Source organism: Tasmannia lanceolata, unplaced genomic scaffold (assembly GCF_043159265.1).
Source record: "Tasmannia lanceolata isolate RefF3 unplaced genomic scaffold, GAP_Taslan_0.1 ptg000003l, whole genome shotgun sequence".
Classification (NCBI taxonomy): domain Eukaryota; kingdom Viridiplantae; phylum Streptophyta; class Magnoliopsida; order Canellales; family Winteraceae; genus Tasmannia; species Tasmannia lanceolata.
This window is the reverse complement of record NW_027518680.1, coordinates 54,432,521-54,576,699: the sequence shown is the minus strand read 5'-3', so window position 1 is coordinate 54,576,699 and position 144,179 is coordinate 54,432,521. Positions and strand designations below refer to the sequence as shown.

Here is a 144,179-nt window from a genome sequence, read left to right as displayed (position 1 = left end):
CATGATATGTGCAATGAGGATAGTGAAGATGATGGTTGTCAAGGCAAGCTTTTGAAATTGGTTGAGAGTTAAATGTTAGGGCTTTTGTAAATGCGATAGAGGCGAGATGGGGTTAATGCAGTGTTTCATGACCGTAGGCTAACTGGGAGGTGTATTGTAGTTTTAGCTTTTAACAGTTTGATTAGATGATGAATGTAATTAGGAGAAGCATTTCTTTTGAGGAATCTGGACTCGCTTGTGATTCGCGCTTCACATTTTTTGTGCCTGATGCTGTGTTGTTCGCCGTTTGCACATAAAAATTAAAGACAGTTAATTACTGAGGGTTATATTGTATTATGGAGTAATTCCATATCATGTTGCTATGAATTAAGTTTGTTATCTGTTGCATTTACCTCTTTATTTAATTTTTTGCTTGCATTCTTACAGCCATTTCTTTTCTAATTCTGAATACATTTAAGGGCGTTTGTATATCATCCTGTCCGAGAATATTTTTTGGGATTTGTATGCCATTTCGTTTATTTTAAACAACTATAAATCGGATGGTTACAATGATCCTCTGGAGAAGATTTTTGGGGCATTTCTAGTTCATGTTCATTTTGACGGATTTGATAGGGACCATTGCAGAAGGCAATTTCGCAGGCTGGCTGTTGCATGAGAACAGACATATAATCAGATTTTGTCTTATTCATTTAATTCATCTTAGGTGGCTGCTCTCTCATGCAACAGCAGGCCCGCGAAATGCCTTCTGCGATGGTCCCTAGCTCATTTTAAACCTCTACAAACGGGAGGGTTAAGATCATTTTATAAAAAATATTTTTAGGATGGAGGCTATCCAAGACTATCTACATTAGGGCCTAACAAATGAATAGTATAGAACTTTGAATAACAAATTTCGGTTTTGGTCAAAAAGGTATCTGACTTCCATAATAATGCCAAAATTTCTCATGGGCCACTTGCTTTACTTAAAGTCAAAGCAATGATGTATGAATAGTGTCATTGAATAATTAGTGGGGCTTAGCAATGCTTCGTAAAACAAAGAATGGCTCTAGCTTCGGCCTGTAATGGTAATCTTTTTCATAAACCTATGAAAGATTTAGAAACAAACGTCCTGACTTTTAGGGCCATCTTTATGTGGCTTACTCATACTCATTAATATTATGATGGCATTCGGGACCAGGAGTCCCATCCTGCTTTACAAAATATCGAAGAGTATAAACACCGGCATATCTGAGGCTAATTCGAAGATGCAAAAAAGTAGTCAAAGTACAATATCCTAAACTACTCATTTCTTCCTTTCAACAGCATGCCCGAAACCAAACTATCCGAAACCAAATTTTATTTTATTTTTGCAAATTTTGGTTATTTAGGCCAAAATTATTGTAATTTCGGTCAAAATGACCGAATCGAGGAGACCGAAATTGACATAACTAATTTCGGCCGGAAATTGGTTCTATCATAATCTATTGGCTTTCGTTCCCCAATTTCGTGGCTCATGTTCCAAGTGACAACTTCAACATCTTCAGTAACATGAATCAGTTATTATCTTCTGCCAATATCTATCACAAATCTTTGATAATACATATTAAACTGATAGATTCTAATTCATTTCTTATTCAGGAAATTTTATTGTAATCAAATTCATTATCAATTTTAAATCTACATATGTTTCATGATGCATATTATCCTATATGAGATCACCTAATCACGTCGTTGGATCGTCTGTGTGCTAGATTTTGCAACTAAGCTAGATTAGAATACCAGGCTAGATTTGGATTATCTCTTTCCCTACTTATCTTTGTTTTCAATGTTGATCCCTTTTAGTTTTCTATGTCAATACTTGTTAGGGTTAATTGCAATCATCCAAGATTAGTGAAATATAACCTTTTATTGCTAGCATCAAAGACATAATATGGTGGGTTTGTTGAAGTTAGGGTGACATGTTGTGACTCATAATTATGTTTGATCCAGATTCATTAATGAAGAATTCCTTCATTCTCTCCCTATTTGGCAAGCTAAGCCTACCTTCCATGGATCAATTATATGGAGAGCATTTTATTATCTGCATGAAATTTGTTCAAAAATGGATAATTGAAAACGAGAAATGGCATTGCTATGGTTCGATATTTGGCTTGAAGATTATCCCATGTTATCTCTTTTCCTATCATAAAACCTTCACTCAGTGCTCATGATTGATCACATCTATGTAGTTGAGACTCTTTCGAGTATAAAGGTTTTTGCATGTGTTTGAGACTCTTTGAGTAGTTGAGACCCTTTGAGTGTTACAGACTCTTCGGGTGGTTGAGACTCTTTGAGTATAAATAGATTTTGGTGTATTTGAAACTCTTTGAGTAGTTGAGACCCTTTGAGTGTTACAGACTCTTCGGGTAGTTGAGGCTCTTTGAGTATAAATGTTTCTCTATGTAGTTGAGACTCTTTCGAGTATAAATGGTTTTTGTGTATTTGAGACTCTTTGAGTAGTTGAGACCCTTCGAGTGTTACAGACTCTTCGGGTAATTGAGACTCTTTGAGTATAAATGTTTTTGTGTGCGTTTGAGACTCTTTGAGTAGTTGAGATCCTTTGAGTGTTACAGAGTCTTCGGGTGGTTGAGACTCTTTCGAGTATAAAGATTTTTGCATGTGTTTGAGACTCTTTGAGTAGTTGAGACCCTTTGAATGTTACAGACTCTTCGGGTAGTTGAGGCTCTTTGAGTATAAATATTTTTTGTGTTGATTTGAGACTCTTTGAGTAGTTGAGACCCTTTGAGTGTTACAGACTCTTCGGGTAGTTGAGACTCTTTGAGTATAAATGTTTCGCCATGATTTGAGACTCTTTGAGTAGTTGAGACCCTTCGAGTGTTACAGACTCTTCGGGTAGTTGAGACTTTTTGAGTATAAATGATCTTTGTTGATTTGAGACTCTTTGAGTAGTTGAGATCCTTTGAGTGTTAGTTGAGACTCTTTGAGTATAAATGTTTTTGTGATGTATTTGAGACTCTTTGAGTAGTTGAGATCCTTTGAGTGTTAAAGACTCTTCGGGTAGTTGAGACTTTTTGAGTATAAATGATCTTTGTTGATTTAAGACTCTTTGAGTAGTTGAGATCCTTTGAGTATTACAGACTCTTCGGGTAGTTGAGACCTTTTTTTAGTATAAATGTTTTGCGTTAATTTGAGACTCTTTGAGTAGTTAAGGCCCTTTGAGTGTTACAGACTCTTCGGGTAGTTGAGACTTTTTGAGTATAAATGTTTTGCGTTAATTTGAGACTCTTTGAGTAGTTAAGCCCCTTTGAGTGTTACAGACTCTTCGGGTAGTTGAGGCTCTTTGAGTATAAAGATTTCTATGAAGCTCTCTGAGTGTTTGATTTGAGACTCTATGAGTGTTACATACTCTTTGAGTAATTTGATTTGATATTCTTTGAAGGGTTGATTTACGTCTGCATCGATAGTGGTCTGCTTTCTTTGAGGTAATTTCATTGGGTTCGTTTTCTTAAAAGCTTTATTTTAACAGAGTATGTTTGTGTTTGCTTTAATAGAGTCTTTGCGTATTGATTTAAACAGTTGAGTCATGAGTATTAGGGAGAGACTATCTCTTTGAGTTGTCATTGCCGAGTTAAGAGTCGGTGAGAGGCTATCTCCCTATTGTTGGTAGAGTTTTATCTCTGTGAATATCGTTTTAAAACTGAAAACCCAAAAATTTGCTTTGCTTTCGGGTCAGTCAAAATGTGTCGTCTGTTCAGCTTTGCCATTCGCGTGTTACACACGCTTTGCCAAAGAGGGGCATCTGTAGACACCCCATTTTGATCGGACCGAAGTTCGCTATGCTTGGGCGAAACCCCATCCAATCATTTCCGCCATGTTTCGCACTTTTCCGTTAAGTGTTGAGAGAGATTATTCCCAAGAATTCGAGCAAGAGAGAATTTGGATCCGATTGATGGGCCCGTCTTGAGCATTTGTTTAGATTTGGATCAAACAGGGTGGCCCGCGCATTGTTTTAGTGAAAAATGAGTTTTGAACCTACTTCGATCTAACACCTAAAGATGATCATCAAGAGAACGGTCAAGATCTCAGAGAAGTCGTTTTAACAACCAATTTTGTTACGATCATCAGGTTGAGTTACTCGGATCAGCCCATTGAAATGATTTAGGAGGACACAACCTACTTAGGTAGGGGACCCATCAATTGGATGGTCTGGATCGTCATAGAGGAATGATTTAAGGGGGCACAACCAATTTACATTGCGAACCACCATTCGAACGGTCAAGATCATCAATTGTCGCCCATCAAATGGACGGTTCGGATCATCAAATGGGAGTGATTTAAAAATGGGGTAACATATTCACATTTTGATCTATTGGATGGCTTGGATCAGCCCATAGGATTGATTAGCGGAGCACAAATTAAATCACATTGTCGCCCATCAAATGAACGGTTCCGATCATACTTTGGAGTGGGGCATATGATTTTATGCACAATTGGGAATTTGGTCACATATGGGACCCATTTGGATTATCTTTTACCTACTCAAAAGGACTTTAAAAAACATGCATGGGGCCACACACATGTCAAAATTCAATGTCCACAATGGTGGCCACCTACCATGGAATATGTCCACAATGGTGGCCACCTACCATGGAATAAGTCCACAATGGTGGCCACCACCCTCCCATTCCTTTGCTATAAATGGTTCAATGAGGGTGAGTAAGAAAGGAGGGAGAACTCATTTCTCTTCTATCATGTGTTCTAACAAAGTTGCTATGAGGGGTTGAAAAGAAAAAAAGAAGAAAAGAAACAAGAAAAGAAGAAAAAGAAACAAAAAAGAAGCAAAAAGAGAAAGAAAGCGGAAGCGATCGCACGGAGGCGGAATTTTTGAGTTTTTCGGCTCTCGGATTCGGCGAGGATTTCGATCACAGGTAGGTACACCGTTCTCGGAATTTTTTTAGAATTATTTGGTATATTTTCGGATTTTTGCATGATTTTTAACAAAGAAAACTAAACGATATACTAAACAGATTCCAAAAATAATGAAATTTCGTGAGAAAATAATATGATAATGATACATTCTACCATGAATTTGTGAGAATTTTTGGATTTTGTTTGGTATATTATTTTACGCATTCTTTGAAAATTATCAGATTTTGGGAGAATTGTTACTGACGTCAAATCACAGATAAAATTCTCCAAAGTTTTACAGTAGTCTTAAATTCTATACTTCTTGCTTCTGTAAAATTTTCAAGTGATTTGGATCTTGTTTCATATGAGCTGTAGTGTTAATTCATAATCTGGTTTGAAATTTGAAAAATCCGAAACTGATAGTAAATAGTTTTCTAAATTCATGGAAATCTCACAGCATGCTATTTTCACTTATCTCTTACTACTGTAGAAATTTCATGGAATTTAGATATCTATTTCTAGTAGTTTATGTGTTATTTTTGCAATCTGGTTAATTAATTTTTAAATCCATATTAAATATGAGTTTAATGTAAAAATCTGTAAAAATCTTCCAGTAAATTACATCTCATCATATCTTGTTGGTGGAGAAGTTTCAACTCATTTCGAGTTCGTTTGCAACAGCTTCACTTATAAAATCACTCATATGGTTAAAAATGGGTAAAATCCATTAAAAAAATAAAAATTAAGTGAAAATCATCTTAAAATCTCTAAAGCACCTTCATCTTTGTGTTTGTTTGGGAGACCCGCCCGGTCTCATTCTCTCGTTAGTCCTCTTTGTGCGCCGTTTGGTTTTGGAAGAACGCCCTACTCGGCTTGGCTTCATACCCCTACCCTTATGGGTATTGGGTTGCACATTTGTTGCACCCTAGGGCTAGGTAGCTGTCCGGCCCGGCTGGGTGTTTTACCTCTGCCAAATGTTCAAATTCGTGTTTCCTTTTCTCTTAGAGAGTCTTTGACTCATTTATCTTTAGTTGGTGTTAGTGGAGTCTTTGACTCATGTTTCCATTTCTTTTATAGAGTCTTTGACTCATCTATCCTTTAGTGGGTGTTAGTGGAGTCTCTGACTCGTGTTTCCTTTTCTTTTAGAGAGTCTTTGATTCACTTCGTTTTCTTAGTAGGTATTATTAGAGAGTCTTTGACTCATTCGTTCTTTTGTGGTATTACTAGGGAGTCTTTGACTCATTGGTTCTTCTGTTGGCGTTTTTTGGGAGTCTTTGACTCATTCCTCCTCTAAGTTGTAGTATTAGAGAGTCTCTGACTCATTTGTTCCCCTCTTTAGTGTTGTTAGTTCGGAGTTTCTCCTTTAGAGTTGTTGATTACTTCGCTTTGATTAGAGGCTAACTCAGTCTTATTAAAGCTTTGCTTGCTTGGGATCTTGGATCGTTTTCTCTCTTTTCTTGGGACGCTATCTTTCTTGTTGTGGTTCGTCTCTTTGAGGCGTTAGTTGCTTGTTTGGGGTTTCCCCTTTTTGCTTTAGGGCTTTGCCCTAGTTTATGGTTATGCTTGTTTGTTCTCTGTAAGAGTGAATTCATCTAAAGGTCCTGAGCATTGGAAAAGCTTTAAAATCCAAAAAACATTAGAAATTTAAAACTCAAAAATATTTGAAAACTTTAAAAATATCAAAAACATTTGAAAATATAAAAAAACCTTAAAAAATCTGAAGTGTGAGTGTTTCTTTTAGAAGCGTAGTTTGAGAGTTCGTTTTCGAACTACGTTGGCTTGATCCTCTTCCGAGGTACGTAGTGCAGCTTGGGATTTATATCCCAAGTCCAGCCAAACTTTTTTTGTAAATAAACGTTTTAAACCTTCTTCAAAAACCTTTAAAATATAGTTTTCAAAAGACCTTCCTCTAGAGTTAGGAGTTTCTCCTCGATAGAGAATTTTAGAGTTAGGGTTTTTCTTTTGATAGGTTGTTTGATTGATTGTTTGCTGTGTGCTTGTTTTAGAGTTAGAGGTCTGTCCTAGAGTTATAGGAGCGCCTCCGTCCGGTCAGTCGGCGATCCATATCGCCGAGTGATGACTAGAGTAGGATACGCTAGTCCACCATTGGTTTTCCGTAGGAAATACAGCCTAGTCACACATAGGTTGTAAGAACCACCTGCATTAGCTTAGGGCTAATCTGCATTTAGTTAGGGCATATAGGGTGTCATAAAATCCACAATTCACTGAAATTTAAATAATCGTACAAGAAACTTTAATAACCGGTTCGGTCTTTTAGATCGAGTCTAGGATAGAAGTCTAGGTGTCTTAGGCATCCTAGCTTAGAATAGGCGCGAAGAACTACGTTGCCTTGATTCTCGTGGAGGCGGGGATACGTAGGCTTCTTTGGATGAATACCAGATCATCTGAGGACTCGGGCTAATCACTTTTAAAACTGTTGAAACAATCAAATCACTTAGGATTTTCCATGAAATTAGAATTTTAGGAGAACTTTCACTTAGATTGAATCCAAACCAATTAAGAAATCAAGATACACATTTAGGATTCACATTGAAATTAGATCATAGGATGCATGTCACATAGATAGCACATTAACAGAGAGTTGAATGAGCCATTAAAAATGAATTTAAAAGAGTTAACTTTTGGAATTGAAGACCGATTATCGGGCAGGAATGGTGCATGTGGTGGATAAATCCCCATACCTTCCATTCTTGTAACCAGGTAGCGAGTCTAGATTTCTGGTTAATTATGGGTCCTAGATCCCACATCTAGGTGGCGACTCTGTCAGTCTCTTTTGTGTGGAATTCGGATTGCCTTAGTGATCCCAAGTTCACATAAAAGATGAATTAAAATTAATAATAAAAGGCACACGCCAATCGCGTGGGTACGAGAGACCAAGAGATAGTGCGTGGCGGCTCTCGCGCCACCACCCCTCTCGCGGGATCGGGTCCCACAGACTGGCGACTCTGCTGGGGACAACCTAACTTCATTACAATTCCAAAGGATAACTCATTTGAATCTATTTCAACCGGCTCATGAAAACTCTATCTCTTTTATGCTTGTTAGATTACTTTGTATGCTTTATTTTCTCATCACATTTACTCAAACTTAATCTAACAAAACCTGAAGGCATCATAGATTGCGCGAACTTATTGCACACACTTACATCACTTGCATCTAAACCCTTGCATCTCACATGCACACACGTCCCATTTTAGGAACCCGGAGTGTTATCTAGCATGGTTGACTGGGATTTCATCACCTGGTGCCTCTGTGCTAGAGAAGCATTCCACCCTTAGCCTAGTACCTTTATGGTACGTAAACGGATCTCTTGTTCACGTACTGATACGCCGGACACTGGTACAGTATATCGAACATGGATTCGCGCTAAGGGAACTCTTGGCCTTACCCCTAGATTAACCCACACATGCATGTAGTATACGAACACATGTGCATCACGTGTGTGAGCCTAGTTTAGGATATCTTACCCAATTGTGTGTGTGAGCCTAGTTTAGGATATCCTACCCATTTGTGTCTAGATTAGGCCCATTTGTGTCTAGATTAGGCCGTAGTCCATCTTCCAATGGCTACGATCGGTCCTAGGTACACAAACAAAGTCATGAGTCGAGATCCTCTCTCCACTCCGCTAGATTAGGGTTAGGGTTGATGCCTTCAGGTAACACTGATAAAATGTGCGAAGATTAAAAAACTTTTCCTTTGGGGTTAGGATGTAAATCATATTCATTTCCAAAGGTCTCATAGGATTAGTCATTCATGATCCATCCGTTGAAAGCAATCTTATGCTATCTCATCTCATATTGATCGTACAGTTGTTGATATCCATCATTCAGATTTTAGATCTGGTCTTTGACCCTACTTTTGTCATTCTTATGGCAATGGTCTATTATCTGAGCCATTGATTTTTCATTGATCCATGTTTACCTATCATATATCTTTTACCCTTGGATCATATCGAAATCATTAATGGGAAAGTTTGATCTTACCTGTATTCTTTGAGTGCTTGATCATTGCTGAGATCGAAATTTATTTTGATTAGGGATGTTTATCGTTCCTGACTCTTTCATTCCCAAAAAGAAGAGCAGTTATACTCAAATGAGACTTCAAGGTGTGGATTGAGAATTCATTGAAACCCTGTTGATGTAGGTCATAATATCACTGTCTATTTTGCTTTAACCTTCATAGACAGTATCTCTTTGATTTTCAGAATAAAATACCCTGTGGTGTGTTTCAAGATTACTCATATCTCTATTTGTTCAGAATCTTTATCCCATGACTATTGATCTAGTGTGTGCTTCCAAGTCAAGAGTCTATGTTTAGCGAAAGACCATTTTTTCTAAAGACTGACTATTTCTAATCATACTTGATCCAGGCAGTCTATTGTTTTACCCACATTGTCAACATAAGCCTTTTGTTGCCCCATTTAACCTAGACCTTGTGGAGTTGCCTTTTCTGGGATTTCTACTCCCGGATTGAACTTTATAGTTATCATTATCATGAGGAAAGGTGTATCACCTATAAGCTTTCAGTACCAGTTCACTACCTTGGAATAAGTGTCCTGTGTTTTTAGATTTGTCTTTCATTGAGCGTACATCAACTTTCTTCTTTCTAAGTTGAAAAAGTTCAGTTATGTTGATGTTAAAAAAAGAAAAGAAAATGTGTCATGTCAATCAGTCTTTCTCGTTCAGAGTCGGTGTTTAGCTTTTTGATTAAATTCAATGTAGAGCCTACTGAGGCGCGTTCAAAGTCATCTATGTACTTCAAAGTATTTCAATTCAATAAAGCATTTGAGTCTGTATCTTCAATTTTTTATGATTCACTCTTGGATTAAATGTTTAAAACAACTACAAGACCCCCTTCTCGGATGAGAATGCAGACGAAATTCCCCTCGAGATTTGAAAGATGGTCAAACGAGAGGAAGAGCGTCGAGCATAGCCACTTAAAGAAGAAATCGAAGCCATTGATAGTGGTATCGAAATCCGAAATTCGGGAGAAATGGATTGGAAAAACTTTATCTCCTAAGGAGCGCAAAGAATTGATAAACCTGTTTAGAGGGGTTTGAGGTAGTCTTGCTTGATCCTATAAGGATAAACCAGGGGAATGCCCTGTCGTTGAGCAAAGCAAGACTTCATCTGCTTTAGACATCCAGTTGAAGAGTAAAATTTTAAAGAGATAAGCATCAGACATCCTGTGGAGCTGATGAAATACTGAGAGAAGATTTTCGGACAAGGAGTGGTGGAATCTTGAGCATAAATCCAAGATCTTTGAGATGAGAGTGGAGCACAGTGGTTGAAGTTTTGCCTGACATGCCGTCAGACTCCTAGAAAATTTTTTAAGCCTTTGAACCTTAAGCAAAAGAGCTTATACATCAAATACATCAGGAGGCCATCCTTGGGCGTTTGAACTTTTATAGCCAAAATCCTAACGTTTTAAAATCCTTTTGAGAACCCTTTGGGCCAACAATTTAAAGCCAATGTTTCTTTTCAAACACATTATAAACCCGGGGCATTTATGCACCCGAACTACGTCGGACCTGATCCTCATTTCTTCAGGGGTACGTAGGCAACTTGATTAATTCAAGTTCGGTCAAACCTTGGGATAAAATCCCTTTTCAAAATTTTGAAGCTAAATGCTAAACCATTCTTTGAAAAATCCTTAAGCGAACTACGCGGACCTGATCCTCCATTTTTGGGGTACGTAGGTAATCTGGCTAGACCAGATTCGGTCCAAATCCTTAGAACCTTAGGTATTCAACCCTTTTGAACCCGAGCCCACCTAAAAAAAATCCTTCTGGTGAAACAAGCAAAGGTTCGAGGCGAAGGAAAAGAAAAACAGAAAGAAAAGAATGAGAGTCTGAAGACCCGCTAGGTTGAAAACCCGAAAGGGCGGCCTAGAGAAAGGTGAAAGTCGTTTTTCTTACTAAGTCAACAAGCAAAATGATTGACTTATCAGAAAGTAAGGGTAGTGGTATGCTGGATTGAAAACTTGAAGAGACAATCTAGTCAGAGGCAAATACTTCCCATGAAAAGTTGAGTTGAATAGAAGCAGAAGAAGTTCCTCAGTTACGTAGAATTCCTAAGTTCGAGTGCAAGCAAAAGTTAGGACAAGTAGTCTTTTAGACTGAAAACTTGGAAATAAAAGTTGAGACAAGTGGTCTTTTAGACTGAAAACTTGAAAATTAAAAGTTGTGACTTCTTTTGAAGAGGAGACTCAAGAAGACGGAGAAACAATCACTGCATAGGGTAGGATCTTGGAATCCAAATAGTGTCAGCGAGACTTACTTTGACACCTTTTTAAACTAGGGGCATTAAAACCGAGCAACCCAAAGGGGGTAGTAACCATGACGGAAATCCCGATGGAGGAAATTAGAGCATCTTGACTTGGTTTTTGAGACTACTCTAAGAGTGGTTGACCTTACCATTTAAAAAATGATACATTTGATTTAAGGGTGAATCAAAAATTTAGTCAAGTCCCTTGAATATTGTAAGTCTTCTTTTGAAAGAGTCCTTAGGAGTCTGTTCCTTGTTTCTCATTGTTTTCTTTTAGAATCCAAAGTGTTTGGCACTGGAGAGAATGGATGTACACCTTCCGAAATGTAAAGAAAAATCTAGAGTAGATCCTGGTTTAAGAATCAAGGAAGGGGCAAGAAACATTTGGTCCAAACCTACCAGAGACATCAAGCCTCAAGTAATGTTCAGCAATGAAAGGAAGAATCTTAGATCTAGCCTTTGTGAAGTTGGTTTTACCACTATACCAAAGAAAGAACCCATGCAAACTCAAATTTTTCCTACTTACCTTGGTTTTGCTTTCTTAAGACCTTGTCATGGAAGCACATCATACTAGGGGCATCTTTTATGACTTGCGTCATAAAAGATATTACACAATGATAACTGGGATATCTATTCTTAGCAAATAGAAACCAGAGAAGCTTGAACATACTCTTTGAGTTGAATTCCTTGATCAAGTTGTTTCTTTTGGAGTCAAAGTTTCATAAACTTCAATTTCTAGCGGGGTATATAATCTACTCCTACATCCTTCAAACCTCATTAGAATGCTTTTCATCTGTTAAAGAGAGTCAGCACCTAAAAATCTCATCAATCTACTTGAGTTTTGCTTTCAGCAAAGATCATGCACTCCAATTTATTCTCAGCAGGAGATAGCTATGCTATCAATGAACTCGATATAAGATCGATAAATATTTTCGTGTTGATTTGAGACTCTTTGAGTATAAAGGTTTTTTGTGTGCGTTTGAGACTCTTTGAGTAGTTGAGACCCTTTGAGTGTTACAAACTCTTCGGGTAGTTGAGGCTCTTTGAGTATAAATGTTTTGTGTTGATTTGAGACTCTTTGAGTAGTTGAGACCCTTCGAGTGCTGCAGACTCTTCGGGTAGTTGAGGCTCTTTGAGTATAAATGTTTTTTGTGTTGATTTGAGACTCTTTGAGTAGTTGAGACCCTTCGAGTGTTACAGACTCTTCGGGTAGTTGAGACTCTTTGAGTATAAATGTTTTTGCGTTAATTTGAGACTCTTTGAGTAGTTGAGACCCTTCGAGTGTTACAGACTCTTCGGGTAGTTGAGACTCTTTGAGTATAAATGTTTTTGTGATGTATTTGAGACTCTTTGAGTAGTTGAGACCCTTTGAGTGTTACAGACTCTTCGGGTAGTTGAGGCTCTTTGAGTATAAAGGTTTCTCTATGTAGTTGAGACTCTTTCGAGTATAAAGGTTTTTGCATGTGTTTGAGACTCTTTGAGTAGTTGAGACCCTTTGAGTGTTACAGACTCTTCGGGTGGTTGAGACTCTTTGAGTATAAATAGATTTTGGTGTATTTGAAACTCTTTGAGTAGTTGAGACCCTTTGAGTGTTACAGACTCTTCGGGTAGTTGAGGCTCTTTGAGTATAAATGTTTCTCTATGTAGTTGAGACTCTTTCGAGTATAAATGGTTTTTGTGTATTTGAGACTCTTTGAGTAGTTGAGACCCTTCGAGTGTTACAGACTCTTCGGGTAATTGAGACTCTTTGAGTATAAATGTTTTTGTGTGCGTTTGAGACTCTTTGAGTAGTTGAGATCCTTTGAGTGTTACAGAGTCTTCGGGTGGTTGAGACTCTTTCGAGTATAAAGATTTTTGCATGTGTTTGAGACTCTTTGAGTAGTTGAGACCCTTTGAATGTTACAGACTCTTCGGGTAGTTGAGGCTCTTTGAGTATAAATATTTTTTGTGTTGATTTGAGACTCTTTGAGTAGTTGAGACCCTTTGAGTGTTACAGACTCTTCGGGTAGTTGAGACTCTTTGAGTATAAATGTTTCGCCATGATTTGAGACTCTTTGAGTAGTTGAGACCCTTCGAGTGTTACAGACTCTTCGGGTAGTTGAGACTTTTTGAGTATAAATGATCTTTGTTGATTTGAGACTCTTTGAGTAGTTGAGATCCTTTGAGTGTTAGTTGAGACTCTTTGAGTATAAATGTTTTTGTGATGTATTTGAGACTCTTTGAGTAGTTGAGATCCTTTGAGTGTTAAAGACTCTTCGGGTAGTTGAGACTTTTTGAGTATAAATGATCTTTGTTGATTTAAGACTCTTTGAGTAGTTGAGATCCTTTGAGTATTACAGACTCTTCGGGTAGTTGAGACCTTTTTTTAGTATAAATGTTTTGCGTTAATTTGAGACTCTTTGAGTAGTTAAGGCCCTTTGAGTGTTACAGACTCTTCGGGTAGTTGAGACTTTTTGAGTATAAATGTTTTGCGTTAATTTGAGACTCTTTGAGTAGTTAAGCCCCTTTGAGTGTTACAGACTCTTCGGGTAGTTGAGGCTCTTTGAGTATAAAGATTTCTATGAAGCTCTCTGAGTGTTTGATTTGAGACTCTATGAGTGTTACATACTCTTTGAGTAATTTGATTTGATATTCTTTGAAGGGTTGATTTACGTCTGCATCGATAGTGGTCTGCTTTCTTTGAGGTAATTTCATTGGGTTCGTTTTCTTAAAAGCTTTATTTTAACAGAGTATGTTTGTGTTTGCTTTAATAGAGTCTTTGCGTATTGATTTAAACAGTTGAGTCATGAGTATTAGGGAGAGACTATCTCTTTGAGTTGTCGTTGCCGAGTTAAGAGTCGGTGAGAGGCTATCTCCCTATTGTTGGTAGAGTTTTATCTCTGTGAATATCGTTTTAAAACTGAAAACCCAAAAATTTGCTTTGCTTTCGGGTCAGTCAAAATGTGTCGTCTGTTCAGCTTTGCCATTCGCGTGTTACACACGCTTTGCCAAAGAGGGGCATCTGTAGACACCCCATTTTGATCGGACCGAAGTTCGCTATGCTTGGGCGAAACCCCATCCAATCATTTCCGCCATGTTTCGCACTTTTCCGTTAAGTGTTGAGAGAGATTATTCCCAAGAATTCGAGCAAGAGAGAATTTGGATCCGATTGATGGGCCCGTCTTGAGCATTTGTTTAGATTTGGATCAAACAGGGTGGCCCGCGCATTGTTTTAGTGAAAAATGAGTTTTGAACCTACTTCGATCTAACACCTAAAGATGATCATCAAGAGAACGGTCAAGATCTCAGAGAAGTCGTTTTAACAACCAATTTTGTTACGATCATCAGGTTGAGTTACTCGGATCAGCCCATTGAAATGATTTAGGAGGACACAACCTACTTAGGTAGGGGACCCATCAATTGGATGGTCTGGATCGTCATAGAGGAATGATTTAAGGGGGCACAACCAATTTACATTGCGAACCACCATTCGAACGGTCAAGATCATCAATTGTCGCCCATCAAATGGACGGTTCGGATCATCAAATGGGAGTGATTTAAAAATGGGGTAACATATTCACATTTTGATCTATTGGATGGCTTGGATCAGCCCATAGGATTGATTAGCGGAGCACAAATTAAATCACATTGTCGCCCATCAAATGAACGGTTCCGATCATACTTTGGAGTGGGGCATATGATTTTATGCACAATTGGGAATTTGGTCACATATGGGACCCATTTGGATTATCTTTTACCTACTCAAAAGGACTTTAAAAAACATGCATGGGGCCACACACATGTCAAAATTCAATGTCCACAATGGTGGCCACCTACCATGGAATATGTCCACAATGGTGGCCACCTACCATGGAATAAGTCCACAATGGTGGCCACCACCCTCCCATTCCTTTGCTATAAATGGTTCAATGAGGGTGAGTAAGAAAGGAGGGAGAACTCATTTCTCTTCTATCATGTGTTCTAACAAAGTTGCTATGAGGGGTTGAAAAGAAAAAAAGAAGAAAAGAAACAAGAAAAGAAGAAAAAGAAACAAAAAAGAAGCAAAAAGAGAAAGAAAGCGGAAGCGATCGCACGGAGGCGGAATTTTTGAGTTTTTCGGCTCTCGGATTCGGCGAGGATTTCGATCACAGGTAGGTACACCGTTCTCGGAATTTTTTTAGAATTATTTGGTATATTTTCGGATTTTTGCATGATTTTTAACAAAGAAAACTAAACGATATACTAAACAGATTCCAAAAATAATGAAATTTCGTGAGAAAATAATATGATAATGATACATTCTACCATGAATTTGTGAGAATTTTTGGATTTTGTTTGGTATATTATTTTACGCATTCTTTGAAAATTATCAGATTTTGGGAGAATTGTTACTGACGTCAAATCACAGATAAAATTCTCCAAAGTTTTACAGTAGTCTTAAATTCTATACTTCTTGCTTCTGTAAAATTTTCAAGTGATTTGGATCTTGTTTCATATGAGCTGTAGTGTTAATTCATAATCTGGTTTGAAATTTGAAAAATCCGAAACTGATAGTAAATAGTTTTCTAAATTCATGGAAATCTCACAGCATGCTATTTTCACTTATCTCTTACTACTGTAGAAATTTCATGGAATTTAGATATCTATTTCTAGTAGTTTATGTGTTATTTTTGCAATCTGGTTAATTAATTTTTAAATCCATATTAAATATGAGTTTAATGTAAAAATCTGTAAAAATCTTCCAGTAAATTACATCTCATCATATCTTGTTGGTGGAGAAGTTTCAACTCATTTCGAGTTCGTTTGCAACAGCTTCACTTATAAAATCACTCATATGGTTAAAAATGGGTAAAATCCATTAAAAAAATAAAAATTAAGTGAAAATCATCTTAAAATCTCTAAAGCACCTTCATCTTTGTGTTTGTTTGGGAGACCCGCCCGGTCTCATTCTCTCGTTAGTCCTCTTTGTGCGCCGTTTGGTTTTGGAAGAACGCCCTACTCGGCTTGGCTTCATACCCCTACCCTTATGGGTATTGGGTTGCACATTTGTTGCACCCTAGGGCTAGGTAGCTGTCCGGCCCGGCTGGGTGTTTTACCTCTGCCAAATGTTCAAATTCGTGTTTCCTTTTCTCTTAGAGAGTCTTTGACTCATTTATCTTTAGTTGGTGTTAGTGGAGTCTTTGACTCATGTTTCCATTTCTTTTATAGAGTCTTTGACTCATCTATCCTTTAGTGGGTGTTAGTGGAGTCTCTGACTCGTGTTTCCTTTTCTTTTAGAGAGTCTTTGATTCACTTCGTTTTCTTAGTAGGTATTATTAGAGAGTCTTTGACTCATTCGTTCTTTTGTGGTATTACTAGGGAGTCTTTGACTCATTGGTTCTTCTGTTGGCGTTTTTTGGGAGTCTTTGACTCATTCCTCCTCTAAGTTGTAGTATTAGAGAGTCTCTGACTCATTTGTTCCCCTCTTTAGTGTTGTTAGTTCGGAGTTTCTCCTTTAGAGTTGTTGATTACTTCGCTTTGATTAGAGGCTAACTCAGTCTTATTAAAGCTTTGCTTGCTTGGGATCTTGGATCGTTTTCTCTCTTTTCTTGGGACGCTATCTTTCTTGTTGTGGTTCGTCTCTTTGAGGCGTTAGTTGCTTGTTTGGGGTTTCCCCTTTTTGCTTTAGGGCTTTGCCCTAGTTTATGGTTATGCTTGTTTGTTCTCTGTAAGAGTGAATTCATCTAAAGGTCCTGAGCATTGGAAAAGCTTTAAAATCCAAAAAACATTAGAAATTTAAAACTCAAAAATATTTGAAAACTTTAAAAATATCAAAAACATTTGAAAATATAAAAAAACCTTAAAAAATCTGAAGTGTGAGTGTTTCTTTTAGAAGCGTAGTTTGAGAGTTCGTTTTCGAACTACGTTGGCTTGATCCTCTTCCGAGGTACGTAGTGCAGCTTGGGATTTATATCCCAAGTCCAGCCAAACTTTTTTTGTAAATAAACGTTTTAAACCTTCTTCAAAAACCTTTAAAATATAGTTTTCAAAAGACCTTCCTCTAGAGTTAGGAGTTTCTCCTCGATAGAGAATTTTAGAGTTAGGGTTTTTCTTTTGATAGGTTGTTTGATTGATTGTTTGCTGTGTGCTTGTTTTAGAGTTAGAGGTCTGTCCTAGAGTTATAGGAGCGCCTCCGTCCGGTCAGTCGGCGATCCATATCGCCGAGTGATGACTAGAGTAGGATACGCTAGTCCACCCTTGGTTTTCCGTAGGAAATACAGCCTAGTCACACATAGGTTGTAAGAACCACCTGCATTAGCTTAGGGCTAATCTGCATTTAGTTAGGGCATATAGGGTGTCATAAAATCCACAATTCACTGAAATTTAAATAATCGTACAAGAAACTTTAATAACCGGTTCGGTCTTTTAGATCGAGTCTAGGATAGAAGTCTAGGTGTCTTAGGCATCCTAGCTTAGAATAGGCGCGAAGAACTACGTTGCCTTGATTCTCGTGGAGGCGGGGATACGTAGGCTTCTTTGGATGAATACCAGATCATCTGAGGACTCGGGCTAATCACTTTTAAAACTGTTGAAACAATCAAATCACTTAGGATTTTCCATGAAATTAGAATTTTAGGAGAACTTTCACTTAGATTGAATCCAAACCAATTAAGAAATCAAGATACACATTTAGGATTCACATTGAAATTAGATCATAGGATGCATGTCACATAGATAGCACATTAACAGAGAGTTGAATGAGCCATTAAAAATGAATTTAAAAGAGTTAACTTTTGGAATTGAAGACCGATTATCGGGCAGGAATGGTGCATGTGGTGGATAAATCCCCATACCTTCCATTCTTGTAACCAGGTAGCGAGTCTAGATTTCTGGTTAATTATGGGTCCTAGATCCCACATCTAGGTGGCGACTCTGTCAGTCTCTTTTGTGTGGAATTCGGATTGCCTTAGTGATCCCAAGTTCACATAAAAGATGAATTAAAATTAATAATAAAAGGCACACGCCAATCGCGTGGGTACGAGAGACCAAGAGATAGTGCGTGGCGGCTCTCGCGCCACCACCCCTCTCGCGGGATCGGGTCCCACAGACTGGCGACTCTGCTGGGGACAACCTAACTTCATTACAATTCCAAAGGATAACTCATTTGAATCTATTTCAACCGGCTCATGAAAACTCTATCTCTTTTATGCTTGTTAGATTACTTTGTATGCTTTATTTTCTCATCACATTTACTCAAACTTAATCTAACAAAACCTGAAGGCATCATAGATTGCGCGAACTTATTGCACACACTTACATCACTTGCATCTAAACCCTTGCATCTCACATGCACACACGTCCCATTTTAGGAACCCGGAGTGTTATCTAGCATGGTTGACTGGGATTTCATCACCTGGTGCCTCTGTGCTAGAGAAGCATTCCACCCTTAGCCTAGTACCTTTATGGTACGTAAACGGATCTCTTGTTCACGTACTGATACGCCGGACACTGGTACAGTATATCGAACATGGATTCGCGCTAAGGGAACTCTTGGCCTTACCCCTAGATTAACCCACACATGCATGTAGTATACGAACACATGTGCATCACGTGTGTGAGCCTAGTTTAGGATATCTTACCCAATTGTGTGTGTGAGCCTAGTTTAGGATATCCTACCCATTTGTGTCTAGATTAGGCCCATTTGTGTCTAGATTAGGCCGTAGTCCATCTTCCAATGGCTACGATCGGTCCTAGGTACACAAACAAAGTCATGAGTCGAGATCCTCTCTCCACTCCGCTAGATTAGGGTTAGGGTTGATGCCTTCAGGTAACACTGATAAAATGTGCGAAGATTAAAAAACTTTTCCTTTGGGGTTAGGATGTAAATCATATTCATTTCCAAAGGTCTCATAGGATTAGTCATTCATGATCCATCCGTTGAAAGCAATCTTATGCTATCTCATCTCATATTGATCGTACAGTTGTTGATATCCATCATTCAGATTTTAGATCTGGTCTTTGACCCTACTTTTGTCATTCTTATGGCAATGGTCTATTATCTGAGCCATTGATTTTTCATTGATCCATGTTTACCTATCATATATCTTTTACCCTTGGATCATATCGAAATCATTAATGGGAAAGTTTGATCTTACCTGTATTCTTTGAGTGCTTGATCATTGCTGAGATCGAAATTTATTTTGATTAGGGATGTTTATCGTTCCTGACTCTTTCATTCCCAAAAAGAAGAGCAGTTATACTCAAATGAGACTTCAAGGTGTGGATTGAGAATTCATTGAAACCCTGTTGATGTAGGTCATAATATCACTGTCTATTTTGCTTTAACCTTCATAGACAGTATCTCTTTGATTTTCAGAATAAAATACCCTGTGGTGTGTTTCAAGATTACTCATATCTCTATTTGTTCAGAATCTTTATCCCATGACTATTGATCTAGTGTGTGCTTCCAAGTCAAGAGTCTATGTTTAGCGAAAGACCATTTTTTCTAAAGACTGACTATTTCTAATCATACTTGATCCAGGCAGTCTATTGTTTTACCCACATTGTCAACATAAGCCTTTTGTTGCCCCATTTAACCTAGACCTTGTGGAGTTGCCTTTTCTGGGATTTCTACTCCCGGATTGAACTTTATAGTTATCATTATCATGAGGAAAGGTGTATCACCTATAAGCTTTCAGTACCAGTTCACTACCTTGGAATAAGTGTCCTGTGTTTTTAGATTTGTCTTTCATTGAGCGTACATCAACTTTCTTCTTTCTAAGTTGAAAAAGTTCAGTTATGTTGATGTTAAAAAAAGAAAAGAAAATGTGTCATGTCAATCAGTCTTTCTCGTTCAGAGTCGGTGTTTAGCTTTTTGATTAAATTCAATGTAGAGCCTACTGAGGCGCGTTCAAAGTCATCTATGTACTTCAAAGTATTTCAATTCAATAAAGCATTTGAGTCTGTATCTTCAATTTTTTATGATTCACTCTTGGATTAAATGTTTAAAACAACTACAAGACCCCCTTCTCGGATGAGAATGCAGACGAAATTCCCCTCGAGATTTGAAAGATGGTCAAACGAGAGGAAGAGCGTCGAGCATAGCCACTTAAAGAAGAAATCGAAGCCATTGATAGTGGTATCGAAATCCGAAATTCGGGAGAAATGGATTGGAAAAACTTTATCTCCTAAGGAGCGCAAAGAATTGATAAACCTGTTTAGAGGGGTTTGAGGTAGTCTTGCTTGATCCTATAAGGATAAACCAGGGGAATGCCCTGTCGTTGAGCAAAGCAAGACTTCATCTGCTTTAGACATCCAGTTGAAGAGTAAAATTTTAAAGAGATAAGCATCAGACATCCTGTGGAGCTGATGAAATACTGAGAGAAGATTTTCGGACAAGGAGTGGTGGAATCTTGAGCATAAATCCAAGATCTTTGAGATGAGAGTGGAGCACAGTGGTTGAAGTTTTGCCTGACATGCCGTCAGACTCCTAGAAAATTTTTTAAGCCTTTGAACCTTAAGCAAAAGAGCTTATACATCAAATACATCAGGAGGCCATCCTTGGGCGTTTGAACTTTTATAGCCAAAATCCTAACGTTTTAAAATCCTTTTGAGAACCCTTTGGGCCAACAATTTAAAGCCAATGTTTCTTTTCAAACACATTATAAACCCGGGGCATTTATGCACCCGAACTACGTCGGACCTGATCCTCATTTCTTCAGGGGTACGTAGGCAACTTGATTAATTCAAGTTCGGTCAAACCTTGGGATAAAATCCCTTTTCAAAATTTTGAAGCTAAATGCTAAACCATTCTTTGAAAAATCCTTAAGCGAACTACGCGGACCTGATCCTCCATTTTTGGGGTACGTAGGTAATCTGGCTAGACCAGATTCGGTCCAAATCCTTAGAACCTTAGGTATTCAACCCTTTTGAACCCGAGCCCACCTAAAAAAAATCCTTCTGGTGAAACAAGCAAAGGTTCGAGGCGAAGGAAAAGAAAAACAGAAAGAAAAGAATGAGAGTCTGAAGACCCGCTAGGTTGAAAACCCGAAAGGGCGGCCTAGAGAAAGGTGAAAGTCGTTTTTCTTACTAAGTCAACAAGCAAAATGATTGACTTATCAGAAAGTAAGGGTAGTGGTATGCTGGATTGAAAACTTGAAGAGACAATCTAGTCAGAGGCAAATACTTCCCATGAAAAGTTGAGTTGAATAGAAGCAGAAGAAGTTCCTCAGTTACGTAGAATTCCTAAGTTCGAGTGCAAGCAAAAGTTAGGACAAGTAGTCTTTTAGACTGAAAACTTGGAAATAAAAGTTGAGACAAGTGGTCTTTTAGACTGAAAACTTGAAAATTAAAAGTTGTGACTTCTTTTGAAGAGGAGACTCAAGAAGACGGAGAAACAATCACTGCATAGGGTAGGATCTTGGAATCCAAATAGTGTCAGCGAGACTTACTTTGACACCTTTTTAAACTAGGGGCATTAAAACCGAGCAACCCAAAGGGGGTAGTAACCATGACGGAAATCCCGATGGAGGAAATTAGAGCATCTTGACTTGGTTTTTGAGACTACTCTAAGAGTGGTTGACCTTACCATTTAAAAAATGATACATTTGATTTAAGGGTGAATCAAAAATTTAGTCAAGTCCCTTGAATATTGTAAGTCTTCTTTTGAAAGAGTCCTTAGGAGTCTGTTCCTTGTTTCTCATTGTTTTCTTTTAGAATCCAAAGTGTTTGGCACTGGAGAGAATGGATGTACACCTTCCGAAATGTAAAGAAAAATCTAGAGTAGATCCTGGTTTAAGAATCAAGGAAGGGGCAAGAAACATTTGGTCCAAACCTACCAGAGACATCAAGCCTCAAGTAATGTTCAGCAATGAAAGGAAGAATCTTAGATCTAGCCTTTGTGAAGTTGGTTTTACCACTATACCAAAGAAAGAACCCATGCAAACTCAAATTTTTCCTACTTACCTTGGTTTTGCTTTCTTAAGACCTTGTCATGGAAGCACATCATACTAGGGGCATCTTTTATGACTTGCGTCATAAAAGATATTACACAATGATAACTGGGATATCTATTCTTAGCAAATAGAAACCAGAGAAGCTTGAACATACTCTTTGAGTTGAATTCCTTGATCAAGTTGTTTCTTTTGGAGTCAAAGTTTCATAAACTTCAATTTCTAGCGGGGTATATAATCTACTCCTACATCCTTCAAACCTCATTAGAATGCTTTTCATCTGTTAAAGAGAGTCAGCACCTAAAAATCTCATCAATCTACTTGAGTTTTGCTTTCAGCAAAGATCATGCACTCCAATTTATTCTCAGCAGGAGATAGCTATGCTATCAATGAACTCGATATAAGATCGATAAATATTTTCGTGTTGATTTGAGACTCTTTGAGTATAAAGGTTTTTTGTGTGCGTTTGAGACTCTTTGAGTAGTTGAGACCCTTTGAGTGTTACAAACTCTTCGGGTAGTTGAGGCTCTTTGAGTATAAATGTTTTGTGTTGATTTGAGACTCTTTGAGTAGTTGAGACCCTTCGAGTGCTGCAGACTCTTCGGGTAGTTGAGGCTCTTTGAGTATAAATGTTTTTTGTGTTGATTTGAGACTCTTTGAGTAGTTGAGACCCTTCGAGTGTTACAGACTCTTCGGGTAGTTGAGACTCTTTGAGTATAAATGTTTTTGCGTTAATTTGAGACTCTTTGAGTAGTTGAGACCCTTCGAGTGTTACAGACTCTTCGGGTAGTTGAGACTCTTTGAGTATAAATGTTTTTGTGATGTATTTGAGACTCTTTGAGTAGTTGAGACCCTTTGAGTGTTACAGACTCTTCGGGTAGTTGAGGCTCTTTGAGTATAAAGGTTTCTCTATGTAGTTGAGACTCTTTCGAGTATAAAGGTTTTTGCATGTGTTTGAGACTCTTTGAGTAGTTGAGACCCTTTGAGTGTTACAGACTCTTCGGGTGGTTGAGACTCTTTGAGTATAAATAGATTTTGGTGTATTTGAAACTCTTTGAGTAGTTGAGACCCTTTGAGTGTTACAGACTCTTCGGGTAGTTGAGGCTCTTTGAGTATAAATGTTTCTCTATGTAGTTGAGACTCTTTCGAGTATAAATGGTTTTTGTGTATTTGAGACTCTTTGAGTAGTTGAGACCCTTCGAGTGTTACAGACTCTTCGGGTAATTGAGACTCTTTGAGTATAAATGTTTTTGTGTGCGTTTGAGACTCTTTGAGTAGTTGAGATCCTTTGAGTGTTACAGAGTCTTCGGGTGGTTGAGACTCTTTCGAGTATAAAGATTTTTGCATGTGTTTGAGACTCTTTGAGTAGTTGAGACCCTTTGAATGTTACAGACTCTTCGGGTAGTTGAGGCTCTTTGAGTATAAATATTTTTTGTGTTGATTTGAGACTCTTTGAGTAGTTGAGACCCTTTGAGTGTTACAGACTCTTCGGGTAGTTGAGACTCTTTGAGTATAAATGTTTCGCCATGATTTGAGACTCTTTGAGTAGTTGAGACCCTTCGAGTGTTACAGACTCTTCGGGTAGTTGAGACTTTTTGAGTATAAATGATCTTTGTTGATTTGAGACTCTTTGAGTAGTTGAGATCCTTTGAGTGTTAGTTGAGACTCTTTGAGTATAAATGTTTTTGTGATGTATTTGAGACTCTTTGAGTAGTTGAGATCCTTTGAGTGTTAAAGACTCTTCGGGTAGTTGAGACTTTTTGAGTATAAATGATCTTTGTTGATTTAAGACTCTTTGAGTAGTTGAGATCCTTTGAGTATTACAGACTCTTCGGGTAGTTGAGACCTTTTTTTAGTATAAATGTTTTGCGTTAATTTGAGACTCTTTGAGTAGTTAAGGCCCTTTGAGTGTTACAGACTCTTCGGGTAGTTGAGACTTTTTGAGTATAAATGTTTTGCGTTAATTTGAGACTCTTTGAGTAGTTAAGCCCCTTTGAGTGTTACAGACTCTTCGGGTAGTTGAGGCTCTTTGAGTATAAAGATTTCTATGAAGCTCTCTGAGTGTTTGATTTGAGACTCTATGAGTGTTACATACTCTTTGAGTAATTTGATTTGATATTCTTTGAAGGGTTGATTTACGTCTGCATCGATAGTGGTCTGCTTTCTTTGAGGTAATTTCATTGGGTTCGTTTTCTTAAAAGCTTTATTTTAACAGAGTATGTTTGTGTTTGCTTTAATAGAGTCTTTGCGTATTGATTTAAACAGTTGAGTCATGAGTATTAGGGAGAGACTATCTCTTTGAGTTGTCGTTGCCGAGTTAAGAGTCGGTGAGAGGCTATCTCCCTATTGTTGGTAGAGTTTTATCTCTGTGAATATCGTTTTAAAACTGAAAACCCAAAAATTTGCTTTGCTTTCGGGTCAGTCAAAATGTGTCGTCTGTTCAGCTTTGCCATTCGCGTGTTACACACGCTTTGCCAAAGAGGGGCATCTGTAGACACCCCATTTTGATCGGACCGAAGTTCGCTATGCTTGGGCGAAACCCCATCCAATCATTTCCGCCATGTTTCGCACTTTTCCGTTAAGTGTTGAGAGAGATTATTCCCAAGAATTCGAGCAAGAGAGAATTTGGATCCGATTGATGGGCCCGTCTTGAGCATTTGTTTAGATTTGGATCAAACAGGGTGGCCCGCGCATTGTTTTAGTGAAAAATGAGTTTTGAACCTACTTCGATCTAACACCTAAAGATGATCATCAAGAGAACGGTCAAGATCTCAGAGAAGTCGTTTTAACAACCAATTTTGTTACGATCATCAGGTTGAGTTACTCGGATCAGCCCATTGAAATGATTTAGGAGGACACAACCTACTTAGGTAGGGGACCCATCAATTGGATGGTCTGGATCGTCATAGAGGAATGATTTAAGGGGGCACAACCAATTTACATTGCGAACCACCATTCGAACGGTCAAGATCATCAATTGTCGCCCATCAAATGGACGGTTCGGATCATCAAATGGGAGTGATTTAAAAATGGGGTAACATATTCACATTTTGATCTATTGGATGGCTTGGATCAGCCCATAGGATTGATTAGCGGAGCACAAATTAAATCACATTGTCGCCCATCAAATGAACGGTTCCGATCATACTTTGGAGTGGGGCATATGATTTTATGCACAATTGGGAATTTGGTCACATATGGGACCCATTTGGATTATCTTTTACCTACTCAAAAGGACTTTAAAAAACATGCATGGGGCCACACACATGTCAAAATTCAATGTCCACAATGGTGGCCACCTACCATGGAATATGTCCACAATGGTGGCCACCTACCATGGAATAAGTCCACAATGGTGGCCACCACCCTCCCATTCCTTTGCTATAAATGGTTCAATGAGGGTGAGTAAGAAAGGAGGGAGAACTCATTTCTCTTCTATCATGTGTTCTAACAAAGTTGCTATGAGGGGTTGAAAAGAAAAAAAGAAGAAAAGAAACAAGAAAAGAAGAAAAAGAAACAAAAAAGAAGCAAAAAGAGAAAGAAAGCGGAAGCGATCGCACGGAGGCGGAATTTTTGAGTTTTTCGGCTCTCGGATTCGGCGAGGATTTCGATCACAGGTAGGTACACCGTTCTCGGAATTTTTTTAGAATTATTTGGTATATTTTCGGATTTTTGCATGATTTTTAACAAAGAAAACTAAACGATATACTAAACAGATTCCAAAAATAATGAAATTTCGTGAGAAAATAATATGATAATGATACATTCTACCATGAATTTGTGAGAATTTTTGGATTTTGTTTGGTATATTATTTTACGCATTCTTTGAAAATTATCAGATTTTGGGAGAATTGTTACTGACGTCAAATCACAGATAAAATTCTCCAAAGTTTTACAGTAGTCTTAAATTCTATACTTCTTGCTTCTGTAAAATTTTCAAGTGATTTGGATCTTGTTTCATATGAGCTGTAGTGTTAATTCATAATCTGGTTTGAAATTTGAAAAATCCGAAACTGATAGTAAATAGTTTTCTAAATTCATGGAAATCTCACAGCATGCTATTTTCACTTATCTCTTACTACTGTAGAAATTTCATGGAATTTAGATATCTATTTCTAGTAGTTTATGTGTTATTTTTGCAATCTGGTTAATTAATTTTTAAATCCATATTAAATATGAGTTTAATGTAAAAATCTGTAAAAATCTTCCAGTAAATTACATCTCATCATATCTTGTTGGTGGAGAAGTTTCAACTCATTTCGAGTTCGTTTGCAACAGCTTCACTTATAAAATCACTCATATGGTTAAAAATGGGTAAAATCCATTAAAAAAATAAAAATTAAGTGAAAATCATCTTAAAATCTCTAAAGCACCTTCATCTTTGTGTTTGTTTGGGAGACCCGCCCGGTCTCATTCTCTCGTTAGTCCTCTTTGTGCGCCGTTTGGTTTTGGAAGAACGCCCTACTCGGCTTGGCTTCATACCCCTACCCTTATGGGTATTGGGTTGCACATTTGTTGCACCCTAGGGCTAGGTAGCTGTCCGGCCCGGCTGGGTGTTTTACCTCTGCCAAATGTTCAAATTCGTGTTTCCTTTTCTCTTAGAGAGTCTTTGACTCATTTATCTTTAGTTGGTGTTAGTGGAGTCTTTGACTCATGTTTCCATTTCTTTTATAGAGTCTTTGACTCATCTATCCTTTAGTGGGTGTTAGTGGAGTCTCTGACTCGTGTTTCCTTTTCTTTTAGAGAGTCTTTGATTCACTTCGTTTTCTTAGTAGGTATTATTAGAGAGTCTTTGACTCATTCGTTCTTTTGTGGTATTACTAGGGAGTCTTTGACTCATTGGTTCTTCTGTTGGCGTTTTTTGGGAGTCTTTGACTCATTCCTCCTCTAAGTTGTAGTATTAGAGAGTCTCTGACTCATTTGTTCCCCTCTTTAGTGTTGTTAGTTCGGAGTTTCTCCTTTAGAGTTGTTGATTACTTCGCTTTGATTAGAGGCTAACTCAGTCTTATTAAAGCTTTGCTTGCTTGGGATCTTGGATCGTTTTCTCTCTTTTCTTGGGACGCTATCTTTCTTGTTGTGGTTCGTCTCTTTGAGGCGTTAGTTGCTTGTTTGGGGTTTCCCCTTTTTGCTTTAGGGCTTTGCCCTAGTTTATGGTTATGCTTGTTTGTTCTCTGTAAGAGTGAATTCATCTAAAGGTCCTGAGCATTGGAAAAGCTTTAAAATCCAAAAAACATTAGAAATTTAAAACTCAAAAATATTTGAAAACTTTAAAAATATCAAAAACATTTGAAAATATAAAAAAACCTTAAAAAATCTGAAGTGTGAGTGTTTCTTTTAGAAGCGTAGTTTGAGAGTTCGTTTTCGAACTACGTTGGCTTGATCCTCTTCCGAGGTACGTAGTGCAGCTTGGGATTTATATCCCAAGTCCAGCCAAACTTTTTTTGTAAATAAACGTTTTAAACCTTCTTCAAAAACCTTTAAAATATAGTTTTCAAAAGACCTTCCTCTAGAGTTAGGAGTTTCTCCTCGATAGAGAATTTTAGAGTTAGGGTTTTTCTTTTGATAGGTTGTTTGATTGATTGTTTGCTGTGTGCTTGTTTTAGAGTTAGAGGTCTGTCCTAGAGTTATAGGAGCGCCTCCGTCCGGTCAGTCGGCGATCCATATCGCCGAGTGATGACTAGAGTAGGATACGCTAGTCCACCCTTGGTTTTCCGTAGGAAATACAGCCTAGTCACACATAGGTTGTAAGAACCACCTGCATTAGCTTAGGGCTAATCTGCATTTAGTTAGGGCATATAGGGTGTCATAAAATCCACAATTCACTGAAATTTAAATAATCGTACAAGAAACTTTAATAACCGGTTCGGTCTTTTAGATCGAGTCTAGGATAGAAGTCTAGGTGTCTTAGGCATCCTAGCTTAGAATAGGCGCGAAGAACTACGTTGCCTTGATTCTCGTGGAGGCGGGGATACGTAGGCTTCTTTGGATGAATACCAGATCATCTGAGGACTCGGGCTAATCACTTTTAAAACTGTTGAAACAATCAAATCACTTAGGATTTTCCATGAAATTAGAATTTTAGGAGAACTTTCACTTAGATTGAATCCAAACCAATTAAGAAATCAAGATACACATTTAGGATTCACATTGAAATTAGATCATAGGATGCATGTCACATAGATAGCACATTAACAGAGAGTTGAATGAGCCATTAAAAATGAATTTAAAAGAGTTAACTTTTGGAATTGAAGACCGATTATCGGGCAGGAATGGTGCATGTGGTGGATAAATCCCCATACCTTCCATTCTTGTAACCAGGTAGCGAGTCTAGATTTCTGGTTAATTATGGGTCCTAAATCCCACATCTAGGTGGCGACTCTGTCAGTCTCTTTTGTGTGGAATTCGGATTGCCTTAGTGATCCCAAGTTCACATAAAAGATGAATTAAAATTAATAATAAAAGGCACACGCCAATCGCGTGGGTACGAGAGACCAAGAGATAGTGCGTGGCGGCTCTCGCGCCACCACCCCTCTCGCGGGATCGGGTCCCACAGTTTGTTGAAGTTAGGGTGACATGTTGTGACTCATAATTATGTTTGATCCAGATTCATTAATGAAGAATTCCTTCATTCTCTCCCCATTGGGCAAGCTAAGCCTACCTTCCATGGATCTATTATTATATGGAAAGCATTTTATTATCCGCATGAAATTTGTTCAAAAAAGGATAATTGAAAACGAGAAATGGCATTGCTATGGTTCGATATTTGGCTTGAAGATTATCCCATGTTATCTCTTTTCCTATCAGAAAACCTTCACTCGGTGCTCATGGTTGATCACATCATCATCAAAAATATAGTCAAACTGTCAAATTTTTATTCATGATTCTTCTCGAGATTCTTTTGCCTAGAGATGAGGTGAGGACAGTTTGAAGTTGTTATTTTGTAATTTAATGCATGAATGTGATGTACCAACAAATATGTGGTCCTTAATGGTAATTCAGTAACAAAGCGACTTTGCTGCCTATTGCCATCTTGTCTGCTTGCTCAATCGCTGAGGCCTTTGTTGGAACTTTTAGGAGCAAACTTGGCACAACAACGTATCTGATTTCCATAATAATGCCAAGATTTTTCATGGGCCACTTGCTTTACTTAAAGTCCAAGCGATGATGTATGAATAGTGTCATTGAATAATTAGTGGGGCTTAGCAATGCTTCGTAAAACAAAGAATGGCTCTAGCTTCGGCCTGTAATGGTAATCTTATTCATAAACCTATGAAAGATTTAGAAACAAACATCCTGACTTTCAGGGCCATCTTTATGTGGCTTACTCATGCTCATTAATATTATGATGGCATTCGGGACCAGGAGTCCCATCCGGCTTTACAAAATAACAAAGAGTATAAACACCGCCATATCTGAGGCTAATTCGAAGATGCAAAAAAGTAGTCAAAGTACAATATCCTAAACTACTCTTTTCTTCCTTTCAACAGCATGCCCGAAACCAAAATATCTGAAACCAAATTTTATTTTATTTTTGCAAATTTTGGTTATTTAGGCCAAAATTATTGTAATTTCGGTCAAAATGACCTAATCGAGGAGACCGAAATTAACATAACTAATTTCGGCCGGAAATTGGTTCTATCATAATCTATTGGCTTTCGTTCCCCAATTTCGTGGCTCATGTTCCAAGTGACAACTTCAACATCTTCAGTAACATGAATCAGTTATTATCTTCTGCGAACATCTATCACAAATCTTTGATAATACATATTAAACTGATAGATTCTAATTCATTTCTTATTCAGGAAATTTTATTGTAATCAAATTCATTATCAATTTTAAATCTACATATGTTTCAGGATGCATATTATCGTATATGAGATCACCTAATCACGTCGTTAGATCGTCTGCGTGCTAGATTTAACAACTAAGCTAGATTAGAATACCAGGCTAGATTTGGATTATCTCTTTCCCTACTTATCTTTGTTTTCAATGTTGATCCCTTTTAGTTTTCTATGTCAATACTTGTCAGGGTTAATTGCAATCATCCAAGATTAGTGAAATATAACCTTTTATAGCTAGCATCAAAGACATAATATGGTGGGTTTGTTGAAGTTAGGGTGACATGTTGTGACTCATAATTATGTTTGATCCAGATTCATTAATGAAGAATTCCTTCATCCTCTCCCCATTTGGCAAGCTAAGCCTACCTTCCATGGATCTATTATATGGAGAGCATTTTATTATCTGCATGAAATTTCTTCAAAAAAGGATAATTGAAAACGAGAAATGGCATTGCTATGGTTCGATATTTGGCTTGAAGATTATCCCATGTTATCTCTTTTCCTATCATAAAACCTTCACTCGGTGCTCATGATTGATCACATCATCATCAAAAATATAGTCAAACTGTCAAATTTTTATTCATGATTCTTCTCGAGAATCTTTTGCCTAGAGAGTGAGGTGAGGACAGGTTATTTTGTAATTTAATGCATGAATGTGATGTACCAACAAATATGTGGTCCTTAATGGTAATTCAGTAACAAAGCGACTTTGCTGCCTATTGCCATCTTGTCTGCTTGCTCATTCGCTGAGGCCTTTGTTGGAACTTTTAGGAGCAAACTTGGCACAACAACGTATCTAATTTCCATAATAATGCCAAGATTTTTCATGGGCCACTTGCTTTACTTAAAGTCCAAGCGATGATGTATGAATAGTGTCGTTGAATAATTAGTGGGGCTTAGCAATGCTTCGTAAAACAAAGAATGGCTCTAGCTTCGGCCTGTAATGGTAATCTTATTCATAAACCTATGAAAGATTTAGAAACAAACATCCTGACTTTCAGGGCCATCTTTATGTGGCTTACTCATGCTCATTAATATTATGATGGCATTCGGGACCAGGAGTCCCATCCTGCTTTACAAAATATCGAAGAGTATAAACACCGCCATATCTTAGGCTAATTCGAAGATACAAAAAAGTAGTCAAAGTACAATATCCTAAACTACTCTTTTCTTCCTTTCAATAGCATGCCCGAAACCAAAATATCTTAAACCAAATTTTATTTTATTTTTGCAAATTTTGGTTATTTAGGCCAAAATTATTGTAATTTCGGTCAAAATGACCTAATCGAGGAGACCGAAATTGACATAACTAATTTCGGCCGGAAATTGGTTCTATCATAATCTATTGGCTTTCGTTCCCCAATTTCGTGGCTCATGTTCCAAGTGACAACTTCAACATCTTCAGTAACATGAATCAGTTATTATCTTCTGCGAACATCTATCACAAATCTTTGATAATACATATTAAACTGATAGATTCTAATTCATTTCTTATTCAGGAAATTTTATTATAATCAAATTCATTATCAATTTTTAAATCTACATATGTTTCAGGATGCATATTATCGTATATGAGATCACCTAATCACGTCGTTAGATCGTCTGCGTGCTAGATTTAACAACTAAGCTAGATTAGAATACCAGGCTAGATTTGGATTATCTCTTTCCCTACTTATCTTTGTTTTCAATGTTGATCCCTTTTAGTTTTCTATGTCAATACTTGTCAGGGTTAATTTCAATCATCCAAGATTAGTGAAATATAACCTTTTATAGCTCGCATCAAAGACATAATATGGTGGGTTTGTTGAAGTTAGGGTGACATGTTGTGACTCATAATTATGTTTGATCCAGATTCATTAATGAAGAATTCCTTCATTCTCTCCCCATTGGGCAAGCTAAGCCTACCTTCCATGGATCTATTATTATATGGAAAGCATTTTATTATCCGCATGAAATTTGTTCAAAAAAGGATAATTGAAAACGAGAAATGGCATTGCTATGGTTCGATATTTGGCTTGAAGATTATCCCATGTTATCTCTTTTCCTATCAGAAAACCTTCACTCGGTGCTCATGGTTGATCACATCATCATCAAAAATATAGTCAAACTGTCAAATTTTTATTCATGATTCTTCTCGAGATTCTTTTGCCTAGAGATGAGGTGAGGACAGTTTGAAGTTGTTATTTTGTAATTTAATGCATGAATGTGATGTACCAACAAATATGTGGTCCTTAATGGTAATTCAGTAACAAAGCGACTTTGCTGCCTATTGCCATCTTGTCTGCTTGCTCAATCGCTGAGGCCTTTGTTGGAACTTTTAGGAGCAAACTTGGCACAACAACGTATCTGATTTCCATAATAATGCCAAGATTTTTCATGGGCCACTTGCTTTACTTAAAGTCCAAGCGATGATGTATGAATAGTGTCATTGAATAATTAGTGGGGCTTAGCAATGCTTCGTAAAACAAAGAATGGCTCTAGCTTCGGCCTGTAATGGTAATCTTATTCATAAACCTATGAAAGATTTAGAAACAAACATCCTGACTTTCAGGGCCATCTTTATGTGGCTTACTCATGCTCATTAATATTATGATGGCATTCGGGACCAGGAGTCCCATCCGGCTTTACAAAATAACAAAGAGTATAAACACCGCCATATCTGAGGCTAATTCGAAGATGCAAAAAAGTAGTCAAAGTACAATATCCTAAACTACTCTTTTCTTCCTTTCAACAGCATGCCCGAAACCAAAATATCTGAAACCAAATTTTATTTTATTTTTGCAAATTTTGGTTATTTAGGCCAAAATTATTGTAATTTCGGTCAAAATGACCTAATCGAGGAGACCGAAATTAACATAACTAATTTCGGCCGGAAATTGGTTCTATCATAATCTATTGGCTTTCGTTCCCCAATTTCGTGGCTCATGTTCCAAGTGACAACTTCAACATCTTCAGTAACATGAATCAGTTATTATCTTCTGCGAACATCTATCACAAATCTTTGATAATACATATTAAACTGATAGATTCTAATTCATTTCTTATTCAGGAAATTTTATTGTAATCAAATTCATTATCAATTTTAAATCTACATATGTTTCAGGATGCATATTATCGTATATGAGATCACCTAATCACGTCGTTAGATCGTCTGCGTGCTAGATTTAACAACTAAGCTAGATTAGAATACCAGGCTAGATTTGGATTATCTCTTTCCCTACTTATCTTTGTTTTCAATGTTGATCCCTTTTAGTTTTCTATGTCAATACTTGTCAGGGTTAATTGCAATCATCCAAGATTAGTGAAATATAACCTTTTATAGCTAGCATCAAAGACATAATATGGTGGGTTTGTTGAAGTTAGGGTGACATGTTGTGACTCATAATTATGTTTGATCCAGATTCATTAATGAAGAATTCCTTCATCCTCTCCCCATTTGGCAAGCTAAGCCTACCTTCCATGGATCTATTATATGGAGAGCATTTTATTATCTGCATGAAATTTCTTCAAAAAAGGATAATTGAAAACGAGAAATGGCATTGCTATGGTTCGATATTTGGCTTGAAGATTATCCCATGTTATCTCTTTTCCTATCAGAAAACCTTCACTCGGTGCTCATGGTTGATCACATCATCATCAAAAATATAGTCAAACTGTCAAATTTTTATTCATGATTCTTCTCGAGATTCTTTTGCCTAGAGATGAGGTGAGGACAGTTTGAAGTTGTTATTTTGTAATTTAATGCATGAATGTGATGTACCAACAAATATGTGCTCCTTAATGGTAATTCATTAACAAAGCGACTTTGCTGCCTATTGCCATCTTGTCTGCTTGCTCATTCGCTGAGGCCTTTGTTGGAACTTTTAGGAGCAAATTTGGCACAAAAAGGTATCCGATTTCCATAATAATGCCAAGATTTTTCATGGGCCACTTGCTTTACTTAAAGTCCAAGCGATGATGTATGAATAGTGTCATTGAATAATTAGTGGGCCTTACCAATGCTTCGTAAAACAAAGAATGGCTCTAGCTTCGGCCTGTAATGGTAATCTTTTTCATAAACCTATGAAAGATTTAGAAACAAACATCCTGACTTTTAGGGCCATCTTTATGTGGCTTACTCGTGCTCATTAATATTATCATGCTATTCGGGACCAGGAGTCACATCCTGCTTTACAAAATATCGAAGAGTATAAACGCCGTCATATCTGAGGCTAATTCGAAGATGCAAAAAAGTAGTCAAAGTACAATATCCTAAACTACTCCTTTCTTCCTTTCAACAGCATGCCCGAAACCAAAATATCCGAAACCAAATTTTATTTTATTTTTGCAAATTTTGGTTATTTAGGCCAAAATTATTGTAATTTCGGTCAAAATGACCTAATCGAGGAGACCGAAATTGACATAACTAATTTCGGGCGGAAATTAGTTCTATCATAATCTATTGGCTTTCGTTCCCCAATTTCGTGGCTCATGTTCCAAGTGACAACTTCAACATCTTCAGTAACATGAATCAGTTATTATCTTCTGTGAACATCTATCACAAATCTTTGATAATACATATTAAACTGATAGATTCTAATTCATTTCTTATTCAGGAAATTTTATTGTAATCAAATTCATTATCAATTTTAAATCTACATATGTTTCAGGATGCATATTATCGTATATGAGATCACCTAATCACGTCGTTAGATCGTCTGTGTGCTAGATTTCGCAACTAAGCTAGATTAGAATACCAGGCTAGATTTGGATTATCTCTTTCCCTACTTATCTTTGTTTTCAATGTTGATCCCTTTTAGTTTTCTATGTCAATACTTGTCAGGGTTAATTTCAATCATCCAAGATTAGTGAAATATAACCTTTTATAGCTAGCATCAAAGACATAATATGGTGGGTTTGTTGAAGTTAGGGTGACATGTTGTGACTCATAATTATGTTTGATCCAGATTCATTAATGAAGAATTCCTTCATTCTCTCCCCATTTGGCAAGTTAAGCCTACCTTCCATGGATCTATTATATGGAGAGCATTTTATTATCTGCATGAAATTTGTTCGAAAAAGGATAATTGAAAACGAGAAATGGCATTGCTATGATTCGATATTTGGCTTGAAGATTATCCCATGTTATCTCTTTTCCTATCAGAAAACCTTCACTCGGTGCTCATGGTTGATCACATCATCATCAAAAATATAGTCAAACTGTCAAATTTTTATTCATGATTCTTCTCGAGAATCTTTTGCCTAGAGAGTGCGGTGAGGACAGTTTGAAGTTGTTATTTTGTAATTTAATGCATGAATGTGATGTACCAACAAATATGTGGTCCTTAATGGTAATTCAGTAACAAATCGACTTTGCTGCCTATTGCCATCTTGTCTGCTTGCTCATTCGCTGAGGCCTTTGTTGGAACTTTTAGGAGCAAATTTGGCACAAAAAGGTATCCGATTTCCATAATAATGCCAAGATTTTTCATGGGCCACTTGCTTTACTTAAAGTCCAATCGATGATGTATGAATAGTGTCATTGAATAATTAGTGGGGCTTAGCAATGCTTCGTAAAACAAAGAATGGCTCTAGCTTCGGCCTGTAATGGTAATCTTTTTCATAAACCTATGAAAGATTTAGAAACAAACGTCCTGACTTTTAGGGCCATCTTTATGTGGCTTACTCATACTCATTAATATTATGATGGCATTCGGGACCAGGAGTCCCATCCTGCTTTACAAAATATCGAAGAGTATAAACACCGGCATATCTGAGGCTAATTCGAAGATGCAAAAAAGTAGTCAAAGTACAATATCCTAAACTACTCATTTCTTCCTTTCAACAGCATGCCCGAAACCAAACTATCCGAAACCAAATTTTATTTTATTTTTGCAAATTTTGGTTATTTAGGCCAAAATTATTGTAATTTCGGTCAAAATGACCGAATCGAGGAGACCGAAATTGACATAACTAATTTCGGCCGGAAATTGGTTCTATCATAATCTATTGGCTTTCGTTCCCCAATTTCGTGGCTCATGTTCCAAGTGACAACTTCAACATCTTCAGTAACATGAATCAGTTATTATCTTCTGCCAATATCTATCACAAATCTTTGATAATACATATTAAACTGATAGATTCTAATTCATTTCTTATTCAGGAAATTTTATTGTAATCAAATTCATTATCAATTTTAAATCTACATATGTTTCATGATGCATATTATCCTATATGAGATCACCTAATCACGTCGTTGGATCGTCTGTGTGCTAGATTTTGCAACTAAGCTAGATTAGAATACCAGGCTAGATTTGGATTATCTCTTTCCCTACTTATCTTTGTTTTCAATGTTGATCCCTTTTAGTTTTCTATGTCAATACTTGTTAGGGTTAATTGCAATCATCCAAGATTAGTGAAATATAACCTTTTATAGCTAGCATCAAAGACATAATATGGTGGGTTTGTTGAAGTTAGGGTGACATGTTGTGACTCATAATTATGTTTGATCCAGATTCATTAATGAAGAATTCCTTCATTCTCTCCCTATTTGGCAAGCTAAGCCTACCTTCCATGGATCAATTATATGGAGAGCATTTTATTATCTGCATGAAATTTGTTCAAAAATGGATAATTGAAAACGAGAAATGGCATTGCTATGGTTCGATATTTGGCTTGAAGATTATCCCATGTTATCTCTTTTCCTATCATAAAACCTTCACTCAGTGCTCATGATTGATCACATCATCATCAAAAATATAGTCAAACTGTCAAATTTTTATTCATGATTCTTCTCGAGAATCTTTTGCCTAGAGAGTGAGGTGAGGACAGGTTATTTTGTAATTTAATGCATGAATGTGATGTACCAACAAATATGTGGTCCTTAATGGTAATTCAGTAACAAAGCGACTTTGCTGCCTATTGCCATCTTGTCTGCTTGCTCATTCGCTGAGGCCTTTGTTGGAACTTTTAGGAGCAAACTTGGCACAACAACGTATCTAATTTCCATAATAATGCCAAGATTTTTCATGGGCCACTTGCTTTACTTAAAGTCCAAGCGATGATGTATGAATAGTGTCATTGAATAATTAGTGGGGCTTAGCAATGCTTCGTAAAACAAAGAATGGCTCTAGCTTCGGCCTGTAATGGTAATCTTATTCATAAACCTATGAAAGATTTAGAAACAAACATCCTGACTTTCAGGGCCATCTTTATGTGGCTTACTCATGCTCATTAATATTATGATGGCATTCGGGACCAGGAGTCCCATCCTGCTTTACAAAATATCGAAGAGTATAAACACCGCCATATCTTAGGCTAATTCGAAGATACAAAAAAGTAGTCAAAGTACAATATCCTAAACTACTCTTTTCTTCCTTTCAATAGCATGCCCGAAACCAAAATATCTTAAACCAAATTTTATTTTATTTTTGCAAATTTTGGTTATTTAGGCCAAAATTATTGTAATTTCGGTCAAAATGACCTAATCGAGGAGACCGAAATTGACATAACTAATTTCGGCCGGAAATTGGTTCTATCATAATCTATTGGCTTTCGTTCCCCAATTTCGTGGCTCATGTTCCAAGTGACAACTTCAACATCTTCAGTAACATGAATCAGTTATTATCTTCTGCGAACATCTATCACAAATCTTTGATAATACATATTAAACTGATAGATTCTAATTCATTTCTTATTCAGGAAATTTTATTATAATCAAATTCATTATCAATTTTTAAATCTACATATGTTTCAGGATGCATATTATCGTATATGAGATCACCTAATCACGTCGTTAGATCGTCTGCGTGCTAGATTTAACAACTAAGCTAGATTAGAATACCAGGCTAGATTTGGATTATCTCTTTCCCTACTTATCTTTGTTTTCAATGTTGATCCCTTTTAGTTTTCTATGTCAATACTTGTCAGGGTTAATTTCAATCATCCAAGATTAGTGAAATATAACCTTTTATAGCTCGCATCAAAGACATAATATGGTGGGTTTGTTGAAGTTAGGGTGACATGTTGTGACTCATAATTATGTTTGATCCAGATTCATTAATGAAGAATTCCTTCATTCTCTCCCCATTGGGCAAGCTAAGCCTACCTTCCATGGATCTATTATTATATGGAAAGCATTTTATTATCCGCATGAAATTTGTTCAAAAAAGGATAATTGAAAACGAGAAATGGCATTGCTATGGTTCGATATTTGGCTTGAAGATTATCCCATGTTATCTCTTTTCCTATCAGAAAACCTTCACTCGGTGCTCATGGTTGATCACATCATCATCAAAAATATAGTCAAACTGTCAAATTTTTATTCATGATTCTTCTCGAGATTCTTTTGCCTAGAGAAGAGGTGAGGACAGTTTGAAGTTGTTATTTTGTAATTTAATGCATGAATGTGATGTACCAACAAATATGTGCTCCTTAATGGTAATTCAGTAACAAAGCGACTTTGCTGCCTATTGCCATCTTGTCTGCTTGCTCATTCGCTGAGGCCTTTGTTGGAACTTTTAGGAGCAAATTTGGCACAAAAAGGTATCCGATTTCCATAATAATGCCAAGATTTTTCATGGGCCACTTGCTTTACTTAAAGTCCAAGCGATGATGTATGAATAGTGTCATTGAATAATTAGTGGGCCTTACCAATGCTTCGTAAAACAAAGAATGGCTCTAGCTTCGGCCTGTAATGGTAATCTTATTCATAAACCTATGAAAGATTTAGAAACAAACATCCTGACTTTTAGGGCCATCTTTATGTGGCTTACTCATACTCATTAATATTATGATGGCATTCGGGACCAGGAGTCCCATCCTGCTTTACAAAATATCGAAGAGTATAAACACCGGCATATCTGAGGCTAATTCGAAGATGCAAAAAAGTAGTCAAAGTACAATATCCTAAACTACTCATTTCTTCCTTTCAACAGCATGCCCGAAACCAAACTATCCGAAACCAAATTTTATTTTATTTTTGCAAATTTTGGTTATTTAGGCCAAAATTATTGTAATTTCGGTCAAAATGACCGAATCGAGGAGACCGAAATTGACATAACTAATTTCGGCCGGAAATTGGTTCTATCATAATCTATTGGCTTTCGTTCCCCAATTTCGTGGCTCATGTTCCAAGTGACAACTTCAACATCTTCAGTAACATGAATCAGTTATTATCTTCTGCCAATATCTATCACAAATCTTTGATAATACATATTAAACTGATAGATTCTAATTCATTTCTTATTCAGGAAATTTTATTGTAATCAAATTCATTATCAATTTTAAATCTACATATGTTTCATGATGCATATTATCCTATATGAGATCACCTAATCACGTCGTTGGATCGTCTGTGTGCTAGATTTTGCAACTAAGCTAGATTAGAATACCAGGCTAGATTTGGATTATCTCTTTCCCTACTTATCTTTGTTTTCAATGTTGATCCCTTTTAGTTTTCTATGTCAATACTTGTTAGGGTTAATTGCAATCATCCAAGATTAGTGAAATATAACCTTTTATAGCTAGCATCAAAGACATAATATGGTGGGTTTGTTGAAGTTAGGGTGACATGTTGTGACTCATAATTATGTTTGATCCAGATTCATTAATGAAGAATTCCTTCATTCTCTCCCTATTTGGCAAGCTAAGCCTACCTTCCATGGATCAATTATATGGAGAGCATTTTATTATCTGCATGAAATTTGTTCAAAAATGGATAATTGAAAACGAGAAATGGCATTGCTATGGTTCGATATTTGGCTTGAAGATTATCCCATGTTATCTCTTTTCCTATCATAAAACCTTCACTCAGTGCTCATGATTGATCACATCATCATCAAAAATATAGTCAAACTGTCAAATTTTTATTCATGATTCTTCTCGAGAATCTTTTGCCTAGAGAGTGAGGTGAGGACAGGTTATTTTGTAATTTAATGCATGAATGTGATGTACCAACAAATATGTGGTCCTTAATGGTAATTCAGTAACAAAGCGACTTTGCTGCCTATTGCCATCTTGTCTGCTTGCTCATTCGCTGAGGCCTTTGTTGGAACTTTTAGGAGCAAACTTGGCACAACAACGTATCTAATTTCCATAATAATGCCAAGATTTTTCATGGGCCACTTGCTTTACTTAAAGTCCAAGCGATGATGTATGAATAGTGTCATTGAATAATTAGTGGGGCTTAGCAATGCTTCGTAAAACAAAGAATGGCTCTAGCTTCGGCCTGTAATGGTAATCTTATTCATAAACCTATGAAAGATTTAGAAACAAACATCCTGACTTTCAGGGCCATCTTTATGTGGCTTACTCATGCTCATTAATATTATGATGGCATTCGGGACCAGGAGTCCCATCCTGCTTTACAAAATATCGAAGAGTATAAACACCGCCATATCTTAGGCTAATTCGAAGATACAAAAAAGTAGTCAAAGTACAATATCCTAAACTACTCTTTTCTTCCTTTCAATAGCATGCCCGAAACCAAAATATCTTAAACCAAATTTTATTTTATTTTTGCAAATTTTGGTTATTTAGGCCAAAATTATTGTAATTTCGGTCAAAATGACCTAATCGAGGAGACCGAAATTGACATAACTAATTTCGGCCGGAAATTGGTTCTATCATAATCTATTGGCTTTCGTTCCCCAATTTCGTGGCTCATGTTCCAAGTGACAACTTCAACATCTTCAGTAACATGAATCAGTTATTATCTTCTGCGAACATCTATCACAAATCTTTGATAATACATATTAAACTGATAGATTCTAATTCATTTCTTATTCAGGAAATTTTATTATAATCAAATTCATTATCAATTTTTAAATCTACATATGTTTCAGGATGCATATTATCGTATATGAGATCACCTAATCACGTCGTTAGATCGTCTGCGTGCTAGATTTAACAACTAAGCTAGATTAGAATACCAGGCTAGATTTGGATTATCTCTTTCCCTACTTATCTTTGTTTTCAATGTTGATCCCTTTTAGTTTTCTATGTCAATACTTGTCAGGGTTAATTTCGATCATCCAAGATTAGTGAAATATAACCTTTTATAGCTCGCATCAAAGACATAATATGGTGGGTTTGTTGAAGTTAGGGTGACATGTTGTGACTCATAATTATGTTTGATCCAGATTCATTAATGAAGAATTCCTTCATTCTCTCCCCATTGGGCAAGCTAAGCCTACCTTCCATGGATCTATTATTATATGGAAAGCATTTTATTATCCGCATGAAATTTGTTCAAAAAAGGATAATTGAAAACGAGAAATGGCATTGCTATGGTTCGATATTTGGCTTGAAGATTATCCCATGTTATCTCTTTTCCTATCAGAAAACCTTCACTCGGTGCTCATGGTTGATCACATCATCATCAAAAATATAGTCAAACTGTCAAATTTTTATTCATGATTCTTCTCGAGATTCTTTTGCCTAGAGATGAGGTGAGGACAGTTTGAAGTTGTTATTTTGTAATTTAATGCATGAATGTGATGTACCAACAAATATGTGGTCCTTAATGGTAATTCAGTAACAAAGCGACTTTGCTGCCTATTGCCATCTTGTCTGCTTGCTCAATCGCTGAGGCCTTTGTTGGAACTTTTAGGAGCAAACTTGGCACAACAACGTATCTGATTTCCATAATAATGCCAAGATTTTTCATGGGCCACTTGCTTTACTTAAAGTCCAAGCGATGATGTATGAATAGTGTCATTGAATAATTAGTGGGGCTTAGCAATGCTTCGTAAAACAAAGAATGGCTCTAGCTTCGGCCTGTAATGGTAATCTTATTCATAAACCTATGAAAGATTTAGAAACAAACATCCTGACTTTCAGGGCCATCTTTATGTGGCTTACTCATGCTCATTAATATTATGATGGCATTCGGGACCAGGAGTCCCATCCGGCTTTACAAAATAACAAAGAGTATAAACACCGCCATATCTGAGGCTAATTCGAAGATGCAAAAAAGTAGTCAAAGTACAATATCCTAAACTACTCTTTTCTTCCTTTCAACAGCATGCCCGAAACCAAAATATCTGAAACCAAATTTTATTTTATTTTTGCAAATTTTGGTTATTTAGGCCAAAATTATTGTAATTTCGGTCAAAATGACCTAATCGAGGAGACCGAAATTAACATAACTAATTTCGGCCGGAAATTGGTTCTATCATAATCTATTGGCTTTCGTTCCCCAATTTCGTGGCTCATGTTCCAAGTGACAACTTCAACATCTTCAGTAACATGAATCAGTTATTATCTTCTGCGAACATCTATCACAAATCTTTGATAATACATATTAAACTGATAGATTCTAATTCATTTCTTATTCAGGAAATTTTATTGTAATCAAATTCATTATCAATTTTAAATCTACATATGTTTCTGGATGCATATTATCGTATATGAGATCACCTAATCACGTCGTTAGATCGTCTGCGTGCTAGATTTAACAACTAAGCTAGATTAGAATACCAGGCTAGATTTGGATTATCTCTTTCCCTACTTATCTTTGTTTTCAATGTTGATCCCTTTTAGTTTTCTATGTCAATACTTGTCAGGGTTAATTGCAATCATCCAAGATTAGTGAAATATAACCTTTTATAGCTAGCATCAAAGACATAATATGGTGGGTTTGTTGAAGTTAGGGTGACATGTTGTGACTCATAATTATGTTTGATCCAGATTCATTAATGAAGAATTCCTTCATCCTCTCCCCATTTGGCAAGCTAAGCCTACCTTCCATGGATCTATTATATGGAGAGCATTTTATTATCTGCATGAAATTTCTTCAAAAAAGGATAATTGAAAACGAGAAATGGCATTGCTATGGTTCGATATTTGGCTTGAAGATTATCCCATGTTATCTCTTTTCCTATCATAAAACCTTCACTCGGTGCTCATGATTGATCACATCATCATCAAAAATATAGTCAAACTGTCAAATTTTTATTCATGATTCTTCTCGAGAATCTTCTGCCTAGAGAGTGAGGTGAGGACAGGTTATTTTGTAATTTAATGCATGAATGTGATGTACCAACCAATATGTGGTCCTTAATGGTAATTCAGTAACAAAGCGACTTTGCTGCCTATTGTCATCTTGTCTGCTTGCTCATTCGCTGAGGCCTTTGTTGGAACTTTTAGGAGCAAACTTGGCACAACAACGTATCTAATTTCCATAATAATGCCAAGATTTTTCATGGGCCACTTGCTTTACTTAAAGTCCAAGCGATGATGTATGAATAGTGTCATTGAATAATTAGTGGGGCTTAGCAATGCTTCGTAAAACAAAGAATGGCTCTAGCTTCGGCCTGTAATGGTAATCTTATTCATAAACCTATGAAAGATTTAGAAACAAACATCCTGACTTTCAGGGCCATCTTTATGTGGCTTACTCATGCTCATTAATATTATGATGGCATTCGGGACCAGGAGTCCCATCCTGCTTTACAAAATATCGAAGAGTATAAACACCGCCATATCTTAGGCTAATTCGAAGATACAAAAAAGTAGTCAAAGTACAATATCCTAAACTACTCTTTTCTTCCTTTCAATAGCATGCCCGAAACCAAAATATCTTAAACCAAATTTTATTTTATTTTTGCAAATTTTGGTTATTTAGGCCAAAATTATTGTAATTTCGGTCAAAATGACCTAATCGAGGAGACCGAAATTGACATAACTAATTTCGGCCGGAAATTGGTTCTATCATAATCTATTGGCTTTCGTTCCCCAATTTCGTGGCTCATGTTCCAAGTGACAACTTCAACATCTTCAGTAACATGAATCAGTTATTATCTTCTGCGAACATCTATCACAAATCTTTGATAATACATATTAAACTGATAGATTCTAATTCATTTCTTATTCAGGAAATTTTATTATAATCAAATTCATTATCAATTTTTAAATCTACATATGTTTCAGGATGCATATTATCGTATATGAGATCACCTAATCACGTCGTTAGATCGTCTGCGTGCTAGATTTAACAACTAAGCTAGATTAGAATACCAGGCTAGATTTGGATTATCTCTTTCCCTACTTATCTTTGTTTTCAATGTTGATCCCTTTTAGTTTTCTATGTCAATACTTGTCAGGGTTAATTTCAATCATCCAAGATTAGTGAAATATAACCTTTTATAGCTCGCATCAAAGACATAATATGGTGGGTTTGTTGAAGTTAGGGTGACATGTTGTGACTCATAATTATGTTTGATCCAGATTCATTAATGAAGAATTCCTTCATTCTCTCCCCATTGGGCAAGCTAAGCCTACCTTCCATGGATCTATTATTATATGGAAAGCATTTTATTATCCGCATGAAATTTGTTCAAAAAAGGATAATTGAAAACGAGAAATGGCATTGCTATGGTTCGATATTTGGCTTGAAGATTATCCCATGTTATCTCTTTTCCTATCAGAAAACCTTCACTCGGTGCTCATGGTTGATCACATCATCATCAAAAATATAGTCAAACTGTCAAATTTTTATTCATGATTCTTCTCGAGATTCTTTTGCCTAGAGATGAGGTGAGGACAGTTTGAAGTTGTTATTTTGTAATTTAATGCATGAATGTGATGTACCAACAAATATGTGGTCCTTAATGGTAATTCAGTAACAAAGCGACTTTGCTGCCTATTGCCATCTTGTCTGCTTGCTCAATCGCTGAGGCCTTTGTTGGAACTTTTAGGAGCAAACTTGGCACAACAACGTATCTGATTTCCATAATAATGCCAAGATTTTTCATGGGCCACTTGCTTTACTTAAAGTCCAAGCGATGATGTATGAATAGTGTCATTGAATAATTAGTGGGGCTTAGCAATGCTTCGTAAAACAAAGAATGGCTCTAGCTTCGGCCTGTAATGGTAATCTTATTCATAAACCTATGAAAGATTTAGAAACAAACATCCTGACTTTCAGGGCCATCTTTATGTGGCTTACTCATGCTCATTAATATTATGATGGCATTCGGGACCAGGAGTCCCATCCGGCTTTACAAAATAACAAAGAGTATAAACACCGCCATATCTGAGGCTAATTCGAAGATGCAAAAAAGTAGTCAAAGTACAATATCCTAAACTACTCTTTTCTTCCTTTCAACAGCATGCCCGAAACCAAAATATCTGAAACCAAATTTTATTTTATTTTTGCAAATTTTGGTTATTTAGGCCAAAATTATTGTAATTTCGGTCAAAATGACCTAATCGAGGAGACCGAAATTAACATAACTAATTTCGGCCGGAAATTGGTTCTATCATAATCTATTGGCTTTCGTTCCCCAATTTCGTGGCTCATGTTCCAAGTGACAACTTCAACATCTTCAGTAACATGAATCAGTTATTATCTTCTGCGAACATCTATCACAAATCTTTGATAATACATATTAAACTGATAGATTCTAATTCATTTCTTATTCAGGAAATTTTATTGTAATCAAATTCATTATCAATTTTAAATCTACATATGTTTCAGGATGCATATTATCGTATATGAGATCACCTAATCACGTCGTTAGATCGTCTGCGTGCTAGATTTAACAACTAAGCTAGATTAGAATACCAGGCTAGATTTGGATTATCTCTTTCCCTACTTATCTTTGTTTTCAATGTTGATCCCTTTTAGTTTTCTATGTCAATACTTGTCAGGGTTAATTGCAATCATCCAAGATTAGTGAAATATAACCTTTTATAGCTAGCATCAAAGACATAATATGGTGGGTTTGTTGAAGTTAGGGTGACATGTTGTGACTCATAATTATGTTTGATCCAGATTCATTAATGAAGAATTCCTTCATCCTCTCCCCATTTGGCAAGCTAAGCCTACCTTCCATGGATCTATTATATGGAGAGCATTTTATTATCTGCATGAAATTTCTTCAAAAAAGGATAATTGAAAACGAGAAATGGCATTGCTATGGTTCGATATTTGGCTTGAAGATTATCCCATGTTATCTCTTTTCCTATCAGAAAACCTTCACTCGGTGCTCATGGTTGATCACATCATCATCAAAAATATAGTCAAACTGTCAAATTTTTATTCATGATTCTTCTCGAGATTCTTTTGCCTAGAGATGAGGTGAGGACAGTTTGAAGTTGTTATTTTGTAATTTAATGCATGAATGTGATGTACCAACAAATATGTGCTCCTTAATGGTAATTCAGTAACAAAGCGACTTTGCTGCCTATTGCCATCTTGTCTGCTTGCTCATTCGCTGAGGCCTTTGTTGGAACTTTTAGGAGCAAATTTGGCACAAAAAGGTATCCGATTTCCATAATAATGCCAAGATTTTTCATGGGCCACTTGCTTTACTTAAAGTCCAAGCGATGATGTATGAATAGTGTCATTGAATAATTAGTGGGCCTTACCAATGCTTCGTAAAACAAAGAATGGCTCTAGCTTCGGCCTGTAATGGTAATCTTTTTCATAAACCTATGAAAGATTTAGAAACAAACATCCTGACTTTTAGGGCCATCTTTATGTGGCTTACTCGTGCTCATTAATATTATCATGCTATTCGGGACCAGGAGTCACATCCTGCTTTACAAAATATCGAAGAGTATAAACGCCGTCATATCTGAGGCTAATTCGAAGATGCAAAAAAGTTGTCAAAGTACAATATCCTAAACTACTCCTTTCTTCCTTTCAACAGCATGCCCGAAACCAAAATATCCGAAACCAAATTTTATTTTATTTTTGCAAATTTTGGTTATTTAGGCCAAAATTATTGTAATTTCGGTCAAAATGACCTAATCGAGGAGACCGAAATTGACATAACTAATTTCGGGCGGAAATTAGTTCTATCATAATCTATTGGCTTTCGTTCCCCAATTTCGTGGCTCATGTTCCAAGTGACAACTTCAACATCTTCAGTAACATGAATCAGTTATTATCTTCTGTGAACATCTATCACAAATCTTTGATAATACATATTAAACTGATAGATTCTAATTCATTTCTTATTCAGGAAATTTTATTGTAATCAAATTCATTATCAATTTTAAATCTACATATGTTTCAGGATGCATATTATCGTATATGAGATCACCTAATCACGTCGTTAGATCGTCTGTGTGCTAGATTTCGCAACTAAGCTAGATTAGAATACCAGGCTAGATTTGGATTATCTCTTTCCCTACTTATCTTTGTTTTCAATGTTGATCCCTTTTAGTTTTCTATGTCAATACTTGTCAGGGTTAATTTCAATCATCCAAGATTAGTGAAATATAACCTTTTATAGCTAGCATCAAAGACATAATATGGTGGGTTTGTTGAAGTTAGGGTGACATGTTGTGACTCATAATTATGTTTGATCCAGATTCATTAATGAAGAATTCCTTCATTCTCTCCCCATTTGGCAAGTTAAGCCTACCTTCCATGGATCTATTATATGGAGAGCATTTTATTATCTGCATGAAATTTGTTCGAAAAAGGATAATTGAAAACGAGAAATGGCATTGCTATGATTCGATATTTGGCTTGAAGATTATCCCATGTTATCTCTTTTCCTATCAGAAAACCTTCACTCGGTGCTCATGGTTGATCACATCATCATCAAAAATATAGTCAAACTGTCAAATTTTTATTCATGATTCTTCTCGAGAATCTTTTGCCTAGAGAGTGCGGTGAGGACAGTTTGAAGTTGTTATTTTGTAATTTAATGCATGAATGTGATGTACCAACAAATATGTGGTCCTTAATGGTAATTCAGTAACAAATCGACTTTGCTGCCTATTGCCATCTTGTCTGCTTGCTCATTCGCTGAGGCCTTTGTTGGAACTTTTAGGAGCAAATTTGGCACAAAAAGGTATCCGATTTCCATAATAATGCCAAGATTTTTCATGGGCCACTTGCTTTACTTAAAGTCCAATCGATGATGTATGAATAGTGTCATTGAATAATTAGTGGGCCTTACCAATGCTTCGTAAAACAAAGAATGGCTCTAGCTTCGGCCTGTAATGGTAATCTTTTTCATAAACCTATGAAAGATTTAGAAACAAACATCCTGACTTTTAGGGCCATCTTTATGTGGCTTACTCATGCTCATTAATATTATCATGGCATTCGGGACCAGGAGTCCCATCCTGCTTTACAAAATATCGAAGAGTATAAACACCGCCATATCTGAGGCTAATTCGAAGATGCAAAAAAGTAGTCAAAGTACAATATCCTAAACTACTCCTTTCTTCCTTTCAACAGCATGCCCGAAACCAAATTTTATTTTATTTTTGCAAATTTTGGTTATTTAGGCCAAAATTATTGTAATTTCGGTCAAAATGACCTAATCGAGGAGACCGAAATTGACATAACTAATTTTGGCCTGAAATTGGTTCTATCATAATCTATTGGCTTTTGTTCCCCAATTTCGTGGCTCATGTTCCAAGTGACAACTTCAACATCTTCAGTGACATGAATCACTTATTATCTTCTGCGAACATCTATCACAAATCTTTGATAATACACATTAAACTGATAGATTCTAATTCAGTTCTTATTCAGGAAATTTTATTGTAATCAAATTCATTCTCAATTTTAAATCTACATATGTTTCAAGATGCATATTATCGTATAAGAGATCACCTAATCACGTCGTTAGATCGTCTGGGTGCTAGATTTCGCAACTAAGCTAGATTAGAATACCAGGCTAGATTTGGATTATCTCTTTCCCTACTTATCTTTGTTTTCAATGTTGATCCCTTTTAGTTTTCTATGTCAATACTTGTCAGGGTTAATTGCAATCATCCAAGATTAGTGAAATATAACCTTTTATAGCTCGCATCAAAGACATAATATGGTGGGTTTGTTGAAGTTAGGGTGACATGTTGTGACTCATAATTATGTGTGATCCAGATTCATTAATGAAGAATTCCTTCATTCTCTCCCCATTTGGCAAGCTAAGCCTACCTTCCATGGATCTATTATATGGAGAGCATTTTATTATCTGCATGAAATTTGTTCAAAAAAGGATAATTGAAAACGAGAAATGGCATTGCTATGGTTCGATATTTGGCTTGAAGATTATCCCATGTTATCTCTTTTCCTATCAGAAAACCTTCACTCGGTGCTCATGGTTGATCACATCATCATCAAAAATATAGTCAAACTGTCAAATTTTTATTCATGATTCTTCTCGAGATTCTTTTGCCTAGAGATGAGGTGAGGACAGTTTGAAGTTGTTATTTTGTAATTTAATGCATGAATGTGATGTACCAACAAATATGTGCTCCTTAATGGTAATTCAGTAACAAAGCGACTTTGCTGCCTATTGCCATCTTGTCTGCTTGCTCATTCGCTGAGGCCTTTGTTGGAACTTTTAGGAGCAAATTTGGCACAAAAAGGTATCCGATTTCCATAATAATGCCAAGATTTTTCATGGGCCACTTGCTTTACTTAAAGTCCAAGCGATGATGTATGAATAGTGTCATTGAATAATTAGTGGGCCTTACCAATGCTTCGTAAAACAAAGAATGGCTCTAGCTTCGGCCTGTAATGGTAATCTTTTTCATAAACCTATGAAAGATTTAGAAACAAACATCCTGACTTTTAGGGCCATCTTTATGTGGCTTACTCGTGCTCATTAATATTATCATGGTATTCGGGACCAGGAGTCACATCCTGCTTTACAAAATATCGAAGAGTATAAACGCCGGCATATCTGAGGCTAATTCGAAGATGCAAAAAAGTAGTCAAAGTACAATATCCTAAACTACTCCTTTCTTCCTTTCAACAGCATGCCCGAAACCAAAATATCCGAAACCAAATTTTATTTTATTTTTGCAAATTTTGGTTATTTAGGCCAAAATTATTGTAATTTCGGTCAAAATGACCTAATCGAGGAGACCGAAATTGACATAACTAATTTCGGGCGGAAATTAGTTCTATCATAATCTATTGGCTTTCGTTCCCCAATTTCGTGGCTCATGTTCCAAGTGACAACTTCAACATCTTCAGTAACATGAATCAGTTATTATCTTCTGTGAACATCTATCACAAATCTTTGATAATACATATTAAACTGATAGATTCTAATTCATTTCTTATTCAGGAAATTTTATTGTAATCAAATTCATTATCAATTTTAAATCTACATATGTTTCAGGATGCATATTATCGTATATGAGATCACCTAATCACGTCGTTAGATCGTCTGTGTGCTAGATTTCGCAACTAAGCTAGATTAGAATACCAGGCTAGATTTGGATTATCTCTTTCCCTACTTATCTTTGTTTTCAATGTTGATCCCTTTTAGTTTTCTATGTCAATACTTGTCAGGGTTAATTTCAATCATCCAAGATTAGTGAAATATAACCTTTTATAGCTAGCATCAAAGACATAATATGGTGGGTTTGTTGAAGTTAGGGTGACATGTTGTGACTCATAATTATGTTTGATCCAGATTCATTAATGAAGAATTCCTTCATTCTCTCCCCATTTGGCAAGTTAAGCCTACCTTCCATGGATCTATTATATGGAGAGCATTTTATTATCTGCATGAAATTTGTTCGAAAAAGGATAATTGAAAACGAGAAATGGCATTGCTATGATTCGATATTTGGCTTGAAGATTATCCCATGTTATCTCTTTTCCTATCAGAAAACCTTCACTCGGTGCTCATGGTTGATCACATCATCATCAAAAATATAGTCAAACTGTCAAATTTTTATTCATGATTCTTCTCGAGAATCTTTTGCCTAGAGAGTGAGGTGAGGACAGTTTGAAGTTGTTATTTTGTAATTTAATGCATGAATGTGATGTACCAACAAATATGTGCTCCTTAATGGTAATTCAGTAACAAAGCGACTTTGCTGCCTATTGCCATCTTGTCTGCTTGCTCATTCGCTGAGGCCTTTGTTGGAACTTTTAGGAGCAAATTTGGCACAAAAAGGTATCCGATTTCCATAATAATGCCAAGATTTTTCATGGGCCACTTGCTTTACTTAAAGTCCAATCGATGATGTATGAATAGTGTCATTGAATAATTAGTGGGCCTTACCAATGCTTCGTAAAACAAAGAATGGCTCTAGCTTCGGCCTGTAATGGTAATCTTTTTCATAAACCTATGAAAGATTTAGAAACAAACATCCTGACTTTTAGGGCCATCTTTATGTGGCTTACTCATGCTCATTAATATTATCATGGCATTCGGGACCAGGAGTCCCATCCTGCTTTACAAAATATCGAAGAGTATAAACACCGCCATATCTGAGGCTAATTCGAAGATGCAAAAAAGTAGTCAAAGTACAATATCCTAAACTACTCCTTTCTTCCTTTCAACAGCATGCCCGAAACCAAATTTTATTTTATTTTTGCAAATTTTGGTTATTTAGGCCAAAATTATTGTAATTTCGGTCAAAATGACCTAATCGAGGAGACCGAAATTGACATAACTAATTTTGGCCTGAAATTGGTTCTATCATAATCTATTGGCTTTCGTTCCCCAATTTCGTGGCTCATGTTCCAAGTGACAACTTCAACATCTTCAGTAACATGAATCAATTATTATCTTCTGCGAACATCTATCACAAATCTTTGATAATACACATTAAACTGATAGATTCTAATTCAGTTCTTATTCAGGAAATTTTATTGTAATCAAATTCATTATCAATTTTAAATCTACATATGTTTCAAGATGCATATTATCGTATAAGAGATCACCTAATCACGTCGTTAGATCGTCTTGGTGCTAGATTTCGCAACTAAGCTAGATTAGAATACCAGGCTAGATTTGGATTATCTCTTTCCCTACTTATCTTTGTTTTCAATGTTGATCCCTTTTAGTTTTCTATATCAATACTTGTCAGGGTTAATTGCAATCATCCAAGATTAGTGAAATATAACCTTTTACAGATAGCATCAAAGACATAATATGGTGGGTTTGTTGAAGTTAGGGTGACATGTTGTGACTCATAATTATGTTGGATCCAGATTCATTAATGAAGAATTCCTTCATTCTCTCCCCATTTGGCAAGCTAAGCCTACCTTCCATGGATCTATTATATGGAGAGCATTTTATTATCTGCATGAAATTTGTTCAAAAATGGATAATTGAAAATGAGAAATGGCATTGCTATGGTTCGATACTTGGCTTGAAGATTATCCCATGTTATCTATTTTCCTATCAGAAAACCTTCACTCGGTGCTCATGGTTGATCACATCATCAACAAAAATATAGTCAAACTGTCAACTTTTTATTCATGATTCTTCTCGAGATTGTTTTGCATAGAGAGTGAGGTGAGGAGAGTTTGAAGTTGTTATTTTGTAATTTAATACATGAATGTGATGTACCAACAAATATGTGGTCCTTAATGGTAATTCAGTAACAAAGCGACTTTGCTGCCTATTGCCATCTTGTCTGCTTGCTCATTTGCTGAGGCCTTTGTTGGAACTTTTAGGAGCAAATTTGGCGCAAAAAGGTATCTGATTTCCATAATAATGCCTAGATTTTTCATGGGCCACTTGCTTTACAATAGTGTCACTCAATAATTAGTGGGCCTTACCAATGCTTCGTAAAACAAAGAATGGCTCTAGCTTTGGCCTCTAATGGTAATCTTTTTCATAAACCTATGAAAGATTTAGAAACAAACATGCTGACTTTTAGGGCCATCTTTATGTGGAAGCCCATATTACCCCCCAAAGTATTCTTTGAGGCTATGTTCTTTCAATATAAAATGGGCGCAAAACAAAATTGAGGCTCAGTTTTTTTTGTTTTTTTTCATTTACAGATGGGTGTAAATTTTGAATGGCTTTCTTGCCAAAAAAAAAAAAACACTCTTAGACTCCAATATAACAAAATCTCGAAGTCCAGAAGCACAAGTTATCGTCAAGATTTTTCTTCTAAAAAAATTTGAATGGTTACTTAATTTTCAATATATTGAATCCTTTGGAATATGTAGTATGAGAAAGATGAATTTGTCTACAATTTTCAATGAATTTGAACTAAGTTTCACAAATCACTTGACAAACCCAAAGATCATCCAAGTAAATTGGAATCCTCTTCCTCGCAATTGGATAATAATCAACACTAATGGATCCATTAAAAAAATCAACAGTGGTGGAGCCTAAAGGTCTTCTTTGAATTCATAAGAAAATCCGCTCACTCATCGCTGAAGATATAAACAAAGTGCCTAAATATCATTTTTTTTATGATCTTTCTCCTTGGTCATTTCTCCTTCCCCATTGCCTCTTCTTTAATCGTGTTGTTTGCACTTCTACATTGATCCCTTTTTTTTGTATTCTAGCTTTTCTCTTTAATAGATTCCTTGCTAATCTGGGCGAGGAAAAAAAACGATGTCCAACCATGAATGAATGTTTGTGTCATATGGGAATACTACTGAATTTTTTTATACTATCATAAACACAACATAGAACAGTCTAATATTTTGAATATCGATGTGTTATATTAAAACCAATGTTTAAAAACTCCCCACGTAATTCATCAACTTGTCCGAGTCGACTCCCTCTTATCTTGGCCGAGTTCACTCGAGTTTTGAGTTTTTTTTCCTACCAATTCAATCATAACTCCTCGCCCAAGTTAATAAAAATTGACTGTGTCAATCAAAGACTCGCCAAAGTCGGCTCCCTTCGATTATTTCTGAGTTCTCATCCAGAATCTGAGTTCTAAAATGCTAATTAAAACTACCATTAATAAAGGGAAATGATATCAGCACAACCATGTTTTGATATTTTCACTTACCATCTTATCTTCTAGTATTTAAAGAGTTGGCAAAAGGTTAATACAGTTCCAGAAAACCTCTCAGAAGACAATTAAAACAGAAAAAGACAAGCTGGGTCTATTCAATTATTAAAACATGGTTGTGCTGATATCACTTCCCTTAATAAAATATACTAAGAATGTATATTTGTACTGTATGAGAAGTACCAGCAAGATGCTGCAGTGGGGATTTGCTCTTTGAAACCCAACAGATTCAGTATAAATAAAAAGATAGACTCTTGGCATCAACATAACTACGAGTCCAATAACAAAGACATCAAAATACACTGCAACTTCTCTCTCCTCTCACCCATGGAAGTCCACTTACCATCCTTTCCTCTGCTCCTCACATTCCTTCTCTTCATGTTCATGTTGATGAAAGTGAGAAAGAGATTCAAGACTAAAAACCCAATTCCAAAATTGCCTCCAGGGCCATCGAAGCTACCCATCATAGGTAGCATGCACCACTTGCTAGGCTCACAACCACATCACGCCCTTAGGGACTTAGCCAAGAAGCATGGACCTCTTATGCACCTCAAGCTTGGCCAGGTCTCTACAGTTGTAATCTCCTCACCCGAAGTTGCTAGAGAGATCATGAAGACTCATGATCTGAAATTCTCAAGCAGACCCGAGTTGTTTCTCCCAAATATCGTATTGTATAATTGTAAGGACGTTGCCTTTGCTCCGTATGGGGACTGTTGGAGACAACTCCGAAAGATTTGCATTTTGGAGCTCTTAAGTCCCAACCGTGTCAAATCGTTTTACCAAGTGAGGGAAGAAGAGGTATCAAATCTCGTTCGATTCATTTCATCGGCAAATGGGTCGACAGTTAACCTCACCACGATGCTCATCTCATTGACAAGCAACATAACATCAAGGGCCGCCTTTGGTAACAAGTGTGGGGACCAAGAAAGATTCATAACCGCAGTCAAGGTAGCATTGGAATATGCAGCGGGGTTAAATGTAACTGATTTTTTCCCTTCTTTAAAATTTGTAAGTGTGATTATGGGAACAAAGTTTAGGTTAAAGAGGCTCCATCGGGTGTTCGATAGGATCCTGGACAACATCATCAAAGAACACAGAGAGAAGCAGCTGATGAAGACTAATAAGGAGGAAGTTGAAGAGGATTTGGTTGATGTTCTTCTAAGACTTCAAGAGCATGGAGACCTTGAATTTCCTCTCACAGCCGAAAACATAAAAGCAGTCATCTTGGTATGTATGTTTCCTAACAGATAGGGCAAGAGAAAATAGAAATAAAAACTGAACTTGAAACCCAATAACAACCTCAGAACTTTTTGTTGTTGTTGTCAAGAGAAGTAGAAATAAAAACTGAACTTGAAACTCAATCACAAAACAAATTGAAAAGAAAAAGACTAGAGAAAAAAACTAAAACCATCACATTCTCAAAAAATTTAGTTAATTCCTTGATTGTATTAGGATTTTAATCACTGATACAGCCAATAAAGCATTGGTTGGTTATGTGAAATCAATGTATTTATTCTCTTTACAGGACATGTTCGCAGCAGGGACTGAGACCTCATCAACTATCATGGAATGGGCAATGGTAGAGCTAATGAGAAACCCTAGAGTGATGGAGGAAGCACAGGCAGAGGTAAGAAAGGTTTTCAAAGGAAAGGACAAGATAGCAGAGAGTGAAATTGATGAATTGAGCTACTTAAAACTAGTTATCAAGGAGATTATGAGGCTGCGCCCTCCTCTTCCATTGCTACTTCCAAGAGAATCCATTGAGAGATGTGAAATCAATGGATATGAGATACCCAAGAAGACTAGGGTTCTTGTGAATTCATGGGCAATAGCAAGAGATCCAAGACATTGGGAAAACCCTGAAGAGTTTGAGCCAGAGAGGTTTTCTCGTAATTCTATCGATTTCAAGGGGCAGAACTTTGAATATATCCCATTTGGGGCAGGAAGGAGGGGTTGTCCTGGTCTTTATTTTGGACTAGCTTCTACTGAGTTAGCCCTTGCCAACCTTCTCTATTTCTTTGATTGGAAACTCCCTCATGGGATGAAAGCAGAGGATTTGGACATGAGTGAGAACTTTGGCGTAACTCTGGCAAGAAAAGCTAACCTAAACTTAATCGCAACCCCTCATTTTCCAGATGGGTTTTGAATTTAGCATGCTTTTGTAAGGTAGAATAAAGAAGTTTGATTTGTACAATTCATGTGATTCATGCTTTCAAGTTATGTAATAGTGACATGTAAATTATTCTTATCAATATTTTCCACATCTTGAGAGTTTCACACACACAAACACAGGGAAGATAGTGTCAACAAAGAGATGTCTTGTTCATTAACATCAGGAAATATTCCATCACAAACATCTGTACTCTAGGAGGAACTGGCGGCCCCAGTAATGGAAATGTATTCTTCACCTCTTTGTATACTAATCAAGGAATAGATGACTGCTGGTACATCGACTCAGACACAGTTTGAATAGGTAAAAAACTAGTAGGGAGGTAAAGTAGATATTATTAAGACAATTTACATCTTCCATTTTCAAAATTCTACATTTCGCTTTATGAACAATAGGGTATATCAACTATACAATGTTTGGAGACCATGTGAGTTTCTTATATGTAGGATTGTGTTCATTTGCCTTCGATCAAAAAGTCGTGACAAATGGACAGATAATCTTTATTATTGAACTTTGAACACTTTTTTCGCGCGCACGCACGAACACATTGCATGTATGCTTTTATATTTTAAGTAATGCAATAAAAACCTCGTCGTAAGGGTGCCCCAATAATAGGGGTGCAACTCAAGCCGTGTTAGATCAGTTTGAGGCCAACCCCAGTGCAACTGAGGTAGCATTACTCCAGCCTTAACCCAACCCAAACCAAACTGAGCCTCGAGTCAAAGAGGGTCAACCCTAACCCAGTCCCGCGTCTAAACACTCAACACTAACCCAACCCATCTAACATGATTTTCCAAACCAGTTTGATTGGCCCGAGGAAAAATAGATAAAATACAAAAAAAAAAAAAAAACATGATGCTAAGATTTTTGTTGAGAAAATCTGCCGGACAAATCCACTCCCTATCCGATCGTATACAAATAAACGGAAAAGTAAAAAGATAAACACAAGCCACAAGATGAACACCTAGATTTTACGTGACTCAGCCAAGATGCCTACATCCACGGGTGAGAACAGGATCTTCACTATGAGAAAACAAAATTAAAAGGATTACAACGGGATTAACCCACTAACCCACAAACCAAAACACTTTCCTTGTCTTCTCAACCAAGACTGTAAACAAGAGAACCCCGAGAAAACTCCCAAGAGAAAACCTGAGAAGAAAACCCCGAGAAGAAACTCTCTTCTTCTTCTCTATCTCTCTCCCTTCTCTTCTTTCTCTCTCTTGCCGCCTTTTGCAGCCACCACACAAAGAACCTCCCACCCCCAAGTGAAAAAGCCTCCCTCTAGCTTTTCATATCGTAGGTTTTACAAAACCTAAAAAAACATACTTTCATGTTCTGCCTTCCCACCACAATTAGAAAACCTAATTATATTAGGTAACTAGAGGTGGTAAGAAATTAGGTAATTTTACCAACAATCTCCACCTTGGCTTGTTTCCCAGCCAACTGAAGATTTTCTGTTGATGTCGTCATCGATCTGTTGTCGCTGTAAACCACCATTGGCCTTTTGAAGTGCCAGCTACACACCCTCGAATCATCCAAGTTCTTACTCCACCTCACTCAATCAACGCGGCCAATGTACATGTGTAGCTGCCAACCGCTGACTCACCCAATCAACCATAGAGAGGGATCCCAATCCATCATCCCCATCGCGGATACCATCACCTCCTCACCATCGTCTACAACCTAGAAACTCATCTCTACACTAACTGCGCTAGAGATCTTATGTGTGCACACGTCAGCACTCTGCTTCCAACTAGCCATTGTAGACACCCCATTTTGACCGGACCCAAATTCGTATTGATTGTGCAAAACCCTGTCCAATGAGTGAGTGGGTACCCCAAACTTAACCCCAGTGTAGATTAGGGTCCCGTTCAGATCCTCACAAAATTTCGTCGAGATCTGAGCTCATTCACCTAGCCAGCGAACCGAGAGAGTGAGCGCAATGCAGATCAAAAAGAGGGTGAATTAATCAAGGTAGGGGCTGTCCAGTTGAAGTGGGAGGGTTTGGATATCAAGTATGTATAAAGGAAAAAGGGGTGTGAATTAGCCTGTCTGAATCCGAGCCAATTTCGCGCGCCTGGTACATTTTGTGCGCCCATTGATTATGGTAGTGCGAATATTGGTAAGCCTCATTTGATATAAAAATCCACGAAGGAGAAAAATTAGAGAGGATTCTTCATTTTCGGAAAAAACAGAGAGAGAGAGAGAGAGAGAGGGAAGGATCTTCTTCCCCGACGAAAATTTCATCAGAATCCGATGATCACCACCTTCAATCATCTCCTACCTCAAACCTCATGGATTATGGTGAAATCGCCTCATTTTCTGGTCTTCAACCTCCGACCCTTGCCTCAATCGCTGCTTAGATCTTGATTTTCCTCCTCAAACCTGTCCATAAAAGAGAAGTCTCAGATCCGAGATCTCAGATCTTAGAATAGTGAAGGAGGAGGAGCTGATTTTCGCAAAAATCCGAAAGGAAGAGTGAGAGAGGTGGAAAGAGTTTTCTCTTCTCCGGTAGCTTGACCGGAGCTCCGGTTGGTCATTTTAGGACTCCGGCCAGTCAAATCGGCTTGTTATTCTTGTTTTTCTTCTCTTGCTATCAGTCTCTTTTACCTTTGTTCAAACCCTAGTTTTCTTCCTCCAAATCCTAACTCCGATCATCTTTTTTTTTTTTTCTCTGGCGAGATTCTCAGAGCTCCGGCCGATCTCAGATCACTACTATTCTCTTTAAAAATCACTTGTTCCTTCATCAGTGATTTGATTTTTTATTTATTTTCCCTTTTATTTGGACTTAAACCTTAAATCCATGTTTCTTCTTCTGTAAACCCTAGCCTTTTGGTATCTTCTTCTCCGGCTGACCTTATCAGACTTTAGGAGTACAATATTTCTCCTTCCAAGTTTCCGGCAAAGATCCGATCTAGTTTCGAATATTGCTGGATTTAACACAATTTGAAAATCCGAAAATTTTCAATAAGACATTTGAGATTTTCTTTTGTTCTTCCTCTCTACAGGTACGATGATTACTTGTTTTAATTAAATTTCTGATCTTGTTGTATGTTTACTTTAATTTGAAGAAATTCTCAGATCTGTTTGTTTATAGGCTTGCTGTGTGTTTTGTGGACGAGCATCGCATAGTCTCTAAAGTTTTTTTACATTTCATCAACATTTTCTTTTAGAAGATCGTAAAGCCAGCTTATTCATAGGTCTGCTGCGAATAGGTTTTAAAATTCTTGTATTTGATCTTTGAAATTTTAGCATTTCATTGTCATTTGCTTTTGGAAGGTTGTAGAACTTATATGCTCATAAGTCTGCTATGAGTTTTGTGGATGTATATTGCGTAATTTCTAAAATTATTTGTATTTTGTCATTTTTTTTAGTTCTGTTAGACTTTATACATCTGAATTTTTTTATTTTTTTTTGGGTCCCCAGTAGTTTGGTTTTATGTATGTCTGGATGATGATTTATTATAAGTCTATAAAACTTTGAAAAAGGTATCCCTTTGTATTTTACCTATTAAGAGTGTCTCTTTGTTTAGTAATTTACTAATGTATGATTACCAAGTTCTAATGAGAGTTTTTAACTTAGGGTAACCTGTTCATTTGTGGTCCAAAACACCGATGGTACATTACATTTCAAATATATATAAAAAGATATTGGATCCAAATCTTGATTATTTGAGAGTGTGTTTCTGAGATGTTTTAACTTAAATAGTCATTTGGTCTACATGTTAAGCGGTCAATTGTTTATGTACTTACAAAAATAATACGTGCTCAAGTATTGGCTTTCTTATATGACGTATAATTTTGTGAGCCATAAGAATGTGTTGACTTGAGAGTGTAACCCCTGTATAATTATTTTTTTAGGAAGAAGCAGTATTTGCATGTTTTTAATAAAATATTGATGGTACATAATTTGCAGTGTTGGATTTATATGGGAGGATACGAATGAGTTCATCTCTCTTTGTGCTTTGAGTTCGAGCTTTGAATAGCTTTGGATTTAAATATTTGTTTGTCATTGTCATGGGCGATGAAGGCGATAGCCCAAGCCCATCATTAGGGAACTTGCTCAGTTCAAGTAGCACTCTTCTCTTTTATTTAAAAGACTTGCTCAGTCTTTTAGATGTATATCCCTTAAGACATTAGGTTTTCCCTCTATCATTGCAAGGGCAATGATAGAGTCATCTGGAGCCTTCTCTTTTAGGAGACAAGCTATGTCTCGGTAGAAAAACCACATCCTTAGGGGACTTGCTCAGTCCAAGTAGCATACCCCTCCTTTGTATATAGGAGACTTGCCCAGTCTTATCAGAACTTTTGCTTACGTCATTTGTGTCTCAGAGACAAGCCTTGTCTTATATAGAGCCTTCCCTGCTTGGGATCTTAGATCGTTTTCGCCGTTCTTGGGGCACTTCTTTATGTGTTGTGGTTTGTCTCTTGGAGACGCTAGTTGTTTGTTCGGGGTTTCCCCTTTAGCTTTAGGGCTTTGCCCTAGTTTGTGGTTGTGCTTGCGTGTTTTCTTTGAGAGTGAAAACATTAATTAAAGATCCAAAAGCATTGGAATATTTTAAAATCCAAAAACATTAGGAATTTGAAACTCAAAAACATTTGAAAACTTTAAAAATATCAAAAATATTTAAAAAATATTAAAACCCTTAAATCCTTTTAAGTGTTAGGAGAGTTCGTTTCGAACTACATTGGCTTGATCCTCTTCCACGGGGTACGTAGTACAGATTGGGATTCACATCCCAAGTCCAGCCAAATTTTGTAAAATAAATCATTCAAACATTTTAAAAAATACAAAAATCTTTTATGCAACATGTTTTTGAAAAGCTCTTCCTCTAGAGTTAGGAGTTTCTCCTAGATAGAGAGTTTTAGAGTTAGGAGTTTCTTTTGATAGGTTGTTTGGTTGTTTGTTTGTTATGTGTTTGTTTTAGAGTTAGGGGTTTATCCTAGAGTTATAGGAGCGCCTCCGTCCGGTCAGCTGGCGATCCACATCGCCGACTGATGACTAGAATAAGATACGCTAGTCCACCCTTTGTTTTTCTTAGGAAACACAGCCTAGTTACACATAGGTTGTAGGAGTCACCTGCATTAGCTTAGGGCTAACATGCATTTATTTAGGGCATATAGGGTGTCCTAAAATCTACATTTCATTTAAATCTAAATGATCGTTCAAGAAGCTTTAAGAACTAGTCCGGTCTTTTAGGTCGAGTATAGGATAGAGGTTTAGGTGTCCTAGGCATCCTAGCTTAGAATATGTGCGAAGAACTACGTTGCCTTGATTCTCGTGGAGGCGGGGATACGTAGGCTTCTTTAGATGAATATCAGATCATCTAAAGACTCGGGCTGAAGCATTAGAGTCTTAGGTTTTGTTGATAGTACTTTAGGGTTTGTGTTTGCATTTTGTTGATGATTTTAGCATAAGATCATGGTAGCGTGTGTGCATTTCCTTACTTACTTACGTACTTAGCTGTAACATTTACCTGTTTATGTGTTTTACCTAGTTGTTTAGTTATAGTTCTTACCTGCTTAGCTGTAGTTCTCGCATGTTTAGCTGTAATTCTCTATCTTTATTAGGTTACTGATTATTATCCTTTACTATCATCTACTGATGTTTGCTCATTGCGCAGGTTTATGTTCTTAGCTGTAACACTTTACGGTATTTCTGCATTTTCTATCTGTCATTTACTGCTTTCTAGATGAGATGTGTTAGGATTTTATATTAGGCGCTATATATTCGCCCCATTGTAGATAGGCGCTATGTGCACGCCGTAGGTTTTTATTTCTGCATTTTTTATTTGTCATTTACTGCTTTCTAGATGGGATGTGTTAGGATTTTATATTAGGCGCTATGTATTCGCCCCATTGTAGATAGGCGCTATGTGCACGCCGTAGGTTTTTATTTCTGCATTTTCTATCTGTCATTTACTGCTTTCTAGATGGGATGTGTTAGGATTTTATATTAGGCGCTATGTATTCGCCCCATTGTAGATAGGCGCTATGTGCACGCCGTAGGTTTTTATTACTGCAATTGCTATCTGTCATTTACTACTTTCTAGATGAGATGTGTTAGGATTTTATATTAGGCGCTATGTATTCGCCCCATTGTAGATAGGCGCTATGTGCACGCCATAGGTTTTATTTCATTCTTCTATTATTTGCCTGGCATTTTTGTTTGTTCCTTATTTCATTTACTATTCATGATCAACTGCTAATTTTAGATTTCCTTTCCTGTACAGACCTATACCTTTAGCTGTAGCTTGCATGTGTATGTTTACCAGAATTTAGACACCCATTAGGCATGTCACTCATAACCTAGCTTTGCTTAGGTGACACCATCTTTTATTTCATTTTTTGTATGCTTATTTCTTTATCCTCAGGAAATGCATGCTTAGGTAGACGATTCTTAGGAATTGTTCCTATTTCATATGATTTTTCGTCCGAAACTCTTCGAGGTTAATAATAAATGGCATAAGAGACCAAGTGCTTACACTCGGACGAATTGGGGGTGCTCTCAGACCTTCTCCATTCGTAATCAGGCACGAACCCATATATATTTCTGGTTATCCATGGTATACAGAGCATTTTTTTTTTAAAGGATCCATGGCCATATACCGTGGATGGTGACTCTGAGTTTGTTTAGGTATGTTTCGAATCCGGACTTGTTCCCGAATCGAGAGGTATCTCTTATATATCACCACTCGTGCTATGCTATGAGGGTGGCATCCGTTTCGAGAGTTCCTTGGTAGAGCTCTCCATTCACGTGGATGATCATAAGAGGCCGCTGGGGGCTCGTACCCCACCTCTCTCCCGGATCGGGGTCAACAACCATCGAGAGTCTTATGAACTCTAGTCATTGTGTCCCCAACCAAACAATACAATTTGCCACAATCATTATCCTTCATCTTCCCTGTCTTCGTATCCTTTCCCTTCAACGCCTTAGCCAGGCCTTGTTGAACAAGGATGTCCTTCACCCTCATCTACCAAGGGTGAAACTACTCTTCCATCAAACCTGTCAATGTTAAACTGGGTAGAAACTAATTTTACCATCATCTCATATCACCCTCGTTGTGGAGCTCCACCTCAAACCAGAATCCCTCGAACAATCTTTTTACCTCTTATAATCACTCTAATTGTGGTCGAACAACACCCACGATCGCTCCAACTGCGGCCCAAGGACGATCGCTTTAACCTGAGCTCTGATACCACTTGTTGAGAAATCCGCCGGACAAATCTGATCTCATCGTGCATAAATACACGAAAAAGTAAAAAGATAAACACATGACACAAGATGAACACCTAGATTTTATGTGGTTCGGCCAAGATGCCTACATCCACAGGCGAGAACACAGTCTTCACCATGAGAAAGCAAAATTACAAGGATTACAATGGGATTAACCCACAAACCTGCAAACCATAACCCTTTCCTTGTCCTCTCAACCAAGATCATACAGAAAAATCCAAAGAGAAAACTCGAGAAGAAAACCCCGAGAAGAAACTCTATTATCCCCTCTTTCTCTCTCCCTTCTCTTCTTCTCTCTCTTGCCTGCTCTTTGCAACTGGCACACAAAGAGCCTCCCGCCCCCTAAGAGAAAAATGCACCCCCCCCCCTCGTCCTCTGCCTTTTTATATGTTAGGTTCTACAAAATCTTAAAAAAATACGCTTTCACGTTTTGCCTTACCACCGCAATTAGAAAACCTAATTATATCAGGTAACCAGTGGTGGTGGGAAACAAGGCAATTTTTCCAACAATTTTGAAAATAACGATAAAATGAGGATAGCCATTGGGTTCGGATCGGATAGGGTTGCCAAGGCCTCAACCCTAGCCCAACCCATTATTAAATCGGGTTGGCTTTTCCCAACCCTCACCCAACCCAACATTTGGAAATGCCAACTCAACCTAAGCTAAAATTGGGTTGAACCCCTCCAGTTCAGATTGAGCCCGGCCCAAGATGCACCCCTACCCATTGGATCCAAGCCACCCAACTACATTTATAACTGCACTAAAAATGCAAAATTAAAGAAATGATAAGTGATGTGGATCCAATGGGGCACTTAATTAAACTTCATTTTACAGAGCAGTCCAGTTTTCCTTGTCTAAAAGCTGCCACTTACACTTCCCGGTCTGTTCATAGTTCATCACAAACCAAAGGAGAGAAGAACCCAAACGAAAATCTTCAAAGAAAAAAAAAACCACCTTCCCACTGTTTTTCCTAGGGGTGCAACTCGGGTCAAGTTTCCAACCCGACCCGGCCCGATTTCCAACCTGATGAGGTTCAACTCAACCCGACCCGAGGAACCTTTTTTCCAACCCAAACCCGACCCAAACCGAGTTCAACCCAACCCAACCGGAGTTTTTAAGCTTACAAAAAAAATCATAAAAAATTCCGGGTTTCACTCGGGTCGGGTTGCCCAAACCCTCAACCCGAACCCGAACTCAACCCGACTTTTTTTCAAGCTGAACTCGTCTGGTTCCGGTTGAACCCGACCCGAATTGCACCCCTAATTTTTCCTATCTTTTCCCACACCGTCAGTCCCTCTTCGTCAACACTGTTGATACCGTACATCTGACACAATTTCAATCACCTCCGAGGCGTGCCAAAACATTTCCCATCCCGTGCTTTCGAACGGAGGAAGGATGAAGTTTTTTTTTCAATGAAGTGATATATTCGCCCCCTTTTCTTTACCGAGCCACCCACTCTAGTGTATTTAAGACTACTCTTTTTACACTACAAAGGGGTTGCCCGGAGAAGAAAAGCGGGTGGATACATCATTTCCCTATATTTATCTTCTTGAAGTCGAAAAGAAAAATTGCAGCTCACATTTCGGCATGCACACATGGCACAATGGGTTCCTACTAAGGAATAGTGGGTGCCACCTTTGATTGAACACAAAAACTGATCAAAACAGTACTAAAACCAGTATGTTCCTGGAATTTGCAGAAAATGTTCAGAAAATGCAGAAAATGTGCTGAAATGGATAGAAAAACATAAGAAGATGAGAAAAACATAGATGAACTGATTCTTTATTGAATTTCAATGACGATAACAGTAAAAGAAAACTTAGCACAGTTTAAAGCTCAAAACCGAGAAGTAGATGAAGTGGAAGGCCTTTTTGAGCAGGAATTCCCTTCAAACAACCTTCAAAGTTCTCTTATTCAGTTCATGAGAAAGATAGGTTTCACTCAAACGTGGTGCAAGTGGATCGAGCAAGGCATTGAAACTGCTTCTTTTTCGGTTCTTCTAAATGGATCTCCGTGTGGGTATTTTAATTCTACAAACTGCATCAGGCAAGGGGACCCCTTGTCTCCTCTTTTATTTTGTGTTTGTATGGAAATGCTATCGGTTATTATTGATGAAGCTGCCTCCTTGAATCAGATTATCACTCCCTTCTCTAAAGGAAGTTTATCCATCACCCATCTGCTTTTTGCAGATGATGTGCTTTTATTTGCTGAAGCTTCTGTTCTCTTGGCAAAGGGTATCAATGATTGTTTCATCCGGTTCATGCAGTGCTCGGGTCTAGAAGTAAATTTAAACAAGAGTGAGGTTTTCTTCTCTGAAGGTGATTCCAAATGTAAGGGGGCCATCAAAGACACTCTCAACATTCCTCAAGGAAGCCTTCCCATAAAATATTTGGCCCTCCCTCTCATAACTTCAAGGCTCTCAGCAGCAGACTGTGCTCCACTCATAAGCAAGATCCACAAGAGAATTGCATCTTGGTCCAACAGGCTACTGTCTAGGGCTGGAAGGGTGGAACTCACCAAGTCCATTCTAAATTCTTTTCATCCTTACTGGGCGGCTTCTTTTCACCTTCCAGCTGGGATTTTGGACAAAATAGAAAAAATATTCAGGGATTTCATTTGGGCAGGCCCCTCTCTTCTGAAATCCTATCATCCTATTGCTTGGGATTCAATTTGCACCCCAAAGGCCGAAGGAGGTCTAGGTTTACAAAAGCTAAAGGACCTGAACAAGGCAGCTGACATGAAACAGATTTGGAGCATTATCAAGAAGAAGAAATCCCTCTGGGTCTCCTGGTTTCATCACAAATATGTAAGGAAAAGGAACTTCTGGATCATAAAAAATCCTAGCAAAATGTCGTAGGGAGCAAGAAGAATTTTTAATTGTCGTGAAGAAGTTAAGAAATCCATATGCTATATCATTGGAGAAGGAAAAGGTATTGATTTCTGGACTCAGCCTTGGCACCCGGATGGGCCTATTGTAGAACAGTATCCTCCTGATGGAGAATATCTAATTGCAATTCGTCCTAAAACTTCTGTCCATCAAGTCCTCCGCGAAGGAATCTGGGACCGGATCATGCTACAAAGGCTTCCCTCCATCAACCTGATACTTGAGAAGGCTTTGGTTATTTCAAGTGCTGAAGATGAAGCAATATGGAAAGATACTATTGATGGGTCTTTTTCACTGAAAAGCGCTTGGAACGGCATTAGAGAGCATCATTCAAAAATAGCTTGGGCTTCCTCTGTATGGTTCAAAGGTCACATACCCAAAATGAGCTTTACGGCTTGGTTAGCCCTTCACCAAAAACTCAGCACTAAGGACAGGCTGATTTCTGGGCCAAAATAGGGATCAGATGCCCATTATGCTCAGCTGCATCTGAAAGTATTGATCATCTATTCTTTCAGTGTTCGTATTCGGCCTGGATCTGGAGATCTGTACTATGGCGATTCAATATTAGAAGGAAACCAAAAAGAAAGCTTATGGAGGAAGAAAAATGGATGAGAACTACTTTTCTTGGTTCAAATCAACAGCCCGCCGCTATCCGTATAGCAATTACTTCCTCAATTTATCTCATCTGGCAGGAATGAAATAATAGGTTACACGGAGCAGACAAGTCTCACAAGCAAGTGATCCTCAGAAATATCCTCCACACTATCAGAAGCAGATGTATATTTCTTAGATTAGATAGCCAAACCGGTAGCAGAGATCTGGCTTTTTCGAAGGCCTTCGATTTACCCTTGTTCAGGTCCCAAAAACCCACCAAAAGCTGTAAATGGGTCCATCCAGAACCTGGATGTGTCAAGCTAAACTGTGATGCGTCTTTGGCCAGCTCATTAGCCTCCATTGGGGGTCTTTTGCGTACCAATGATAGTTCAGTTCTAGCCATGTATTCCCAGGACAAGATTCAAATGAGCATCCACGAATTGGAGCTTGAAGCGATTTGTCATGGAGCCTCCCTGGCCTCCTCCCTTGATATTGATCGCCTTTGGATTGAGTCGGACTCTTTATTGGCAGTGAATGTAATCGAAGGCTCTGTCCCATGCCCGTGGAAGAAAAGACTATCATTAGCTCACCTGAAGAACACTCTCTTAGAATTCGCTTCTTGGAAGGTGTCTCACATCTGGAGGGAAGCAAATCGACCTGCTGATTTTCTGTCAAAAGTTGATTGCCCTTTAAAAGGTTCTTGTATTCAAGGGGTGTCCCTCCCTCATCCTCTTTATGACTATGTCAAAGAGGATGATGAAGGAACCCTCTATTATAGATTGTAATATCTTTTTCTTTTCTTTCTCTGTTCTCTGGTCTTGGGGTCTGCCTAACCCCGATTACTAATCAAAAAAAAAAAAGTTCCTTTTACAAGTGATTTCTCTCTCCCAAAGCTTGAACCCTAGCTCTTACAGTTCAAATCTCAGCCAAAAAGTCCCCCCAAAATTCAAAAAAATAAGGTCATTTAGCGATGGTTAGTAAGAAACTAAATGATATTGATGCAATAGTAGAAGCATAGAGTATCATGTCTAAATCTTATTTTCAATCAAAAAGTTCAACTCATCTACCATTCAAAAATGGGTATATTGCCTAAAATGTTAGCTAAATCCAATTATTGAAAAAAATATGCAAGCCTTGATTGTTCTTCACAACCTCCTCCTTCATAGGACCCACCTCCTTCTTCAAGGAGCTCGGTAGTAGTTGTCATAAAGAGCTCAGGTTGAGAAGTGAACATAAGATAGGTTGTGTTTGATATTTCAAAAAGTACTATGAAGTGGAATTTCCAATGAAGTGAAAGAGGAGTTGAAATAGAGTTGAAAGTAGATTTTCTTTGTTTGATGTAGCTATGGAAAGTAAAGGAATGAAAGTCAAAATTCTATTTTTTTTCTGTTTGATTAACCAAGGAAATAAAAGGGAGTCTACAAACTGACTGGGTTTAGTCCTTCAAAGCATTGCATTGCCTAGTCATTAGAAAAACATACATACCAAGATGATGGCTTTCATGTTGTCAATTGTGAGAGGACAGTCGAGGTTGCCATGCAGTTGATGTCTTGGAAGAACATCAACCAAGTCCACGTGATCATCTTCCTTTTTGTTATTCTTTATCATCTTCTTCGATTTGTGATCTTTGATTATATTTTCGAGGATCCTATCAAACTTACCGTGAATTTCCTCTAACCTAAACCTTGTGGTGCTAATCACAGTAAATAATTATTAAACGATGCAAACAAGTAGGCCACATTGAAACCCACTGCAAATTTCAATAATTTCATAGGTTGGTCTCTACACTAGTTACTGAAGGTGGCCCACGGTGGAAAGAGAGAAATGGCAGAGTGTTTTGCCATCTTTGTTATATGGCTTGCACTTTGTAGTTTTATGTTGCAAAGAGTTTATCTTTGTTCGTATATATATATATATATATATATATATATATATATATATGAGGAAACTGTTGGTGAGCTAGCTTGCCCAATCACATGGGTCCCACATTTTTGGGGAGTGATCCAAACCATTCATTTGCACGGCCTTATCATAGATAGGGGGTGTACCAAAAATCAGCTCCATAGGATCATCCTAACCCCTCCATTTGTGGAGGACAAAAATGGGCCCAATCACATGGGTCCCACATTTTGGGGAGTGATCCAAACCATTCATTTGCAAGGCCTTATCATAGATAGGGGGGTGTACCAAAAATCAGCTCCATAGGATCATCCTAACCCCTCCATTTGTGGAGGACAAAAATAGACCCCAAAATGTGGGACCCATGTGATTGGGCAAGCTAGCTCACCATAAGTTTGGTGAGCTTAAGCTCACCAACAGTTTCTTCATATATATATATATAGAGAGAGAGAGAGAGAGAGGAATATGTTCGTGCGCTCAAGCTCTAATAAGGAATGGTGCGCTTGAGTGCACCAATCACAGGGGTCCCACAATTTCTGTGAGGATCCAAACCATTCATTTGCAAGGGCCTATTATAGATAGGGTGTGTACCAAAAATCAGCTCCATTGAATCATCCTAACCCCTCCAAAAGTGGAGGGCAAAAATGGGCAGATTTGTGGTCTATCCATTTTGACCTCCACAAATGGATGGGTTAGGATGATCCTATGGAGCTGATTTTTTGTACACACCCTATCTATGTAAGGCCCTTTCTAGTGAATGCTTTGGATCATCCTAACAATGTGGGCCTCATTGGTTTGAGAGCTCAAGCTCACGAATATGTTCCAACGCTCAAGCTCACAATCATTTTCCTCATATATATATATATATATATATATATATATATATATATAGAGAGAGAGAGAGAGAGAGAGAGAGAGAGAGTTAAGTGAAGCTACACATACGTGTAGCTAACTTAGCTACACCGACGGCTTAAAATACAGTGGGCCCACATTATTTGGGTGATCTAAACCATTCATTTGATAGGCCCTCACATTGATAGGGTGTGCCCAAAAAATCAGCTCCATAGGATCATCCCAACCCTTCAAACTGTGAAGGCAAAAATTGATAGATTTGTGAAGGTTTTTACACGTCCAATTTTGCCTCCACAAATCGTAGGGTTGGGATGATCCTATGGAGCTGATTTTTTGGGCACACCCTATCTATGTGAGGGCCCATCAAATGAATGGTTTGCATCACCCAAACAATGTGGGGCCCACTGTATTTTAAGCCGTTGGCGTAGCTAAGTTAGCTACACGTATGTGTAGCTACACTTTTCTCATATATATATATATATATATATATATATATATATATATATATATATACTAGTAAAAAACCCCGTGCGATGCACGGGCCAACAAAGAACTGTACGGACCACGTCATAGGTTGATCCAAACCGTCCATGTGATGGAACACAATATAAATAGGTTGTGCCCCAAAAATCATTTCCAAAGGCTGATCCTAGCCCTCCAATCTATAGAGGTTTCCATAATTCCTCTTAAATCGGATGGTTAAGATCACCCTATAGATTTTTTATTAAAAAACCATAAAGGAGGGGGGTAAGATTGAAATTATATGGCTTTAATGGGTGCCTTTGTTAAAAAGCATAAAGGTGGGGGTAGGATTGAAAATATGTGAGTTGAATGGGTGCATTTGTTAAAAAAAGTCAAAAAAACTGATGTGTAATTCTCATAGAATTTTCAAAAATTCAAAAAATTCTCTTCTTTTCTCTTCTGCTATATAGTATATAGATATATGTGTGTACAAGTCCCAAAGAAGTAGAGTGTAGGCCCACCTATTTAGATTATCCTAACTATTCAATTTGCTTGAATGGTCAAAAATTCATTAATATGCATCAGATTTCTTGACAACGGTTCCTTTAAACATCCCCAATGTCAAGATCTCATATATAAACATCCCCAATTCATTAATAAGCTCATATAAGCTTCAAGCTCACAATCATTTTCCTCATATATAAATAGTTTGGTCAGTTTCCTCCCTCTCTCTCTCTCTCTCTCTCTCTCTCTCTCTCTCTCTCTCTCTCTCTCTCTATATATATATATATATATATATATATATATATATATATATATATATATATATATATATATATATATATATAGAGGAAAAGGATTGTGAGCTTGAGCGTTGGAACCTTATGGTGAGCTTGAGCTCTCAAACCAATGAGGCCCACATTGTTAGGATGATCCAAAGCATTCACTAGAAAGGGCCTTACATAGATAGGGTGTGTACAAAAAATCAGCTCCATAGGATCATCCTAACCCATCCATTTGTGGAGGTCAAAATGGACAGACCACAAATCTGCCCATTTTTGCCCTCCACTTTTGGAGGGGTTAGGATGATTCAATGGAGCTGATTTTTGGTACACACCCTATCTATGATAGGGCCTTGCAAATGAATGGTTTGGATCCTCACAGAAATTGTGGGACCCATGTGATTGGTGCACTCAAGCGCACCATTTCCTATTAGAGCTTGAGCGCACGAACATATTCCTCATATATATATATATATATATATATATATATATATATATATATATATATATATATATATATATATGAGGAAAAGGATTGTGAGCTTGAGCGTTGGAACATATTCGTGAGCTTGAGCTCTCAAACCATTGAGGCCCACATTGTTAGGATGATCCAAAGCATTCACTAGAAAGGGCCTTACATAGATAGGGTGTGTACAAAAAATCAGCTCCATAGGATCATCCTAACCCATCCATTTGTGGAGGTCAAAATGGACAGACTACAAATCTGCCCATTTTTGCCCTCCACTTTTGGAGGGGTTAGGATGATTCAATGGAGCTGATGTTTGGTACACACCCTATCTATGATAGGCCCTTGCAAATGAATGGTTTGGATCCTCACAGAAATTGTGGGACCCCTGTGATTGGTGCACTCAAGCGCACCATTCCTTATTAGAGCTTGAGCGCACGAACATATTCCTCTATATATATACAAGTCCCAAAGAAGTAGAGTGTAGTAGAGTGTAGGCCCAACTATTTAGGTCAAAAATTCATTAATTGGACCGCAACTTTATCACAAGCAGTCAACGACACAAAAACCCTAGGGCCAAGCCTAGACATCGCTTTGTATGGCAGCCTTGAGGCCAAAGGTTCCCTTTGAGCTTTAACAAGGAAAGAAGTATGTAAAAATGGGATTCTCGTATGATGCATGCACATTTTTTTCCAGAGTAAGGTAAATTTTACACCCTTTTTTCTACTTCAAATGTGGATAAAATTTGTTATAGGCAGAAAGAAAGTCTAAAAGGAAAATTATGAGTGAATAAAAGCTCAAATGGGGTTCACATGTTCATAATGGTAACTACTAATAAGTTGGGCCATTCAAAAAAAAAAAACAATTCTAAGTTTCTAACCCTCCAACTTGTGGCCTGAAATACAGTGTTACTTGTTTGTTTGATCACCGTTCATTTAACAGCCACAAATTTGATGGTAAAATCATCCAATGGGGGATGGATTTTGCTTCGTAGACTCTACTCAGCAAGGCTTAGCAAGTAAATGGTTTAATCATTGAGCAAGTGTTCCCACTTGTACTTTTGCCTGCTCACAATTTGCCTTAAAAAAGTTATGCCCATCCATCATATAAGAAAACGGAAAGAAGTAGAGGGTAGTCTCAGAAAAGGCTGAGAAACAAGGAAAAACAACATTCAAGGTACAATTTATTTTTCCCTATGTTTTAGCCACTTCTCACCCACTCACTCCTTATCTTCTCATTGTCTTTCTTTCTCCCAATCTCTACTCTCTTACAACTTGATAAACTAATAATCCGTGGGGGAAAAAATTCACCTTTGCCAATGCATGGCCTATAAAGCATACTAAATCTGAATTCACAGCAATGTAAGACTGGTTTGGATGATCCATGCAGTTTGTTACATTGAAATGCTAATGAAAGTTTCGAATTAAAACAAATTTTGATGCAGCTCAATTTGAAGCGACTCCCCTAAGCGGAGCTTTCACCGCGTTCTTCAATTTTCAGAGCATTGTTTTTTTCATAGGTAAGCTGGGGTTAGGCAGGACCCCTACCATTGTTTTAATATAGAAAAGATATTACAAGTAAGAGCACATAGCACTACCCCTATCCTTATAGACCATATTTAAAATAAAAGGGGGAAACAAAGGATCTCAGGCAATCCAAAATCTTCGAACTAATCCTAGATTAGACAAGGGGAAAACAATGGATTCCCAATGATCCAATATATGTTGTGGATGTAGTTCAACATTCAATGGATGGGTAATGAGTTACATAATGGGCTAGTGTGATGAGTGCATATTGGAATCTTTGGGAGCGTCTTCGGTAGGGAGTGCTGCAGGAGTATTTCTTCTTTGGAACCTACAACGGCCCACCTACGGAGTCCACTGTGGTCTCTCGATAATTTGTCTACTGAGGCATCTTGGAGATTTTCAGAGCATTGCTACTCACTCTCAAGTAGATCTTGGAATTTTCCGAACAAATCTGTGTTCCTGATGAATCGGACCCCCATCTTGGTACCCAATAGATGATCATGAAAGACGAATACTTACTGAGGAGAAAGACTACAAAGATAATTAAGAAAAATTAAATAATCGGGGCATCTTGGCGCTGAACCAACCCCTTCTTTACTACCATATCATAAACAAGATCGACTTTGCTCGGATCAACCTTGAAGAATTGATATGCATCAGATTTCTTGACAATGGTTCCTTTAAACATTCCCAATGTCAAGATCTCTAGCATTTTGAGATAATGAGAAGGCAGTAATCTGTTCTGGCAGCACAGCTTTTGTTCCTGGGAGACATGAAATTAACCCAAGTCAGGGCCTTTAAGCATGCAATTTTCCACTTGATAGATGAAATCAAGCTCATATCCAACTATAGAATTAACTATATGAATGGGAACTATAGTTGTATTTGAAAAAAATAAATATGGTATGCAAGAAAATTGCAGTTATAGCTAATAAATGATGACCACCAAATTCGACGCACACAAAGGTGGCCTACAAGTCCCCACATCAATGAACAGTAGTTTGGTCTTCAGTGGTCCTTTATCAAATTCAAGAAGTCTTAATCTCTTTTCTTATCTTATTTATTTCTGTTGCCGCCATACTTGAGGTGATTTTTGCTAGGTTCACAGATGCAGCAATTTCTAAGATGGTTAATTCCGGATTCAAGGATTATAGTTCTAGTTTCATTCCAATAAAGGTTTTTATTTTAGTTTGCAGTTTAGTTTGAGTACGCGTGAAGTTTAAATCCGCAGAACCATGTTTTAATAACGGGACGAATCGCCTTGTTGTACACTTCTCTAATTGGCTGCTGAGAGTTTTTTGGGAATTGTAATAGCTTTTGAGAGAGAGAGAGAGAGAGAGAGAGAGAGATTGTGGAGGGTCGAGCGGATAAGTTATTTGCTCGGTCGGCCAACAAACAGTGGGGGCCCACATTGTTTGGATGATGCAAACCATTCATTTGATGGGCCTTGACATAGATAGGGTGTGCCCCAAAAATCAGGGCCTATCAAATGAATGCTTCGGATCATTCAAAAATGTGGGCCTCCACTGTTTTTCGGCCGATCGAGCAGATAAGGTTATCTGCTTGACCCTCCACAATCACTTGATATATGTGAATGATCCAAAGCATTCATTTCAAAGGACTTTACATAGATAGGGTGTGTACAGACAATCAGGTCCATAGGATCATCCTAACCTATCCAAAATTGGAGGGGAAAATGTACAGACACTGTTTGTTGACAAATCTGCCCATTTTTGCCCTCCACTTTTGGAGGGGTTAGGACGATCCCATGGACTTGATTTTTGGTACACACCCTATCTATGATGGGGCCTTGCAAATGAATGGTTTGGATCACCACAAAAAATGTGGGACCCATGTGTTTGGGCACTCAAGCTCATATAAGCTTATATGAGCTCAAGCTCACGAACCGTTTTCCCATATATATATATATATATATATATATATATATATATATAGAGAGAGAGAGAGAGAGACAGAGAGGTGTTTCTAGTCCGACTAGAGATCGTTCTCTAGTCCTCTCTAGTCTGGCGACCAAAAACACTTGGGTCCCACACTTTTTGTGGTGATCTAAAGCATTCATTTGATAGGCCCCATCATAGATAGGGTGTCCACAAAAAATCAGCTTCATAGGATCATCTTAACCCTTCCATTTGTCGAGCTAAAAAATGGACAGATTTGTGCCAATTTATAACCGTCCATTTTAAGCTCCACAAATCACAGGGTTGGGATGATCCTATGGAGCTGATTTTTTGTGGACACCCTCTCTATGTCAGGGCCCATCAAATGAATGGTTTGCATCACCCAAATAAGGTGGGGCCCATGTTTTTTGGTCGCCAGACTAGAGAATGATCTCTAGTCGGCAGACTAGAAACACTTCTATATATATATATATATATATATATAATAAGAGTGTGCGGTCGACCGCATCTAAGCTTAGGTGCGGTCGAGGGCCTAAACACATGGGTCCCACACTTTTTGTAGTGATCAAAACCATTCATTTGCAAGGCCCTATCATAGATAGGGTATGTACAAAAAATCAGCTCCATTGGATCATCCTTACCCCTCCAAAAGTGGAGGGCAAAAATGGGCAGATTTGTGGCAAACGGTGTCTGTCCATTTTGCCCTCCACTTTTGGAAGGGTTAGGATGATCCTATGGAGCTGATTTTTTGTACACACCCTATCTATGATGGGGTCTTGCAAATGAATGCTTTGGGCCATCCTAACAATGTGGACCTACATGAGTTTTTGGCCCTCGACCGCACCTAAGATTGGTGCGGTCGAGCGCACTCTTATTCCTCTATATATATATGGGATTTGCTAAGGTCCATTGCAAAAGGCATTTCACGGCTGGTCTGTCGCATGTCAAACCAGCCACCTCATGAATGAAGACAACAGCTTTTGTCTCCATTCACGAGGTGGCTGGGCTGACGCCTTTTGCAATGGACGCTAGCAATTCCCTATATATATATATATATATATATATATATATATATATATGAAAAGGTTTCTGAGCTCGAGCTCAGAAACCACCACTCCCATAGTTGTTTGACTCATCCAACCCATTCATTTTATAGGTTATGGTTATGGTTAGGGTTATGATTTGTGGAGGTTTAGAATGGATGGCTAGAAAATGGGCTTCTATAGATTGAATGGTTAGGATTATGGTATGGAGATGGTTTGTTAGGAGCACCTTATCTATGTGAGGTCCTATAGAATGAATGGGTTGGATGACTGAAACAACATGGAAATGGTGTATTTATAGAGCTCTAGCTCAGAAAATCTATCTGAGCTTGAGCTCAGATACCGCGCCCCCTATATATATATATATATATATATATATATATATATATATATATATATAAGGTAAACATCATATAATATATATGTAAAACATAATCCTGGACGACATGGGTGCGCCACGTGTCACCCCTCCTCAAAAAATCTATAAGGTGATATATTTGGATTGTAGAAAAAATCTCACCATATCCCATGTTTTTAGCAAAATTGTTTCTATTACTACAAATTTATTTCTATTTATTGGAGAAAAAATCTCCACTATGTCCCATGATTTTAGCAAAATTGTTTCTATCTCTCAATATCCTACGTATAACTAACTCTCTCTATAAGATGATATATTTGGATTGTAGAAGAAATCTCACAATATCCCACGTTTTTAGCAAAATTGTTTCTATTACTCAATATCCCACGTATATTAGCAAAATTGTTTCTATTTATTGGAGAAAAGAATCTCCACTATGTCCCATGATTTTAGCAAAATTGTTTCTATCTCTCAATATCCTACGTATATTGGCAAAATTTTGGCTAATTACTTATTTTTTCCCGACGCGTTGTCCACTAGTGAGAAAACTATTCATGCACAAGTGTGCAGGTAAGTCAGCTGCACACGAGTGCATAAACAGGGTGGGGGGCCCACATTTTTTAGGGGTCCAAAGCATCCACTTGGAAGGCCCTTCCATGGATAGGGTGTGGCCCAAAAATAAGCCCCATTGGATCATCCTAACCCTGCCATTTGTGGAGGGGAAAAATGGGCAGAAACATAACACAATATCTATCCAATCCCCCCGCCCCTCCCTACACACACAACTCTGATTGGGTTAGGACGATCTAATGGGGTTGATTTTTGGGCCACAACCTATCCATGGAAGGGGCTTCCAAAGGAATGGTTTTGATCCCCCTAAAAATGTGGGCCCCACCCTGTTTCTGCACTCGTGTGCAGGTAACTTACCTGCACACTTGTGCAGGAACAGTTTTCTCATATATATATATATATATATATATATATATATATATATATGAGAAAAACGTAGCTACACATGCATGGAAGGGGCTTCCAAAGGAATGGTTTTGATCCCCCTAAAATGTGGGCCCCACCCTGTTTCTGCACTTATGTGCAGGTAACTTACCTGCACACTTGTGCAGGAACAGTTTTCTCATATATATATATATGAGAAAAACGTAGCTACACATACGTGTAGCTAACTTAGCTACAATGACGGCTTAAAATACAATGGGCCCACATTGTTTGGGTGATCCAAACCATTCATTTGATAGGCCCTCACATTGATAGGGTGTGCCCAAAAAATCAGCTCCATTGGATGATTCCAACCCTTCAAACTGCGGAGGCAAAAACGGACAGATTTGTGAAGGTTTTTACAAGTCCTTTTTTGCCTCCACAAATCGTAGGGTTGGGATGATCCTGTGAGCTGATTTTTTGGGCACACCCTATCTATGTGAGGGCCCATCATGAATGGTTTGCATCACCGAAACAATGTGGGGCCCACTGTATTTTAAGCCGTCGGTGTAGCTAAGTTGGCTACACGTATGTGTAGCAACACCTCTCTCTCTCTCTCTCTCTCTCTCTCTCTCTCTCTCTCTCTCTCTCTCTATATATATATATATATATATATATATATATATATATATATATAGAGGAAACTGTTGGTGAGCTTAAGCTCACCAAACTTATGGTGAGCTAGCTTGCCCAATCACATGGGGGCCCACTTTGTTAGGATGATCCAAACCATTCATTTGAAAGTCCCTTACATAGATGGGGGGTGTACCAAAAATCAGCTCCATAGGATCATCCTAACCCCTCCATTTGTGGAAGACAAAAATGGACAGACACAAATCTGCCCCATTTTTGTCCTCCACAAATGGAGGGGTTAGGATGATCCTATGGAGCTGATTTTTGGTACACCCCCTATCCATGATAAGGCCTTGCAGGAAACTGTTGGTGAGCTTAAGCTCACCAAACTTATGGTGAGCTAGCTTGCCCAATCACATGGGGGCCCACTTTGTTAGGATGATCCAAACCATTCATTTGAAAGTCCCTTACATAGATGGGGGGTGTACATTTACATATATATGTTCCTCATATATATATATATATATATATATATAGAGAGAGAGAGAGAGGAAACAGTTCCTGCACTCGAGTGCAGGAAACATGGTGGGTGGGCCCACATTTTTTGGGTGATCCTAAGCATTAATTTGAAAGGGCCCATCATGTATGGGGTGTGTACCAAAAATCAGCTCCATTGGATCAGCCTAACCCTTCCATTTGTAGGGAGAAAAAATGGGCAGATTTGTGGACAAACAGTATCTGTCCATTTTCTCACCCACGAAGGAGCTAAATTTTGGTACACACCCCATCCATGATGGGGCCTTTCAAATGAATGCTTAGGATCACCCAAAAAATGTGGGCCCACCCTTGTTTGCTGCACTCAAGTGAAGATAAGCTATCTGAGCTCGAGTGCAGGAACTGTTTACTCATATATATATATATATATATATATATATATATATATAGAGAGAGAGAGAGAGGAAAGTTCCTAAGCTCGAGCTCAGATAGCTAATCTGAGCTCGAGTGTAAAAATTCATGTGGGCCCACAGTTTTGGTGTGATCTAAAGCATTCATTTGGAAGGGCCTTCCATAGATGGGGTGTGTATCAAAAACCAGATCCATAGGCTGATTTTATGTACACACCCTATCCATGGAAGGGCCTTCCAAATGAATGCCTTGGATCCTCCCAAAAATGTGGGGCCACATGTGTTTTTGAGCTTGAGCTCAGATAAGCTTATCTGAGCTCGAGCTCAGGAACACTTTCCTCTCCCTCTCTCTCTCTCTCTCTCTCTCTCTCTCTCTCTCTCTCTCTCTCTATATATATATATATATATATAGATATATATATATATGAGAAATGGTTTGTGAACAGCTGCTCAGATAATATCTGAGCAGAGCTCGAGGCCACATTTTTTGGGGGATCCAAAGCATTCATTTGGAAGGCCCTTCCATGGATAGGGTTTGTACCAAAAATCAAATCAATAGGATCATCCTAACCCAATCAAAGGTGGAGGGGAAAACGGACAGACACTGTGTGTCCATGTTTCTGCCCATTTTTTTCCTCCACAAATGGCAGAGTTAGGATGATCCTATAGGGCTGATTTTTGGTACACACCCATCCATGAAAGAGCCTTCCAAATGAATGCTTTGGACCCCCCCCCCCAAAAAAAAAAAAAAAATGTTGGCCCCCTATGGTTTGTGAGCTCCTGCTCAGATAAGCTTATCTGAGCATGGTTTTTTAAAAGACACCCTATTGGTTTGTGAAGTGGGTCCCACGGGACAATATCGACAGTAGCTTTTATACGTTTGAAAGAGAATATGACAGGAGCCTTCATACCCTCTCAAACGTTGCAAGAGAAACCTAGCGCGAAACTCTTCCTTGCTACTTTCGAGGTATTTTTCTCACTGTTCTCCACGGAATTTATTGTTTTTTTTTTTGTTTTTTGCCGAAATCTATGGTTCTCTTCAGAAATCTATGGAAAGACAAAGAAATCTTTTGCCGAAATCTATGAATTTCTTTTATTTATTTTTTACCTTGGATCTGCTCCTGCAATCCAGGTTCTCTTCAGAAATCCAGGTTTTAACCTGTAAAATCCAGATTTCATCTTTAAAATCATTTTGGGACCCACGTCACAGACCAATATAGGGTGTCTTTTAAAATACCATGCTCAGATAACAATCTGAGCAGCTGCTCATATATATATATATATATATATATATATATATATATATATATATATATATATATATATATATATATATATATATATATATATATATATATATAGAGAGAGAGAGAGAGAGAGGAAATGGTTTGTGTGCAGCTGCACAGATAAGCTATTTGTGCATGGCTGCACAAACCACAGGGGGGGGGGGCAACATTTTGGGGGGGAACCAAAGCATTAATTTGGAAGGCCCTTCCATGGATAGGGTGTGTACAAAAAATCAGCCCTTTAGGATCATCCTAACCCTGCCATTTGTGGAGGGAAAAAATGGGCAGAAACAGTGTCTGTCCATTTTCCCCTCCAACTTTGATTGGGTTAGGATGATCCTATAGGGCTGATTTTTGGTACACACCCTATCGATGGAAGGGCCTTCCAAATTAATGCTTTGGATCCCCCAAAAAATGTGGCCCCCACTATGGTTTGTGCAGTCATGCACAAATAGCTTATCTGTGCAACTGCTGCACACAAACCATTTCCTCATATATATATGTTAGTAGTAATCTAGGGTTAGAGAAGAGAGTAAGAAGAAGAGGAGCGAAGGTTGGGAAGACTCCACTTGGGAGCTCTACACACATACAATGTATATATAGGCCCAAATAAGGCAAGTGAGTACAAAGACTACAATACTCTCTATACCTAAACTACCCTACAACATGTTATTCAACACTCCCCCTCAAGCTGGAGTGTATATACTAGGGAACTCCAGCTTGGTACAAAGGAGATTACAACAACTAAAAATAACAGAAGAGGCCCATACATCAAAAAGGTACAATAAGCCCATACACACATCCAGCTTGGTATAACACTCCTCAAGTTGGTGTGGTGAATACATAATGAAAGCATAATACTAAAAAGGATAGCAGTGGCCACAATAAACAGCATTGAGATCAATGGCCATAAAAAAGAGCAGCTCCCCTGAAGTAGCACAACAGCAAGAGCGAACAAACATGGCCTCCCCCTGAATGAGGGCACGATGATCACATTTGCATATCACAAGCAATGGAGGCGCCATGGCAGGAGCAACTACGATCCAGCAAACAAAATGAGCACACCAAATGTGCGCACAATGAACATCGGCGAAGCAGCACATCGCCATGTGAAAAATGAGGACAACCGATGTGGAAACCATCGGATAGAAGGTTGACGGAGAAACCGTCACTTAGAAAGAAGAAAAGATAGATAAGACAACCAAACAACATGGGGAAACCACCATCTGGTGACAAGGTCGACGGCATGAAAATCGTCGCCTGAAGATAAGAAGAGGAAGATAAGTAACCAACGATTGGGACACCATCACCTGGAGACAAGGTCGACGGCATGAACATCGTCGCCTAAAAAGAGCCGACCAACGATGGGGAAACCATTGTCTGGAAAAGATAGGTCGACGGGAAAAGATCGTCGCCTGTAAGAGAGCCGACCAACGATGGATATGGAAGCCGTCGCCCGGAAAAAGAGGGAGAAGATAGCCAACCAACGATGGGGAAACCATCGTCTAGAAAGAAGGTCAGATGGCATGAACATCGTCGCCTAATGGGAGGTCGACGGGGAAACCGCCGCCCCAAGATAACAAGATAAAAGGAAGAAGATAACCGAACAACGATAGGGAACCATCGCCCGGTGAAGATAAGGCATAAAGCTGGAAAGAAAGATGAATGCGTAAAACTACGCCAAGAGAAGACATGAGGGAGAAGACAACATGAAGGGATAAGGCATAAAGCCGAACAACACGAAGAGACGTGAAAAACAAGACATGAAAACAAGACAACACTCCTTCAAGAAGACAAAGACAACACTAACAACACTCTCCCTCAAGAAAAGACAACAAAGTGGACAACACTCCTTCTAAAGAAAAGACACAAAGAACTACATGACAACACTCCCCCTCAAGTTGAAGGTCAAATACCTTCAACTTGCAACTTAAAAAAAAAAAAGAAGCCAAACAAGGCAACACACTTCTCTCGGACATTTCATCCAACACTTGGTGTGCGCTTTGAAGAAGACAAAGAAACAAAGAGAAACAAGGCACTACACCTCTCTTAGACATTTGAGCAAACACTTGGTGTGTGCCTTGAAGAACTGCATAAAAGATACAAAAAAAGACATATAAGACAACACTAGACAATGTAAAGAAAGAGATGACATCAACACAAAACACATACAAAACAATGGAAAGAAAGAGGTGACAACACTAGACAACACTCCCCCTCAAGTTGAAGCCAAGGGCCTTCAACTTGAAACGAAAAGAAGACATCAAGACACCAAATCTCTTTCGGACATTTCACCAAACACTTGGTGGGCACCTTGGAGCCGAAGACAAAAGACATGAAACACAACAAATATAGACGGAGAAAAACAAAGATGAGAATGAAGGACAAGAAGACAATACTCCATACAAAAACCCAAATGAGAGAAGGAGAGTAAATACGACCGAGGAAAATGGGTTTGCCGAGAAAGAAATGACGACACACACAAAAAAATACCGAGAGAGATTTTAAGGGTTTGAAACAAAAAATAGAGAAATACGAGAGAGACAATAGGGAAGAGAGTTCTTAGGGAAGATTTAAGGAGGCACTATAGGGAGATAAAGAGAGGAAAACGAGATACGAAAGAGATACGAGAGAAAGAGATGAACGGCGTGGAGGGAGATATACGCTTCTTATTTCCTTCTTGAAGGATCAGCCCATTGGCTTTGATACCATGTTAGAAGTAATCTAGGGTTAGAGAAGAGACTAAGAAGAAGAGGAGTGAAGGTTGGAAAGACTCCACTTTGGAGCTCTACACACATACAATGTATATATAGGCCCAAATAAGGCAAGTGAGTACAAAGACTACAATACCCTCTATACTAGAGGTAATGACTAAACTACCCTACAACATGTTATTCAACAATATATATATATATATATAGGGGAAAGCGATTGTGAGCGGCCCCTCATATAAGCTTATATGAGGTGACCACTAAAAACATGGTGGGCCTACATTTTTGGGGTGATCCGAACCGGTCATTTGATAGGCCCTGACATAGATAGGAGGTACCCAAAAAATTAGCTCTATAGGATCATCCCAACCCCTTCGAACTGTGGAGGTGAAAGAGGGGGAAATGGGCGGGTATAAATTTGCCCACTTACCCGTCCATTTTCCCCTCTTTCACCACCATAGTACGAAGGGTTGGGATGATCCTATGGAGCTGATTTTTTGGGCACCCCTTATCTATGTCAGGGCCTATCAAATGACCGGTTCGGATCACCCCAAAAATGGGGGCCCACCATGTTTTTAGCGGTCACCTATATGAGGTGACACCTTTGGAACTCTATTCTCATATATATATATATATATATATATATATATATATATATATAGAGAGAGAGAGAGAGAGAGAGAAAGAGAGAAGGGTTTCTGCGCTCGAGCGCAGATAAGCTTTATTTGCGTTTGAGCACAGAAACGGGGGGGGGGGGGGGGGGGGATGACCCTAAGCATTCATTTGGAAGGCCCCTGGGGTGCCTACCAAAAATCAGCTCCATTGGATCATCATAGGGTGTCCATTTGTGGGGCCAAAAATGGGCAGATACTGTTTGTCCACTATCTGCCCATTTTTTGGGCCCACAAATGGACACCCTAAGGTGATCCAATGGAGCTGATTTTTGGTGGACACCCTATCCATGAAAGGGCCCATCAAATGAATGCTTTGGATCCCACAAAAAAATGTGCCACCCCCTCCCCTTGTTTCTGTGCTCAAGCGCAGAAACCGTTTTCTCATATATATATATATATATATATAGAAAACCCCGTTCGACGCACGGGCCGACAAAGAACTGTACGGACCACGTCATAGGTTGATCCAAACCGTCCATGTGATGGAACACAACATAAATTGGTTGTGCCCCAAAAATCATTTCCATAGGCTAATCCTAGCCCTCCAATCTATAGAGGTTTCCATAATTCCTCTTGAATAGGATGGTTAAGATCACCCTATAGATTTTTTTTATTAAAAAACCATAAAGGAGGGGGTAAGATTGAAATTATGTGGCTTTCATGGGTGCCTTTGTTAAAAAGCATAAAGGAGGGGGTAGGATTGAAAATAAGTGGGTTGAATGGGTGCATTTGTTAAAAAAAGTCAAAAAAAGTGATGTGTAATTATCATAGAAGTTTCAAAAAATTCTCTTCTTTTCTCTTCTGCTATATAGTATATAGATATATATATATATGAGGAAAATGATTGTGAGCTTGAAGCTCATATAGCTTATATGAGCTTGATGGCCCAAACACATGGGTCCCACATTTTTTGTGGTGATCCAAACCATTCATGTACAAGGCCCCATCATAGATAGGGTGTGTACCAAAAATCAGCTCCATTGGATCATCCTAACCCCTCCAAAAGCGGAGGGCAAAAATGGGCAGATTTGTGGCAAACGGTGTCTGTCCATTTTGCCCTCCACTTTTGGATGGGTTAGGATGATCCTATGGAGCTGATTTTTTGTACACACCCTATCTATGTAAGGGCCTTTCAAATGAATGCTTTGGATCATCCTAACAATGTGGGCCCACATGTGTTTGGGCCCTCAAGCTCATATAAGCTATATGAGCTTCAAGCTCACAATCATTTTCCTCTCTCTCTCTCTCTCTCTCTCTCTCTCTCTCTCTCTCTCTCTCTCTCTCTCTCTCTCTATATATATATATATATATATATATATATATATATATATATATATATATATATATATGTGTGTGTGTGGGTGTGTGTGTGTGTGTGTGTGTGAGGAAAGTGTTCCTAAGCTATAGCTCAAATAAGCTTATCTAAGCTATAGTTCAAAAACACATGGCCCCACATTTTTGGGGGGATCCAAAGCTTTCATTTGAAAGGCCTTTCCATTGATAGGGTGTGCACCAAAAATCAGCCCTATAGGATCATCCTAACCCAACCATTTGTTGAGGGGAAAAATGGGCAGAAATATGGACACACATTGTTTGTCCATTTTCCCCTCCACCTTTGATTTGGTTAGGATGATCCTATAGGGCTGATTTTTTGTACACACCCTATCCATGGAAGGGCCTTCCAAATGAATGCTTTGGATCCCCCCCAAAAATGTGGGGCCACATGTGTTTTTGATCTATAGCTTAGATAAGCTTATCGAAGCTATAGCTTAGGAACACTTTCCTCTCTCTCTCTCTCTCTCTCTCTCTCTATATATATATATATATATATATATATATGAGAAATTCCTGTATTTGAGCTAGAAGCTTAATTGGAGTAGGTTTTCCTAGCTATTTCCTTGTTATTTTTCATTCGCATTTGGAGACGAGGCTGTCATATGAACAGGTCATTCCTATCCAACTTATTTCATATTCTCCGATCTTATTTTATTTGTTGGAATTTATCATTCCCTAGCAGAGTTGCATTGTGTACGCTAGCAATCAAACTAAAAGATTGAAGCCACTATAAAATATTGTGCCAAGTCGTATGCCTTACAGTTTCCGATAATAGCTCTGCTCCAGGAAGTCCTGTGATATCCCACTCCAATAGTGATTTTGTGGTAGCTTGTGCTATAGTTGTAGAAGATGAATCCTTGGCACCAGACTCTGACCCTGTAGAACCTTTCATTTTAGGGTTTCCATCTGATTCTCCTTTCTCTTTGTTCATGAGAGGGTTTGCCCTTTGCGGTACTTTACCACTTGCAACAAGCTGACCGCCTTCCATTGCTTTACGCACATTTTCTTCAGATTCTCCTTTTCTCTTCTGTGCCTCGTATAGCTCTGCGTCTGCCATTGTACGACAACCAGCAGCTCGATATTCCTGAATATTAGAATTAAGGAGGACACATGAGGGAACTCATAAGATATACAGAATCAATTTTAGAACACAATGTTCCTTATAAAATTATTGACCAAGCAGAAATATTATCTCTACTGTTTACTGTGAAGTTCACAAGGTATACCATTAGCGTATGGTTAAGTGGCAGAGTCTATGGTTTGTGTTAAGTTAAAAAATCATTCTAAAAGAGACAAACATTTAAAAGCATGATCCCTAACTTCTAACAAATATTTACCATGAAATTCATCTTTCTGCAAATTAAACTCAGTTGAAGTGAGTTGGTCTGTTTCATTGGTGATGAAGAATAATTGAAAAGGGTCCCATTGGTGAGTTGGTATTATGGGCATCTGCGAGTCCCATTTGAGAGGCAGATGCAAAGGAAGCCGAGGTACGTGCAGCTCATCAGGGTTTAAAATTATTGGCTAGGGATAGAGTGGACAATGTGGTCGTTGAAGGGGATTCCCTGAGTGTGATTAAGTGGCTCCAAGGTTTGTAAAATCACCCGGTGGAGATTCGACTGATTTTTTGACGAGAAATTCGATTGGATGAGAACTTCTACATTTGTGTTTAAGCACGTCCACCGATCAGCAAATAAGGTGGCCGACAGTTTAGCTAGAGGAATGTTGAAAGAACCTGTGGCCGTGTTTGATTCTCTTCCTACCTGACAGTATTGTTGTATTTGTCTTTACTTTTCTCTTTTTCTCGATTTTATATCTTTGTACTTTGACCACCTCTTGTTTTGAAATAAAATTGGTGATCATTCAAAAAAAGATATTTGAAAAGGCAAGTGAGAATAGACTTTATAGTAGAGCCAAGTACTGATTGAAAAGCAAGGCCTTTTAACGGGCAGCCATAGAGGTACCAGTAGAAATCATGAAGCGTATTCTGGGTTGGCAACAGCAACGCCGCAGCTAACCTTTTATTGAGAAATAATTGTCAAAGAATATAGAAAGCTTGAGATGGATTTTTTTATCATGTTTTTGAACCGCTGAAGAAATTAAGCCAGAGATGTGTCGCAGTAGAAAGCTCAACAAAGCATGTATATCAAGGACCGAACTCAGATATTTACTCAGGAAGAACCTTTTCTCATAATATTTTACTGATCAAGAAATTATGCTAGAGTTAGATAATGATATAATATGAAAAATGTGCAGAGAATCAAGTATTGTGAGCTGAAAGTCGGGCAACCATCACACCTGAAGTTCTTGAATTCTTTTCCGAATATTACGCTCCAGAATAAGGCCCTGAATTAAGGCATCATGCTCTTCCTGTGAATGAAAACGCATGAAAACCTTATAACGCTGATATAACTCCCGGTCTTCACTTGAGAGTTTCTCCTCCAGGGGATAAGGATAAAGTAAATTCCTTTCCAATATAAAATCCTTTCTCCGTTTCCTCTCATCAAGTCTACCAAGAAACTTCTAGAATGTCAAAATCATGGATAAAACAAACTCAAAATTGAGTCCATAAAAGCAACAACTTCTCATTGTTGCTTTGTATTGGTAGTACAATGAAACAGCAAACATGATAAATAACATCATTCTATGAGTAGAAGCAATTTTATTTTTTTTTGAATGATTGTATGAGCAGAAGCATTTGCAGGCAAAACAAATGAAGGAACCTTTCAAATGCTTCGTATTTACATAGTTCACAACATTAATACCAGACAAAGATGACATAACTACATACCATTCAAAAAAAAAGCATACTACATGCATTTACATGATAGCCTCCAAAGAGAGAGAAACTAAAACATTAGCAATGTGGCCCAAAGGCCCATGTTACATAAAGAATACAAATTTCATTACATTTTTGCCTTCTCACTTTGAAATCCTACAAACCTATAACTAAGGCTATGTTATCTACACATGGATGTGAGGTGCTTGAAATGGATTTTCAGAAACCCGGGATATTATTAACAGATATTGTAAACAAAAGCTACTGTTCTTTAGTCAACTAATTAGAAATAGATTTTCAAAAAAAAAGAAAAAGAAAAAAGAAAACATCATCAAATGTACACATATCAAGAGATAAAATCCAGTAGGGAAATGATATTTCCCCCCTCTTAAACGGATAAAATCCCCCCCTTAACGGTTTCTATGAGAATGGTTCACTGCTTGAGGATAAATTCATGTCTAGCCATAAAATGTTCTATCCGATACAAAATATTGGTTAATACAACTTGACAATATGTGTACGGTTGTACCGATATAATGGCTCGCCAATCAGTTCGTTGACAAATGAATACATCTAACTAGTCTCAAACTTCCAATATTGTGTGTTAAGTAATGTAAGCCAAAAATATCAAAGCAGTGCCTCTTCATATGATTACAAGAAAAAATATACAAAATCAAAGAAAAAAGAACAAAACAGACTCTCTATGCACTGTAATAATAAAAAACAAAATCAAGAGTTTAGTGGGAAATGTTGCATCTTGTGTAATTGAAAGTTTGACACTTCTGGTAAGTAGGTGTCGATAACTATGATCATAATCTGCAAGAGAAATGCTGTACCTTGTGTAAGTGAAAGTTTGATACTTAATACCAAGGTTAATGGCTATGATCACATTCTGCAAGATAAATGTGCGGGCAGGACCCTAAGGACCCCAGTAGAAGTTTGTAACTTGACATTTCATCAACATTTGTTCTTTGATAATTCAATAATGATATCAGCCACCACTGTATAGGCTAATTTTTTGTGGTAAACTCTCGGCCACTGCATTAGTCATAGTATTAACCAATGTTTCAAATTTCGGTTTCGGTATCGGAAACTGAAATATTGGCCGAAATACCGAAATTTCAGCCAAAATGTGGTAAAAAAAAACAAATTTTTTTATTGTGCTGAAATTTTGGAAAAGAAGTAAATTTCAGGAAAAAAAAATTCAAATTTGCGTTTGGCAGAAATTTCGGCTGAAATCTAAACCAACACTGAAATTGGTACTTTCGGTATCGGTCCGGACCGACATCCGAAATTTCAGTGTGTTGTCCGAAACTTAGAAGCAGGAACCTCCTCTCGGGGTGCCGCTCCCACCTCGGAACCTCGATTCGGCACTCCTTAGGAAGGAGCTTCCAGGGAACGCGACCCCAGAGAGACGGGAACCACTCTAATGACGCTCCCAGTCTGCTTCTATTACTCTATAAGTCCCACCATCACCAACTTCCTTATATCAAACTCCTCCAACTCTTCAAAGTACTTCATTTGAGCAAGCACAAAGGCTTGTACATCTTCAGAAGACACAAGGAACGAGTGCACACAAATGAAGATGGTGAAGATGGTTAGAAATTAGCTTTTAGATGTACTTAAATTTTGAAAGATACAAATGAAAAATGGTTAGAAACTATTATTTTTTTATGTACTTGAATTTTGAAAGATATATAAAGAAAATATTACATGCACGCTCCCACGGCGCTCCCAAACTTAGACTCTTCTAGACCCCACGCTTCCCCGCCCCCGCTCCCGCCTCCGCTCCAGCCCCCGCACCCGCTTCGTGCTTCTAAGGTCCGAAATTTAAAACCATGGTATTAACCAGTTACACGGTCTAGCTACGAGTGGCCCTATATTGCTATTGACCGGATTCTGTGTTAAAACACCAAATGAACAAGAGCCACCTCAAGAAGGATATGAGCCATGAGGCAAGCAGATACTCAGCTGTTACAATTTAATGGCAATATTTATGCAATGCAGCAAGAAATCAAATACTATTTCATCGCACGTGCATAAGAGAAGCCCCATTCCTTATAAAATCCATTTTAGTTTTCCATCTCCCTAAGTAGTAATGACATATATTTATGACAAGAAGTCAATACACACCTTGATGAATAAATATGCAACACTCGCAGTTTCAGTTGACGATAAGTTTCAGAGTCATTATCGTTGAACTCCATCTCTGCCAGTGGCTGCTCTGCCTCATTGTCGTATTCAGGATCAAACTCTTGCCTCTTGGAATTATAGCCACTCAACTCACCCATAGAAGGTCCATTATCTCCAAAACATTTAGGTTTCTTTCCTCCAACACTCCGGTCCATTTGAGAATCTGCCAGCTAAAAATACTGAATACGGAAATACAAAACACAAATGCAAAATGTAGCTAATAAAAGGACATGCTCCCAAACAACGGGAAGATCCTTAGCCTTCAGCAGGTAATCTACAAACTAAAAAACACCTAGAACTCGGAAACTACATGAACTTTTCTTTAAGAACAACTGACGTTACAACGAACCTTTTGGTCAATAAAATGATCTCGAAAGCAAAGTTTAGCATATAGAGTCAGGTAAAAGTACAAACAAATGGGCTCTATAAATGAACAAGTACTTAAATAATGTCTATAACCATGATTTTGGAAGTAATAAAACAATGTCTATGACCATGATTTTGAAGACGCTAACTTTTATTGATGTATAAACAATCGCGTGGACAAATATACTTATCAAACTCTTCAATTTCACATCTAACTGTATTATCCAGCGAAAATGATGTGTTTGCATGAACCAATGAAATACAGTTTCATGGAAAGTGATGAGGATCCAGATGCCCATGAGGCCCAATAAGTGGCATATTTGCCCAATAAGACTTTTAGGAATTTTATTTCCATGTTATTTAGTTTTAGGAAATTTATTTCCATGATTATTTCAATTGCCTATATATAGGCCGGATGTATGGGACTTTTAGTAAGCTTTTAGAGTAAGATTGAATAATAGATTTTTCTCCCCTGATTTCCTTTCTTCTATCTTTTCCTTCTCTTCTTCTTTCTCTTCTTCTTTCTCTTCTTTCCCTTCTCTTCTTCCTTCTTCCCCATTTTTTTAATGGTAAAGAATTTCATAAAAGGAAGAAAAGGAAACACAAATTACAACAACCTGATTGATGAGGTTAAGCAAAAAGGACAACAAAGAGGAATAAGAAAGTCCAGAAATACAATAGAAGCCATCAGGTAAGATAATCAAAGAGCTTGACAGATCCACGTTGAACACCCTGTCTAGCTAGCCTATCCACCTCCAGAGTAGCCAACCTTCTAACATGAGTATAAGAGATTGAAGATCCCTCCACACAATCTATGATTTCGTCAAGCCACGGCAGAGAGAGGCCCCCATGGCAAAGAGATTTGGTCAACTAACTAACATATAGCAAACTAACAGGAAGTTTTGAGACACAAAAAACAGAAGATAAGTCAAGACCGGTAGAAGTGGAGACTACACCAACCGCTGAGACTGGGGGGGTGGGGGGGGGGTAGTCCCGTCAACTAATGTAACAGTATGAAGGGCCATGGAGGGATATGCCTCGAAAGAAGAGAGAAGACTAGAATTACAAGTCATGTGATGGGATGCTCCTGAATCAATGAGCCATGATCCAGAAACCGTATCATTAAGAAAACAGGAAGAGCTACCTTGTTGTGCAAACGTGACAGTGGGTTGCTTGCCTTTGTTTCGTAGACACAAGAGTTCATCATATTCATCCTAAGGAACAATTAACGACTCAGGAGCGGCTGACGATGAAGAAGCAGGAGATGGACTATCGGAATTAACAACTGAAACATTAGCAAATATGTAGGGGCGAAGCTCCGGATGTAAATCATAGCAGTAATTAACACTATGGCCTTCCGTACGACAGTGAGTACACTAAGGAGACCCACACCCACCAATACCACGTCCTCCCCCTGAATCACGGCCACCACCACCGCCACAGCCAAAGCAACATCACCATGGCCTCGATCACCCCCAACATAAATAGCAAGGGCCGAGCCATCAACGTCAGGGTCACTGGTCTGAACAACTCGCATACGTTGTACGCGAGAGAATACCTCAACAAGAGAGGGAATGGACCCAGAACTAACAATCAGCATGCGTAGCTGTAGAAAATCAGGGCCCAATGAATCAAGGAATCGAACAACCAGTAACTCTTCTCGACGCTTGGCAAGAATGACAGGATCCACCGTATATGGCATAAGTAAATCAAGCTGCTGAAAAAGAGCGACTTAATGATTGTAGTGTGCCGCCATAGACTTGTCCCCACACTGGAGACCAAACCATTCAAAAAAAAGAACACATACACGTGTAAGATTATGAGCCCCAGAATCTAAGGTAGCCGCATGATCCCAGATTTCCTTAGAGGACTGAAGATACATGATCGTAACAGCCATTTGGGGTTCCATACAACTCCACAGGAATGTCCTGATCGCAGCATCATTTTGGCCCCACTTAGCATATGATGGTCCGTAGAAGCTGGAGGATCACTCTCAAGAAAATCATCTTTACCACGTCACAGGAGATATGTATGGACTTCCATCCGCTAAGGTGGGCAATTGGTCCATCAAGCTTGATGGAAGCCATATTTTGAAAAGGAGCCTCCACTGGAAAATAACTAGAGGATAGAGTGGAAGGCAGAGGATTGGTTCCATCAAGCTTGATGGATACCATCTGTTCAGAAGTAGCTCCATGGGATCCATAAGATAGATCAAAGCAGAGCAACAACCATACCAACAATCAACCAACCAAAGACCTCCACCAACAACAACCAACAATCTCAAACACATAGAACAACCAACAACCTCCAATAAAAAACCAAAAGCCAACAACAAACTATCAAGAAACCACCAACAAGGCTTCCAAGGAACCACCAACGGTACAACCAACGAAATGGCATCAACAACAACGAGGCAACCAAAAACGTAGCGCGCCATCCACCAACAGGCCACCACCACGAATCTCAACTAGAAACCAACTATAAACGTCACCAACAAAGTCGCCAACATACGTGGTCGAACACATCAGTACGCGGTTCCGGGACAGAGAGAATTGACAACACCACACGAACGTATCATCAAGAAGAGAGGACCATCAATTATCGTCCCAGAAGGAATAACGGGGTGAAAAGGGAAGGAATGTGTGTTTAGATCATGAATAAGAAGAAGATTAGGGACAGATTTGAAGAGTTTGCAAAGTTAGGGTTACGGTTTGATCTCAAAAAAGGTAGAAAGAGATGTAAAACACCTTGCAAGGGGTGGTTAAGGTTATGGTGCAGAAAAACACAATTGGGGGGGGGGGGGGGGGGGGGGGGGGTGCTAGGTTTACGGTTTTTAAAAGAAACAATTGGGGGGTTAGGGTTAGGAGAGGTGTGAGGAGGGTTTGCTAGGGATGGATGATGAACACGAGGGGCAGCTAGGGTGGGAGGTTGAAAAACAAAGATAGGAGAGGCGTGGCCAGGGTTAGGGTTGTGGGAGGGTTGTTGGGGTGGGAAAACCAAAGAGAAAGGAGGTTGGGATTTGTGACTATGGAAAAACCCAAAGAGGGATGTCGGTTAGGGTTAGGGTTGAGAGTCAAAGAGAAAAAAAAAAAAGAGGAAAGAGAAGAGGATAGGAATCTAGGGTATGGTACCTTCAAGGAGGGAGGGAGACAATCACTTCCACCTTGTGCTCTGATACCATGTTAGCTTCTACATTGAATGAAGAAGAGATGAGATGAGAGAAAGGTTAGGAGAGAGTTGTCTCTTCCCCCACACGAAAACTATATATTATATACATAATATATATATATATATATATATATATAGAGAGAGAGAGAGAGAGAGGAAAGTGTTCTTGAGCTATAGCAGATAAGCTTACCTGAGCTATAGCTCAAAAACACATGTGGCCCCACATTTTTTGGGGGATCCAAAGCATTCATTTGGAAGGCCCTTCCATGGATAGGGTGTGTACCAAAAATCAGCCCTATAGGATCATCCTAACCCAATCAAAGGTGGAGTGGAAAATGGACACACTGTGTGTCCATGTTCTGCCCATTTTTTCCCTCAACAGATGGCAGGGTTAGGATGATCCTATAGGGCTGATTTTTGGTACACACCCTATCCATAGAAGGGCCTTCCAAATGAATGCTTTGGATCCCCCAAAAAATGTGGGGCCACAAGTGTTTTTCAGCTATATCTCAGATAAGCTTATCTAAGCTATCATTTGGAAGGCCCGAGCTTATCTAAGCTATAGCTCAAAAACACATGTGGCCCCACATTTTTTGGGGGATCCAAATCATTCATTTGGAAGGCCCTTCCACGGATAGGGTGTGTACCAAAAATCAGTCCTATAGGATCATCCTAACCCAATCAAAGATGGAGTGGAAAATGGACAGACATTGTGTGTCCATGTTTCTGCCCATTTTTTCCCTCAACAGATGGCAGGGTTAGGATGGTCCTATATGGCTGATTTTTGGTACACACCCTATCCATGGAAAGGCCTTCCAAATGAATGCTTTGGATCCCCAAAAAATGTGGGGCCACATGTGTTTTTGAGCTATAGCTTAGGAACACTTTCCTCTCTCTCTCTCTCTCTCTCTCTCTCTCTCTCTCTCTATATATATATATATATATATATATATATATATATATATATATATATATAGAGAGAGAGAGAGAGAGAGGAAAGTGTTCCTAAGCTATAGCTTAGATATATATATATATATATATATATATATATATATATATATATATATATATATATATGGGAAAGGTGTGCGTACTCGGTCGAGTAGATAAGCTTATCTACTCGGTCGGGTTAAAAACAGTGGGGGCCCACATTTTTGGGGTGATCCAAACCATTCATTTGAAAGGCCCTTACCTAGATAGGGTGTCCACAAAAAATCAGCCGCATAGGATCATCCTAACCCATCCAACAGTGGAGGGAAAAATGGGCAGATTTGTGGACAAGTTGTGTTTGTCCATTTTTCCCTCCACTGTTGCATGGGTTAGGATGATCCTATGGGGCTGATTTTTTGTGGACACCCTATCTAGGTAAGGGCCTTTCAAATGAATGGTTTGGATCACCCCAAAAATGTGGGCCCCCACTGTTTTTAACCCGACCGAGTAGATAAGCTTATCTACTCGACCGAGTACGCACACCTTTCCCTATATATATATATATATGAGAGAGAACATTTCCTACACACTTGTGTAGGTAAGTTACCTACACACTAGCTTAAAATACAGTGGGGTCCCACATTGTTTGGGTGATCCAAACAATTCATTTGAATGGTCCTCACATAGATAGGGTGTCCACAAAAAATCAGATCCATAGGATCATCCCAACCCTACGATTTGTGGAGGTGAAATGGACGTGTATAAACCTTCACAAATTAGTCCATTTTTTGCCTCCATAGTTTAAATGGTTAGGATGATCCCCTATCTATGTGAGGACCATTCAAATGAATTGTTTGGATCACCCAAACAATGTGGGCCCCCACTGTATTTTAAGCTAGTGTGTAGGTAACTTACCTACACAAGTGTGTAGGAAATGTTCTCTCTCTCTCTCTCTCTCTCTCTCTCTCTCTCTCTCTCTCTCTCTCTCTCTATATATATATATATATATATATATATATATATATATATATATATATATATATATGAGAATAGTGTTCCTGGGCAGCTGCTCAGATAACTTATCTGAGCAGTTGCTTCAAAAACTCATGTGGCCCACATTTTTGGGGTGATCCAAAGCATTCATTTGAAAGGCCCTTCCATGGATAGGGTGTGTACAAAAAATCAGCCCTATAAGATCATCCTAATCCTAACCCAATCAAAGGTGGAGGGGGAAATGGGCAAACACTGTTTCTGACCATTTTTTCCCTCCACAAATGGTACACACCGTATTCATGGAAGGGCCTTCCAAATGAATGCTTTGGATCACTCCTGGGACCACGTGAGTTTTTGAAGCCTCAGATAGCTTATCTGAGCAGCTGCGCAGGAACACTTTTCTATATATATATGAGAAAAGGGTTCCTGAGGTTAACCTCATATAGCTTATATGAGGTGGCGCTCACAAAACATAAGGGGTCCACATTGTTAGGATGATCCAAAGCATTCATTTGAAAGGCCCCATCATAGATAGGGTGTGTACAAAAAATCAGCTCCATTGGATCATCCTAACCCATCCAAAAGTGGAGGGCAAAATGGATAGACACTTTTTGCCCATAAATCTGCCCATTTTTGCCTCCACTTTTGACGGGGTTAGGATGATCCAATGGAGCTGATTTTTGGTACACACCCTATCTATGATGGGGCCTTGCAAATGAATGGTTTGGATCATCCAAACAAAGTGGGCGCATTATGTTTTGTGAGCGCCACCTCATATAAGCTTATATGAGGTTAACCTCAGGAACTCTCTCTCTCTCTCTCTCTCTCTCTCTCTCTCTCTCTCTCTCTCTATATATATATATATATATATATATATATATATATATATATATATATATATATAGAGAGAGAGAGAGAGAGAGAGAAAAATGTTTGTACGCTTGAGATATATATATATATATATATATATATAATATATATAGATAGAGAGAGAGAGAGAGAGAGAGGAAAATGTTTGTACGCTTGAGAACCTTGTTTTAAAACCCCTAACTCATCGCAAGGAAAAAAAATAACAAGGGAAGAAACCCCTAACTCACCGCAAGGAAAGAAAATAACACGAATCCATCTGTTACATTAAGAACAATGGAAAACTCTCACGAAACCCTAAACAATCCTTACCATGTGGAACCTTGTTTTGGAACCTTGTTTTAAAACGAGGAATTTTATCAGTTGAGGGTTTAGGGTTTCTATACCCATTATAAAGAACAAGGGTTTTTTCCATTATGAAGAGGGTTTAGGGTTTCTGTACCCTAAAACGAGGGAAGGTCTAATCCATTATGAAGAACAAGGATTTTATCCGTTACGAAGAACAAAGATCTAAAACAAGGGGAAAAACCCCCAAACAATGATTTCATCCTAAATCCATTATGAAGAACAATGGGAAAAAAAATTGCAACGTCGCATTTTTACATGAAGAACAATGAAAAAAAAAACCCCAAATCACATTTGTTACATGAAGAATGGAAAAAAAAACCCTCGATTTAGGGTCCAGAAACCCTAACAACAGGGAGATGCTTAGCTTTAAGAAAAAAACAAAAAACACTAACCTGGAAGAGAAGTTGAAGGATTGTCGTGCGCCTCGCGAAGGAGAAGGTCGCGTAGGGTTCTTGGCCGAAGAAAAACGAGAGAAGGAGAAGGAGAAGCTCGTCTGGTTTGGAGAACCTTTTTCTAGGGTTTTTGTCGTTTTCTAGGAGGAGTATAAGACGATACCTTTTGGTTGAAAAGGGCAAAGGAAGACGCAAATCGGCAACCCCATTCACGCGCTTCGGGCCCACCAGTAACCAACCAATAAGAGCATTCACTAAACCCTCGAGCGTATATAAGTTGGTGCGCTCAAGCGTACAAACATTTTCCTCAGACACACACACACACACACAGAGAAAAGGGTTTCTGCGCTCGAATGCAGAAACAGGGGTGGGCCACATTTGGGAGAGGGGGGGGATCCAAAGCATTCATTTGATGGGCCCTTTCATGGATAGGGTGTCCGCCAAAAATCAGCTCCATTGGATCAACAGAGGGTGTCCATTTGTGGGGTGAAAATGGGCAGATTTGTGGACAAACAGTATCTGTCCATTTTCTCCCTCACAAATGGACACCCTAAGATGATCCAATGGTGCTGATTTTTTGTACACCCCCCATCCATGGTGGGGCCTGTCAAATGAATGCTTAGGATCACCCCCCCAATGTGGCCCCACCCCTATTTCCAGCACTCGAGCGCAGATAAGCTATCTGCACTCAAGCGCAGGAACCCTTTTCTCATATATATATATACATATATATTTGAATGGCAAGGCTTATGATATGTTAGGGGCCTGTGTCACCATCAAGCGCGTGATGGAGTACACAACTGTTGTTTGGTTTATTGATTTAAGACTTTGTACAAGAGATCTAGGAGGCACACCCCTTCAGCATCACACATGAGAGGTAGGAGCATCATGGGGCACTCTCTGAGTCATTTTCTTTTCATGTGCAACAGATGATGACATGTGAAAAGGTTACACACTGAATTTCTACTTGCAGTTTTAGTCACAATTTATATTAAGTTCCTGATTATAACTATAAATTGTGACAAACTGCGAGTACAAATTCAGTGTGTAACTATTCAAAAAAAAAAAAAAAAAATCAGTGTGTAACCTTTTACATGTCATCTGTTGGTATTGGTTACACACAAAAAAGTTGTTAACTTAATAGTTATAATCAGGAAGTATTGGTTTAATGCAATATAAAAAGCAACTTATACCAATAGAGTGCCATAAAAAAAATAAAAAAAAACTGATTATAACTGTGAAACTACCACTTACTACAAAAGCTTAAGCTTATGGAGATGATGTTATTTAATCTTTTATACTTTAACACTCCCCCACATGTGTGGCCCCTCTTTCTAGGGTTGGCCTACACGTGGCACATGTGGCCCGGCCCCTCTTTTGGGTTTCACTGTTGCTTGTGGATTTTTGCTATCCGAGAGGTTTGAACTCGAGACCTTTGCTCTGAAACTACCAGTTACTCCAACGGCTTAAGCTTATGGAGATGGTGTTATTTAATCTTTTATACTTTAACAATAACTATAAGTTGCTTTTTATATTGCATTAAACCAACACTTCCTGATTATAACTATTAAGTTCAAAACTCCTTTTAGGCAACATGGGGATTGAACCCCTGAATTATACACTCGAGGTCATAAACACCAGGGAAAGGGCCGAACTTCTACAAAGTTCAGAACTCACTAATCATACAAATGAATTTCGAAGAACAAAAATGTTTCTACAACTACTAACTTGCAATAGCTTCAAGAATTTGTAATGTATAAACTAAGGAGGAATGGGTCAGCAGTTAAGATTAAGATTTTAGCTTGTCTTGTGTATACCTTTAGCCGCTGCCAAGCCTTCCACTTTGATTCCATCAGAACCACCCTTAAACTGGGAATTGTGTAATGCCTTTTTGCCCGCACCTGTTGATGTAGTATTCATACTGTTACAACCAACCCCACGTACCTTGGACACCGCAGAATCTCCATCTGATCCAAAACAATCGCATGATTGCATATATTACATCTATTATACCCATGAAATCATTTGAAAAGATAAATCAGCTAATCAAATAACCTTACTCAATATTGAGAATATCTCTCACTATCATGGTTTTAAATTTTGGCCAAAATATTGAAATTTCGGACTACGGTTGGGACAGACACTGAAATCACCTAAATCCGAAATTTCAGCCAAAATCCAAATTTTAGGCCGAAATTTCGGGAAAATGTAATTTTTAAAATTTTTCTCTTAAATTTATTTTTTTTCCGAAATATCGGTTTTGGCATGTCCGAAACTGAAACCGAAATTCTAAACCTTGCTCACCATACCTGCAGTTAAGCTAGAGGGTGATCGTCCCACTTGAGCATCTTTAGTTAAATCTTCAAGCCTTATCAAGCATATCCAAGAGAGTTAGAGCAAAATATCCAACAGACATCAATTTAAAGATATATGTACAAAAGAAGTTGCAATAATGGTTGTCATACTTGACCCTTGAAGGAGAGAATGGAGAATCTTCCTTTGGTGTGATAGTCCCAGCACCAGGAAATCCTGCAGAAGAAAACAGCATGTAAAAATTCCTAACCCAATTTCTAATGAGTAACAACTTTTCACGGAAGAGCAACATGTTAATAATAAAGTATAAACTTATAAGATTTTGTCAGGGTGGCAGATCAAGATAATAACAACCTGGAAGCCATAGAGAAATGGCGTATGTAGTGAATTATCAAACATGCAAGGTAGTGTACGTCACTAGGTGTTCGATGTTGTTAACTATTATGGATGGCTTCCTTTCTTATGTGGTGGTTTCTAAGTATGTATTTGTAGTTTTGTACTTATTCTAGCATTTCCTAAAGTTTTATTTTAAAACTCTATCATTTGGATATGTTTATATAGGTTTTTGTGACTTTATAGGATTTCTACCGAAATTTTCAACCGAAACTGAAAACTTTTCTGCTTCCGTTGTGGCCAAAACCGAGAATGAATTTAAAACCTTGTGAGTTGCATCACACTCGTTTCGCCATTCTCTCCTTGTCAATATGTGGCATGCATCCATCACGACTGTATCACACCACACTTCCTATTTGTACCCAGGTCCAATAGAAAACACAGCTAAGTAAGGAGTAGTAACAAGATCATTAATGAATAGAACTCCATCCTAAGCCCCTCCCCCATTTGGGGATGTAATCGCTCAGGGGATCCCCCACCTCCTCCCACCCCGTTCTTCAGGCCCACTCCCCTCTGGTGTCCCCCCCTTCCCTCTAGGTCCTCAACACCCTCCTATAGGCCCCACCCCCTCCAACCCAGGGAGGAGCACCCCTTCCTTAGGCAAACCTCTAAAAAAGTACACCAAAATCGCACGCGCACGCGTGCACACACACACACACTTGTGTGTGCCCAAAATGTAAAGATCCAACAAGTACTTAAAAGAGAATCTATCTCGGCTGAAATGACTGTAAATGACATCCGGCTGGATGAAAATTTCTCAAGAGACCAAAATACGAGATTTTTTCACCAGACTTTCGGGATTTAATAACCCCACCCCCTCCAATCCAGGGGGGGGGGGGGGGCGCCACCTCCTCCCACCCTGTTCGTCAGCGCTGGGAGGATCCCTTTAATATATTCAACCTTTCCTCGAGCTAGAAGAAAGGTCTCAACTTCCATACGTCATGGTGGGTAATTCAACCCATCTAACTTGATGGACGTCATCTGTATATTCGGAATCTCCATAGAGGAAGAACCAGTGGAGGCAGCCATTACCACACTATTCTTAGATAATCACAAACACCAATCACAACTATGGACAACCAACAAAGGAAGAGAACATGGATCACTTCATAGAACTGATTCAACAAGTAGGGTGGTGATGAAGGATGCCAAGTATCCGAATCATACAAACTTCAACAAACAACATTACTCCAAGAGATCAACACATCAAGTCAGCTGAATATGCAAACTTCTAGCGATAAACGAAAGACGACAGAGTAACATGGAAAGTTACGGCATCCACAATTGATGGTGAACACTTACAACATCAAACCAAAGGAGATGAAGCTGTCCGGCGTAAGCGAGAACGGCTAAGAAAGACGCTAGAAACTACAGAGGCGGCACTCCACGGTGGCGGCAGTGGCTACACCCTGCACAAGTGGAAGACCCACAAAGCAGCCAGCGGCGATGGCCAGCAGCGGGGCACACGGCCACAGTGATGCCCGCCAGTGTGAGAAAGGGAAAAAAAAGGAAAAATGGAAGGAAGAGAAAGAAGATGAAGGGGAGGAAGAAAGAGCCTAGAACTTTTATACCATGCTGATGGTAAAGAAAAAGAAGAGAAGGTGTGAGAGAAGAAACAGATGTGGGGAGATGAGAAACAATGAATCTGACCTCAAAGAATATATGATAAACATATATATACATATATATAGAGGAAAAAGATTGTGTGCTCGAGCGCACCAAGCTTATGGTGCGCTCGAGGGCCCAATCACATGTGGGCCCACTTTGTTAGGATGATCCAAAGCATTCATTTGAAAGGCCCTTACATAGATGGGGTGTGTGCAAAAAATCAGCTCCATAGGATCATCCTAACCCATCCAAAAGTGGAGGGCAAAATGGACAGACACCGTTTGCCACAAATCTGCCCATTTTTGCCCTCCACTTTTGGAGGGGTTAGGATGATCCAATAGAGCTGATTTTTGTTACACACCCTATCTGTGATGGGGCCTTGCAAATGAATGTTTTGGATCACCACAAAAAATGTGGGACCCATGTGATTGGGCCCTCGAGCGCACCATAAGCTTGGTGCGCTCGAGCGCACAATCTTTTTCCTCATATATATATATATATATAGGGGAAACATTTTCTGCGCGATACCTCACCGTGAGCAGCCCTCTATAAAACACCACATGCATGTTGTTTGACTCATCCTACCCATTCATTCTATAGGACCTCACATAGATAGGGTATCCCTAAGAAACCACCTCCATACCATAATCCTAACCATTCGATTTATAGGAGTTTAATTTGCAGCCATCCATTTGAAAACCTCCACTAATCATAACCATAACCATAACCCATAACCCTAACCATAACCCAAATCCTACCTATAACCTACATAACCAATGGGTTGGATGACTCAAGCAACCATGGGAAATGGGGTATCTAGAGGGTTGCTCACGGTGAGCGATACCTCAGAAACCTTTTTCCAATATATATATATATGTGTGTGTGTGTGTGTGTGTGTGTGTGTGTGTGTGTTACACAAGATAGTTGTTAAAGTATAAAAGATAAATAACGCCTTTCTCCAACAGCTTAAGCTTTTGTAGAAGTTGGTAAGTTCACATGGTATCAGAGCCAAAGTTCTCGAGTTCAAGCCTCCCGGATAGCAAAAATACACATGCGATGGTCGGCCCAAAGTGGGACCACATGTGCCACGTGTTTGCCAAGTGGGCCACACGTGCGGGGGGTGTTAAAGTATAAAAGATAAATAACGCCTTTCTCCAACAGCTTAAGCTTTTGGAGAGGTTGGTAAGTTAACAATAGTAAAAACTAAAATACCCCTCAACAAACTAGAAGAAAATACGTGGAGATGACAATGCAACAGATATATTGATAAAGTCGGTTACGGCGACCAAGTTCAAGCACCGCTTTCACTTGGCAAATATCAGCAGTTGTTGATAACTGATGAGGCACCCCAAAGAGTGGGGTGGGCACATCGTGTAGATGAGGTGTGGAGCTATGCTCAAGAGAGTACACAGTGGAGTTGATCTTCACGTAAGCTTCAAGTGACAAACTGAAATAATGAAACTATTCTCCCACGAACGTAGGCACACCGCCGAACCACGTAAATCTCGTGTTCTTATTTTGTGTAATTGTGTTTCTTACATCTCATCTTGACATTTTATTGTACATCATGTTTGATCCTTATTTGAGAGATTATAGATATCTCGGTTTTTTACAAAAAGAATGAAAGAGAAGCTCAAAGGAGGGAGATAAAGATTATACAAAAAGAAGAAAGGGGTTATTTAAAGGGGATTTTGTTGTGCTAAACAAAACTTACAACTACAAATTTCAAACAAAAGAAGCACATATCTCAATAAAAAGCAAGAAGGGGAAAGGGATATGTGCTGCCACAAAGAAATAACAATAGAGAAAACATAAACCACTTGCATAAACAAAGAAACAACAATAGAGAAAACATAAAACCACTTGCATAAACTTCAATTTCTTAATTAACAAAAAATTCAAAAAGAGTGACTTAACCATATAAATGGACAGTTATTAGCTACAAAATCCTTCCCTACCTAGACACAATCAAATAAACAGTCTATACCTTTCCTACACAGTTTCAATCTTTAAAACTAAACCAATCTCCGCTAAAAATATAATTTTTTACCTTATATTACCTCCAACTATAAATCAGCTCTGAATAAAACAATCTTTCAACTGAAACCACATTGATTCAAGTAGAAACTCCAGAAGCTTCAAATAGTCCCACCTTTTCCAAAATACGGACTCATGCAGGACGATCAAACGTTGAAATAATATTTGGCTTAGATACCAAAATTGAGGCAGGGCGAGTCCGTAGGAGGAGGATGAAGGAATATTTGCAATAGGAGGGATCTAAATTTATGCAAAAAGTCTAACAGCAGATCGGGTACGGAGCAACCCGACCGTTGGATTGACTTGATTCTTGGATATGTGGTATGGGATATTATGGGAATGAATATATCCAATTTTGATGCAAATCCGACTGTCCGATCCTAAATCTGGGCGAAAATATAGAATCTGTAATTTTCGTAAATCGACGATCCAGATCTAATTTCGGGATCAGATCCAAACGTTGGATTACTCCGGGTTTTGAAAATGTGAGAACAACCTATACGAAGTAACAAACCCCAAAGTTTGGCCTTGATCAGGCCGTTGGATGGTCCGATTGGGGCTGATCTATAGAATGGCTGATTTTAGGGGGGGAGGGGGAGAAGAAACATGAACGAGAAATAGTAAGGAAGGTCGGAATCTCACCAACCAAAAACCAAGGCATCACACCAAGGGGTTCCTAGGTATCGCACTATAGGGAAGATCAAGGCATCGCACCTTTGCAAGGAGTAGACATCACATCCACACAAGAGGAAAAAAAACTTCAAATCTTTTCATTCATTCATCCATAGCATAACATAGCATTCTCCTTTCAAAGTGCCCTAAGGCTTACACTACATAAGAAAAAAGAAGAGAACTAGAAAGTTCTAAAACCCTAAAGAAAACCAAATACTTTTGGACCAAAATACCCCCTTGCTTCCTACTTAAAAATCCTGTAATACACATGTGGGGCCAATTTAAAACAACCATAACTCAAAGAACTTAAGTTATTTTGATGAAAAAATACTCTAATACGCCTACTATAACATAAAAGACTTAAAAAGACACCTAAAACACACTTAAAAATTAAAATATGGCCCTACGATGGTCCCCATCATGGACTTTCCAAAACCTAATAAAAATACTCTAAAATTTCAAATAAAATTTTCAAAATTAATAAAAATTTCTTCCTTCAATGTCTATACTTCTTTCTCCAATTTTTGGTTTGAAGGACATCTAACTATGAGTTTTGGATGCATCAATTCCCTCTCAGAGAAAATTCAACTTTGGAGAAATGAAAACCTTAATGCCCAGTTTCGTTTCTGGGATTTTAGTGGAGAAGTAGTCAAAGGGGGAGGTGACAAGCATGGAAGTTGTGTAGGTTTGTCTTGGGGAAAAGAGTGGTAGTCAAAAGGAAAAAACGGTAAGGCGTTTGGTTGCTAGAAGAAGTGTGGAAATATTTGGGGTGTCATTATCAAAATGGGCGGTGGAAGAGAGAGAAAGAAAGGAAAAAGGCAATGATTATATAAGACAAACAAATTCCACTCTTTTTCTCACAAAGAAACTCCAAAAAGGAGGTTTGCAATTGGAATTTTAGTAGAGGGGACAACTCCCGCCACATCAGCGCCACCTAGGAAAAAGTGTAATAATGATGTCCCCTTGATGCCTGGTAGTCAAATGGAATTTGAGCTCAAATTCAGCCAAACATCTTCCGGCATTTCATATTCCATCAAGAGCCCAGCCGTCTTCCACTCTTTTTGCAACCAAACAGGCCCTAAGAGAGATTGTCTTTAAGTTTCAAAGATATTATGGAAAGTGAAAACCCCTTCCACCGAATGAGTTATTTGGATTAGAGCTTCATACCTTCCACATCTCCATACATCTACTTCATAATTCTTTTCAAGTAAGCATATCATCTTTCTGAGAGTTAATAGGAAAATTATGAACAACCGGTTGAAAATTCACCTTCTTTCAGAAATCTATTAAAAAAAAGGAGTGTGTGTGTGTGGGTGGGTGGGGGTTGAAAATTCACCATTCAGAAATATATTCAAAAACTTTGGTTTTTGAAGTTGAAAATTAGTGAAATCAAGAGTAACCTATGATACTCGGATATTTGTGTAAACCCAACGTATAGTGTCAAACACGCTCGAATACTAATACTCGTACTCAGATATTTGTGTACTTCATGAATATTATTGTTGGTCAGAATAACTATAATGTTTTAATGTTTGAAACATGTCAGTCTCTTCAAGTTAACTATAATACTTTTTTTGTCAGTGTCACATATTTGCAACCATAATTTTGAACATGTGAGTCTTATATGTGCTATTTTAAATTCACTATTGCTTCTATTTTCGAGGTTAAATCTAGTTCAGACTTCAGTCATAAGGTATTTTATTTACACATATATTGTCTTATCCCATGGTATGGGACACCCGTAGTTGTATTTGTCCTAGAATTTGGAAAATGCTGATTCATGTCTGTTCCCATGTCAGAGACTTCGCATTCCTCTCCGGTAGCAGGTAGTGCCTTATTGGGCGAGCTCCGTACCGGTTGATCAGAGCTTGGCTCATATTCAGAACCAGGAGAGTTGGTGTATATATCAACATCTATAAATGAGTACTATAGGTGCAAAGACAAAATTATTGAAATAAAGTGTAAATACAAAATTATTTCTAACAATCAACAAGGACTAACTCAACCTTTCTAGTTCAATGTAAAGCTCCTCAATTCAAAATTCAAACTCTAGAAGCATCAATCGGACCTACCTTTCATAAAACATGTGCTTTCTAAAACCCAATAAAAAATATTTCAATAATTCAAAAAAAATCACAGAATGAATTAAAAATCTTCTTTCTTCAATGGTCAACCTTGCTTCTCCAATTTCTGGTCTAAAGGACCACTGAATTTGTTTTGCATCATTTTTGGGGCCAATTGATCACAAGATTGAATTTTCTACAGAAAAAGCAATACACAAGCTGAGAAGATTCCTGCACGAAGTAAGAAATTGGAGAGAACATACAAATGCCGCCTGTGTTTTAAATGAATGAAATGCTAACATGCGTCTTTGCGTATGGCTTGCTAGCAAGGCACCTATTTTTAAGGGAAGTGCAATTAGAAATCTTTAGAAAATGGAAGCATATCCTTGACTATCTTGTCTCATCTTTGCTGAGATCTATGCCTTTTCGATCTTTATTCAGAATTTCAGATTCAGACTATTATTCTTAGCCGAGAAAGATCAAGATCGAGAAAACTCGCAGGAATGGGTTTGTGGACACTGCTTGAAGGCTTTCTGCTCCTTGCCAATGCATTGGCTATGCTAAACGAGGATCAGTTTCTTGCTCCTAGAGGTTGGAGTTTTCAAAAAGTTGGAGGCAGGACAAATTTGTTGAAGGGACTGGTAATGGGGCTCATCTATGCAATCCAATACTTGAAACTGCCTCTTATAGCTCACAATGTCATCACCATTGTTGTAAAGTTGGTGCCCGGATGACGTTTAACGGGAAATCACTGCTCTTATGGCATGTATTATCCATTAATCTCTTGCCTTTTGGATGATGACTTGCTTATGTTATTTGATTACGGGGTTCGTGATACTTCCAAATTTTGATTAAATGAAAAGTGGAATTTCTTTCTTTAAAAAAAAAAAAGAGGGAGGTGCAATTAGCAAGTGGAAAAGAAGGAAAAAATAATTTTTTTTATTAAATTGCAAAAGGGAGTAAGCAAATCAAGTGGAAGTGGTGTGAATGGGGAAATAGGATTTTGAAGAATAGGAAACAAAAAAGAGGGAGATTTTGAAAAAGATCATTGAGATGACACACGAGAGAAGATACTTGGAAAGAAGGATAATCTTTAGTTAACAAAGCAAGAAATAAGATAAAGGATTCTAAGAAAAGAAGAGGCAATTCATAAACATCAAAGAAAAGAAAAGAAAAGGGTAAAACCTAGAATGAGAAGATTTGGATCCTTTCTTCTTGCTTGCACCTATGCTTTTATAACTCGTAAAAGTTTCAGGATTCGATAAAATGTCTAGAGATGAGAAAGAAGAAGAGGAGAAACCTTGGAGACAAGTGATGACCACTTTCTACTCTTATGAGTGTAAAGACAAACCCATAGGCAGAGTAGATGGTCATAGATTTATTTATTTTTTGAATAGATAGCCATAGTCTCAGCATCGTTTCGTGTACAGTGTGGCAATCAATATTTTGTACTATGCTTATAAAATTATATTTTACATGTCATCTTTTACGAGTTTATATGTTATCTTTTCGAGTTTAATTCACCATTCTCATCCAATACATCTAGTGAAGCATGCACCAAGTTTTACAAGGAAATACTTAAAGTCTAAGCTGACTCAACTCAGAATTGAAAAAGGCTCCCCATATACTGTACCAAATATGTATGCATAGTCACTTTGCTCACCTTGACAATATCTCTACCAAACCATGACCTAATCTGCAGTCCAACGACCAGGCATATTTGATGGTTTCCCAATCCTAAAAGTCGAAAGCTAAAGATTATACTCTGACCTAGAACAATGCTTAAATTTTTCCCTGTGAAGTAGATATGTATTTCTACAAATATGAGCACTTAATAGACTAAAGATCGAAACTAAAATGAACGAATATTTTCATTCTCAACATCATCACAAACCTTTTTTGGCATCACCGTGTACTTTTGCCAAAGCAAGAAGTTCCTTTCTATTCTTCCCAAGAACATGAGAAATGTCCTGAAAATAATACAAGCATACAAGTGCAGATATATAATTGTTAGGCGTCTTATTTTCGGAGAAGGTGATTTAGTCATGTAAAAAGAAATTTCAAGATGGATGAAGAAAAAAATTACCGGAAGAGGATAGCAAGGGGAGTTTGTGTATGCAGTTGTATAATGATCAATACATTGTGCCTTGTTCTTGGTACCAACGTGTTCTGCAACTTCTGTCCAGTTCTCCAATCCATACATTTCAATTCCCTGAAGTAGAACGTTATTGAAGTTTCTTGACATGAGTTTCCAAATTCAACTTACTTATTTAAACATCAAAATATAAAGATACACAAAAGCAATGTTTTCAAAATCGGAATCGAATCGTAAATCGTAATAGGGATCGAATTGTATCGGATTGTAAATCATAAGATTTATTCAGAAATAAATAGGTATATATACATATATAATAAAAAAATTATAAACAAATTAAGGAATAAAAAAATAGCCAATTATTCATATTTCATCTAAATTCATTAATTCAAATAGAAACTAACATTATTAGCCATTCAACGTAATACGTAAACACCACCCCAAGCTGATACCAGATAGACCAATCAGAGTAACAAATTTCCAGCCCTTCCAATGCCAAGGCGTTAATCTGAGGGAGAGCTGGGAGCAGAGGAACAGAGCAGCTTGGACATTCCTATAGATTTTGCTCTCAGGTAATGCATTTACTGGCCGCGGGCTACACGATGGCTGCTCCTCCAATCGCACAAAAACCTCTCGAAGATTTGATATAAGGCACCCGCTTTTAAGCAACCTCTGTGATCATTGCATCGGCGAAATCATCTGGGGATGAAGATCCCTCCCTTAGTTCGATTGGAATCCCAACCGAGGGAGGTGCAACTTTGCCGAGGAGGTCGGGGATATGATTCGATATGGGGGAAAGGCTGAATGAGAGGAGATAACGGGCTTCCCGTCTGAGGGGCCCCACTTCTCATTTGGTTTAGAAATTGAAGCCCATGCGTCGCTCCCAAGGCCCAGCAGGTAATTGTGGCCATAATCCACCCGAAAGAAAGTCTAGAATTACTTTTGGGTCCATCCCATTTAACATATCCGAGCCATTGGATGAGTTCAAATCGACGTCTGGAATTGCATTGCACAAAGGATAAGCCAGCTGTTCTCCGTTTTGGATTTCAAAAAGATCCCCAGATACCGAGGGCTGTATTCCAGCTGTTTGTTGTACAGGAAGGCTATTATCCACCGCCAGCTGGCTTTCCCTCTGTTCGTGGACAGTCGCGCATGATAGTCTTTCAAAGTGACTATCCTGCACCCCTGTGCTATCTTGTGCCTCCCTGCTATCATGCACCAGTCGTCTTCTACCTCCAGACTCACTCAATTCTACTCTTAGCAAGTCTCCTGAAAGTCTAGAAATCCCATTTCTATTGCCGTTAAAAGTACCTGTGACCTGTAGATCTGCTCAAGAAGGGGCTTTCAACATCCAACTTGCCGTGACCCACACGACCAACTCATCGGCCTTCACTGGTACTTTGATTCTTTCCGGCGCTTCAAGCGGTGACATTAAGAGTACTCTCCCTTCTTCGTATCCCTGGCCTGCTTCGCAAGATTTGTCAATCGCCAAAATCTTGCCTATTCTTCCTCCGATTCGTCTGAAATTTTTCCCCACCCATATGCATGGGGAGGGAGGCCTTTAATGGACCACCAAGTCGCCCTGATGAGTATTGAATCTGGTATGCCATATTTCCAGGTCACAGAAAGGAGAGTTTGAATGGGACTTCCATAGGCCGATCAACTCTTCACTATTTTGACTCGAAGGAGGGATAATTATAACCTCAGTGGGTGCTATGTGATGTACCACAGCACCATGACATGATCCCGATGGGCACTGAAGCCAATTGATTACCGCCTGGGGAGGCATGTTTTTTGGGAGTTGTCCCTAAATACCTTTCTCCACATCTGGGATTAGGTCCAGAATAATCCATTCAGCCCACGAATCATCGGGTTGTTCTTCCATCACAGACTCTTCCAAAGCTACTTCTTCAATAGGAATTTGGGATTCTGAATCGAGGTTTTCAGCTTGCCTGGGCTGGGTATCATCTGGTCCTCTCCCACCTGTTGATGTCCGGTTGCTACATTCTTACTGCAATTGTTTCTGATGGAATTTATGTTAACATTTGTGTTGAGAAAATACGCCGGGCAAATCCAATCCGATCGTGCACAAATTTAACACAAAAGTAAAATAAACAAGCAAGCTAGAAGATGAACACCAAGATTTTACGTGGTTCGGCAAAGCCTACTCCACGGGCAAGAAACACAATCTTCCACTATGAGAAAAACAATATACAAGGATTACAATGGATTAAACCCATACCCAAAACCCGCAACGCTTTCCTTGCTTCTCTCAACCCAAGACCGTACAAGAGAACACCAAGAGAAAACCCAGAGAGATCATCCAAGAGAAAAACCCACTCTCTTCTCTCTCTCTCTCTCTCTCTCTCTCTCTCTCTCTCTCTACAACACACAAAGAGAAAGCCATCTCTCTCTTGCCGTTTCCACACTCTCACACAAGAGAGAAACACCTCTTATATCATAGGTTTGTACAAAACCTAATAAAATAAGTTTCAAATTTTGCTTTTACCTTCCCACCCAAGAAACCCACGGTGGGTGGGAAATAAGGCAACTTTCCAACAATCTCAACCTTGGCTAATTCCCCAGCCACCTGAAGATTTTTCCGTTGATGTCACCACTGGTCCGTTATCGCCCGAAACCACCATTGGCCTTTCGAAGTACCAGCTACACACCCCCGAATCAACTTGGTTCTGACTCCTAATTCGATCAACACGGCCAATGTACATGTGTAGCTGCCAACCCGTTGACTCACCTAGTCAACCTTGGAGAGGGATCTCGATCTTTCCTCCCCAACGCAGGTACTATCATCCTCTCACCATCGTCTGCAACATGGAAACCCATCTCTGCACCAACTGCGAAAGAGACTCTACGTGTGCGCACACCATTACCATGTTTCATCGAGATCTTAGGAACACTAGTCACCATTAGGGGTGGACATGGTTCGAGTAAAACCAAAGAACCGAACCGAACCGGCGGCTTCGGTTCGGTTCGGTTCTGAAATTTGTTCGGTTCGGTTCTAGATCCCAAATCTAGGAACCAATGGATTTCGGTTCGGTTCTGGTTTTGGGGAGCAGGAACCGAGAACCGAACCGAACAGAGAATTCATTCCATTAACTTATTATTTTGATATCATTTTATTAAATATTAACAAGAAAGGGGGTGTTGATATCATTCTTAAGGCTATGAATTGGTTAATTCTTTAACAAAAGAAGGGGCTGCTGATATCATTCAAACCTCAAAGGAAATTAAGAAAGTAAGAAACGAAACCCTAGATCTCTTTGCAAAAGAAGAGGCTGTTGTTTCTCCCTTTGTTTCTCCCGTTCGTTTCCGCCTCCACTTCCACTATCCATCGATCAAGCATCGATTTTCGATTTTCCGCCATGAAGAAGAAGAAGAAGGTATGTGTTAATCTTTCAATTTCTGTCTTTTTCTTTCTTCTTAAAGAAGTTTTTCAAAGGGTTTTGGGTGTAATTGAAGCCCCCATTGCACCATTGCTCCTCATCTTCCTCATCTTTGTATGTAATCGAAGTTTTTGAAAGAGTTTTGGGTTTCCATTGCAGAAAAATAGAAAAGAGTGTGTTTTAAGATGAGAAGGGATTTGTGATTTGTGCAATTCAGGGGGGGAAGAGAAACCCCAGCAATGTAAATAAATAAAAAGGTTTTTTTATGGTTTATTAAAAAACCAGGTTGATTTACATGTAAACCCATTTAAAGAGCCATTTAAACTGCTTGCAAACCCAGAACCGAACCGGACCGAACTGATTAAATTCGGATCTGGTTCGGTTCGGTTCCAGGTTTGGTTGGTTCGGTTCTAGTTCCAGGATTTGGGAACCGACAGTAGGTGATTCGGTTCGGGGTTTACCCCAGAACCGAACCCAACTGAACCATGGCCACCCCTAGTCACCATCTCCCCGACTAGACGATATAATATGCCACACTCCTCTCCTTTCATCAAAACCATACAGCCACGTGTGATTTTCATGGCTCCACCTGCAGCTGAAAACCTGCAACCTCTGGAGTCCAACCGGCCAAGAGACACTAGATTCCTTCGCATCTTTGGGACATACGCCACACCACCCAAAGTACGAACCACTCCATCAAACATTTTGATTTTCACCGTTCCAACTCCCGTGACGTCACAAGTAGACCCATCACCCAAGGACACTACACTCGCCCTTGTCTCCTGAAACTAAAATCCACTCATCATGAGGAGAAGTGTGATTATCTGTGGAGATTGTGAGAACGTCTTCAAACTCTTCGCTCTGTTCATCCGTTACCGCCACCACAGTATTCATAGCACCATTGTCCGCCTGATCAGCTCGCTTTGAACAATCTCGCTTGATGTGGCCATATTCCTTGCAACGGTAACATTGCACGCCCTTTCCATCGACCCTGGATCTTGACCTGCCTTCTCCTGATTCCCTGTCAAATGACCTTCCTCTTTGATTCCCACCATGAACAACCAACCCATGCTCTTCACTTCCACCAAGAACAGGTTTCTTTCGCACGATAAGAGCGACTCCATGACTTCCTCCAATTTTATTGTATCCTTACCATACAACAAAGTCGTCACCAGGTTGTCATACGAATCAGGAAGTGAAGTAAGAAACAAAAGGGCCTTGTATTCCTCCTTCAACTTTTTGTCAACATTGTGGAGCTGATCCACAAGCCCGTTGAACACCGTAATGTGATCCAGAAGATCCCCGCCTTCCTTCATCTTCAGCCCATATAATTGTCGCTTCAAATACAACCGGTTGGCCAACCTTTTTTACATATAAAGCTTTTCCAACTTCTCCCATAATTTAGGCGCATCTTCTTCTTTAACGTTAAACATAACACTATCTGCCAGATATAGTCGAATCCTGCTGACCTCCTTCGACTCAATGTCTTCCCACTCGGCATCCGTCATCTTCTCCGGCTTCCCATCCTTTCCCTTCAACGCCTTAGCCAAGCCCTGTTGAATTAGGATGTTCTTCACCCTCATCTGTCTTAGGGTGAAGCTCCCCTTTCCGTCAAATCTGTCGATGTTGAACTAAGTAGAACTTGATTTTACCGCCATCTCAGATTACTCAACACTTCATGGTGTAGCGCTCCACCTCGAACGAGAATATTTCTTGGACAATCTTTCTACTCTCAAAGATTGATCTAGCCACGATCCAACCACAACACCCACGATCACTCCACCCGGCAAACGATCGCTCCAACCACAGCTCTGATACCACTTGTTGAGAAAATCCGCTGGGCAAATCCAATTCGATCGTGCACAAATTTAACAGAAAAGTAAAATAAACAAGCAAGCAACAAGATGAACACCAAGATTTTATGTGGTTCAGCAAAGCCTACTCCACGGGCAAGAAACACGATCTTCCACTATGAGAAAAACAATATACAAGGATTACAATGGATTAAACCCAAACCCAAAACCCGCAACCTTTTCCTTGCTTCTCTCAACCCAATACCGCACAAGAGAACACCGAGAAGAGAGCCCAAGAGAAAACTCAAGAGATCACCCAAGAGAAAAACCACTTTCTTCTCCTCTCTCTCTCTCTCTCTCTCTCTCTCTCTCTCTCTCTCTCTCTCTCTCTCTCGACAACATACAAAGAGAAAGCCGCCTCTCTCTTGCTGTTTCCACACTCTCACACAAGAGAGAAACAACCCTTTATATTATAAGTTTGTACAAAACCTACTAAAATAAGTTTCTAATTTTGCTTTTACCTTCCCACCCAAGAAACCCACGGTGGGTGGGAAATAAGGCAACTTTCCAACAGTTTGAATCAAACCCAGACCAAATTTTCTTACATATGAGACATTCGAGTCTTCTTCTGAAATTTAGAAAGCCGCATCTGGAACATCTCCATTCCCCCATATTTCCTTCTCGCCTTCTTCTTGCCACGTTGAGTAATCTCCTATCCTTTCTACTAGTTGTTTTTGCCATAGAGGGTTGCTTCCTTGATTTTCTTCTACCGCTCTTTGGTTTTCATCCATGTTGTTTCCTCCCGACATGCCAATAGCCAGAGGATTAGCTCGCCTGCCGGATGCCGGGGCTTCCGTTCTGGAATCACCGAACCCCAACCCCCGAGTGTTTTCTGAGAGGAGAACATCAGTAGGAGGCACCCCAATCCCTAGTTCGACGCCACCTCCATCTCCCTATTTCTTGTCTGACTACAACCCTTCTCGGCCAACTCCGTCTCCATGTTTCTGGTCTGACTAAAACCCTTCTCGGTCTTTCTCACCATGGTTCTCCCTGAGGCCGTTGGATCTCTTCTTGCTGACGGCCACCTCTCGTGCTCCTTAGCTGTCGCTGGTCACCTCTCGCCATGCCAAACATGGTGAATCTTTTTCAATCATGGGATTCGAATCTTTTTCAATCTTTTTTTATCGAAAATCATAAGATTCATACACATTAAAATTCAATCATGAGATTCAAATCATTATTCAAAAGATCTGATTTGAATCGTAAAATCGAATCGTAAATCGTAACATTTTCAAAACAATGCACAAAAGAATTAGGACCTGACCTGTTGTATTTCACATGTCGTGACAAAATAGGGAACAAAAACTCAGGCATACCTCTAAAAGCAGCATCTCTTCATCTGCATTCCAATCCGGATCGATAAGGGGGAAAGACAGATTATCCTGTAAAAGAAAATATTGAGAACTAAACAATAGAAATGTAAAGTAAAGAAATAAATAAAAAGCTCTTATTTCAACTTCTTATTGCAACAGTAACAGAACAGATAATGAAGAAGAGCCTTTCAGAGAAAATGAAACAAATTGAACAGGAATATAGTTTCTTTCCCTGTGTGGACCATCTCGGTCCAGTTTGCTTTGGTTTATAAAATTCACCATTCAAAAAATATCATATTGAACAGAAACAAAAAGTAAAAATGTAAACACCACCAAATAATTTATGCAGTTGTTAATTCACAAATCAAAAACATATTCATAAAGAAAACAGAAATATTATCCCCTATCATATAAAGGATAACTATAAACGAATGTCATTCCTCATGCTATAAAAGACTCAAAAAACCATGCCACTGCAAGAAATACACTGAATTACTCTGTAAAGAACTAAAAATGAGTACTGACTAATGTCATTATGAAAATAGAATATCGACTAACTTGAAAATGGGAAAAACTATGACTCAGAAAAATCGGAAAGCAGAGGCACCTAGGTTGGATTTGTTCAAACTAATATTGATTAATGTAAAAAGTTTGCTTAGTAACTATTTTAATGAAAACATAGAAGCTCTATAAATTCAAATTTTGGAAAAGCGACCAAGAGTACAAAATTAGTTAAAGGGAATAATGGTAGAATTACAATAGTGATTGGTTGGTAGAAGCAGAAAGGGTAGATTAGAAGGCTCCTGTAGAAGATGGAGACAACTGAAAGCAAAAGTAGTGTTTAATGCTCTTAGGTGAGTTCTGCACCACATTTCTCCCTATCCTACGAGTGTTTCTCAGGCATAGTTCTTGCATGCTCCACGTTACTCATCTAATCGTCTTCATTGATACTTTAAAGCTATGGAATTGCCAAGTGTAAAGATGAAAGTCACAAACTCATTTCTTCAACGTGGCCCGAGCTATTGTTCATATATTTATGCTAATCTACTAGTTTACAACTTACAAGTGAAAATTTACCATTCTACTAGTTTACCTCTTAGAAGTGAAAAAATAATATTCATTTGAGTTTACAAATATGTTGGGTGACATCAACAGGGCTGCAACAAGCATCAAAGCTAGAATAAGGCTGGGGATAAACTAAAGAGGCTCATAGGGCTATATATTGGACAAGTAATTCACTGAATTTATTGAAATCAGAAATTGTTTCAAACACAATAACCATTCACATCGACAAAAAGGAACAATGATTGTATATATCCTTAAAGGGTAATGGAGCATAATCCCTCGCTAAGACAAAGGAGATATTATTTTCATTTCTAATTCTTTTGCTTCAGTTCTTTCCGGAACCCTTGGATCCTTTTCACTTCTGGTTTCTCCTGCTTCTGATCAATGATTTGATGGCTGAAAAGTAAGCAATAGAAAGGGACGCTGAATGGGAAATTTTCACACCATTCAAACAAACAAAAAAGAATGGGAAATTTTCTCAGAAAATAAAAAAAAAATCAAATTATAAAAAACAATAAATTGAATCAAGGTCTTCAAAACAGGACTCACTGCACCCATCTAACATCTCTTATTTAGGAGATTAAACCATAATTTGGTTGTCTTGTCAGCAAAATTAGCAGAGGAAAACCTTTGGTGAAACCAAATCAACCATTCAATGAGACAGCAACTTCCATAAGTATTGTAAAGAAACCTATAAAAATGACCCAATGCTTTAGGACTAACAATAACGAGCACCAAGTTATCTAAGAATTGCAGGATAAAAGCGTCATGTTACTTTTTGTGCAGTATCATGGCAGAATTCTAAAAGTCGATCTAATAGGAGAAGAAGCTTTCACAAGTGGTGTTACCAAAATATTCAAAAAAAAAAAAAAAAAAGTGGTGTTACCAACCATAACCCTGTAAGGGTGATTGCTTTTGTGAGGTGTAACTTCAGCCCCAACTGAAAAGCAATCCAGACACAGGTCAAAATCAGGACATTTTGCGCACTTAATACGAATCTTCCCAGAAATATCCCTATTGCAGTAATTGCAGTGGTATAAAGCCTTTTTCCCTTCACTTGTTCCTTGACCTGCTCCAACAAAGACAGATTTACCAAAGAAAAAGAAATTAACAAATTTATCTGAGTAAAAACGATTGTTAAAGAAGAGAATATCACAATGATTTTTTTTTACTGTTAAGAGAATATCATAATGATAGCCGACGTTGAGCATGCTTTACCAACTACATAAATCTCAAATATAATTGAACCCTCCTTTACAAGTATTGAGAATCAACTAATATGTTGCCATTCATAGGTCAAAAAGAAATGTCACGCCTGCAAGTTTTTGATTCTTTGGATCAAAAGTTTAAATTTCATCAGATATTCCACTTCTTGAGGATCAAAGAAGGGGAGAATAAACCTAGATAAAATGCATGGAGTTGATTCATTTGAAGATAACCACATATATGATTTCTAAGTTACCTGGACAAAGAGAGTAACAACATTTAGAACAGGAATTCTCAACTCAACTCAATTCAACTAAGCCGTTGTCCCAAACTAGTTGGGGTCGGCTAAGGAATCCTTTAGGAAATTTTAGAACAGGAATTCTACCGTCAATAAAATGCAAGATGTGGTATTTCAAAAAAAAATAGGCAATCAGGCCATTCACAATTGGCATCAGCTTAGAAAAGTAATAACGATCATCTATTGAGCAATTCAAATTTGAATTGAGAAGTTTCCTCCTGAAATTGTGCACCATGATGATGGGTACATATTTATGCGTTTGCGCTCAGATTTTTTAATGTCATATTTGTTGATTATTTCAACTGCTCTCTTGGATATTTCCAAAGACATAAATCAAATTTACTCAGGTATCCCAATGGTTGCCCTTCAAAAGTAGCACTACTGATCATAGTTAGCAAAATGTGATTCGGCAAAAAAACGGGATGGCAAAAATTCGAGTTTAATACGATATTGGTTAAAAAAAAACGTAGTCAAAAAAACAGAAACACAAGAAAATGAGTGTCAAATTTTGTCATTTATAAAATATGGTAGGGGTAGAATTGGAAAGTTGGCAAATAAAAACGTGTTTAAACGGAGCTTTAAACGGCACACCAATAAAACATGTTTTTCCGGGAAAAAAAATGCCGTTTAAAACGGAGTTTTGCTAACTATGCTCCTGATTCATACAAAGTTAATGGGATCCCATTCAAAAGAAAAAAAGAAAGTAAACGTGATCATTGTTGGCTAAAATTAAAAGATCAAACACTTTTAAATGTTTGGCAATGCATCTGTATTTGCTCTCAATTTAAATGTTTGGCAATGCATCTGAATTCGCTCTAACATAAAATAAAAAAATTATTTCCACAACTATCCTCTTTTAATTCAAGTAAAAAATCCATGTATAGAAAGTTGTCTTTAATAAAGTAAAATAAATTTGGGTTTTAGACTATAGAAATCTAATTTTATGTCAATAACTATCCTCTTTTAATTCAAGTAAAACTCCATTTAATAGAAAGTTCCTCTTCACTGTTCTCATTTTTTACAATAACAAAGAAACTAGAACTATCAAATGTGTTATTTTGACAATAACAAAGAAATTGAAATTATCTGCTACTTTCTGAGTCAGTCAATTGGGGGTGGCAGTTATTTTACTGCATTTTTTAAAGGTAGGCCCCTTGGAGTTTTCTTCCCATGGGGAACTTTACTTCTTCCACTCTCTTCCCAACATCTCCTGAACGTTTTCTTGTTTCTTTTTTCTTTTCTTGTTTGAATGGTAACATCTCCTGAACGATGCAGTTCAAGTCCCTTCATAATGCCTCCTGAATCTCTCCCTTCATAACGCAAGAAACTTATGCAACCTTTTACTTTCTTCTTGCTTGCGCCAAGCCGCCAATACTTCACTTTTTGTCTCTGAAGATCTCGTTGTTGAGCTCTTTGCATATTACCAGCATGCTTATCTTCCACAAAATTCTACTACTCAGGGAATGAATACAATATCCAAGCATCCAAGAAAGCCTAAATAAACTCTCTTTGATTCATAACCTTAGGCTTTCTAAAGAATCCTCCTAGAAGAGAGCCTCTTTGGATTCACTTCCAGAACATCTCCATAGCAAAAGCTCCAGGTTAAAGAAATTACCTCCTGATAGAATGTAGATAAGGAGTTCATTATAAGGAGACTCTTTGTTGAAAATCTTGGAAAGATTCATCATATAAATATTCATTTGTTGTAAAAGCTTTGTAAAAAGTCCATCTGCAAGAACTCTCGGTGTTAAAAATCTTGGAAATAGTCCTTGCAGAAGAAAAATTCTTTATAGCAAACATCCGTGAGTCTATCCCGAGGGAATTTTATTGTGGGAATTTTACACAAAATCTTCCTAGAAGAGGAATTTTTCATTGTGGAAGCTCCAGGCCATGTGTCTTCCAAGGAAAGTCCTCTTGGCAGGTAAGAAAACGAGTCAATTCAACAATTTGGGTGCTTTGGAAAGAGAGGAATGCTAGAGTGTTCAAAGGTCATGCCAAAAACTCATCTTCCTGTTTCCTAAAAGTGCTTGCTCAATCGATCTCCTGGGCAAAGAGCTTAAAAAGCTTTAGGTTCTTTTCATTCTTTGACTTAAGGAATTGTTGGAAGGAGTTATGCTTTAGCTCAGAGCAGCGGTTTACCATCACTGAGGCTTGGAAGCCCCCTCCTCCAAGCTTATTGAAGCTGAACTTTGACGGGTCCAGCATGGGAAATCTGGGCCCGGCTGGCATCAGGAGGGTCCTTAGAGATGAGTGGGGGGAAGTCATTTGGGCCTTTGCAGGTCCCATATGCATCTCGGACTCTAGCAAGGCAAAAGTGCGTGCAGTGCACCAAGGTATACCTGACCAAAGAATCATTAGACAAAGTGATGGTTGAAGGGGTTTCCCTCAACGTGATATGGTGGCTAAGGGGCTCTCACGTATTCCCTTGGAGATTCACTAGGCTCTTCAATGAGATTCAAGACTGGGTGGGAGAAGTGACCATGAACTAACAAAAAATTAGACGATCTGCAAAAGGGGTTGCGGATCGGCTCGCCAAGGAAGGGGTTTCCAAGGAAGCTTTGGAGATGCTTGACTTCCTTCCTCGAGCTTCTTCCTCGTGTTTTGGAAGTTCTGTCTTTCATATTGTTCATCTGTAATTATTCTGTTGATTTCTTAGTTTCTTTATCGACCATCTCGGCTTCTTTCTTTTTTAATGAAATCACTGCCATTCAAAAAAAATCTTACGGAATTTAAGATATACAAATATGAAAGCATGGAGACAAATTGGGGCTCCCAAATGGATATCAATTGCCAACAAGATCCGAAGATCGATTATGGTTGCGATTTGTATGTCCATTGGTGGGAAAATATGGGCATCGAACATCCTGATAATCCGGAAGTTAATCGGTGTCGTGATTTGTATCTCGATCAACTATCTTTGATATGCCAGTGTAATTATTTGGAGATTGAGTGGACCAAATCAAAAACTAAAAAGAGCAGAGAGCAATAAATTGGTTGGAGACGTGATATAAGATCACATGTTGCAGCAAGCTGTAGAATTGTTGATTTTGCAACTTGTAACTAACTGTGGCTTTGAATCCATGGTTTTAAGGGTACGGTGATCCAGATTCAAGAGATTGATCAATTTGATGAGAATTTTTTTATGAGAATTTCTTGTTCTTATGCTCTAGAGGAATCCTCTATTCTTTTCTCAAAGGAGATAATCTTATCATCTTTTAGTAGAGGGCCTTCTTCTTTGGCCCATGGATGTTCATCTACTAGAGGAGAGTCTTCTTCATTGGGAGTGTCTATTTTCCCCAAAGGAGATCTTCCTCTTCAATAAGAGAGTCTTTTTCTACTCCCGAAGGATATCCTCTTTCGTTTAAGGGGACAATAAAGAAAAATCCCCCCATATCTTCATGACATACTTTTTTTCTTTTTGGGTGACGATTTTATTACAAAGAAGAGGGGGGAGGACACCTCAACCAAGATGGTCAAGGAACACCACAAAAACAGCAAAAGTATTCAATGAACCCTCAAGAGGGAAATATAATCAGACACAGCCAAATCAACCCTCCCAACTGTTAGAAATGTGTAATATGTGTAGTATGCCTAAGGGCATTTTAGTCTTTGTACTTCTTGATCTTTATATAAATACATAAGTGAGGGGGATCTCTCTCTCTCTCTCTCTCTCTCTCTCTCTCTCTCTCTCTCTCTCTCTCTCTCTCTCTCTTCCACATCCCGTCTCTCTCAACCCATCTTCCATCAACAACCCTTCCCACAAACCCCTGCAATTAACCCTCCCATAACCCTAATCGCACCCTATGATTAGCCCTATCCCAACCCTAATCGCAACATGTGATTAACCCTACCCACAAACCCCTCCGATTAACCCTCCCCACCCTAATCGCACCCTGCGATTAGCCCTACCCAACCCTAATCGTAACCTGAGATTAACTCTGCCCCAACCCTAATCGCAACCTTCAAACCTCCCCCGCCATTCCCGCCTCCCTCTTCCGTCGCCGGACAGACCCAAAAAAAAAAAAACCCTCTCTCTGCTGTAGGCCGACTCTCCTCCCCTCTTCTAGCCTCCTCCTCTTAAACCCCTATCTCTCTCTTATCTATCCTCATGGTTCAAATACTCATTGCAACCTTTTCTCTTTGTCTCCACAGCTCCAATTGTTTCTCTTCGTGCCCTAGCCATTTTGATCTTCTCGTTGGCTAGCTTTTCTGTGGTGCTCTCCATTCTGTTTCTTTATCGGGGTCGCAGTATCATGGCTGGGTCTGCTCTGTGATTTCTTTCACTATCTTTCCCTTCTTCTTCGTCTTATAGTTCCAGTGTGGGTGAGAGCCTCTCTTTATTTCTCTTGTCATGTATCCTCCTGTTATTACGGATCCCTTTGTCAGCCCATCTCCTACTAGCAGTTTCACTGCTCCACCTCCGGCTCAATCTTCTAGTTACTCTCCTTCCACATATTCCCCTTCTGTGGAGCACTCCTTTTCGAGATGACTTTGGAGAAACTAGATGGATCCAATTATCTCAACTGGTGGATGGTCGTTTAAACCTACCTCCTCGCTAGGGGTAAGGTTTCCCTGATTGAGCGTGACCCACCTCCCTCCACGGATCAGTCCTATGACAGATGGCGACAGGATGATGGCGATACGATGATGCCCTGATTTGCACTCTCCTGTGGCAGAGCATGGCACCTCATGTGGCTCGCACGATGATGTGGCTGAAGACAACCAAGGCTATTTGGGACCACACTGCTCTTCTCTATTCTGGGGTTGGTAACCTCACACGTATTTCTGCCACCTGCTCTAAGTGGATACGCCTTGAACGCGGTGATACACCTCTTTCTGCTCACTACAGCCACTAGCCGCTTTGTCTCACTCTGTCAACAGCATGGTTTTAAATTTCGGCCGAAATATTTCGGTTTCGATGGAAAACGAAATGAAATTCACAGTGAGTCGGAAAAGTACCAAATTTCGCCGAAACGTTTCGTTTCGGTAAAATTTCGGTAAAATTTCGGAAATTTCGGTGAAACGTTTCGGAAATTTCGGTGAAATTTTTACAAGATTTCGGCCGAAATTTCGCACCGAAACCGAGATTTAAAACCTTGGTCAACAGCTAGATGCCTTCATGCCTTACCACTGATCTTGTGGTTCTCACTCGGAAGCGGGATCAACTCCGCGCTGTTTATTTTCTCGAGACCTAATAGGTTTGGATTTTTTGCCCTTCCGCCATCAGCTTATCGAGTTGGGTTCTTTTCCCTCTCACTAATATTTATTCACGAGCCCAGCAGGTTCTCCAGGGTGGCTCTTCCTCTGCTCTCCCTATCGAGGATACTGACCTCGCTGCATATGACGGTAGTGACCGTTATGGCCATGGCAGTGCTTCTTTTGGCCATGGTCGAGGTCGCAGAGGTCGTGATCGTGGGCAGAATACTAGTGGTCGTGGCCGCCTCTTTTGCACTCATTGTCAGCGTGAGGGTCATCAGATTGATACTTGCTTTACCTTGCATCCGGAGTTCTGTCAGTCACGCTTTGTGCACATCACCACTCCTAGTATACTTGATGCCTCATCATACTCTTATACAGCCCTTCGCCGCCTGCAAATACTTTCCAGATATCCAGGGCTGACTATGAGGCATTCTAGTGCCTTTGTTTGAGCAGTCGCCCACCCATTGCGAGCTTTGTCCAGCCAGGTAGTTCGTCTACCACTCTCCTCACTCGTTCCAGCCCCCGGATTATTGATTCCGGGGTTAGACACCTCTAACCATTTGACTGGTAACTCTTCGTCCCTTAGCTCATTAAAGTTATTTCACTCTATTTCCCAGTCAGTTACCCTTGCTGATGGGACCCCGACCCATCTCTGGTGTTGGTACTCTTTCTCCTCATTCTGGCCTTACTTTATCATCTGTACTCTATGTTCCTAAGTCTTCGTTTAATTTGCTTTTGGCTCGGGCCGTGAAGTAGACGGCCTTTATCATCTTCATTGTCCATCATTGCCTACCATTTTGCATACTTCAATGCATGCCTATCAGTGGCATTGTCGGCTTGGTCATCCGTCTCTTCAGCAACTCAGACCTCTATTGTCTGTTCCCCACTTCAGAACTTTCAGTGCGAGTCATGTGAACACATCATGTGTCCTTCCCGGGGTCTCAAGACCTTTTGAGTTGGTTCATTCCAATGTATGAGGGCCCTCGAGGACCAATTCACTTTTGGGATATAGATACTTTATTGTTTTTGTGGATGATTTCTCTCGTCTGACATGGGTGTTTTTACTTAAGAATCGTTCTGAAGTCTTTAATGATTTTCACACTTTTTAGGCTAAAATTACCACTCAATATGATTTTCCTCTTAGATGCTTGCGTACTGATAATGCCAGGGAGTACTTTTCTGCCTCACATGGTTTTCAAGAGTTCTTAGCTACCCATGGAATCATCCATCAATCCTCATGTGCTTACACCTCCCAACAGAATGGTGAAGCTGAGAGGAAGTTGAGGTATCTCCTCCATATGACCTGCACACTCCTCTTTCAGATGCAGGACCCTAAAGCATATTGGAGTGATGCCATTCTTACCTCTTGTTTCTTGGCTAACCGCCTTCCCTCATCGGTTTTAGGTAATCATTCCCCCTACTCTGTGTTGCATCCTCCGGGAGACCCTTTTCCCCTTACCCAAAGCGTCTTTGGTCGTGTTTGCTTTGTTCACAACCTTGCACCAGGTCTGGATAAATTAGACCCTAGAGTGGAGCGTTGTGTCTTTCTGGGTTACTCTTGTACCAAAAAAGGCTATAAGTGTTACAGCCCTAGGCTTCGTCGGCTCTTTGTTTCCGACGATGTTACCTTCTTTAAGTCTCTTTCCTTCTTCGCTACTTCCATTGTGACTCGGCTTGCTTTCCCTGACGTACATGTTCCTCGTCCCCTTTTGGTTCTTCCTAATCCTGTTCCGTCTTCTTATGCCACTTTTGTTCAGTCCTCTTTCACACCCTTGTAGGTGACGCCAGCTCCTCCATCTACTCCTTTCCAGGTCTATCGGCGGCGACCCAGGCCTGATACTCATCCAGCTCCTCCCGAGGCCACATCTTCTCCTCCTGAGATCCTGACTACCACGTCTCAGGTATCTCCTCATACTTCTGATGATCATGTAGATGCTCCTATTGCCTCGCGCACTCGTTCACGCACTACTGCTCATCATATCTCATCTTATGTTTCTTACGATCATCTCACACCGTTGTTTCGCAGTTTTGTATCCTCTTTGTCTTCTATTTCCTTGCCTAAGTCTGTGCAGGAAGCTCTTGCCCACCCCGGTTGGCGTGCTGCTATGGACAGTGAGATGGCCGCTCTTAAGACTAATCATACTTGGGACATGGTTGCTCCTACTCCTGGTGCTCAGCCTGTGGATTTTCAATGGGTCTATGCCATCAAATATCTTCCGGATGGGATAGTTGAGAGCCTTAAGGCGCGCCTTGTTGCCAAAGGGTATACTCAGACATATAGGATTGATTACATCGAGACCTTTTCTCCCGTTGCCAAGATCCCCTCTGTCCGTGTGCTTATCTCTCTCATCGTCAACAATGGGTGGCTGTTATATCAGTTGGATGTCAAAAATGCCTTCCTCTTGGCAAGTTGGCTGAGGAGGTGTATATGGAGCAACGTCTTGGGTATGCTGCTCAGGGGGGATGTCCTCCTCAGTATGTAGGCTTCGAAAACCATTATATGGTCTCAAACAATCCCCTCGAGCTTGGTTTGGGAAGTTCAATGATATTATCATACGATACGGCATGAAGCAATGTGATCTTGACCACTCAATGTTCAGTCAGCAAACTAATGTTGGCCATGTTCTTCTCATATTCTATGTTGATGACAACACAGTTGGCATACAGAGATTGAAGGTATTTCTGCAAAAAGAATTTCACAAAAGACCTTTGACGTCTTCGATATTTCTTGGGGATTGATGTAGCTTACTCGGGTACTCCCGTACTAGTCTCTCCCTCTCACAGCGGAAGTATGTATTAGATCTAGACAGGGGTCACTAGGTATGAAACCAGCTGCTACTCCTATGGGCTCAAATACAAAGCTCCACCCAGAAGATGGCGACTTGTCACATGATTCTGGTAGATGCCGAAGACTTGTTGGGAAGCTCAAATACCTCACAGCCACTCACCCAGATATTTCTTATGCAGTTGGGGTTGTTAGCCAGTTCATGAGTACTCCTCGTACATCCCACTGAGCAGCTGTGATTCACATTCTTCGATATTTGAAAAGTGCTCCAGAGAAAGGACTGTTTTTCAAAAGATATGGGCATCAGATGAGGGTTTCTATGATGCTGACATAGCAGGTTCTCCAACAGATAGAAGCTCCACTACCGACTATTGTACCATTGTGGAAGGTAACTTAGTATCATCAGTAAGAAGCAAAATGTTGTAGCCAAGTTGAGTGTTGAAGCCGAATACCGAGACATGTCACATACTAGCAGTCAGCTTATCTGGTTGCATTCACTTTTGTCTAAGATTGGATTCTCATCATCACCACCAGCTCTATTGTACAGCGACAACAAGACAGTTATTCACATTGCCACCAATCTGGTCTTTCATGAGCATACTAAGAACATAGAGGTGGACTGCCATTTCATACAACATAGAATCCAACAGGGAGAGATATACACTACTTTCACTTGGTCTGCAGATTAACTTGTTGATGCCTTCACCGAGCCCTTAAGCAAGGCTAAACTCAGTGATATTTGTAACAAGCTAGGAATTCACAATATGTACATTTCATCTTGAGGGAGGAGTGTTAGAAGTCTGTAATATATGTGTTGTATGCCTAAGGGCATTTTAGTCTCTGTACTTCTTGCTCTTTATATAATGCACAAGTGAGGGGGTTCTATCTCCAACTCATTCATTTTCTCTCTATTCTCTCTCAACACCAACTAATGTAAAAACAACATAAGGAATCATCTAATGCCAATGCAGCCAAGCACAGGAGGCTCGAGGTGTTCTAGGAGGGTTACTTGGTAATGGTTCACCTACGAAAGAATGATTCCTAGCGGGTATTGTTGCGGTTAAAATCCGGCCCAGTGCACAAGTGGGCTCCTCTTGGTCTAGCTCCGGCGGAGAGATGGTTGATTGGGTGATCTGGGTGGTGGCCTGCGCTGAAGGAGGCATAAGGTGTTCAAGAATGCCCAAAATTGGAACTCCGGGGAAACCCTTCGACTCTCAGGTCAGTTTAGGGCCACAAATGGAGCTAAGCGCAATGAAAAAGAATGCTCCGAGTGATGGGTTTTGCAGACCTAGGTGGTGGTGGTGGGTTTCCCTTTTATAAGAGCAGGTTCCTTGACTTGGGAGGCGATGGTGGCGTGCGTCGTCATAGTGATTGCTAGCATTGGTGCCTGTATTGATGCCGCCGGTTTGCCCAGTTGTTGCATGTAGGGTATGATCGACGGGACGTCGCGTGGTGGTGCCATGATTGTTACAGTCATTGCTCTGTCCTAGTATACACTACTCATCATACTAATTGGTCAAAAACTATGATTTGTGGACACCAACACGAGTGTCTCGTGTCAACATGGACACGGCAACTCCCCAAAATGTAAATCAATTCCATACCGGTTCAAAATTAGAGGAATGTTATGGTAAAACTTCGTTTGAAACGATGTGGTAGAAAGCAACGTGCGACTTGAAAGACATGATCGGCCACTATTTATTTATTTCTCCATTTTTCTCTATTTATTACTACCTATTTACTAGATATTTTATATCTAATATCGGTACAATTTCTTATTCTGAGGTGAACTGGAATAAAAGAATGAGTAGATCTGTTCCGCCCAAAATGGGAACGGGCTGGGGTTATGAACTTATAATCATGGAATCGACTCGATCATCAGATTATAAGTTCAATTTTTCCAGCACAATTGGGAAGTGATTGGTCCTGATCTCATACAAGCTGTCAAAGCTTTCCTAAATGATGGGAAATCTATCAGATCATGGAATTGCACTAGCTTATCTCTCGAGCTCGGGTTATGGAAGAAGGAACCGAGAAGGAGGTATCAGCAACAACTGGTTTTATTACTGGACAGCTCATGATGTTCATATCGATCTATTATGCGCCTCTGCATATAGCATGGATCGGATATATCATGGCCAATTCCTCAGAAAAAATGGGCTATTATTATTTCGATCAAGCCGCCATGGTGAAATCGGTAGACACGCTGCTCTTAGGAAGCAGTGCTAGAGCATCTCGGTTCGAATCCGAGTGGCGGCATCCCCTAAAAGGGGTTTCAATAAATTCCCTGTAATAGTTCGTCTTGGCCTAGATCTAGAACTACCCTCAATGGTTTGTGTAGCCATAAATCCTATTGCATTGGTTGAGATCTTCCGGCACTGGGCAGGCGTCAGCCCTCATACATGGTCTTACGACTTTGCGGAGACCTGTGTTTTTGGTAAACAGTCGCCCGGGCCTGGTCACTGCGACCCCCTTTGTGGTTCTACCACTGCAGGGCCCAATCATACTCAAAAGAAGAGTTTGATCCTGGCTCAGAACGAATGCTAGCTATATGCTTAACACATGCAAGTCGAACGTGGTTTTCGGGGAGCTGGGCAGAAGGAAAAGAGGCTCAAGGTAACGGAGGCGTGCAAAGGTTTCCTCGGGCCGGACGGAGATTGGCCCTCGAGTGCAAAGGCAGAAGGGAGCTTGACTGCAAGACCCACCCGTCGAGCAGGGACGAGTTGGGCCAGGAGGGTCTCTTAACGCCTTCTTTTTCTTCTCATCGGAGTTATTTCACAAAGACTTGCCATGGTAAGGAGTAAGGAAGAAGGGGGGAACAAGCACTATACTGCGATAGAACAAAAAATGACAAACTCTTTCATTCATTCTTTTTCCCTTCAATCAAACGGGGACACGGCTAAGAACGCAAAAAAAATTCTGGAAAAAAATTGGCAAAAAACTTTTCTTGGGAATTTTTTTTTCTTTCTATGATTGAGAAGGAAATGACATAATTATGGTTAATTTTTATGGATATTATCATAAAGGCAATTGATATTGACACTACCATGTTTTAATAATTGCACAAACCCAGCTTGTATTTTCCTTTTTAATTGGCTTCTCAGACCTTTTGTGGGAACTCTGATGCAGGACCGTGAAGGGAAATAGAAGAAAGGGGAGAGATAGACGAAAGGGGATAGAAGAAGAAGAAGAGAATAGAAGGAGAAGAATAGAAGAAGAATAAGAAGAGAAGAAAAGACGAAATTAGAGGAGAAGAGGAGGAGAAGAAGAAAACAGTAGAGGGAGAATCAATCTTTATTCAATATTAATCAAAGTTACAAAATAAATTGTAAAGAGGCCTATATATAGGCAAATAAACAACTTAGGAAATAGTAACCTACTAAAACATGAACTCTTAAAGAAGCCTACTAAAATAAGAACTCTAAATAACCAAATGACTAAAATACCCCTAATAAAATACTAATTGGCAAATATGCCACTTATTTAGGCCTAATATTTGAATCATTCTCCCCCAGTTGAAAAGAACTCGCCCTCGAGTTCTAGTCCGCCTGGGTCAAATATGAAAATAATCCAATGAAGCAGAACATGGCGCAATCCGTCTGAAGCAATCATGATGGCTAATGCTCGAGAGAGCAATGAAAGTGGTCTGAAAGGCTGGCGGCGGAATATGAAAGAAAACATCCACGCAAAATCATCAAAATACAAGTCTTTCGTGAGAATCAGAGAAGCTGGGAAGATGGCAATGTACTCGTCATGGATCGGCGTGATCGGCAAAACAGCTATGGGTGGTACTGATCGGTGAACATCCTCCACATAATCAACATCAACTGGTAGCTCACTAGGCGCAGGAGACTCAACATGAAAGTCATCCGCTGGTATCTCCTCAGGCTCAATAGAATCAATGATAAAATCAGCGTCTAGGGCTGAAACTGGGGCAGTGATGTCAGGCTGATGGACCTCATGATCAATCTGCGGAACAAGATGATCTATGTCGGCACAAGTCTCGGCAATCTGATCAATCGGCGTAAATATAGGGCAATCCTCTGTAATATGCTCGCGATCATCTGTCTCAGGTAATGGCTCAACAATCATGTCATTCGACTCTGACTCAGGATGATGCTCGATCAACTCAGTCAAGGGAAAAACCTCACATGGATCTACCACAATATTTGCCTTAGAAGTGTGAAGCTGTCTCTGCTCACGTATACGACACACTGAATTTTCAGCTATAATTTTAGCTTCGCATATATAATGACGGTCTTCTTTTAGTTGTTCAAGGAGGGATTCGACTTTACTTTCAACACTACACAACACTATATATTCTCGCTCATGATTCAATCTCTGTTGATTCAAATAGTCAAGCGCATAAATATTCATAAACGCATCACGAACATCCTCCCAATGACAGATTGGCTGCTCACGTCTTCTACGACGGTTCGTTTCAATGTGGCTCCATGAGCATCGGGCTTGTCGTCGCACAGTTTCTTTAACCCAATAGATAGTCTGGCAGTGATCATGGCCATTGTTCTCATGATATGTGTCTAGAGCATCAATCCAATGTAAACATGCATCCTCATAATAGTGAAAATGAGTGCGGCCATTCCAATAGCTTTCGTCGTACCCAGCAAAATATGGAACATAGGGAGGAGCCATTGGGTTCGGCGTCGAGAACTGAAATCAACCGTCTGATTTGTTTGTCATGTCGAATGGAATACAACACCTGTCTCGGATCTCAAATCGGATGACGAAAAGGTGTTGACCGGATGATGGCACGTAATCGACGGCTGAGATTGCTCCTGAAATCGTGTTGAAAGTCACTGTCTGCTGCTGAAACTGATGTGTGTGGTCTACTAATCAAGTACTTCAACTTTCGTGTTGAAGTCGCGGGCCAATTTCGAGCGGAAATAGCCCGAAAACAAGAGAGAAGCTAGATGGAGAGAAGAGAGAAAGTTGAGAGAGAAAAAGAAACTCTATTTCTATTTCTTTTCTTTCTTTTCTTTTTTCGATTTTTTTTTTTTCCTTTCTGATTTTTTTTTTTTTTTTTTTAGGTGTCTAAAGCTCAAAGGAGGGGGTGTCAAATCTAAGTAGTACTAATATGAGGAGGGGTGCCCAAAGGAAGAAAGAGGGGGCTAGTAAAAGTAGTCTTGCTTTTCTTTCATTGCCTTGAACTACAAGTTACCAGGTACTTGTGTCACTTAGCAAATAGAAAATAAAGAGCAGCTTACCTTTTAATAATAACCTATAAAAAAATCTACTTTGGGCCCAACTAAACTTTAGGCAAGAAATTACATAATGTTACGATACCCTCTTTCCTTCTCAAAAAGTTATACTTACTTTTTTTTTTGCAGAGAGTTTGGTGTAGAAGGCACGACTCACGATACCCTGTTTATTTGTTCATTTATGGTTACTTGTCTGACAAGTCACCTAGGAAGCACGGGTGCGCCCAAATGGGCTGTGCACCCGTACTGGGTGCGTATCCGACACAGGTGCGCTCGGGTTTGCCCCGGGTGCGTGTCGGGTGCGCACCCGTATAGTTTATTAAAAAAAACAAAAAAAAATAACTGGGTGCGTTTGGGATGCGCACCCGACTCGTTTTAAGTTTTTTAACTTTTGTTTTTTTAAAAAAAAGAGAGGTGCCATTAACAAAGAGGGGGGGTATTTTAAATAACATTTAAAGGGTTTTAAAACCCTCTCTCTCTCTCTCTCTCTCTCTCTCTCTCTCTCTCTCTCAGCGTCTCTCCTCTCATCCCCCAAACCCTAACCCTAACGGAGAAGGCGACGGTGACGGCACGGCACAGGTAGCCTCTATCTCCTCTCTCTCTCCCTTTCTCTCTCTCTCTCTCCGTCTTTGTTTCTCTCTCCCTCTCTCTCTCTCTCTCTCTCTCTCTCTCTCTCTCTCTCTCTCGTTGTCTTTCCCTCTCCCTCACTCTCTCTGTCTCACTCTCTCTCTCTCTTTCATTATGCCTCTCTCTCTCTCTGTGAGTTTGTAAGTCCCTCTCTCTCTCTCTTAATTTGGGTTCCCCAATCCCCACAACTAATTGGAGCCCAAATCAGTTTTTGGAGTCAAAATTACGTTTAATTTTGACTCCAATAATCTGATTTGGGATCACAATTAGGGATTTAACCATTTAGGGAGGGAGTTAGTTTTTAATCCTTGTTAATTTGGGATTGTGATTTGTGACAACCGATTGGGAGCCCAAAAGTCCAAAACTGATTTTTGGAGTCAAAATTATGTTTAATTTTGACTCCAATAATCTGATTTGGGATCACAATTAGGGGTTTAACCATTTAGGGAGGGAGTTAGGGTTTAGTCCATGTTAATTTGGGATTGTGATTTGTCACAACCGATTAGGAGCCCAAAACTGATTTTTGGACTCAAAATTATATTTAATTTTGACTCCAATAACCATTTTTGGGCTCACAATTAGGAATTTAGGATTTAGGGACTAAAGGCTTTAAATTAAACCCTATTTATTTGAGATTGTTGTGTTTGCTTACTAAATAGTCTAAATTTGTGTTTGTTCTTTCTTTCAATAGATTGCAATCATAAGAATCAAGAATGTCTTCATCCAGGGCTAGTAGTGCCGCCCAAGCCACACATGCACCGCCTTCTACTACTAGTGATAAAGACCTCTCGAAGCCCTTGTGGAGGTATGCCACTAGATTTGATAAAGATCTTAAGGGTGGAGGGAATGTGAGATGGGAATGTAATTTTTGTCATAAGAGTTGGAATAGCTCCTACACAAGGGTTAGGGCGCACTTGTTGAAGGTATCGGGGCAAGGAATCGGAGCGTGTCCTAGGGTGAAAGCAAGTGACCTACTCGGAATGCAAAAGTTGGAAGAAGAATACGAGGAGGCTATGAAGCAAAATGCTCCCAAGAGAGTATCATTGCCGCCATCATCAAGTAGTGGATCATTGAGTTGCCCAAGTAATATGTTTGTCCCTCCAAATTTTGATCTAAAGAGGAGGAAGACAAGTGGTCCAAGTGGAAGTGTGAGTGCTATTGAAAAGGCATTCAACATGGCGGCCCGTGATCACCTACATAGCGAGATTGCTCGGATGTTTTACTCCGGTAGCTTGCCATTTCACCTAGCATGGAACCCACACTACGCGAGTTCATACTCTTATGCGGCCAACAATCCAATTTCCGGTTATTTGTCTCCGGGGTACAACTTGCTAAGGACGACTCTACTACAAAAAGAGATGACAAATGTTGATAGGTTGTTGCAACCCCTTAGAGATACATGGAAGGATAAAGGGGTGAGCATTGTTAGTGATGGATGGAGTGACTCACAAAGGCGGCCTTTCATTAACTTCACGGCGGTAACCGAGGGTAAGCCTATGTTTCTCAAGGCGGTAGATTGTTCGGGGGAGACAAAGGACAAACATTTCGTTGCCAACTTGTTGAATGAGGTAATTATGGAAGTTGGGCATGAAAATGTTGTCCAAGTAATTACCGACAACGCCGCAAATTTCAAGGCCGCCGGGCAACTTATTGAGGCACAATTTCCTTCCATCTTTTGGACCCCATGTGTGGTGCACACCCTCAATCTTGCTTTGAAGAACATATGTGCGGCGAAGAATGTGGAAGCAAATCAAGTTACATATGACGAATGTAGTTGGATAACGGATGTTTCGGGAGATGCTAGCATCATTAAGAATTTCATAATGAATCATTCCATGGGACTAGCCATATTCAACGAGTTCAACACTTTGAAGTTGCTTTCCGTGGCGGAGACTCGATTTGCGGGTGTTATTGTTATGCTTAAGAGATTGAAACTCTTAAAGCAAGGTCTTCAAGCAATGGTTATTAGCGACAAATGGACTTGTTATAGGGAGGATGACATGGGGAAAGCGAGGTTTGTAAGAGAGGTGTTAGATGACGTATGGTGGGATTCTATTGACTACATACTCACATTTACATCCCCCATCTATGACATGCTTAGAGAGTATGACACGGATACGCCTTGCCTTCACTTGGTTTATGATTTGTGGGATACCATGATAGAAAAAGTACAGGCGGCGATATATAGGAAGGAAGGAAAGAGGAAAGAAGAGGAGTCCAAATTTTTTGACGTGATGCACGAGATTCTTGTTGCTCGTTGGAACAAGAGCAACACTCCACTTCATTGCTTGGCTCATTCATTGAATCCAAGGTTAGGTGACTTCAAATTTATTTGGATTATTAGCTATTTATGTTTATTTCTAAGTTCTAACTTTTGATTTGAAATTTGAAGCTAAATTAGTTTTTTCTTTCTTAAAGGTATTATAGTGAGCAATGGCTGAGTGAAGATTCAAGTCGGGTGCCTCCACATAAGGATGCGGAAATTTATACCGAGAGGATAAAGTGCTTCAAGAGGTACTTCACCAATTCCGAGGACCGCACAAGAGCTAATGTGAAGTTCGCAAAATTCTCCATGAAGTCCGGATTATTTCATGATGTTGATTCCATCAATGAACGGTTCACTATCAAGCCTCATGAGTGGTGGGCCATCCATGGTACATGTGCCCCTATGCTTCAAAGCATAGCTTTGAAGATTCTTATGCAACCTTCATCGTCATCTTGTGCCGAGAGGAATTGGAGCACTTACTCTTTTGTGCATTCTCTCAAGAGGAACAAGATAACTCCACAACGAGCTCAAGATTTGGTTTTCGTTCATAGCAATCTTCGGCTTCTCTCAAGACAAACTCCACAATATAAGCAAGGAGAGACAAAGATGTGGGACATAGGTGGAGATACATTTGATTCCTTCGAGGATGTAGGGGTACTTGAAGTTGCTAGTCTTTCTTTGGATGAGCCGGAGTTGGAGTCCATTGTTTTTACTAACGACGTAAAGGACGATGTTGTCGATATTGGAGATGAGGCGACGGACTTCTAGGAATAAGGATTGATGATGCATTGATGCTTTATGTTATTTTGGTGCTTTAATGATGAACTTAATCATGTATGAAATGAAGAGTAATATTAGAATTTCCATTTTGGTGATGTTATTATTTTTTGATTGCTCTCCAATTTTTTTTTAAATTTTTATAAATATATAATAAAAATATTATTATATTCAACGCACCCGCACCCGAGTTTTTTCGAAAATCACGTACCCGCGTACCCGTGTCGTGTCGCACCCGCACCCCGCCCCCGCACCCGTGCTTCGCAGCAAGTCACCCTTTCCAAGTCACTATTGAGAGAAGGCAACCTCACCTCTTTTCTAATCACAAAAGTAGAAACTGCCTTCTGGGTTTTTTCTCTTTCCATGAAACAGCAACTGATAATTCTCCCTGTTGGATCTTGCGGGTGATTATCTACAGGTTTTTTTGGGATCACATGAACTAAGAAAACTGGGACTGGGTGGGGCTGAAACAGAGAGGGTAACAGGCAAGGAAAGAGTGGGTTTGTGGTGTTGAGAGGTGGATGATCTCAAGTTGGGCTGAAGATGGGTTGCCAAAAACTGGTTCGGTTGGTGAACTGATTCTTTAGGGTTCGGATTATTGGAGCAGCTACCAAGTGGTTTTCAATGGCTGATATAAAAAAGGGGATAGGTTGCAGGTTTTCAAAACTGATATTTTTTTCCTTCAATTTGCAATACACAGATGCAAGTGGGGGCTGGGTTATGGCTGAAAGTTAGGGTTCTTGAAGGATGATTGGGTTAAAGAGATGACGGTTAGGATTTCAAAAGGTTGAAGACAACCGAGTTGACTGGGTGAGTCAACCCAGCACCAAGATAAACACCTTCTTCGCTGATTTTCTTCGCAGATTTTTCAGCAAAACACAAGAATCCGTGGACCTTCTGCTCTAATACCAATTTGATGCAGCACCGTGAAGGGAAATAGAAGAAAGGGGAGAGAAATAGACGAAAGGGGATAGAAGAAGAAGAAGAGAATAGAAGGAGAAGAATAGAAGAAGAATAAGAAGAGAAGAAGAGACGAAATTAGGGGAGAAGAGAAGAATATGAGAAGAGGAGGAGAAGAAGAAAACAGTAGAGGGAGAATCAATCTTTATTCAATATCAATCAAAGTAACAAAATAAATTGTAAAGAGGCCTATATATAGGCAAATAAACAACCTAGGAAATAGTAACCTACTAAAACATGAACTCTTAAAGAAGCCTACTAAAATAAGAACTCTACATAACCAAATGACTAAAATACCCCTAACAAAATACTAATTGGCAAATATGCCACTTATTTAGGCCTAATATTTGCATCAAACTGTAATGACCATTGACAGCTACTTAAAAAAGAAAAGACGAGGAGAGTTTATGCAACTATTACTTAATGGGAACATCATTGGCCTATAATATCCCTCAAAGTAAAATTAACTAGGGTTGGTTTAAATTATCTTTTCGTGTGAAAAAAAAGTAGGAGATTTTAGAAATATTTTTCCTTTCATTAAATTCCTGCAATCCAAAGTCCAAACAGGTTTAGTATACATAGGTCCTGACTAGAGAAAAAATGTGAGGAGTGGGGTTATCAAAACAAGGTGATGCAGATGATATTTTCATTTCAAAACAGTGACGTGCTGCAGTTCTACAGGTTTCAACTTTTTGAGCAATAAAAAGTGTGTTTCTACTATTATTATAACTTATTTCAGAAGTCAAAGTTGCAGCAGAGATGTTGCAGAGCTGTAATACAGTAACAGTCAAAATTGTAGACTGTGCAGCTGTCAAAATTGCAGACTCAACAGTCCCCGCAGTCAGTGAAGTTGCCTTTTGCTTTCTCTGTCTTGCTATATGTGGAGGAAAGGTTATTTGAAAGAGAACTTTTTCACTTTTGCATAACCAAGGAAGGAAATAGTGGGTGGACGTGTCTACAAGCGTGTCCACACCGGTGTCCGTGTCGACACGGGTCTGTGCTGAAAATCTGACTTGTCCACTAATCATAGGTCAAAAATCTATTAATCACTTCACTCTGTCTCGCTAGGGGATGTCTCGCAAGGGGATAACTGGATAAGAGAGATGAAAGTGGCGTCAATGCTCTTGTGAAGACTTAGAACATCATAAAACTCCCCAAAAAATGTCATCAAGTCCACCTTGATCGCCTCCAAACACTCCTAGTAGAAAGCCAAGAAGACACCATCAAGGCCAAAAGCCCGATCCCCTTTCATTGGGAATAAATTCTTCATCCCCTCCTCGGTAAATGGAAACTCAAGCCACTTCTGGATGGTCTCATATAGAGAATCAAATTATTTCCCATTAGGTGTGGGGAGCGGACGTCCCCCTCACGTATATAAGAAATGATCTTACAGACATTCTCAGTGAATAGATGTCAGATTGTCGTAGTGAGCACCTTAAATCATCATCATTGCCTAGTTGTGGTTCGTCCTTCTCCTTGCACTAGGAATACTGTCAAAATATGATGTGTTCTTGACCCCCTCTAAACACTTTGATCAACATTTCAGATGCCACTTTGTATCCTCTAGCAAGATTATTATATTGAACTCTTCTTATTTAGAGTTGCCTTTTCTAAGCTACCTTTAGCTTCAAGATGGGCATCCTCTTCCTTAATGTCTAACGCTTGGATTCACCCTAATATCTCTTTCTTCCCTAAAACCAACGAATCCATCTTCCTTTTATCCCATAGCTTCAACTTAGATTTTACAAATCTGTTTTTTTGGTCTAAATGAGCATCCATTGATCCACTAGATGCAGCCTCTGGCCACCAATCCCTTAACCTCTCCTGCCTCCTTGGCTCCTCTAACCATGCTAGCTCAAACTGAAAAGGAGAAGGGCCTCATGATCCCACCAGAAGAATAGGATAGTGATCCAACATTGGTTTGGGGAGAGCCAAATGGATTGTCATGGGAAAGTGGGAGCTCTACTGCGGGAATAACAGAAAGCGGTCAACTCTGCTTCACTCCAGGCCTTAATTATCCAATCACGTGATCAAGCACCCGAAAGAGGTATATCCAACAAAGTCGAAAAAGGCATCCATACTGGCAGCGATGTAAGGCCTACCCTTTCTCTCTCTCAAGAATTTGGTAACATTGACGTCACCACCCCTACGCACCAAAGAACCTGCCATTGACTTTGAATAAGATCCAATTCCACCCACATAGCATTGCGACGAGCATAATTATTTGGCGCAGAGACTCTAGAGAACACTATTCAATACCCGTTGTAATAGGTATAATGAAATCCACTATGAAATCTAGCACCAGAATGGCACCATTCCAGTAAACCAAGATACCTCATGAAATCTAATTAACACAAGGAATGAGAACCTAAATATGTTCCCGTGCCCTAAAGCCCACATTTGTACCATCAAAATGTCTTCTAACTTTGTCTCTAACAGCGAGAATATAACAGGTTTATGTTGCACCGGCACATCTTTAACGGGCTTTCTTTTCAGAGGTGCCCAAACCCCTGACATTCCAATAGATGGCCTTCATTGGGAAACTACAATTTGAAGCTCACCCCACTCCTCCCCTCTAATGACCCCTCGAAGCCTCCCCTCCAAAGATCTGCCACAAGTCCTGTCTCTGTCGTAGTTTACCGATGACTCAAGGTGAGTCAGCTCCCCGCTCTGTTTGTAACTTCCATAGGGTTCCCGTTGGATTCAGTGGTCGGTTTTGTCTATACTCTCCACAGAGGAGAAAAGATCATGCGTCTTATGTTCCTTGCCACCTAAAGATATTAATAATATTTTTTCCCTAAATTCTTCAAGCATTTGGATTTAGGGGAAAGAACATGAATGGAATCTAAATTTTGACGGTTTATTCCCCCTTCATTTTTTAAATTTTGTAGAGAACCTCTTCCATGTTGCTCGAACCCTTTATCCTTAGGCGTCATATCTCAAGAGATTGAGTCTTAATTTAGGGAACCCTCTTAGAATCAAAGATCTTAAGAAAAGATCTAGCATTTTCAAATAATCCCCAAAGTGCTCAGAAGAATTCTCCTCGTCTTTACCCAATCAACTTTTCTCATCATCCCAACAAGAATTGTGTCCCAATTCTCCTCATCTTTACTCAATCAACTTTACTCATCATTCCAATAAGAATTGTCACCCTCACACATACTCCTTCACTCGTTATTCAACTCTAAGAATCAGGAGGATCTTTCTTTTATAGTAAGGAGTTACTACGAATAACCAGTGTTGATGAAGGAATGTGACATCAATAGATATAGGCAAAAGAGACAAAAATGCTAATGTGTAAATATACAAAATCATGATTTAAGGTGCATAATAACTTTAAGTATAAAATCTAGAGAGGTGAGTACACAAACATGCAGATGCTTTACATTTCCTATAGTTAACCACGTAGTGTTTTCGTCCACGAAAAGGTCCTACTACAACTACATTGCATTAGCATGGCATTTTCAGTTCATGCACATGTCAATGGCAATCTACCTGCAGCTACTGCTTCTGAATTCTCTCTGCTGGAAGCAACTTTTCTCCTCTTTGACCTACAAAACAGGCAGTATAATGAGTATCGTAAGGAACATGAGAGCATGATCTACAAGCAAATAAGAGCAATCAAAGAGTAAATTCCACTTAACATGAGTCCCCAACCCACTTGATAAAACAATAGAGCCTAAAAGCATGGTTTTAAATTTCCATTGAAATCGACACAAAACGATTGAAATGTTTCTATTTTCATCCCCACCGAAACGATATGGAAATTGAAATGCATACCAAACTAATATCATAAGTGCATTAGTAGTATACTATGTCAGTATGTATTACGTAATTATATTTATATGAATTGCATGCAAAATGTGGTATGTACTGAATTATCATATATGTGCGGCAGCACAGGTCACTAGGTGTTTGATGTTATTAAGCCATTATGGATGGTTCTCTTGCTTATGTGATGGTTTCTAGGTGTGTATTTGGGCTTATTCCAGCATTTCCTAAAGTTTCTTCTTGAAATTTCATTTGCATATGTTTCCAAACATTTCCATGATTTTACAGGATTTCCACAAAAATTACAAACCGAAGCTGAAATTTAAAACCCTGCTTAAAAAGGAATATATAGAAAAGTTTAATAAGACAGCTGTGAGGCCAGCCATGCTATACGGCTCAGAATGTTGGGCCTTGATAGTTTCCACCTAGACGTCATGGTAAACTTAAGCCCCGAGCAGATGGTCCTTTCAAAGTACTTCAACGAATTGGTGAAAATGCATACAAGATTGAGCTACCCGGAGAATATGGTGTTTCAGCAACTTTTAATGTAGCAGATCTTTCTCCCTATCATGATGAAGAAAATGAGAATAACTCGAGGACGACTTTGTTTGCAGCGGAAGCGTTTGACGCCGGAGCTATATCAGATGGATCCTCAATTCGAGCCCACCAAGCCCACCAAGCCTAGGCCCCAAGCTTAAAACTCCAAAAACAGTTGCAGTCCATGATTTTGGGGCATCTTTTGGGTCAAAACTAATTTTAGTCACGGTTTTAAATATTCCAAGCCATACATGGTTGGAAAGATCTACAAGTCTACTTTCCAACGCAACAAACGGTTCATGAATCGGAGTTCTGTGGAGGAAGTTATGGCTATTTTTCTGGGAAGGGTTGAAGCTGCCTGCAACATACAAATTTCAGCAGTTTTTGGTTTCTTTTTGCCTGCTGTCCAACCCATTATTCCAAACGTTTTTTGATATGATTTAAGTTATTTTTGATGTTATATTTATGCTTTACTAAGTCACAAAGACCCACATAAGTTTAGTAAGACAGCCTTAAGTATTAGTCAAAGTAACTTAAGTTTTCCTCTCCATTCTTTCTTGGAACTTGTGTTGTCAAGCTAGGAAATGTTGTTCGAGCTTTTGGAAATGCACCTATGGTTGGAGGGTTGTTCCATGCCTACTTAATTGTTTATTTGGGCTGTAGAGAATAGACTTTTGCAAAGAATTTGAATCAAGTTTAGCCTTTTGGCTTTTGAAGAAGGAGTTATTCTTGTCTTATTTGCTGATTTGCTCTTATCCCTTGGGTGGAATCCTTTGGGTGGCGAGCTGTTTCATCTCAGTTTTTCACTCGTGTTTCCTCCTCTCTTCTCCATTTGTTTGGTGTCAAAAAGATAGGTCAAGTGGCCTACAAATTAGATTTGCCGGCTAGGTCTCGCATCCATCTGGTATCCGCATTTCATGTCTTAAGCCTCAAAAGGAAGATCAGCGAACGGACTCAATCTCAAGTCACCCTAGCTCCTGTAAATGATGATGGCATCTTGCGACCTCATCCAGAAGCAATCCTAGACGGAAGAATGGTAAAAAAAGAGGAAATCGGACGGTTACCAACGGAGTCATGGGTTGTACACGTGTTGTAGTGGCAGTCAGTTAGGGTGGTTTTTAGTAGTTACAGTGTATATCTACTTCTCTTTAAAATACTGTTATCTGCTGGAATGAAAGCACAGAACTTACAACCAATTCATTCAGGAGGACTTAGCTTCCCTAGAAGAAAGCCTAATCTATCAAAATAGCAAGAGAAAAGAAGAAATATGTAACAATTCTACATTGGACTCATATAAATGCACTATATTCCATCAACTCAACACGCAAAAAATCCACATTTCAAGAGCCAACTAAACTATCAAACTGAAAATTACTAAGCATACTGTTGGCAAACAGTAAATTCCATGCATTGCCATACAACAAGGTGGTTGTACAATCTCAATGAACAGACAAAAGCTAAAACTACCGAACTGAAATTTATACAATATATCATGGAATGCCAGTAAAATAATTCATTCCAGACAAAAATACGAACAAACAATCTCAACTAAGGCCGTGTTTGGATTGCAAGAAATGAAAAAATATTTCTAAAATTTCCTACTTTTTATACACACGAAAAAGGATAATTGGAACCAACCCTATTCAGTTTTTAAAAATTTTATATGGTGTGAGCCCATATAGTCCAGCAGTTTTCAAAGGATAATCCAAACCATCCATTTGATGGACCACAACCTAAACAGGTTGTACCCAAAAAATACAGGTCTATACGGGCTTACACCATATAAAATTCCAGTTTTTGTTTAGAGGGACCTTCAATTTATGACAATATCCGTCTAAATTAACCATGATCAAATCATTTAGAAAGAAAAAAAAATCCCAAGAAAATTTTTCCATCAGAAATTGTTACAAACCGGAATTGGTTCGTAACGTGATTGATCTTCTTAGAGGGAAGATCAGCCTCTTATCCACCTCGACGGAAGGATCAGTCCTCCTTTGTGCATAAGACACTTTCTCAAACAATTTTCTTCATTCATTTCAATTAACAATAACATGTGCTTATATAAAGCACCTAGAGATAAATATAGAAAGATCTAGAAAGACCTTATGATAAAAATAGGAATAAAGATTATCCTAATCTAAATTAATATCCTAATATTTCCTAACTACTAAATATATACCTGATCTGATCTTCTTCTTTAAAATAACCAAGTAAATTATTGCACTCAAATTGGGCCCAACTAGGCACACGTATCAGAAATGGCTCTCATGCAATCCAAACAGGGCCTAAATGACAAAACAAATTAAAACCCAGTTCCCAAAAACACTCAAATAGCAACAAAACTTATCCAACATGGTTACCTATTAGAACTCAGAATTCAATCAATACCAGCCTGAAAAAACCTACCTAAGCTATCCAAGTACAGAGTTTTACAGTGCAACGAGAAAAAAAAACACAACAAAGTTCAAAAAGATTTTCGATAAGATTCAGACCTCTGATGGGGATCGTCTTCTGTAGAATTATGAACCCTACGTGAACGGCCCATCGTCTTCTTGAAGTTGAGATCTCTAACAAAACCCTAGCTAGGGTTTCCTATTTCAGAGGTGGGTACGGATACGGCGTAATTTATTACACACAAATGCTCTCATGTCTTAAAATTTTGGGATTTTAAATGGTGCGTGGGCGTGAAATCCGGTATTTTGTAAAAAGTATTGCGGGGCCGACTACCTGGGATGATCAAACCGTTCATTTGTTGGGACACAAGGGTAAATAGGTTGTACCCTAAATGAATGGATATGTGTTTAGAGATTTATATGGTTTGTGGTTAAGATCTATAAAAAGTTTACTATAATATGCAGTCTGAATTTAGATCGGATGGTTAGGGACAAGAAAAAGAAATTACATTCTCAAGTACCTAACCCCCATGTCCTAGGTTTTAAATGTCGACCGAAAACGAAACGTTCCGAAATTACTGAAATTTCAACCGAATTTGTGGTAATTTCGGCCGAAAAATCAGTTATTTCGGTTCAAATTTTGGGAGAAAAATCAGTACTTTCGATAACTTCTAACAAATTTCGGCTGAAATTTCGAGATTTCGGTGAATCCCAAAATTATAGCCGCGTTGGAAAGTTGCCTTGTTTCCCACAGAGGGTGGGAAGACAAAAATAGAAAGCTATTTATTTAGGTTTTCTTAAAACCTGTGTATAAAAGAGAGTTGGGTTTCTCGTGGGAGTGTGTGGCTGCAAAATCAAGAGCGAAAAAGAGAAAAGAGAGGGAAGAGAGAGAAAGAAAGGAAGAGGGAGAGATAGAGAGGAGAAATAGGGTTTTTCTCTTTTGTTTCTTCTTGGGTTACTCTTTGGTTTCTTCTAGGGGCTTTCTCTTGGGTTTTTCTCGGGATATCTCTTTGGTACGATCTTGAGTTTGAGAAGTGAGGAATAGGTTGCGGGTTTTGGGTTTTGGGTTTTGGGTTAAGTCCAGTGTAATCCTTGTATATTATTTTTCTCATAGTGAAAGATCGTGTTTCTCGCCCTTGGAGTTCATCTTGTGGCTTGGCTAAGCCACGTAAAATCTTGGTGTTCATCTTGTGGCTTGTTTGTCTGTTTTACTTTTTCGTTTAATTTGTGCACAATTGGATCTGATTTGCCCGGCGGGTTCTCTCGATAAGCCGAAACCGAAATTTAAAACCTTGCCCTTATCTATCAAAAGCTACGCTATAAAAAATAAGTGGGGGTGGGGGGCAGCAATGAAGGGTGGATCTGTAAAGCTTTCCGAGGGCAAGTCCTCTTAGAGAGGAAGTTAACAGTAGCATTTGCTTCTCTCCAAACCATGGTTTGAAATTCTGGTTTTGGCATATATTTCGCTCCTAGCCGAAATCCTGAAATTTTGGTCGAAATTCAGTAATTTCAGCTGAAATTTTGTAAAGGAATAAAAAATTAATATTTTTTTATGAAATTTCGCCGAAATTTGACCGAAATTTAATAAGTTTCGATAATTTCGGATTTTGGTCATTTCGGTGTCGGTGTTGACCGAAATCTGAAATTTCGGATTTCGGCTGAAATTTAAAACCATGCACCATACATGGGAGATACGCTAGGGATGGAACCTTTAGAGCTTTTCCATGAGATCATTAATCAGAGGAATTTACCTCCACCGTGGTTTTGAAATCCCCTTAATCACATTAACCCCAAATAAGGAGTCAGACTCGATCCAGATTGCTTGAAGACCCATGGTAGCGCTTGGTCGACCGCAGTACAGATTGCCTTGATTTCTAGGGCATATGTAACTTCTTTCTTTGTATTAATAGAGATCACATCCCTTGCACTTTGCACACTGAATTTTCTCGAAACCGACGGCTTCCAGATTGGCTTGTTGGTTTTACTACGCACCAAGAGCACCTCTTGTAATAGCAACTTTTCTTCCTTGAGCGAAGGATTATCTAGCATCCTATGCCATTGGTCCCCCTTCAGAATATCCCCTACGTTCGAAGCTCCGGCAAGAGAGTAAACGATAAACCTTCTTGACCGAATTTCATTGAGTGAGCCTCTCAGGTGCCAAGGTTGGAACCGTAAGTCAATATTTGTTTCATCCCCAATCAAGTAGCATATATGACTTTTTTGCAAAGTCCCCGGCCTTTAGGATGCTTTTGAATGCCCATGAAGGTTTTGACGGAATCAGAATTGTCCAAAAGTTTGCCTGACGGATATATTTCGAAGAGATCTAATATTTCCATAAAGAATCTACTCCATGAATCAGTCTCCAAAGCTGCCTTATCTGAACTGCTTAATCGACCTCGCTTGCACGCCGGATGCCCATACCCCCTTCCTTTTTTAGTCTGCATATATCTTCCCATGCAATTGTATGGACCTTCTTCTTTCCTTATGCTCCCCCCCCCCCCCGCCTCCCTCTCTCCCACACACACAATATAATCTCTGAAAAAACTTTCCATCCTCTCCAGGGTTCCTTTTGGAATGTTGAAGGCCGAGGACTAGCAAATTTGGAAAGATTGCAAGACGGATTTAACGAGCTCGACTCTTCCAGCTTCTGATAAGAACATGTTGCTCCAACCCTAAATATTTTTCCAGACTTTGGAAAGGATATGTAAACAGTCACTGAGGGTGAGTCTTGATGTCAAGAGGGGGAGTCTTAGATATTTGATCGACAACTTCCCTTCCTTCATTCCAAGCTTCCTGGTAATAGCCTCCTTGATTGAGTTTTTGGTACTTGAGAAGAATACTTCACATTTCTGAAAGTTTGCTTGGAGGCCATAGCAAGATGACATTTCCCAAGACACAACCAAATTCCATTAGGCCATGTTTGGATACCAACAAGATTTAGATTTGGATTTCTCACATTTGCAGTTGAGATTTGGAACTGGATCGGATCCTTAGATTTCTAAATCACATA

At 38.9% G+C, this 144,179-nt stretch overlaps 4 protein-coding genes across 6 annotated transcripts in view; 3 read left to right on the top strand and 1 right to left on the bottom strand.

The window, feature by feature from the left end:
• LOC143855950 (uncharacterized) overlaps nt 1-387 on the top strand; it is a 6,916-nt gene extending 6,529 nt beyond the window's left edge. For all 3 annotated transcript variants that reach the window (XM_077365996.1, XM_077366001.1, XM_077366005.1), the window contains one exon: nt 1-387. This exon is cut by the window's left edge and continues 582 nt beyond it. The gene's annotated coding sequence lies outside the window, so the exon portion shown is untranslated.
• Nucleotides 388-53,800: 53,413 nt separating this feature from the next.
• On the top strand, nt 53,801-55,871 carry LOC143855943 (desmethyl-deoxy-podophyllotoxin synthase-like). The gene is made up of 2 exons (XM_077365989.1): nt 53,801-54,837; nt 55,136-55,871. The coding sequence occupies exons 1-2, from the start codon at nt 53,938-53,940 to the stop codon at nt 55,754-55,756; spliced, it is 1,521 nt and encodes a 506-aa protein (XP_077222104.1). The 5' UTR covers nt 53,801-53,937; the 3' UTR covers nt 55,757-55,871.
• An 8,944-nt stretch (nt 55,872-64,815) lies between these two features.
• LOC143869941 (uncharacterized) lies at nt 64,816-67,283 on the top strand. Its single transcript, XM_077376482.1, has 3 exons — nt 64,816-65,802; nt 65,971-66,302; nt 66,761-67,283. Exons 1-3 carry the CDS (start codon nt 64,816-64,818, stop codon nt 67,281-67,283), a joined length of 1,842 nt encoding a protein of 613 aa, XP_077232597.1.
• A 5,356-nt stretch (nt 67,284-72,639) lies between these two features.
• Nucleotides 72,640-141,429, bottom strand: LOC143855938 (transcriptional adapter ADA2-like). The gene is made up of 13 exons (XM_077365985.1): nt 141,269-141,429; nt 137,964-138,019; nt 116,022-116,200; nt 114,070-114,135; nt 107,491-107,616; nt 107,299-107,374; nt 98,784-98,847; nt 98,628-98,686; nt 98,136-98,285; nt 89,195-89,417; nt 86,581-86,791; nt 85,043-85,366; nt 72,640-73,248 (listed from the first exon to the last, which is right to left on the bottom strand). The coding sequence occupies exons 1-13, from the start codon at nt 141,319-141,321 to the stop codon at nt 73,039-73,041; spliced, it is 1,797 nt and encodes a 598-aa protein (XP_077222100.1). The 5' UTR covers nt 141,322-141,429; the 3' UTR covers nt 72,640-73,038.
• Between the last annotated feature and the right edge of the window lie 2,750 nt (nt 141,430-144,179).

Excerpts from the sequence above, each read along its gene's own strand:
- LOC143855943 (XM_077365989.1), top strand. The coding sequence starts at position 53,938 with ATGGAAGTCCACTTACCATCCTTTCCTCTGCTCCTCACATTCCTTCTC. Across the intron at positions 54,838-55,135 it reads ACATAAAAGCAGTCATCTTG|GACATGTTCGCAGCAGGGAC; the intron begins GTATGTATGTTT and ends TTCTCTTTACAG.
- LOC143869941 (XM_077376482.1), top strand. The coding sequence starts at position 64,816 with ATGACGATAACAGTAAAAGAAAACTTAGCACAGTTTAAAGCTCAAAAC. Across the intron at positions 65,803-65,970 it reads AGAAGAAGAAATCCCTCTGG|CCTTGGCACCCGGATGGGCC; the intron begins GTCTCCTGGTTT and ends TTCTGGACTCAG. Across the intron at positions 66,303-66,760 it reads AAAATGAGCTTTACGGCTTG|GTCCCAAAAACCCACCAAAA; the intron begins GTTAGCCCTTCA and ends ACCCTTGTTCAG.
- LOC143855938 (XM_077365985.1), bottom strand. The coding sequence starts at position 141,321 with ATGGGCCGTTCACGTAGGGTTCATAATTCTACAGAAGACGATCCCCAT. Across the intron at positions 138,020-141,268 it reads GAAGACGATCCCCATCAGAG|GTCAAAGAGGAGAAAAGTTG; the intron begins GTCTGAATCTTA and ends CCTGTTTTGTAG. Across the intron at positions 107,617-114,069 it reads AAGAGATGCTGCTTTTAGAG|GGAATTGAAATGTATGGATT; the intron begins GTATGCCTGAGT and ends GTTCTACTTCAG.